The sequence below is a fragment of the Gadus chalcogrammus genome, chromosome 23, assembly GCF_026213295.1.
Source record: "Gadus chalcogrammus isolate NIFS_2021 chromosome 23, NIFS_Gcha_1.0, whole genome shotgun sequence".
Taxonomy (NCBI): domain Eukaryota; kingdom Metazoa; phylum Chordata; class Actinopteri; order Gadiformes; family Gadidae; genus Gadus; species Gadus chalcogrammus.
In genome coordinates, this window is record NC_079434.1 from 9367957 (window position 1) to 9510342 (window position 142386).

At 46.0% G+C, this 142386-nt stretch overlaps 7 protein-coding genes and 1 long non-coding RNA gene across 14 annotated transcripts in view; 5 read left to right on the plus strand and 3 right to left on the minus strand.

The window, feature by feature from the left end:
• Positions 1–9016, plus strand: part of LOC130377185 (dnaJ homolog subfamily C member 13-like) — a 43703-nt gene extending 34687 nt beyond the window's left edge. Inside the window, exons 42-58 of the mRNA XM_056584208.1 lie at positions 99–254; positions 1047–1289; positions 1654–1767; positions 2162–2278; positions 2666–2843; positions 3530–3621; positions 3703–3802; positions 4108–4182; positions 4340–4452; positions 4895–5064; positions 5423–5465; positions 5579–5752; positions 6099–6278; positions 6905–7045; positions 7165–7308; positions 7636–7735; positions 8869–9016. Of these exons, the coding sequence (XP_056440183.1) occupies positions 99–254; positions 1047–1289; positions 1654–1767; positions 2162–2278; positions 2666–2843; positions 3530–3621; positions 3703–3802; positions 4108–4182; positions 4340–4452; positions 4895–5064; positions 5423–5465; positions 5579–5752; positions 6099–6278; positions 6905–7045; positions 7165–7308; positions 7636–7735; positions 8869–8966 (2238 nt within the window). The 3' untranslated portion in view covers positions 8967–9016. The remainder of the gene's footprint in view (positions 1–98; positions 255–1046; positions 1290–1653; positions 1768–2161; positions 2279–2665; positions 2844–3529; positions 3622–3702; positions 3803–4107; positions 4183–4339; positions 4453–4894; positions 5065–5422; positions 5466–5578; positions 5753–6098; positions 6279–6904; positions 7046–7164; positions 7309–7635; positions 7736–8868) is intronic.
• Positions 9017–10393: 1377 nt separating this feature from the next.
• topbp1 (DNA topoisomerase II binding protein 1) lies at positions 10394–28815 on the plus strand. 2 transcript variants are annotated; one of them, XM_056584145.1, is made up of 28 exons: positions 10394–10720; positions 11380–11486; positions 11953–12087; positions 12388–12531; positions 12718–12899; positions 13211–13404; positions 13866–14042; positions 14450–14634; positions 15063–15226; positions 16398–16639; positions 17197–17528; positions 17958–18130; positions 18426–18637; positions 19149–19486; positions 19882–20061; positions 20929–21047; positions 21836–21959; positions 22460–22618; positions 22986–23091; positions 23344–23548; positions 23638–23855; positions 24138–24280; positions 24958–25051; positions 25896–26059; positions 26702–26830; positions 27532–27621; positions 28068–28229; positions 28583–28815. In XM_056584145.1, exons 2-28 carry the CDS (start codon positions 11400–11402, stop codon positions 28718–28720), a joined length of 4596 nt encoding a protein of 1531 aa, XP_056440120.1. In that variant the 5' UTR covers positions 10394–10720; positions 11380–11399; the 3' UTR covers positions 28721–28815. The 2 variants fall into 2 exon arrangements, with proteins under 2 accessions (XP_056440120.1, XP_056440121.1); XM_056584146.1 differs by having other exon boundaries at positions 14453–14634.
• A 1496-nt stretch (positions 28816–30311) lies between these two features.
• On the plus strand, positions 30312–68215 carry tmem108 (transmembrane protein 108). Of its 3 annotated transcripts, none has more exons than XM_056584192.1 (5): positions 30312–30486; positions 52421–52504; positions 61516–62520; positions 62964–63115; positions 65283–68214. In XM_056584192.1, exons 2-5 carry the CDS (start codon positions 52465–52467, stop codon positions 65397–65399), a joined length of 1314 nt encoding a protein of 437 aa, XP_056440167.1. In that variant the 5' UTR covers positions 30312–30486; positions 52421–52464; the 3' UTR covers positions 65400–68214. The 3 variants fall into 3 exon arrangements, with proteins under 3 accessions (XP_056440167.1, XP_056440166.1, XP_056440165.1); XM_056584191.1 differs by lacking the exon at positions 30312–30486 and adding an exon at positions 31351–35043 and having other exon boundaries at positions 65289–68215; XM_056584190.1 differs by lacking the exon at positions 30312–30486 and adding an exon at positions 31351–35043.
• Positions 68216–69329: 1114 nt separating this feature from the next.
• Positions 69330–73391, plus strand: cdv3 (carnitine deficiency-associated gene expressed in ventricle 3). Its single transcript, XM_056584205.1, has 5 exons — positions 69330–69783; positions 70384–70457; positions 71041–71174; positions 71777–71939; positions 72459–73391. The coding sequence occupies exons 1-5, from the start codon at positions 69598–69600 to the stop codon at positions 72583–72585; spliced, it is 684 nt and encodes a 227-aa protein (XP_056440180.1). The 5' UTR covers positions 69330–69597; the 3' UTR covers positions 72586–73391.
• Positions 73392–74076: 685 nt separating this feature from the next.
• LOC130377186 (uncharacterized) lies at positions 74077–75276 on the minus strand. Its single transcript, XR_008894130.1, has 3 exons — positions 75153–75276; positions 74677–74730; positions 74077–74530 (listed from the first exon to the last, which is right to left on the minus strand). It is a non-coding gene; the product is annotated as an uncharacterized LOC130377186 (long non-coding RNA).
• Positions 75277–84614: 9338 nt separating this feature from the next.
• Positions 84615–89391, minus strand: LOC130377654 (uncharacterized). The gene is made up of 3 exons (XM_056584812.1): positions 89327–89391; positions 88956–89049; positions 84615–88163 (listed from the first exon to the last, which is right to left on the minus strand). Exons 1-3 carry the CDS (start codon positions 89389–89391, stop codon positions 86004–86006), a joined length of 2319 nt encoding a protein of 772 aa, XP_056440787.1. The 3' UTR covers positions 84615–86003.
• A 21982-nt stretch (positions 89392–111373) lies between these two features.
• Positions 111374–123106, plus strand: kif9 (kinesin family member 9). The gene is made up of 20 exons (XM_056584813.1): positions 111374–111679; positions 112253–112415; positions 112794–112900; positions 114054–114320; positions 115037–115120; positions 115324–115416; positions 116142–116289; positions 116643–116707; positions 117431–117508; positions 117616–117684; positions 117910–118014; positions 118416–118471; positions 119012–119137; positions 119304–119381; positions 119768–119935; positions 120276–120475; positions 120563–120733; positions 121358–121668; positions 121882–121983; positions 123080–123106. The coding sequence occupies exons 1-20, from the start codon at positions 111605–111607 to the stop codon at positions 123104–123106; spliced, it is 2493 nt and encodes an 830-aa protein (XP_056440788.1). The 5' UTR covers positions 111374–111604.
• scrib (scribble planar cell polarity protein) overlaps positions 122089–142386 on the minus strand; it is a 76145-nt gene continuing 55847 nt past the window's right edge. Inside the window, exons 30-48 of one of the 4 annotated variants that reach the window (XM_056584142.1) lie at positions 140277–140765; positions 139099–139170; positions 138773–138823; positions 137549–137605; positions 137181–137303; positions 135784–135894; positions 135239–135286; positions 134650–134796; positions 133778–133937; positions 132796–133126; positions 132109–132198; positions 131701–131889; positions 130429–130554; positions 129276–129415; positions 128689–128726; positions 128231–128305; positions 126151–126205; positions 125922–125954; positions 124711–124783 (exon numbers count right to left, since the gene is read on the minus strand). In XM_056584142.1, coding sequence (XP_056440117.1) covers positions 125938–125954; positions 126151–126205; positions 128231–128305; positions 128689–128726; positions 129276–129415; positions 130429–130554; positions 131701–131889; positions 132109–132198; positions 132796–133126; positions 133778–133937; positions 134650–134796; positions 135239–135286; positions 135784–135894; positions 137181–137303; positions 137549–137605; positions 138773–138823; positions 139099–139170; positions 140277–140765 — 2319 coding nt within the window. In that variant the 3' untranslated portion in view covers positions 124711–124783; positions 125922–125937. Of the gene's footprint in view, positions 124784–125921; positions 125955–126150; positions 126206–128230; positions 128306–128688; positions 128727–129275; positions 129416–130428; positions 130555–131700; positions 131890–132108; positions 132199–132795; positions 133127–133777; positions 133938–134649; positions 134797–135238; positions 135287–135783; positions 135895–137180; positions 137304–137548; positions 137606–138772; positions 138824–139098; positions 139171–140276; positions 140766–142386 lie in introns of all 4 variants that reach the window. The other 3 variants (XM_056584141.1, XM_056584143.1, XM_056584144.1) reach the window with 3 other exon arrangements.

Genomic DNA, 142386 nt, shown 5'->3' on the forward strand with positions numbered 1-142386 from the left:
CTCCTCCTCCTCCTCCTCCTCCTCCTCCTCCTCCTCCTCCTCCTCCTCCTCCTCCTCCTCCCTCTCTCTGGTCCCCCCCTCCCCCTCCTCCTCCCCAGGGTCTCCCCCGGACCGCCGCCCTGGCCGTGCAGTGCGTCAGCTCCTTTGCGGTGGACTTCTTCCTGCAGACCCACCTGTACCATGCGGGCGTGCTGTGGCACCTGCTGGTCTACCTCTTCAACTACGACTTCACGCTGGAGGAGGGCGGTGTGCAGGTCGGTGCCCAAGGCGGTGGCCTCGATACAATACGACGTGCGGTTCAGACCATACTGCTACAGGATGTTACCGATTTTATCTCTAGTGCGGTTGAAAGTTGGGGTTTCAGGTTTGAATGCTTTGTCGGTACCCGCCATTTGATCTTATCGTACTAATGGAAGTGCCCTCTATTACAATTTTTTTTTTTTTTTAAATAAGCAACATCACAATTTATTGTTTACTTGAAGCTGTTGTCGTGCTCTTGTTGAAAGTAGTTCGAAACGGTTCGCTTTTAACTCACTTTATTTGTTAAAGTATTTCGGTATGGTAACTATGAAGCAAAAGGGAGGGAATTGTATCTAACAGCGTAGAGAGAAATACCGTGAGCTACTTCGAGCCCCCGGGCTTAGGCCCGAGGCTCTCTGCCGGTCTGCCTATGAGTCTCTCTGACCTCCTCTGGCTCCGGGCGCTGCGAATGAACCAAGTAGAAGTGGCCTATGTGAAGTGGGCGTGGCCTATGTGACGTCTTAGCTGCGGCTTCCGCGTCTGTCTCAAAGATGCTGCCTTCTGTGGCTGGGGTAGATATTACAGCTTGTTTGTTGGATCCTGCTCCCTTGTGGCTGTGTGGGGGTAATGCAGCTGGTGTGTTCGATCCTGCTTCCTAGTGGCTATGTGAGGGTAATGCAGCTTGTGTGTTCGATCCTGCTTCCTAGTGGCTATGTGGGGGCAGCTTATGTGCTTAAAACACGTAACACTGTATTGCAGTTTAATAAATCTTGATATCCGCGTGCATGGGTCTTCCCTTCCTCCAGGCCAGCCAGGACTCCAACCAGCAGGAGGTGGCCAACAGCCTAGCCAGGATCAGCCTGGTGGCTCTGGGCCGCCTGGGGGGCTACGCCCAGCTGAAGCCCCCCCCCAGCCCCGGCGACGGGGCGGCCCCGGAGACCAACGGGGTGGACGCCACGCCTCCGGAGAACCCCACCATCCGCAAGAGCCTGGCGGCCATGTTGACGCCGTACGTGGCCCGCCGGCTGGGCTCGGGGACCCCCGCCGAGGTGGGTGGATGGACCGGGGCACGCTAACCCTAACCCCAGCCCTAACACTAAACACACTGACACACACACTCAAACCGTTAAACACGCTGACGCACACTGACACGCACAGTATACTGACACGCCCACCACAGTGACACACGACAGACAACACTAAATACAGTGATGCACACAACACACACAAACACCACTGATACACAATGCACTGACACAACACAAACTGACACACAGACAGACACACACCGCAACGCCTTCCACCTCTGAAGTGAACACACAAACACTTCAGTCAGTCAGGCAGGACTCACAAACGCTCCCCTGTGGGCCTGATTCTGGCTGTGTGTCTGAGCCCTGCTGTGTGTGTGTGCAGGTGTTGAAGCTGCTGAACAGTAACTCTGAGAACCCCTACCTGATCTGGAACAACGGGACGCGGGCGGAGCTCCTGGAGTTCCTGGAGGAGCAGCAGCGGGAGAACATCCACATGGTAAGGGCCTGGGAAGACCTGGAACTGGGAAGACCTGGAACTTCCCATTTCTTCTAGGTCCTGTGGTGGAAAAAGTCCTGGTCTGCAACATCAATGGGTACGGGAGTCGAGTTCACCGAATCTGACAAATACAATTTTGAATACAACGGTTCATTCACACATTCATGACAGACTCAACCGTGCAAGGTGACAGCCAGCTTGTCGGGAGCAGTCAAACCGCTCTACCTCCTGAACTCCAAATTCCGAGGGATTTTCTTAGACACAGAGTGATGTTGCAGACCTCGACTTACTACTACCAGCCAAGTATTCTCTTGTATTAGAAGTGTGTCACCACACCCATCAAGTGTCTCTATCCAAGCCTTCCAGTAACGTCAGTGTTTGGTTTCCCTTCCAGGGAGAGAACGACAAGACCTTTGGCTCTGAGTTTGTGTTCAGTGACCACAGCAAGGAGCTGATCGTGGGGGAGATCTTCGTCCGGGTCTACAACGAGCAGCCTTCCTATCCCCTTGAGGTCAGGACCTATTCATAGCAGGATGACTTCACTGCTGTACTGACTTATTGCCTTTATGTATCATTGAAGCCCTAAATTGTCTTTAAAAGGACGCTGTAAGATTACAGTGTCGCTCCTCTAGATGTTTGCTACTTGGTTTATTTATGCATCCTGATAAATCAAATTCAGTTTTACTTCTAAATAATTCTAATTAATAATTGACTTCATAAATTAATACAAATGATTTTGTCGTATATCTGTTCCTGCTCTCCGTGTTTTACTGACACTATAATACTTGGTGCCTCCAGCCTCCACCTTCATCTGGAATGTGAATGTGTGTCTCTGTTTGTGTGTCTATGTGTGTGTTGGTGTGATCCTCCACGTGTGTCTTTGTGTGTGTGTGTGTAGTTCCCCAAGGCGTTCGCGGCCAGCCTGCTGGACTACGTGGGCTCCCAGGCCCAGTACCTGTACACCCTGCTGGCCATGAGCCAGAGCAACAAGGTGGAGTCCCAGCAGCACGCCGAGCGCCTCCGCTTCGCCGAGATGGCCCTGGAGGCGCTGCGCAACGTCATCAAGAACAACCCTGGTGACCCACAATCCCCTCGGTTACCCACAATCCCCTTCCTTACCCACAATCCCCTCTGTTACCCACAATCCCCTTCCTTACCCATTATCCCCTCCGATACACTCCATCATCTAAATTACCCACAATCCCCTCTGTTACCCACAATCCCCTTCCTTACCCATTATCCCCTCTGTTACCCGCGATCATCTAAGTTACCCACAATCCCATCTGTTTGCCATAATCCCCTTAGTAACTCAGAATTCCTCTTAACCTACAATACCACCCACAATCCTCTTCCTTACTCACAACCCCCTTCCATATCCACAATCCTCTTCCTTACTCACAACCCCCTTCCATATCCACAATCCTCTTCCTAACTCACAACCCCCTTCCATATCCACAATGCCCTTCCTAACTCACAAACCCCTTCCATACCCACAATCCTCTTAATTCCCCACAATCATTTTAAACTCGGGTCTCCATACCCACAATCCTCTTGTAACCCTCTTGTTCCCTTTACCCAAGTTCTTATAAGATTAGATTCAATTTGATTGTTTATTGCGCAGTGCAAATATGATAGGATGATATGATAGTCTGATTACCCACAATCCCCTTATGACACTCAAAACATACCAACCGATTTTAGAGTCGGACTGAGAGAGCCTGTCGGCTTGGTCTTTAATGAATGCTGTTCTGTTTGTCCACAGGTTCAGAAACGGAGTGCATCGGACACTTTAAGCTGCTCTTCTCCTTGTTACGCGTCCACGGAGCTGGCAAGGTCCAGCAGCTTGCTTTAGAGGTGAACAACTTTTTCCAGGAGACCAGCTGATACCGTGACGCCAGAGTGATCACGGAGGACTAAACTGTGTTTGTTCTCCAGGTGGTCAACACGGTGACGTCCAACCAGGAGTGTGTGAGCAACATCTCTGAGTCCCTGGTCCTCTCCAACCTGCTGGTCCTCCTCCACTCTCTGCCCTCCAGTAAGAGCACATGCACGCACACACGCGCGCGCACACACACACACACACACTGGCAGTCGGTGGCCATTTTGGCTGTCAGTGTTGTGTGGTAGTCATCATTCTCTCTGTTTATATTTGAGAACATCCCTGGTGATGGCTGTGTACTTAAGTACTTTCATACAAGAACATTCCACTTTTTGCGAGTATATGGGACTTTTCCCCCACTGCTCAAAACATAGATGCCCAACGACATTGCCCTTGATAATATGAGAATATGATGAGAGGTGTTTTCCTACGATCACTAACTGTCCCTTTATCCCTTCCAGGCCGCCAGCTGGTGCTGGAGACTCTGTATGCCTTGACCTCAAACACAAAGATAGTCAAAGAGGCTATGGCCAAAGGTTTGTACATTACTTGCTACTGACTACTTATCAACTCCGTTACCACCGGAACCCTGGAGTCACAGATAGGTGCTATCTGTGTCAGAAAGCGCCTGACACAGATTGCATCATTGCAGTCACACCTGTAAACTTTCTCTCCTTCTCCCCTCTCTCCCAGGTGCTCTGATCTACCTGCTGGATCTCTTCTGTAACTCCACCCACCCCCAGGTACGCTCCCAGACGGCAGAACTCTTCTCCAAGATGACCTCAGACAAGCTAGTCGGTCCCAAGGTGAGCATGAACACAACGGTCTCACTATTTAACCCCTAACCCTCCCAAATCTACTGAATTCATTCATGAATTCATTCATTTTGAATTAATTGATTGTTCAGGGCATTAACATTTTTGCATCAATAAGTCTGTTGCCATAATACAACCGCCATCGTCGGCTCAAGATGTCAACACACTTTCTTTGAATTCAACCCAGTTCTTTGAATTCCTGCCACTTTCAACAAGTGATGCACCCCCTTTCACAGTTCACACTTAGTCAGACGCTTTCATCCAAAGCTACTTGCGATAGCGTCTTAGTTGGAGTAACTGTAAAGAAGTGCCGCCGAAGCATGTTTCTGTGAAACCACTGGACCAAATAAAGAGCTAGCTAAATGATCCACGGTGGTAGATAGAAGGATTAGGACTCTGTTTCGCCTGTTGATGGTCGACGGCTGTTCTGCAGGTGCGTCTGACGCTGATCCGCTTCCTGCCCGGCGTGTTCATGGACGCCATGCGGGACAACGCCGAGGCGGCCGTGCACATCTTCGAGGGGACGCACGAGAACCCCGAGCTCATCTGGAACGACGGCTCCCGCGAGACCGTCTCCACCACCGTGCGGGAGATGATGCTCGAGTAGGTCTCCACGACAACGAGAACCTCCTGACCCAGCCTTAGCGTTAGCTTTAGCATTAGCAATAGCTAATGTGTGAGAATGTTTGAGGCTGGTACCATGATCACCTGAAGGATCCACTGTTTGAACATCAGTGCTGGTGTTAGTGTTAGCATCAGTGTTAGCATTGACATTCCCGGTTAGGGGTGGGGTAGGCGCTCCCAGAGGTCAGACTTGTTGCTTGGAGGACTCAGGCTTCGCTGGGTCTTTCTTTGGTGTAGTGAAGCGGCATAAAGCATCGCTCCTCCGTCCCTTCAGTTGTTCAGTTGGTGTACTGCAGCTTCATTATGTTCTCCTTGTCTTCCGTCTTTGTTTTTCCAGTCACTTTAAACAGCAGAAGGATAACCCTGATGTCAACTGGAGGGTAAGTTGAACTATTACATATATGTACAATACATGTATATGTACAATGGACATTGAATGCGTATTTATTAGAAAACCCCTTTGAATCCCCCGACCTCTGACCTCTGCCCCCAGCTGCCGGAGGAGTTCACGGTTGCATACGGGGCGGGACAGGGGGAGCTGGAGGTGGGCGGGGTCTTCCTGCGTATCTTCATCGCCCAGCCCGGCTGGGTCCTGAGGAAGCCCAGAGAGTTCCTGGTCTCTCTGCTGGAGACCATCACGGAGCTGCTGGAGAAGAACAACCCCAATGTACGCATGTATACACTCACTCAGTCACTCAGTCACTCACTCACTCACTCACTCACTCACTCACTCACTCACTCACTCACTCACTCACTCATTCACTCTGTCTCACTCACTCACTCATTCACTCTGTCTCACTCACTCTGTCTCACTCAATATGTCTCACTCACTCTGTCTCACTCACTCACTGTGTCTCACTCACTCTGTCTCACTCACTCACTCACTTACTCATGAAGACGAACAAAACGCATGATAGGCTTATGCACACACTCATACACTCACTTATAGACACCACACAGATATACCAATAAACCGTAAAATTGTACGCCTGCACATCCCCTGACCCCTGCAGGGAGAGGCCCTGGAGACAGTTACCACGGCAGCAGTGTGTCTGTTCAGCACGCAGGGCCAGCTGGCCGACCAGGTCCCTCCTCTGGGCCACCTGCCGCGCATCCTGGCCGCGCTCAACCACCGCAACAACGCCATCCCCAAGAGCGCCATCCGCCTGCTGCACGTCCTGTCGGACAATGAGGTGAGGTAGCGCCGATGGTTAGCATGCTAGACAGTGCACAACGGATGGTAAGCATGCTAGTTAGCACAGCGTCGCTAGCACGTAGAACTGGTAGCGCAGCAAGCTGCCGAATAGCATGCTAGGCATGCTAATCGTAAGCAAGCTAGGCAATCAATATTGAATCGGGAATAGTTTTGACTCTAGAATCAATTTGACTCGAGTAGTTACCCCCCTAGAAGAGGTAGTGAAAAGTACAGCCCCGCTAGTTAGCACGGCTGGGTAGCATGCTAGGGAGGGCAGCATGGCGTGCCAGCATATTAGAATATTACAGCACATAAGTACATTCAATAATATGAGAAGTGCTTTTAGTGTCTGTTCATTAGTGGCCATGCCTCAGGGGGAGTTTTTGGAAGTCATGTGGACTGAAATTGCCAACATATAAAATGTTACTTATTTAGGCTTTGCCAGCCCTGCTGTTGGCTAAAATACTAGATATTAGGTCTACTCTTACCCTGCAGTGTTATTGCAGTGTTTTAATGTTTATATGTTGAGACCAATGTGGCTCTCTTGGAATGTGCTGTAGTGCATCACATGTGACACGCAGCGTGAACTCCGGTGAAGTCACCCTAATGTGTGTGTGCGTGTAGCTGTGCGTGCGGTCGATGGCGGCGCTGGAGACCATCGGGCCCCTGATGAGTGGCATGAGGTCGCGGGCCGACATGGCGGGGCTCGCCTGCGAGGCCCTCAACCGCATGTTCCAGAAGGAGCAGACCGACCTCGTTGCACAGGTACGCACTACAATGCACTGATCTCCCTCTCGCCCTCTCTTTCTTTCTTCTTTTCTATCTTTCTTTCTTTTCTATTTTTGTGTTGACATGTTCTTGTGTTTTGACGCGGTGGGTTCCAGGCCTTGAGGGTGGAGCTGGTCCCCTACCTCCTGAAGCTGCTGGAGGGCATCGGTCTGGAGACGCTGGACAACCCCTCCGCCACCAAGGCCCAGATCGTCAAGGCCCTCAAGTCCATGTCGCGCAGCCTGCAGTATGGAGAGCAGGTATGGCCGAGCCGCCCTCACCTTCTTCCAGAACCCTCAAAGAGGGTAACAAATGTAGCTATGCTACTATGAACTGGTGGTCAGAATGAATGCAATGGAAATAATCCAATACACTAACAACCCCCACCGTGAGGAAAACATAGCAAAGTTATGAAAAACAACCATATTGAAAAATGGAAAGGGATATAGGGGGTCTGACAAACAAAAACCTAACTCTTACCACTAGCTCTCCTCATAGCTCTTCATAGTTTGACAGCCGACAGGAAGAAGGAAGTAGATCCCAGCAGAGGTTTCGCCTGGGGTTAATGCAGATTGTTTCCCCTCCAGGTGAACGAGATCCTGGCCAGGTCCAGTGTGTGGAGCGCCTTCAAAGACCAGAAACACGACCTGTTCATCTCTGAATCGCAGACGGCCGGGTATCTCACAGGTAACTCAGACGGAAACCTCCTGTCTTTATTTACGTGTGTTGCCCAATGCGCCGTGGTCCTGGGGTAAAGCTCCCTGGTGCCGGGTCTGAACTGCATTCTGCTTTTACCTTCGAAACCTTAACCTCTTTGTGCCTAACTCCTCCACACTCCTGCAAACGTTTTCCTCTTCTCCTCCTCCTTGTTCTCCTCCTTCTCCTCCTTTCCTCCTTTTCCTTCTCTCCTCCTTCTCTCCTCTTTTTCTTCTCCTGCTCCTTCTTCTCTCCTCCTCCTCCTCCTCTGTCTCTTCTCCTCCTCCTTCTCTCCTCCTCCCCCTCCTCCTCTGTCTCTTCTCCTCCTCCTTCTTCTCTCCTCCTCCTCCTCCTCCTCCTCCTCTGTCTCTTCTCCTCCTCCTTCTTCTCTCCTCCTCCTCCTCTTCCTCTGCTCCTCCTCTTCCTCCTCTTCTCTCCTCCTCCTCCTCTTCCTCTGGTTCTCCTCCTCCTCCTCCTCCTCCTCCTCCTCCTCCTCCTCCTCCTCCTCCTCCTCCTCAGGGGTGTCCACTCCTTCTCTCCTGGCCGCCAGCAGCCCCCTGCGCGGCGGTCTCTAGACTCCTGAGCTGGCCTCAGTTGCTCTGAAGCAGGTAGAGCTCCACCTGGTGGCTCCTCCCACCTCCTCCAGCTCCCCACTCACCCCCCTTCCATCTCCATCTTGTGTCCCCTCCGACACTCTTGTTTCCATTTCCACCTCCCCGCTCTCGGCTCTACTCTGCACACGGCTGTCAGCCGGTTGGTTTCACACCTAACTTAGTTGCTCGGCGTGCATCAATAACAACCTGTGTTGGCATGACAACCAGAAAATGAAAATGGCAATTCCTGCAGTGGTTTGTGATTTTTTGTCAGTGGTTTGTAGTTTTTTTTCAGTGGTTTGTAGTTTTTGTCAGTGGTTTGTAGTTTTTGTCTGTGGTTTGCAGTGCTCACTTCACCCAGACCATTTCAACACCAGTATACCATGTACCATGTCTGCTAACTCCCCCTCCATCCTATATGTTTTAGTTCAGAGCTGTTCCTAGCTAAACCTAGCTAACCTAGCGTGCTACATCGCCAGCCCTCAAGAGTTGCACATCATCCAGCTGTGATTTCCCCCCCCTCCCCAACAGGTCCAGGAGTAGCGGGCTACCTTACGGCCGGGACGGGCACCACAGTCATGCCCAGTGTCCCGCCCCCTGTGGACAACGACATTGGGGACCTGGGTTGACGGAATCACGGACACAATCCCGCTCAGGCGCCCAGACCAGCCCCCCCCCCCCCCCCCCCCCCCCCTGGCCCAGCGGCGGCGGACTCCCACAGAGAGAGAGAGAGAGAGAGAGAGAGAGAGAGAGAGGGAGAGCGACTGCCCGGCTCCCCCTAAACCAACCAGGGGGAGGAGAGAGAGGGAGACCCAGGTGGGCGGAGCTACGTCTCGACGGGGGGCGAGGCTACGTTCCAGACGAGCGGCGGTTGTCGCAGAAAATGTCCGCAGCACTTTCTCATGTTTCTCTCTCTCCTACTCTCCCCCTCCCCTCCAAAAAAACAGTACAGCACTCAAGTCTTGACGAAACACTTTCTAATTGTTTTTAGACAATGAACCCGTTTTTTGTTTGTTTACTTTTAATTTGTCCTTTTTTCTGCATCTTTATCGGTTCCTTTCACCAGGACAAAAAATTGTTTACTTTTTGTATGAATATATTTTTTACTGTTGATTTTTCCTTTCTTCCTTTCTTGCCGTGGGACAAAGACATTGAAAGACTGAAGATTGTTATTAGAGACCTGCTGTCCCTCTCATTCTGAATGAGAGGGATAGCATTCAGTTTGTCGTGAGGGAGGGCGGGTCTAGCAGACCCACTCGTCAAATCCATTGACAAGCCTTTCCAGAAATCACTGACTCTTCTACCAATGATAACATTTCATTAACATGTTTGTAAAGTTGTATTGGACCATTGTTTGTGAGTGGGGACAAGCTGGAGTCTGTTTTGATTGGATGATTTTCCTGCACACTGTTTCCTTTCAAGATGAGTTGTGATAGCCTGATAGCCGGTCCAGCCAGGGGCTTGGATGCTTTATTAAATCCACCACCTACTCGGGCCCTTCCTTGTTAGCCGCCACCGAATCAACGTTAACGTCATGATTCTATTGATTCATACCTCACTCCCTCTCTGATTCCAAGACCCCCCGTCAACCTCCTCATTCCCCCCCCCCCCCCCCCCCCCCAGAATGCAAAAAGCACTAGAACAGAATTTAACTAGGTGATCGAAAAACAGTCCTCTGGGTGGAGTCACTGACCCACTCGGATAATGTACCTATGTGAAACACACTAGTGCAATTTGTGAGATGTTTGATGTAATATTACGTATATAAACTTTCTATATTGAATGTACATTAAAAAAATGAATAAATCAGTCGCACTTGTACATACAAATTTTAAGAATAAAAGGGAAGCCACAGTGTTGTTCTTTTGTATTTGTGTTTATATTATAGTAACAGCTATTTAGACTTAACAGCTATTTAGCATACATACACTTATTTACATATGGTATGTTGTACATATTTATATAATTATAAAGATACTAATATATGTGTCGACAGGCATACACCTTTTTTCAAAACGTTTGTACATTCATTTGAAAAGTCGATATTGCATTTTGCTCTATAGTTCATACCGGCCACTTTTCTATTGCAAAGGAGGCGGACATAATAGCGTGTGACACACACCGGAACTGACGCCGTTGGCGCGAATGGCAACAACATTGCAGCGACTCTTATCTGTGAGCCATTGTGAACTACGGAATATAATAAAAACTTGTCTGTACGTCAATATAGGGCGTTTTTGGGGCTCTGATAACATGAGTGCTAATACTTTGAGACGAGTTTTACGCGTTTTCTCCATGTTGAACTGAACGGAGGACCAGAGGAAGCCGTCCTCTCCGCTCGGTGCTGCACCCCGGCTGAGCTCCTGTGCCTGTTAATAACACGGTAGGTAACGGGCTGCCCTCGTCCGTCCCCTCATATGCTTGTTTATCTGGTCATTGTCAATGGCTTTTATTTGGTCAACAAGACAACAGAGGTAGAGTTTCGTCTGGCTCTCAATAACGAGAATACTACCAGTCCTCCACCGGCACCATCTCTATACCCTATATACCGTTAACGTTAGTCCATCAGCCGCAGGCGACTAAACCCTAGTCGCTGCCTCGATGGGGTGTCCTCTGGCATGAACATTTAAAGGCTTATCTGGTTGTATTTAAAGAGACTCCCAGAGAAACCCTCTGTCAACAAGTCTGTGAACCGACCATCAATCACTTCAGATCCCGTTGAAACATTGAATCCTTCACAGACTTGCTTACAACTAGAAAGTTGCTCATACATGACAAACCTGTATATTTGGGATGTTTGGGAAGGCATGACTATACAAAGAGGATGATCCAAGCTGTCCAAAGAGTTGCGGTATTGGTGGTTTATGCCCATTAAATACAATCCGATTAGATTTATCTGTTTGCTCCATGGAGGAAGCTGCGCCTGAGAGGTTGTGATGCGGATGTCCTCTTCTTTGGCGGCTGTAGCCTTTCATGCTAGCTGTGGTTTCTGTGATTTCTAACATGTTGACATAAATAAGCACGCACTCTTCTGCTGTGCAGGCTCCTAATACAGCACAACAATGTCACCACCGGCCAAGGAAGCGTTTATCGTCAAGTTTGTTGAAACCGGAGGACAGAAAACGGACTATGCGGAGAAGGCATACGAGGTATTGTATCCATAGTACCGACTGTTATTAAACCCGGATACTAAATATATCATGATATATTATGATTCTGGCCTGGCTCTACATATAACTGTTATTGTGTTCTGTCAGTATTGCACACTAAAACAAGTTGTCAGTTAGATGAGGCTTGTACATCGCGAAGTCGCGTATAATGTTAGTTAGTATGTTGGTAGTAAGAGTTGGTTGTTCTTATTTAGTAATTAATCGTCTGCCATCGGGGTAGATATTGTTTTGTTTGAAACAGCCACAACATTTCTCATGTGAGACATGGCAAAACCAATTTTTATTTTCCTAGGCTGCTTTATATTCATGTTGATTTATGATTTTATAGTACTACTACTCTCGAGGACTTGAGCGTATGCCAACCAAAAATCCCATAATACATTCTGATGTACATGCCCTGTATAGATTATTATAATAACTGCTAACTCTACTGCATTGTGTGTAGGCCATATTGGAGATGCAGTCTGAGAAGTGTGTGAGGCGCATCTCTGAAGAAACCGCTCTAGGCTGCAACAACAAAGACAAATCCCTGTTTGTGTTCAGCAGCTTCACCACGCCTGCCTTCCACCACTGCAAGAAGGTGGGGCTCAAGTCTGAGTATTGTTATATCTAGAAGGGCTGGGGGGCCACTGTGTATACTATTAGTATTTAAAATGAAGATAATTCTGCATTCTGACGTTCTTATTCAAAGTGACTTTAATTGATTGTATCGATACATTATTGATCTGTTAGAGGACATCTTGCTTTAGGATGATCACAGGTAGACTGAGGACATTGGGACTAAACACTTCGTATCGGTGTACAGACAGACAGATAAGGTGTGCATCCATCCATGAGGGATCATCTCTGTACCTCTCCCTCTGTGTCGTTGTGTCTGTAGCTTGGCTGCAGGGTGGTCAGCCCCCTGGTGGTGCTGTTCTGTCTGCAGCAGCAGCGATGTGTTCCCCGAGCAGAGAAGCCCGTGTTCAACATGGCCATGGCTGACATCACCATCTCCTGCACCAGCCTGGACAAGGCCGAACGGGTCAGTCACTTTCATGGGCGGTTCTCTCTGTCCTGTTCGCTCTTTTATTTAAACACACTCTGAGACCTTCTGCTTAGCAATGGGAGGATGTTTTGTTGGACATACCCTTGAGACCGATTTTGTGACATATCGTTATTTTAGTAATAGTTACTTTATTTGCTATTATTGTTGTGTGGGTGTGTCCAGCTGGAGGTAATGGATCTGGTGCAGCTGATGGGCGGACGAGTCTACCTGGACCTCAACGTGTCTGTCACTCACCTGGTCGCAGGCGAAGTGGGCAGTAAGAAGTACCTGGTGGCTGCCAGTCTGGGCAAACCTGTACTGCTGCCCTCCTGGGTCAAAGCATGCTGGGAAAGATCCCAGGACAGGTGCGTGCACGGAGGACAGGAGTGTGCAAGTGGAAGCCGTCATGTTCAGGGGCAGTCTTTTAGATATGCATTACTGTAATTTGCTGTTGTTGTTTACTTTTTTAGCAGATGATGAAATGGCTTTTAATATGGACGTTAGATGCAATCATACACAATTCGGCCGAGACAGCGATGGTAAATGATTAATCCCACACAGGAATTGTATGTCTCACTGCAAAAAGAACCGGACAGTAGTAGAAATGTAGAAATCTCAAGAAAACTTATCCAGCCACACACAACAGGAGTACCAACCATGCCAACGCCCCCCCCAGTCTGTTCAGGTACACCGACCTGCCGCTGGAGGCCCACCGCTGCCCCGTGCTCCGGGGCTGCATCCTCTGTGTGACGGGGCTCTCCAGCGTGGAGCGCAAGGAGGTGCAGCGGCTCTGCCAGGAGCACGGGGCACAGTACACCGGGCAGCTCAAGATGAACGAATGCACCCACCTGATCGTCAGCGAGCCCACCGGTGAGCCCTGGTCCCCCCTCGGGACCTCATACCCGGGTTCTTATTCTCTGCTCCTCATTGTCTGCTCCTCATTCTCTGCTCCTCATTCTCTGCTCCTCATTGTCTACTCCTCCTTGTCTACTCCTCATTGTCTACTCCTCTTTCTCTGCTCCTCATTCTCTGCTCTGTGGATTAGGATTTACTTTGGTGCCCGTATTGCAAAGGTGCTGTGTGCAAAAGTCCTCAACTCGGCTCAAGACCTTTACTGCTGTAGTTAGTAAATAATAGTGTATAAGTATAGTTGTAGTGTGTTTGTATCTTTGTCTACTACTTATTGTTTAGTGCAATTATAGTGTGTATAATTGTTTTGAGGGAGATTTCTGATTTGCGTTACCTATTTCCCGGCCAGAACCGAATCTCGCCTAGCTCAGAACTTTTCAAGTCATGGTTAAAGTCTGGTGCGTTGAATGTGTGTGTTAAAGGCCAGAAGTACGAGTGTGCGAGGAAGTGGAACATCTACTGCGTGTCTCTCCACTGGCTGTTTGACAGCATAGAGAAGGGCTTCTGCCAGGACGAGAGCCGCTACACCGTGGAGCGAGGCGCCGCCAAACCCACCCAGCTCCACACCTCCACACCCACCAGGGGCGGCAGGAAGGACGGTGAGGGATCTGGAGCACCATGTGGGTCTTATCAGGGCCTTGGTACACAACACCCTGTTACCAGGGTTACAGTTGGTCATCAAAGTGTTCATCAAGTGGTGTTCATGTATGCCTACACCTGGCTAATGTTTATAGTTGATGGCAAAAAAAACACTTTAAACCATTTTGTACCCTTGAGTTTACATTTCGAATTGTACTAATAATATTTATGTATTTAGAGTCGTATCATTGTCACCATTAACTAGTTGGTACATCCAGGGGCAAGATGGTCTACGGTAATGTGTGAGATCCCCAGTGTCCACTGCCTGACCGACTTAGTCCTAGCTTCTCCTTAGTGTATCTTTTTCACCATAAGTACTGCCTGTCATTCTTGTCGTTGTACTGAGCTAGTGATTCTGTTCCTCCAGAAGCCTCCTCCCTGCTGGGTCTGAGCCGCATCTCTGTCAACAGCAGCATGACCGTCAACGACACCTCCCTGACCAACGCCACCGGCCTAACCAACAACACCACTTCCCGTCTGGAGGCCAAAGACCCCCTCGACACACTGGACCTGGCCACCTGCCTTACGAATGACGTGCTGGACGGATGCAAGGTAACCTAGCAACGCTGGAGCTCTCCATCCTTGCCTCCCTGGAGATCCTGGCTGCATACAGTACCTACACGTGCAGAAGCTAAATAATGGACAGTGTGTACTGTGAAGATTTAGTGTTGGGTGATGTTAAATTACTCTCAGGTTTCAAGGAATATTATCATAGTATTAGCAGTTCAATATCAACATTGTGTAGTAACAGGAAGAGTAATTGTATGGCCTTTTTTTTTAAAGACCTACAATACTTATTACTGCGTGATGTGACACGCAGAGACTTTTATTTTGAAATACAAAAGATATAAATATATGAAATGGTGAATTTATTTTATGACTGACGGGTCTATCTTGAACTGGTAAGGGGATCACATTTATGCATAGTGTGTGCTCTTATTTTGAATTGAGCAATGATCATGCTCTTATTTTGTGAGCAGCTGTATCTGTGCGGGCTGCCACCGAAGAAGCTGGACAAGCTGCGGAGGCTGGTGAACCTGGCGGGGGGGCTGCGCTTCAACCAGCCCAGCGAGGACCTCACTCACGTGGTGATGGGAGAGCCGGACAAGGACCTGATCTACTCCCTGGCCAAGGCCACACACAGGTCAGAGCTCCCTGGGTCCGCTCGCTGCTCCACTGGCATCACCACGCCTCTAAAGGAGTCAAGGAGAGCTTTGTTCTCCACTAGGTTATTTTTGCCATTGATTCAAGATTCAAGATGGTTTTATTGTCATATGCACAACAATTACAGAGCAGTCGCTGGCAATGAAATTCTTTAGTCTTGGGCTCCTCCAACAGTGCAATATAAGAGAAAGTAAAGGTATATGAGAAACACAAGTAGGAAAGCTGAGACTTAAATAATAAAAAATAAATACAATAAAAATACAATAATAATAGTAATAATAATAAAAAATTGAGTTTATAAGAGGAACACAAGTAGGAGAGCAGGGACCTAAATGCAAAACTAAATACATGTCAAATGTAAACAGACGTGTTTATCCAGATGTCGTCTGGTATAAAGTGGCAAGTTATTAAGTGTCATAGTGGTGAGCTAGGTAGCTTAGGAGTTCAGTAGTCTTATGGCCCGTGGGATGAAACTGACCCTGAGTCTGGTGGTGCGAGACTGGATGCTGCGGTAGCGTCTACCAGACGGGAGCAGCTGAAACAGTTTGTTACTGGGGTGATGAGGGTCTTTAATAATCGGGTTAGTCTTCTATCTGCAGTGCTGAGTTTAGAGGTCCTCCATAGATGGCAGCTCCGTCCTGGTAATGTGATGGGCAGCTTTCACCACCACATTGACCCCAATAAGTTAAAAAAGAAAAGAAGACCTCTAGAACAGAATGATCATTCTCAATATGGCAGAATATATACATTACAATTCATGTGAGAAAGTTCTGTTGAGCCCAGCCCTCTGAGATGAAGGACCTGTGTAAAGATGACTGGAACAATGTCTGTTGCCGATGAAGGGTTCCTCACTAAAGGAGACGGACGCACGGGAGGAAATTGTATTTTATTTTGGCCGACCCAGAGTGCTGCAGCCGTTTTCCCGGTCTCGTGCGTCGCAGGCAACACACACAAACAAATACACACACAGATACGTGAGCACCGACTGCTCGGGCTGGCTTTAGCTGTCGTCCGTTCGCTAAAGTTTCCTTTATCTTACGAGGTCCTATGTCTGGCGGTGGGTTCAGAAAGCCTGGCCGGTGCCTAGCAGACCAGCACGCACACAGGGGCCCAGATCCAGAGTGTTGAGTCCTCTCTCCCCCGCCCCCCAGGCCCCACGTGGTGACGGTGCAGTGGCTGCTGGACAGCTACTCCAGGGGGACCCTGCTCCCAGAGGACGACTTCCTCCACCAGGACTGCCTGCCTCCGGCCCCCCCCTCCAGAGCCGCCTCCACCTCCAGAGCCTCCACCTCAGCCGCCCCAGAGCCGCCGGCCACCAGCCCCAGCACCCCCGCCCAGCGCAGGGCCGAGGAGGACCTGCTCTCCCAGTACATGGACGACGACCCCACTGTAGGCAAGTATCCACGACCACGGAAAATAAACCCTACTGGGGACGATCTGGTCCATTGTATGCACTAGGAGGAGTTGCTATATTAGTTGGTGTTCTTTCACCAGTACTTTGATATGTATAACTAGGGGGATATTTGGTTTCAGTATTGAACAGAATATATTAGAATCTGGTAGGTGTGTAGGTGTTCATTGTGTCAAAAACAAGATTGCTCCATAGAAATGTGGAGTCGCTATGGCTTCACTTCACCAATTATCTAACCTCCAATTAGAGCTAATGGGGATTTAATTGGCTGCTATCGGTTTATCTATCAGCTAAATCAAATTAGCCGATAGCTCTTCCTTGGGGCCTTGAGCCTCTCAAGTAATTGTCAGTTAAAAGACACTTGTCATATTTATGAAAGGCATCGTACCATAGGCTGGTCCAACCGTAATAAAAATGAAGTGAAAGAACATTGTAGTATAATGAGGAATTGTTAATACGATTAATATAATCTCCATACTGCTTGTGGTTCTTTAAACATATTTACCTAGAACATAATCAACCCCCTTTCCACGCTGTAGTGGAGATGCCCCCACCAGACAGTAGACGCTCTATGAGCAGCCTCCCGGGCCCCCAGCCGGATCGCTGGGCCCCGGCAGAACCCAGCGACTCCACCGAGGCGGACTCCACCCTGCAGCAGGCCAGCCAGGGGGGTCTGCCGTTCACCGGGAAGCGCTTCCGTCTGCTGGGCTTCGGCTCGGAGGAGGACGCGCAGCTGGCCCTCCTGGTGATGGAGAACGGGGGCAAGGTGCTGACGGGCCGCACCCGGGCCGTGGCGGACTACGGCGTGGTGCCGCTGCTGGGCTGCGAGGTGGAGGCCACCGTGGACGAGGTGGTCACCGACACCTGGCTGGTGAGACGCCTCTGCTTCTGGGCTTATGGCTCCGTCTGGTCCGGTGAAGGGTTGCACCTGTAGTGGCTGCATATAACAGCTAAAATATTAACAATAGTGTTAAAAATACAAAATATAGTTAATCAAATAAACATGATTTCTATGGCGGTATTATGTCGCTCAAGGGTACTTGCAGAAAGAAAATGTACCTAAAGATGAAGTCGTTTTGATTCACAATTTATAGATTTCCCATTGGTCTTCGTCTTATGATTGAATTATAGAATAGTCCATAAGAGAATGTTAGCGTATGAATTACTTTCATGGCGTGTGAAAGACGGAAACCAAAGACCCAATCAGACGTACCCGCTGTTAACTGGATATGGTTTAAGTGCTACGATGATAACCATTTAGTTGTGCGAGCATTAATGTGGTCTGGGGTCTCTCCTCCAGGTCTTGTGTGATGAGAAGAAGTGTCTGCTGCCCATCCTCTCCAACCCTCTGTTCAGCCCGGTGGAGGTGAAGGACGGCTGCTCCCCCCTCACGTCCTGCGTGCTCTCCGTCAGCCAGTTCACCGGAGCGGAGAGGGAGTGCCTGGTGGAGCTGGCCAAGCACCTCGGAGCCAGGTGAGGACACCTGGAGGCTGAGTGGTGGGGGCCGAGTGTGGTGGGGGCTGAGTGTGGTGGGGGCCGAGTGTGGTGGGGGCCGAGTGTGGTGGGGGCCGAGTGTGGTGGGGGCTGACTGTCATGAAGGCTGATTTATAAGATAACTTTAGAATGTATTTAGTTCTTATGAAATTGGATGTATTTACATGTGTACGTTCATCTTGTGAAGACTATGATCATCATGATTTAATTACGTGCTTTGGGATTATTCTGTGTTGTAGTCTCCTCATATCTAATGATCCTCTATCCCCTCCAGTGTCCAGGACTACTTTGTGCGGACGGCCAACCAGAAGAAGGGCATGCTGGCCAGCAGCCACCTGGTGCTGCAGACCCCCGAGGGCACCAAGTACCAGGCGGCCCAGAAGTGGGGGCTCCCCGCCGTCACCATGCACTGGATCCTGGAGTCGGCCCGCACCGGGCAGCGGGCCCCCGAGGACCGGTACCTGGTGGACCGCCCCCCCTCGCCCGGTGAGGGAGGGCGCCCATGAGGCCTCTTTAGGCCCCATGGCAGCAAGCTATTACAAATGATAATATACTACATCTGGTCAATTATTTATGTTTCAAAATTATTGAAATTATGAGAGTAGTTACAAAACATGATTCTTTTTTCAAAATGTTTAGTTATGGTTCTAGTTACAAAGTTGGTTGCATATTCCTAGTTTAAAGGTGATATATTACACCACCAGGTGTGAGTGTGATTAGCCGTTATTACGCCTCCTTGTGATGTCAGAAGAGGCGGATTTTCGAAACAGCTTGTAGAGGCGTATCACACTCGTCTTTAAGTTAATAGTTTAATAATAACTCAAAGGCACTTGCTATGAATGCATTAGAAGAACTGGTAATGGATACAAACTCCTCAAGACAAACACAAATATTTCCAAATAATTGAAATCAAATCCTGATATATCATGAGCAGGAAGTTGACTTAACCAGTAGCTCTTCACACTATAACCCCTCCCTCCCCTCTTCTGATTGTCAGAGAGGGATGACGACAGCTTTGTGGGCGGCTCCCAGCGCGTGGCTCCTCCCCCCCCGGCGCTGGACTCCCTGTCCCCAGAGTTCCCTCTGCTGGGGCGCCAGAGCGGCAAGGCGGTCACCCCGCTGGACGTGGGCCGCTTCCAGTCCAAGGTGTTCCGCTCGGTGCTGGACCAGATGAAGCCCCTCGGGGAGGAGCAGGGGGAGGAGCCTCGGACCCCGGGGGCGGGGCCGCAGGCGGGCCGGGGGAGTGGCCTCCAGAAGGAGCCCCCCCTCCAGCTGGACACGCCCTCGCGCTTCCTCAGCCGAGACCAGCTCTTCAGACCCTCCTTCAATGTCAAGGTAGCCCAGCCAGTGATGGTACTGTTAGATAACTTTGGTTCAATGAAATCTTTGAACGTATCAGCAACGTAAAAAGCCTCTAGATAAAATATATTCACAAATGGAAACAAAATACGATGAAAATACAAACTTATGGTCTCTTGATTTATCTGGCTATTATATAATTTGCTCTTATCAAAGTTATTAAAAACATTTCATTTATTGGGTTGTTAATACAGTCTACTCTACTGCAGGTTTATTCATGTTTTTCACTGTAATGTTGTACAAACCTGTCTGTTACCACAGAGGGCGCCGTTGTATCCTCGATTTTGGCTCATTTTAACTCTGCCTCAGAGCTAATTAGCTGATTATATCAACGGTGTAATCCTCCCTCTGTCTCCCATGGCGTGTGTCAGGACGCGCTGGGTGCACTGGACACCCCGGGGGGCCGGGTGAAGCCGGGGGAGCGAACGGAGACCCCTCTGACCGACGTCATCAACAGGAACCTGAAGGTGGCGCTGGCCAACAGCTCTCGCTGCCCCGACCAGCAGGCCCTCAGCGCCAGCCCTGAGCTCAGCAAGAGGCCTGAACCACAGGTACCCGCTCATCTCTATCAGAAGGAGAAGCTATGACAGCATGCTTCTATTTGGGTACCACAGGGAGGAGCAGTACCTTGTTGTTGGATGGCAACTAGCAATAACAGGAGCCGATCACCTGACTAAAACACACACACACACACACACACACACACACACACCTCCAAGCCTTCAGTCAAAAGACAATTTTCTAGTATGGCAACATACTAGACAATAAAGCTTTTTGAATCTTGAATCTTTGAAAACTATTGTGCACAAGAGGAATTGTGGACGAGACGCGCCATCATTATTTTTAGTCACTGGGAAAAATAAATGATTGTCCTGCATTTACACTAATTCCATTTTAAATCGCCCTGACTCTCAATAAAGGTAGGCTATACTTAACCGTAAATATACAGCCCGTTTCGTTGACCTCGGTTATAGGAATAACCAGCCTGAATCTCACTGGAGAGCAGGTTTCATTCTCCCCCTCTGTGGGTTTAATTTATTAGGTCTGCTTACATAAGAGTAGTCTCATACTTGTCATTATTCACACATCCCCATGTAAGTGGAAGCTGTTGAAGTATCTATATCTTCATAGGACACGGCTTCTCCCTGCTAATTCCATCCTCTTAACAGAAGATGAGAGAGAGTGATTTCCAAACTGCGTAACCCAAGTGTTATGCAGCCAACAGTGGTAGCCATAGTACTTACTTGTCTTCATAATTAAATGTGAATCAAACTGAGGCGTTCTTGAAACCTAGCCTTTATTACAGCACGGTCTGCTGTAGCTTGTGAGGGAAGAATTGAAACTGTGTACGTTCCCCTTGCAAACTGCTTGTTTGTGTTATTAAGAGTCCCGGTCCTGGTGTTGTGTGTCCCCTCCAGGTCCAGGAGAAGACGCCGGAGGGCCTGCTGGCAGGAGTGGTGGTCTGTGTGGGGAAGAAGTTGAGCAAGATGCAGGGAGAGCTCAACACCATCGCTGCCTCGCTGGGGGCAGACTTCAGGTTAGTAGCTCTTTAAGTCTCTTCTAATGAGACATTAGGTTAGTAGCTCAGTCCTCAGGTCTCTTCTAATGAGACTTCAGGTTAGTAGCTCCTTAAGTCTCTTCTAATTAGACTTCAGGTTAGTAGCTCAGTCCTCATGTCTCTTCTAGTGAGACATTAGGTTAGTAGCTCAGTCCTCAGGTCTCTTCTAGTGAGACATTAGGTTAGTAGCTCAGTCCTCATGTCTCTTCTAGTGAGACATTAGGTTAGTAGCTCAGTCCTCAGGTCTCTTCTAATGAGACATTAGGTTAGTAGCTCAGTCCTCAGGTCTCTTCTAGTGAGACATTAGGTTAGTAGCTCAGTCCTCAGGTCTCTTCTAATGAGACATTAGGTTAGTAGCTCAGTCCTCATGTCTCTTCTAGTGAGACATTAGGTTAGTAGCTCAGTCCTCAGGTCTCTTCTAGTGAGACATTAGGTTAGTAGCTCAGTCCTCAGGTCTCTTCTAGTGAGACATTAGGTTAGTAGCTCAGTCCTCATGTCTCTTCTAGTGAGACATTAGGTTAGTATCTCACTCCTCAGGTCTCTTCTAATGAGACATTAGGTTAGTAGCTCAGCCCATGCCTCCTCTCAAGTTTCTCTTGCTAGTATTGTTGTTCCAATACAGCGACTGCTCAGGGGAAATTAAATCTTTGTTGTTTGGTCTTTGCTTTGGATGTTTTAAGACTCTTTTTAGAAGGGTCCCATTTTACCACCAGTTGTGTGACGTTGATCAGCCATTGAAATAATTAGAATGTGTGTGTGTGATCAAGGTGGTCATGTGACGACAGCGTGACCCACTACATCTACCAGGGCCGTGTGGGGGACAACACGCGGGAGTACCGGGGGCTGAAGGAGAGGGGGCTGCAGGTGGTGTCCCAACACTGGCTCCACGCGGTGGGTTCCCTCATCCCAGCACACACACACACACACCCTACAGCCACACATTATCACATGATGCTGTCCTTAACGTCATTAGGGAGCAGGCTTAGCTCTGACGTTATAGAAACAGGTCATTGAGGAGCAGGTTTAGCTCTGACGTTATAGATACAGGTCATTGAGGAGCAGGTTTAGCTCTGACGTTATAGATACAGGTCTTTGAGGAGCAGGTTTAGCTCTGACGTTATAGATACAGGTCTTTGAGGAGCAGGTACAGGTCGGTGCATCATGCTGAAGGATGCCTACAGTCAGAATGCAGAAATTGGGGTTCAAAGTCAGAACCTTTCATCAGGGAGTCAATAACCCTAATCAAATTATAGATTATAGAATCCCACTCTTCAATACAGAGCAAGCTCATTGAAGTGATCCCAGTCAGTTCTGAAAGGTATCTTCCATGATGTATTTATTGAATGATTTAATAAAGACAGATGATTCTAATGCTGCCTTGCCTCCTCCAGTGTGCCGAGGAGCAGAAGCGGGTGCCAGAGTCCCTGTACCCCTTCACCTTCAACCCCAAGATGAGCCTGAGTCTGAGCCAGGTGCCCCACAACTCCCAGAGGTCGCCCCCCTTCACACGCACCCAGCTCCGTGACCTCACCATCACCCACGGCAACCAGGTGAGTGCTGAGTAGCCCCCAATCTGTGAGGGGGGCTACAGGTATGGAAGATGATGAAAAAAAGAGATGGGGGGGGGGGGGGGGGATTATTACAACAGGATTTATTTCACACCAGGACCACATGTACACCAAGAAATGGAGATAAGTTGGATAACAGTATGGAAACTGGTCAAATGTTACATTTGAATATTATTATAATAATTACCCTCACACACTCTGCATAGTATGTTCATTAACCGATGGCCCTCCATAAGCTGGCGCCACAACCAGAATCGCTAGAATATTACTCTGTCACCACTGGCCTTATGAGTAACCTGTTCTTAATGTGGACATGCAAGACTCATTTCCTCATTTCATCTCTCCGCAGCCCAATCTCAATACTACCGAAGAAGAATCCACATCCACATCCCGTTGTCAAAGCAACGGAGAGACGCTTGTCGAGGAGGAGGCACATGGCACTACAGAGAGCAGAGGTCTGTCCTAGCAAATGCCCTCAGACCACAAGAACCACAAACTAACACAGGTTATACAGGTCTGATTGGTTCAACTCAGAGCCAATCGAGAAAGATTTGATATTTAGTTTTAATCAAAAAAGATCTTTCAGTAGATTATGTACATTTTAAAGTATAAAGTACCAAGCTTTCGTTTAGAACCAAGAAGAAACAAGATGGCCGCCTCCTACTGCCCAGGGGACTGAACCCACTGACACCACTATGTTCCTCCAGACTTATCGGAGAGCCTGGAGATGAGGGAGAAGCTCCAGAAGCAGCTCCAGGAGATCATGTCGGCCACCAAGCTCACCACGGGGAGGAGGTCCGCGGCCTGCCTCAGCCGGCTGGGGTCTGCGGGGTCCGACACCGGCCCCAACACCCCCGACGTCAAGGGCCTCCGGTCCGGGCGTAGCACCAGACGCACCATGGAGGCCTTCAGGTAGAGACTCGACCCTTCTACAGTCCTTGATATGATGGTTATCTAAAGGTATAGGATGTAACGTTGTGTTCTCCTCTCCTCCCCTCTAGGATGAACAGGGAGGCGGTTCTGGACATGAACACAGAGCCGTCCCAGAGCGAGCAGATCGTGTGGGACGACCCCACGGCCCGGGAGGAGCGGGCCAAGCTGGCCGATAACCTCCAGTGGCCCGGCAGCCCCTCCCAGCACTCGGACCCCGTGGCCCGCCCGCCCGAGAGCAAGGCCTCGTTCAGGGATAGCTTCACCGACTCTGAGCTGGTGGAGATGGGTGAGTGCAGAAGGGTTCGGCGGTGAGGACTTCTGAGGCTTGTGATGTAGATGAAGGCCTTCTTTATACGAACAACCCCGTCTGAGCTTATTCGTTCTCTAACCAATGACATCTCCGCCTTTTCTTTCTTCACCCAATCACATCCAAGCTTATTCTCACAATCACATCCAAGCTTATTCTCCCAATCACAGCCAAGCTTATTCTGTCTCTAACCAATACCATCTCAGCCTTTTCTTCCTACAACCAATCAATCCAATTACTTTTCTTCCTTTACGTCCACAGCCGCTTGTGATGTCATTGACCAGCAGATGGCCCAGAGAGTGATGACCCCTCTGGCGGAGGATCCTAGCGATGACCTCCTGACCCCTAAAGCCCCCAGCATAGCCTTCCCCCTTGCCAACCCCCTGGTACCTCCTGAGCCTCAGGTAGAAACACACCTGGCATATCTGGCCACGCCCACCACAACCTCTCCCTCCTATCCCACAGTCGCACAGTGCAACTGTCCTTCAGCAGGTGCTTTTATTCAAAGTTACTTTTAAGGACAATTGGGGCACAATACACAAGGAAGCTTACAGTTCAACCTAGGACATGGAGGTCGAACCCAGAAAGATACACTTACGACAGAGTCAAGGGATGGAACCGAAAACTTTTAACATTTACCTTTTTTGGTGTGTTATGAACAAATGTTTGACTGGCTGTTGATGTCTACAAAATGGAGGATGGGATGAGAGAACGCTTCATTAGTCCAGTGGGATTCAGGTGTTGCAGCAGCAAGTTAAATTTAGAAAACGACGCAGTAACACTTTACAATGCTTACATACATTACATTCATTTTAGTCATGTTAGTTCATGATGTGTAATTACAGTTATGAGCATTATTATGTATCATTAGCATCAGGGTCAGGGTGAGGGGGTTAAAGGGAACCCTAAACCTGTTGAGTACGAACAGCACATAAACACACAATTCATGAACACGGTTAAAGCAAATTATTAATAGACCATTAGCTAACTATTAAGTTAGTCTGTTAACGACGAGCTCCACATCCGGCTGGCCGTAGCATCAGCAGGCTGTAATGCCCTGTGTGGATGTCCTCCCCCGCAGGAGGAGAACCAGGAGAAGCTGCCCCCCAGGTTCCAGCTGTCCTCCCTGAGTCCCCAGGAGCGCATCGACTACAGCCACCTGATCGAGGAGCTCGGTACCAAACCCTCACTCTGAAACTCAGACTCTAGGTTCCTTACCCAAACACCAGCTCAAATCTGCTGGATATTGGTTTAACCAATCATGTCGCTGGAGGCGGGGGATCTGTCAGTAATTGGCGAACACAAACTTGGCCAGCAGTAGAAAACTTTGCAAGTTTCTGTTAAGGTTTTAAATCAACCCCATGTAGACTGGCCCCTTTAGATATACACTCACTCAAATCCCCTTCTGAAAGCTTCATTTAAAGAGGATTATTCTTCAGTGGAAGAAGCTGTGCTGCCTCCTCTAAGTCCTTCTATCACACAGTGGGACGGCTGGATCCCAGAGTACAAACTCTGGAACAGAGTCGAGATGGATCCAGATTAAAGCTCTCATCGTCCCTTCCCTAAATGTGTTGTTCTGCAAGCGATGAAGGAGTGTGCGGCGCTGGAGGGAGCCAGCTGCCGTAGGCCGGGGGCTGCAGCAGCTGGCCCCTCGTGAAGAACGGTGTGGTGCAGGAAGTAACGGAGGAGGCGTCAGGGGACCACGTCACCCCGTAGGAGGCCCGTGTAAATCAGAGCGGCTCTCCGCGGGCTCTGGTCCAAATCGTCTAAATGTATTCAGCTGTATACGTTGACACTGGCAAATATCCAGGGCATCGCAGAGTAAACCATCTCCATGTCTGGAAAGAAACGCAGCAATAGGAGAAACTGAGACATTATTGATGTCCAAATATTTTGGTTACTGTCAACCCAAAATGTATAAAGGATCATATTGTGATCCACGTCGTCGTGTCCATCCCATAATGGTTTATGGTGTACGCTCCTGGGCTATAAGTGACGTGTGGTGTTGGTCGCCTGCAGGGGGCGTGGTGCTGGACAAGCAGTCGTTCGACCCCAGCTGCACCCACATCATCGTGGGGAACCCCCTGCGGAACGAGAAGTACCTGGCTGCTATGGCCGCCGGCAAGTGGATCCTGCACCGCTCCTACCTGGAGGCCTGCCGCGCCGCCGGACACTTCCTACAGGTATCCCGTCACACACCTGCGTCCACACCTGCTCACCTGGGACAGGTGACCAATCAGGATTGGGCGAAGGGTGAAATTGGTCCACGCATGTGGTATGAGAAAGTAGGCATATAAACCTTATTGAAAAACAGGTATGTAAACTGTTGGCTATGTTTTTTTTCTACATGCGGTCTGAGTCCAACTCGGGAGAGGTCAGGGGTTGTGGTAGAATGGTTGACGTGAATGAATTGAAGGGGGGGAAGCCATGAGAAAGGGCGAGCACTGGAGTGCCCTTGAGCACAAGATTAATGAGCCGGCTCCAACAGGCTTATATAATACATGCACTGCTTGATCGCAGAGAACTTTTCATTTGACTAGAACTCATAAAGCACTAGAAAGAGTTCTATGAATAGTTTACCTCAACTTTTCTGTGGAGAAATCGTGTCCTTGTCCAATCATGTTAATTCCTTCCGCTCTCTCGCTCTCGCTCTCTCTCTCCCCCCTCTCAAAACCTTCTCTCCCCCCCATCCATCTCCCACTTTCCTTCCCTCCAACTTTCTTTCTTTCTCATTTCCTCTCTTCCCCTGCCACCATACCACCCTCTCTCTCACTACCCCCAACCTTCTACCCCTGTCTCTCCCTTCGTACCTCCTCTCCCCCCAGGAGGATGAGTATGAGTGGGGCAGTGGTTACATCCTGGATGCTCTGCCCTCCATCAGCCCCCACAAGAAGAGGCTGGCACTGGCTGCCAAGCGCTGGAGGACTGCCCTGCAGGACCGCACCCCCCTGGAGGTAGACACACACGCACACTCTTTCTCGGCAATCAAATATTTATAATATCAGAAGCAATATGAGGCTAGATGCGGCCCAGGATTTTTTTTTATATTGGAGCAAGAACAGACTTTTTGGGTTTGTTAAGAAAAGTTCTACAATATAACCATGTAGTGATGCACACTGGGCCATGGCTTTTGCTTTATCTAGTAGTACCTAACTACTATCGACCAGTATGTGTACTGCTATTGTCCTATAAACCAGTATCTCTTCTGGTATTGTCCTATAAACCAGTATCTCTTCTGGTATTGTCCTATAATCCAGTATGTACTGGTGGTGTCCTATAAACCAGTATCTCTTCTGGTATTATCCTATAATCCAGTATGTGTACTGGTATTGTCCTATAAACCAGTATCTCTTCTGGTATTGTCCTATAATCCAGTATGTGTACTGGTGGTGTCCTATCAACCAGTAAATGTACTGGTATTGTCCTATAATCCAGTATGTGTACTGGTATTGTCCTATAAACCACTATCTCTTCTGGTATTGTCCTATAATCCAGTTTGTGTACTGGTAGTGTCTCTTAAAAAGTATCCACTGGTAGTGTCCTACAAACCAGTATGTGTACTGGTAGTGTCCTATAAACCAGTAAATGTACTGATAGTGACCTATAAACCAGTACGTGTACTGGTATGGCCTTTAAACCAGTATGTTTTCCTCAGGGAGCGTTCAGTGGTTGGACCGTGATGCTCAACATCGACCAGACCAGAGAGTCTGGCTTCAGGCGGTTACTGCAGTCGGGAGGAGCCACGGTACGCCTCCCATATCCCTCTAGTCCTTTGTTAAGTAGCAGATACGGTGGATGGATATGTGCCTTCGTGATTTGAGATGAATCTTCATGGGAGTGGCCATGTTATCGCCATCTTACATCATCGTCCTCCTCCTCCTGTCCTCCTACAGTTCAACTAATGAGGAACAACCATCGTTGCAATGCCCTTCGTTTTACTAGAGATGGCACTGCTTCTTCAGTTTTAATTGTGCTTCATATCTCCTTCAATAACCATGTTTGCAGTAACATAACTAACATGATAATAAACATCTTTCAGGAAATACTTAGTAGGTCATAAAGTTTTTCAGATAAAATCAGGGAAAAAAAGGCATTTGATAAAGGGTTTCAAGGAAACAAATGAGGTCAACCAACCTGCGAAGCCTCGGAGGCTCCATGGTAACCGCCTCCGGTCCCCCCCCCGTCCTCCAGGTGCTGTCCGGGGTGGACACCTCCTCCTACCGGGAGGCCACCCACCTGTTTGCTGACTTCAGCCGCCTGAAGCCCGGGGAGTTCAGGGTGGACGTGTCTCACGCCACCGCCCAGGGGGTGACCTGCATCAAGCCTGAGTACATCGCCGACTACCTCATGCAGGTGTGTGTGTGTGTTTGTGTTAGGCTGTTAATATTAGCGTGTGTACGTGTGTGTTAGGCTGTTAATGTTAGAGTGTGTTAGGCTGTTAATGTTAGCGTGTTTATTGCAGTGTGTTGGAGGTGTGTGTGTGTGTGTGTGTGTGTGTGTGTGTGTGTGTGTGTGTGTGTGTGTGTGTGTGTGTGTGTGTGTGTGTGTGTGTGTGTGTGTGTGTGTGTGTGTGTGTGTGTGTGTGTGTGTGTGTGTGTGTTAACTACCCCTCAGCTATTTCTAGCAGGCAGTAACACCCAGCCCAGCTCAGTGATTTCACAGCTAGCGGATCAGCTGACATCCTGGTGTATTCTTGATTTCTACAGGAGCCCATACCCCCCATACACCTGTACTGTCTGCCAGTGGCTTCCTCAGACGGCGAACAAGCCCCCGGGACCACCCCTTCCCGCAAACGCAAAGTCCCCGCCGACGGCTCCGCCGTGAAGAAATCGCGTCTGCAATGAAATTCACCACTAGCCTCAGCAAAAAATCGTATCCTGATGAATGCAAGTCTGTATATAAGATTGTTATTTCTTGTAAAAAAAATAAAATTAACATAAAGTCGATTGTTTGTTCGTTTTGATGTTTTTAAAGGTATTGGTACAATGCCGACATAATGAGAAACTAACACCTACGAGTCGAGCAGAAATGTCGAGTCACCCTTCCTAATTGGTTGCATTTCTACACCGTCGCCACTAGAGGGCAGCAGATGTTCACCAGGTAACGTGGGTCTATAAATAGTAACCAGTTAGTCAAGGACTTAATGGTTGCAGATGTATGAATTGCTCGATAGAGATAATGTGTATCCTTACAACAGATAACGCAAGGTTAGGTGTACCATTTTCAGTTGGACCGATCCGTAAAATCATTGTTATCCACATTTTGTATTTATATTCAAAAGTAACTATTTTAATTGGCAATCTGAATTTTATGTTAATAATATATGCTGACATATTAAACCTGAGACTGCATGCACTGTGGTTGTGTTGCCGGAGATGTAATACATAGGGCTGCATACAGACTTCACGCCCGGGATTAAAAGTGGATGTGATATTAAATCACGTGACCTTAAGCTTTAAACCATCGGTAGTTTGAGGAACAAATCCCGCCATAACTCTGATAAAACCGTTGTATGATCGGTGGGAATATTAATAATCTGACTTCTCATGTGTAATGTTGAGCTGCCATCTGTGCTACGCTTATCTATGATCAGTTAAAATCAGCTGATGTACACCTCGATCGTTATGAAACACCTGTTGAGTTTAAAGTCAAATCACCGGATATTTTAGCAGTTTACATTGGCTCGCTGTTAGCCGTTGAATAACACAGGTCGTTGCTATAGAAACGCTATGGTTTTACGTTCATTCATAAATGCTTGAGTTGAGTGCTTATGAGTCTGCTTATGACCCCTTCAGGGGCCCCGGGTTTGAACCAGTGATCTATTCAAGTAGGCCCTATTTGACATCATACCATGTTATGATGTTAAATGGTCATATTTGACATCATGTCTTGGGACCTCTTCAAGGCCGAAATAATAGGCCTACTTGAGAATCACATTAACCTTATTATGGCCACCCGACACATTGATCCATCAGGAGGGGGGTCTGGTCTCCCGGGATGCCCATGACTGTTAATCCGCCCCAGATAACTGAGGACACAGATTTGAGAGAAGATCCCCAACTCTGCTTACTGTTGCAGCAATGTTCTCATTAATATTCCGCGGCCGTCCACTCGCCACGAAAAGCCCATAGTCATTTCGTGGGTGGCAGAGAGGCGATCCACGCGCCTCCTGCGCAACGCACCGTTCATAATTGTAGTTCACCTTTTTCTTTTTCTTTTTTATACCCACCGCCAACGCTACCGATTACACATTCTTACATCGGGTATAGTTCACAGACTTCCATCTGTCTAACGTGCAGATTACGAGGGAATGGGGGCGTAGTGCGGAGGAGAGAGAGAGAGAGAGAGAGAGAGAGAGAGAGAGAGAGAGAGAGAGAGAGAGAGAGAGAGAGAGAGAGAGAGAGAGAGGTGGCGCCCAACACACCGTGCTGCCTCCCGGGGGATGCGGCCACGACTCGGTACAGTAGTTGGGCTTTCATTGGCTTGTGTTCCCAACTCGTGTGACGCTCGATCCTGACCCGCCGACATGCGTGGCGAAGGCGGACTGTGACACAGCGGCTTGCAGATTAAACGCGGAGTAGCCGACGTAACAGCGCACCTTGTCCAGCGGGTAAGTAGATCCGTTTACGTCCCTGTTTTAAGACCAGCTACTAACCAAACCAGTACTGGGGAATAAGAAAGCGTTTAGAGTGTATGTGGGGGGGGGATGTACAGCGTGACACGCCGCAACCATTTGTCTGTGACACGGTCATCTGTTTCTATGTACGATTTTCTCTTTCGTGCTGATGAATGATCATCAGCGTGATGAATGATCGACCGTTTCCCCCTTGCTTAACGTTTTCACACGAGTCATTCCCGGGTCGTAACTTTCCATTAAGTTGGTGCGTCGCATCGAATCCACCGGCGAGGGATCTCCGATGAACCACCTCGCCATACGGTGTGCTTCAGTATGAACTTCCAACTTAATGACAGTGATGTGTCGGACTGATCCACTGCAAAGACAGCGTATTAGCGTGCTCCCCGTTTCACTACGTTCTGGTAGGCTCATGATTTATTTGAATGTCATTTGTTTGGCAAAGTTGCTGAGCAAAACGCGGCATATCCCCAGTAATTTACTCTGCGTTGACTAGTTTTCATACGGTGGATCGTCCACGGGATCCCCTTCGTTTAGGAGTGTGTGTTTAAGCTACTGAACGAGACGAGGTGGTAGGCTACATTCATCATCAATGTGACTCCATGGCATGAATGAACCTGCTGTGTCAGAAAGAGACTTATTGCTTAGGTTGGCTTTTTTGTTATAGCAATGACCAGCTGTAGCCGTCCAATAGCAGGCCTAGACACTTCAATTTACAATCCAAATGAAAAAAAAAAACTAAAAGTATAGCGTATTGTTTTGAATTAAAGTATATTGTATTATAAAAGTATCACATTTTCTGGTGGGGGGGGGGGGGGGGGGGGACAACTTTAGACAGGAGTGACCCAGTGTCCCAACTATCTCCACGGTTCAAGTGGGGGATTACTAAGCAACATGTGCGGAACAAAGCGCCGAATAGCGCACACACTTTAAAAAACACTTAAGACCACCAAAAACCAGGCCGCCAAACCCAAATACCTCTTTTCATTGGCCGGCCTGCTCTTTGTTTCCGCCAACATGGTGGACTGTAAAGTGCATAGCAAGTGCACATGCACACACATTGAACCTGCTGTCCATCCCACCCATTGTGGTCGGAATGTTTGGTTGCGCGCTCTCCGTCGAAACCCGCGCGCTCCTTTGTTCGGGGCCACAGTCTCCCCCTCCTCAAGCCCCCCCCCCCCCCCCCTCTCTATGCCGTGCACGGGGAGGGGTCGGCTGGGGTTATTGACATCTGTGGCTGACGGCTTCCTTCGGGGTACGGCGACACGCTGCGATACGCTGAATGGGTATTAGCGGACATTAGTCAAAGCACTTGGAATTAATGATGTGTTCAGACTAGTGGTATGCTTTGGGCTGGAAGCTCATAGGGCAGCGGCGGAGAACCGATGATCCGCCCGAGGGCCACGTTCTGTCATCGCACATGATGAAAGGCTTGTTAGTTGATATTAGGTCGGTTTCGTGTATATCCTTTTCAAAGGGTTAACTTGTTTCTATTTCGGATTAAATTATTCATCCTTATTTTTTTATCATCCTTAAGTTGTAGTGCCATTCTAATTATATTTGGCAGTTTGATTCCTATAGTGGCAAACATAAATGGTTTTATGATGTTAGGGTTTGTATTACTTGGCTGTTGTCAAACCGTATAACTTGAATGCATAATTAATTGAGAGAAGCAACATTTCTAAATTATAAATGAATTGAGAGCTCCAGAAAATGCTTAAATTGACCAATCACAGCGCTTGTCTTGTCTGATGTGTCGTGCGGTATGATTGGACTGTTTCATCTCTGCAATGGAAGTGCCCGGAAGTTTACTTTGGAAAATGTTGGGAACGCCTTTGGAAAACCTTCAGATTGTATCGGCGTTCCCATCCCTGCAATAACTGGACCCGCCCAAAACTGCCTTATCTTGTGGATGCGTTACCAGGAAACAGAGTTCTGCTCTTTAAGGTCCCCGTGCCGACCTGGGGTGAAGCCTGCCGCGATCGAGGCCCCAAGGCACCATGGGATAGCGCTGGAAAGGAATGCGGCTTTAAAAGGTCCTTGGAGATCTCTCCTGCGGCCAGCTAAGTGTCCCTCATGACCGGTGGAGAATGGTACAGCTCCTTGTCCCCTCCCCAGAGTAAATACTCCCCCCCCCGACCACCAGCAGCACCACCACCACCCCAGCTCCCGCTATGTACCCAGGTGGGTGTCGACAGCCTTCCCCAAGCCTGAGAAAACATATCATACACGCGAAATAGAGACCAGAACCCCGTCAAAGGGGGAACCAGCCTCTACTCTTTCCTTTCCTGTGTTTTCAAAGCCCCCCACACCGAGAGTGGGGGGCTAGAGTGGGGGGGGGGCATGAAAGATTTCAATTGGGTTACACTGCAGCCGTGACGGCGTTCCACACGTCCACACAAGGTCTAGGCTTCGCTACTGCCGCACTGAAACCTGCTGTTTGGAAGGAAGGACAACATACACATGATCCACAAAATCAGGGCTCTCTTCAGCCACAAGAAGCGGACCCTGCTCCATTCATGAAGGGGAAGCTGAGGGCGGGAGAGTGGCCATCATGAAGCCACTTACGCTGGTGGTCGAGAGAGGGAAGCAGGAAGAGCCCACGGCAGGCCAGCACAACATGTCCTTCAATCAGCCTCGATGACATTTACAATCCCATTAGAGCGGTATCATGACCACCACTGTCGGCCCAGCATGGGGCCGTAGTGGACTGAGGTGGGGGGTGTGTGTGGTGTGTGTGTGCGCTGGAGGCTAGCTGTGTGATAAAATATCAATACGCACACGTGATCCTCTTAATCCTGTGTGGTTACAACACTGTATCGATTCACCAAGCCACGACAATGGGCTTATTAATGGAGAGATTATGAAGTGGTCGTGTATTGCACCGAGTTCAATCAGAACGCTTGCTGATGCTAAGGGTGTATTATGGTGTTTTAATTCGGTTTTTGGAGTACAGAATTGTGAGAAAGGATTGTGGTTTGTTTTTGTGGCGTCATGATGAACCTTTTTTTTAAGGCTGTCTCTCAAGTCATCTCATGGCAGTAAAAGGCTGCTGAGATGCTGCACGGTACTATTCATTTAGCAAGCGCTTTTATAATCCATAGACTTGCAGTGAATTTAGATGACATTGAGGAGGAGGTAGACGCTGGCAGACGTCTTAGTTGAAGATGCAAAAACCAGCTGCAGCCATTGGGGATGGAACCCAGTACCTTCCAGCGAGCAGGTGAACTCCCACTAGGAGACTATCCTGCAGCCAAGAGTGTGGCACTACCACGATGAATAATTAGTTAGCGATATGAACCCTGGTTACATAGAATAACCCTATTCTTACCAAACACAGCCTTATTGGAGGCCAGTCTAGCTGTCCTATACCAGCCAGGCCTTGGTCCAGTGCCCCTCCCCCCCCCCCCCCCCGGGAGTAGACACTGTCCGGTGGAGGTCGAGGGTGGGCCCCTGACCCTCCCGGGCTCCTGGGAGGATGATTAACGCGGGGCCGAGACCCACGGTGCGATAAGAGGGGGGGCGAGCGTCCCAGCAGCCGGAACCCGGTGTTTAGAGGGGGGATTCCTCCCATTCCTCCGAGCCAGCCATGCCACTCTGATCCCCCTCCCCAGCCCTGATGGGCCGGCCCTCAGGGCCCGGAAGGACCCTGGGGGCCGCGCTCCATGGCCTGATAAGCACCTCGATGGCTGACGGGTCCCGGCAGTGGGTTACGTAACGGGATTTGATTAAAAAAAATAAAGTGCTATTTTTCATTTTCTTAGGAAAAAGTGGAAATGTCCCAAAGCTATGTACCAAATGTACCAAATGATTTATTTAACATTAGGATAAATTATTACTAAAATGTCAGTATTTGGGGGCTGATAACTAATGCTTATTAATTGTTCATTAATTTACCCATATTGTAGAGTGTTTTACCGTATTTACATATCTTTAGATATTAGGAATAGAAACCGACTAACTAAGGGAGTTTGGGAACACAGAGGTGATTATTCTGGGTAGATATTTTATTGGGGTCACTAATCCCTGGTGGATATCCCAGGTTTAGAGGATAACCACCAACACCGCGTGCCCCAAAAACCCCTCTGGACAACACACACATACACGTACACACACAGAATGTGCTAATCTGTGTGTTGATCTGTCTGGAACAAAGCCACACATTGCATCAACTCTATAAATGTACCTAAGAGACAGCGGGGGAAACTATTCCCATCTATTCCTTCTTATTCTCCTTGGTTGATAGAACCAAACCATGTTTTCAGAAACATGCTCATTTGACACTTTGTCAACATAAAAATGGGTATAATCTCATACTTATTTTTGAATCTTGAAAACAGAATTAAACCCAATAAGTCCTCCTCCGACATTTTGTTGGCATAAACATTTCCTGTTTTTTTTCTCATTTATAAGAGAGCTTGACAAGCATTTCCATAGCCCTGTTCATTTGAAAACATGTTTGTGTTGTCAGTGATGGGGTTTCAAACTTGAATGTGGAAAGGCGACCAAAGCACTATGTCATCTACATGTGTGGTAAGTAAAACAGAAATTGCAGAATGGTAATTCAGTAATCAGTATTGGGTCTTAGACAGTGGATCCTAGGGCTGCAACTAACTATTAACATTGTGAACTAATGTTTTGATTATTTTCCACTCATTAATACATTGATACATTCGAGACAAGCAACCATCTTCTCTTTGCTTATTAACTTTGTTTTGTAAAAAATAAACTCTTGGTTAGCATGTATATATTGTAAATGTGTATTTTTAAATCCATGTTCTTAGAATTAAACACAACTATAACGTTGGTTGGTTTGTTGGTCAACTGGTTTACAATTCTATGACTGATCTAGTGACCCGCAAAATGTTATCTTGCGACCCCAAAGGAGAACCCAACCCCCAGGTTGAGAACCACTAATGGGATTATAGGTTTGGGGTCCCCCCCCCCCCCTCCCCATCACCCTCAGGTTAGCCTGCAGGGTCATGTGACAGAGGGGGAACAATGCTGGCAGGTGTTGCCTAGTTGCTTATTATGGGATGTGATGCTTGAGGATTAAGATACAGGGACTGCAGTGGTCTACTGAGTCTTAGAAGACTGTGTACAAAGCTTGATTGTGAGGCCTGTTTGTTTGTTTCTCAACTACTTCACAACTGTGTGTGTGTGTGTGCGTGTGTGTGTGTGTGTGTGGAGAGAAAGCCTTGATGGAGGTGAAGGGTTGGACTCTTGTTACCGTAGCAACTTCTCTCAGACACGTCTACTTCACTCTGCTAGCCTGAGCACCAGTTCTATCTCGCTGGCGTTCTCTGAGAACCCTAGAGATGCATTTGATGAATTCCTAACGTGTGGACTTTGTTTGACTTGTACAGTATGCTTCATAGTTCAATAGTTGAATCACAAATACAAACACCGTGAGCAATCATTCCTATTAGATGAGTGTGTTTCACCTCTCAATACCCTTTAAACATACCATTGTTTAAAAGGCTTACCTTATCACACTTCTGCAGATAGAGTTGAAAACATAGATTTTGGCTCTGTACAGGCTTTCGGTCCCGATAAAACTGCATTTTCTTCTGCAGAAAAATTTTTTTTTGAAGGACGCCATCTCAAGTAGATCTGTTTCAAAATGCCAGTCTCCCGTTGTAGTGTGGCCGATAAAAGCAGAAGGTTTTGAAAACACAGGTGTGTGTGTGACATAACCTATACATCGGCGACTGGGGCAAGTGTTTTGGGCATTCGAGAAGGCACAAGCACCGCTAGTATGGATGCAAAACCTTGATTAAAAACATGTCTACATTCTACTAGCGGCATATGTGAACAAAGCCTCAAGCCTAATTACTTCAACGGGGATGAACGGCGCAACACGTTCCCGTTATATCCTCTGACCTCCCGCGGGATCATGGGAAACAGCGTGTCATCATCGAGTGACTGCAGGGACACCGCTGGCGCTTACGAGGCTATTGGCACCTTGTCACTCCCTGTTAGGAATTGCTTTGTATGAATGTAATCTCTCTCTCTCTCTCTCTCTGTCTCTGTCTCTGTCTCTGTCTCTGTCTCTCTCTCTGTCTCTCTGTCTCTTTCTTTTTTTTTTTACACTGCTCTCGCTCTCTGACTCTCTTTCGCTGGCTCTTCATCTTTATCCCTTTTGCTCTATTGCTGTACCTTTTTCATAATTTGTCTTCTCTTTTGCACATTTTCTGTCTCTTTTCAGTCTCTCATTCTCTCTTCCCTTTTATGCACTTTCCAATCTTATCCTTCTTTGTTCCTTTCTTTTTCGAGTTTTTGCTACTTCAACCCACCTCTTTCTTTCTCTCTCGCCCCAGAAATTAATTTCCAGAGGTGTTGACAATAAATGAAATAAGGCTGCAGCAATGGAAAAAACGGATACAGAAAAATTACACTGTGCCATTTTACTTAGCCACTCGTGTGTGTGTGTGTCTGTGTGTGTCTGTGTGTGCATGCAAGTGTGTGTGTGTGTGTGTCTGTGTGTTCAGATTGTGGGAAAGTGTGGGGTGGGTTGTTGTGAGTCAGCCTCATCTCCATGGAAACGGTGGCGTTTACCACCAGCGTGCTGTAAGGACTGTGGGCAGAGAGAAGAGATGCCACAAGCATCAACAAAATCACACGCACACACACGCGCGCACGCACACGCGCGCACGCACGCAGCTGCTCTAAAGCCACAGGGGAGATTGGATAATGTGGTTGTTAGATTGTCAGAAAGGTACTGGGTTCGATCCCCAATTTCTTCAGCCTGATCCACATCCAAACCCAGAATTAAACAGGCAGACCGGTCTGTCCTCCTGGTTTAGACTGCACAGACTCCACTCAAGGTGGGGTGGGGGAGAGGGAGAAAGGAGACTAGGAGAAGAAGAGAAGCCATAGGAAGGAGGAGAGAGGACGGAGAGAGGAGGTGCGAAAAGAAGAAGAGGTAGAAGTGGAGGTAAAGAGAGTGGATGAGGGGGGAGGAGGAGGAGGGGACAGGGAGTGATGGACAGAAGGACAGAGGAGGAGCAATAGGAAGGAGAAGAGGAGGAGAACCGGGGAGGAAAATAGAAGAGCAGCAGAGAATCGATGAGAAGCGAGGGGGAGGAGGAGAGAGGAGTGTGGTCTGGTGTTTGCTCTGAGGAGCGTCGGACGAGTTGGACGCAGCGGACAGGGAAAACACTGCAGTCGGTTGCAGTAAACTCTGGCTGTCAACCGGCGTAGACGGCACTGATTTATGCCTCTCTCTCTCTCTCTCTCTCTCTCTCTCTCTCTCTCTCTCTCTCTCTCTCTCTCTCTCTCTCTCTCTCTCTCTCTCTCTCTCTCTCTCTCTCTCTCTCTCTCTCTCTCTCTCTCTCTCTCTCTCTCTCTCTCTCTCTCTCTCTCTCTCTCTCTCTCTCTCTCTCTCTCGTTCGGTTCTCACCTTTAACTCCCTCTCTGGCTTTGTCTCTCTCTCGCTCCATCTCTCAGTGTATGCCTCACCTTCCCCCCTCTCTCTCCCTCCCCCGTTCTGCGTAGTAATAGTGAGTTTCTGCATCTGCTGCCGTTGGAACTGGTCCATATGCGTCACCGTGTTTTTTGAGCACGCTGCACACCCGCATGCACCCACAAAACTTGCTCGCATGCATACAGAAACGCGTTGCTACAATTCAGTCACAGGCACACACCATTACACCCACTCACACTCACAAAACGCGCTCTCAGACAAACAAACAACTATTTACGCACACACATTTCAGACACACATCATATTCCGATAACAACGCACTATAACACTACCACATATTGCGTCACCATGAAATACACCCAGCAGTGGTTGGCCGGTCGTGGAGCCAAGCGGTCTCCACGGTAACCAATGGAAGCCCTGTCAGTAAAAGTCAGGCCGTCTCCGGTCCATCCTTTGCTGACTGCTGCTATTAATAGACCCTGCTGATCACCCCTGTTGTCCACGGTCGAGAGACACTGATTCAATGATGGAGCGAGAGAGAGAGAGAGAGAGACTGACAGAGAGAGAGAGAGCGACAAGACTTCTGTCAAACTCGGGGAGAAACAAACTCCCCCGGGGGGGGGGGGGGGGGTTGACATTTAGCTCTCTAACGCTGAGCGGATCAGCGGAGCGCTGGCGGCTTTTTTGCTCGCATTCTCCGTGCTGATGTCTCTGGCCGCCGTCCATCTCCCATGATGCACTTCACCCGTTCACACTGACCTGCGCAGCATGACATCAAAACACCATCTAGATTCTGATGAATCTGAAGGTGAATCTGGATTACGGTCTGGATGCAGAGTGGTTAGCCACATTTTGGGGATTTGTTACGATTAAGTGGGAGTGGCTTCTAATGAATTATAACAAGGACATTTTCACTAATGATGAGGATGTTGAAAACTGATCTACTCTACTCGCCTCACTACTCTACCACCTCACTACTCTACCTCTCACTACTCTACCACCTCACTACTCTACCACCTCACTACTCTACCACCTCACTACTCTACCTCTCACTACTCTACCACCTCACTACTCTACCACCTCACTACTCTACCTCTCACTACTCTACCACCTCACTACTCTACCACCTCACTACTCTACCACCTCACTACTCTACCACCTCACTACTCTAGGATCTCTCACTTCTCTACCCACTCTCTCACTTATCCACCTCTATCGCAGTGTGATAGTGTTGGTATGTGTCTGTTTGTGCATGCTTGCATTGACCGCGTGTCAATGTGTGTGTGTGTGTGTGTGTGTGTGTGTGTGTGTGTGTGTGTGTGGTATTTGGCTGAGAATGGGGCAGCTGTTTACCTGCTCACTAATTGGTTGGTGAGTGATGACACTGGCAAACCACAGAGCTCAGTCCTTCACTAATTAAATGTCTATTAGCAAAACACAAACACACCATTCACACCATTCACACTCCCACACACACAAACACCTGGACATGTACGTGCGTATATAACCACACAGACCCATGAAAATGACTAGACATGCACGTGCATACATATTCACACATACACACACATACGTGCATACACACACACCCACATACAAAAACAAACCCAAACACATACAATCCTCTGTGTCCTCTGAGTGTAGATTAGGAGTCCCCAGGGGGGCGGGGCTAGTGTTAGCAATTAGCGTGCTGAGTGGGTGAGTTGATTGCTTCTTTATTTTCCCCCATAAGTGTCTGGGAGAGACGGGTGATGGATGCTGTGTCTTTGACAGTAATCCATACTCAAGCTCCTTAATAACACATCCCAGTATTACTTAACGCCCACACCAGCTAGGATGTTAACACTTTGCAGACTGAAAGATGTGGGTGGTTACTGCCAGATGATCCCTGGATCAAGGCTACCTTGATGCCAACGCCTTTCCTAGCAGGCGTCTAGCGGGTGTTGTGTAATTACCAAACACTAATATGCTAATGTCACGGTGAAGGCATCAGTCTGAGCCCTGGTAACCAGTCTAAGGGTGGCATTAAGAACAGAATGGGAGACCCCCGATTGGAGAATACTGTATAATTATTTAGATAATAAATCTACTGTGTATGGTTAAGTGATTTCATATATGAATGTAAAGTGTGAATTTATCTGGCTTGATATTTGAAACTTTGTTATTCCTTCTAGTTCACACATACACAAAAATACACTTGTAAGCGAGCACGCACGCACACACTCACTCACTCACTCACTCAATCATAGGTACACACACACTCGTATGCAAGCAAACACACACACACACACACACACACACACACACACACACACACACACATGCTCCTCATAATTACACTCTGATTTCACTTTGTAGGCTGTCATGTCCGTCTCAACACCCCACCTGATTGGCTGTGTGTTTCCCTGCTAGCAGGCCTTTGGGCGGGAAGCGGTCTGGCCGGAGATAACCTTCTGCGGCACGCGTGTCGCTCCGTACAGCTCTCCTTCTCAAACTAAATCCACCCCGGACTTGATTGACCCTCACTTTGAAATGTCAGACCTGTCCTGGCCCTGCCCCCCCCTCCCTCCAGGTACACCAACCACCCCCACCCCCTTCACCTTTCCTTTAGCCCCCCACCCCCCCCCCCAGCTCACAGCAGCCCTTTAATCAGGAATGCCCGCTAGAGCCCGAGGGTTAAAGGTCAACTCCATCGCAGCTCTGCCGGTACTGACCTTTTGTGTGGGTCAAACGCTCGCTCCTCAAGGCGACCTGGAATGTGCGCTGGCTAAACGATGTTCCCTGTGTTATTGGGCTGTTCAGTCTGATGAAGGCACTGAGGGATGGATTGAAACAGCATTCTTGCGTCAGTATTATGGCACGTTTCCAAGTCTAACATGGGGCAGGAAGCTTGAGTGGTCAGGGTGTTCTGGGTTCGATCCCCAATGTCTGCATAGTAAATTATAGGCGTCCTTCAACATGTTGCCCCCTAACCCCCTCCTGCCCCTGAAGGACCTGCTGTGTGTGTGGGTGTTGAGCTGCTGGGTGTGAGTCAGCCCTTCAGGCCGTTTTCCTTGCTCTGTTATCCCCATGATGTCGTCACGAACAGCGAGAGCAGAGTTTTTCTGTGTGTGTGTTTTTTATTCCGTTCATTGTTCATTACTAGAGGTGGGAGCCGGAGTCAAGGGGCGGAGCTTACCGAACAATAGACCCCCACAACCTGCTTCCACTAGGCCCTAGCCCTCTCTCTTTTCTCTCCCCCTGCTCTCTCCCTCCCTCCCTCTCTTTCGCTTCCCCTCTTTCTTTTTCACTGTATCTCTCCCCCTCTATCCAGATTTGTTTCTCTCTCTCTCTCTGTCCCTCTCTATTCATCAATTCTCTCTCTCTCTCTCTGTCCCTCTCTATTCATCAATTCTCTCCCTCTCTCTCTCTGTCCCTCTCTATTCATCAATTCTCTCTCTCTCTCTCTGTCCATAGTCGATTCTCTTTCTGTCTCCGTCTCTCGGGGTCATTCCTAGTGGGGATTCTCTCTCTGCAGATGTTCGGCCCGTTCTGTCATCCTAGATAGGGTTGTGCAGGGCCTGGTCTCTCTAGTCAGGAAAACACCATACAACCCCCTCCCCCCCATCCCTCCCTCCCTCCACCCTCCTTCCTTCTTTTCCTGTGATTGTCACCAGACCACAGGTCCCATAAGGAGGTGTACTTCAAAATGTGTAAAGTAAAAACTTCCTGAAGTTTCTGTGTGTGTGCTTGTGTCTATTCCTACGTGTGTTTCTATTCTTGTATTTTTATGTGTGTGAGGGTTTGCAATTCCTGTGTGTGTGTGTGTGTGTGTGTGTGTGTGTGTGTGTGTGTGTGTGTGTGTGTGTGTGTGTGTGTGTGTGTGTGTGTGTGTGTGTGTGTGTGTGTGTGTGTGTGTGTGTGTGTGTGTTTTTATGTATTCGTATGCATGTCTATTCCTGTGCGTGTGTGTGTTCGAGTGTGTCTTCCTATACATGTGTCTATTCCTGTGTGTGTGTGTGTGTGTGTCGGTGTGTGTCTTCCTATACATGTGTCTATTCCTGTATGTTTAAGTTTGCGTGTCATTGTGTGTGTTTGTCTATTCCTGTATGTTTAAGTTTGCGTGTCATTGTGTGTGTTTGTCTAATCCCGCATTCCTGCGTACGCATGTAGCTGCATCGCTGTATGCGCAGCTCTTTATGAGTGCACGGCCTCAGGAAGTGCACAGACAGCGCGGACAGGCTTGTTATTTCCTGGTCATGCAGACCCTTTTGTTGGAACATGGAAGACATGCTTGCTGCGTCTACCTCACACACATTCCTCTGCGTCGCGCTTCCTGTCCAACCACCGGACGTGAGGGGAGCGCCTGATACCCCAGGCCCAGAGAAAGGATGGGATTACAATGTGCTACTCCAACAGGAAGGCCTCGCCACGGCACCCTGTGTGCACGTTCTGGCTGCTCGGCCGCTCTGGCTTCAAGCCTCTTCCAAGTGTTGGGGTCGAAAGCGGAGGATATCCGTAATGACGACGGGACTCTGACTCAGCGCTACATCTGCCGCTGAGGTGCGAGAGATAACGTTTTGAGCAGACGTGAACAATTGTTGTCTTTTCCGTGTCTCCGCTCACGAGTGTGCTGCTAACCACGTGATCTATGGCCGATTCCCACCGAGTCCCTGTTCTGTGTGTCATTCCCTCTCTTCTCCCACCCTCTTTCCCGTCACTCTTCCCCCTCCTGTCTTTAAAAGAAGCCTGTAGAATATATATTTGAAGAAAACGTGGTTCCTTTGGTGATAATCGTCCATTGAACCATGGCATAATCAAACCTCTGAACAACTAGCCAGGCTGGTACCATGTAGGGCGGGTCTTTATCCTAATCCTGTCTGCGCGTCACACCCGCAACCCTCCCTGTGTCGTCTGTCGTGTTGGTTTAGTAAAGGGGATTAGGCCTGTTTGGTAGGGTTACGCCATGGATGTGTGGGTGTGGCCGCCTCCAAACTACTTATGTCTCTCCAGAGGACGGAGCTGGAGGCAGCGGACAGGGTCGTCCTCTGACGGTGTAGTCCTTCAGCGGACGCTTTGAACCCCTGCATCTTTAATCGGCGACACAGAAACCCTGCGGCGAGCGGCTAGAGCGCTTTCATGTACGGCCCGTGATACTCCCTCAGAATACATTCATAATTTAGACAAACCGCTCGAGACTACAAAAACACATCCTGAAGAGCAGAGAGTTGATTTACGATGACCTCACGTTCAGAATAGTGTGGACACGTGGGTGTTTTGGTATCTTTGCGAACCCCTGCTGTCCTTGGAGATTGTGTGACTCTGTGGTTGCATCCCAGGTAACCCATTCAACTTTACCAGGAGTGATTTTACTTGAAAGCGCATTATGGGTGACCAGCCAATGGTTTTTCCGCACACATCTGAGCAAGCTCCCGAAACATAATGGTTAACTATATTCACCTGCCAATAAGGCTGTTGGCCACGCAAGGTGGCTAGCAGGTCTTGCATGAGTGGATCCCATCAGTCTGACCTCCCAGCCATGTGTCTTATGTGGTGGAACGTGGGCATGGGCATCCCCGATGTGACTTTGTTTAACTGTTTCTGGACCTGATGCGAGTGTTCTCACCTGTATTTTTAGCTGTCTGGTTGTGATCGGCGTTCGATAGCAAGTGTGAAACGGTCCGACGTTCCCTCTCTCACCATGTGACAACACGCAGGTCTCGGAGTGTTAGACAGGTGGGAGAACGCTGCCTGACAGCGCCCGAGGAAGACACCGTGGCAACTGCTGTGTCATGCTCTCGTTCGGCGGCGTCCACAGGGCTGTTTGTCTCAATTGAACGGTTCTGGAGACATGTCACATTCTACCGGCTCCCCGGGGAGATAAACAACCTTCCCCTCCATCTGTGTTGGGGGGGGGGGGAACTCCAGCGGAGCCGTCTGATTGGCTCAGAGCGGATACAGAGGCACACCTGGGTAGAGCTATCGCACTCGGTTTCTCACTGGGTAGAGCTATCCTTCCGTGTGTGTTTTGGTAAAAATGACATCGACTCACTCTGGCAGTAGGTGTCATCATGGGAATAGGTACTTTGTTTGTGTGAGCAGTGGGATGCAAAATAGTGTCTGAACATAGGGCTTTGGTGCCCTCGTATCCTGGTTTGTCGACAAAAAATCGTCCTACTTTTAAATTCAAAAGACGTTTAGCTTGAAGCCCTGAGCTGGCCTCCCCTGGTGAGCCCGAAGTAAATATGAGAGAAGAAAGAGGAAGAAGACGGCAAATCTGATCGGATCAAAGACGGGTGTCGTGGCTTCAAAAGTGGAGAGCAGAGGAGTAGAGATAGGGGAGATGAATGTGGGGCTAACCAGCAAACCCTGCTGATAAGAGCCCATGTCACCAACGTCATTTAATGTCTAGATACACCTAGCCAGGGATTACATTCGCATATAAGAAAAAGTACTCTTCTGTTATTCAAGTCAAAGTAAAAAAGTCCCCTCAGAAATTATTATTCTGGTAAGCAACCTCCGTTAAAAAACCCCACTCAAGTTTGAGTATTAATACTATTAATTTAGGTATTAAGCGATCCTCTTCATTAAAACAATTTTTTTAAGAAAAGCGTAAGAACTCAAGCGAAAGTGCTGCACTTCCTTTGAACACTTCCCCCTTGTTGGCTTCCGACAGATGGAATTATTGAAAGGCATTCTTCAGAATTCCGTCTTGATTCTTGGAAGGCCCCAGAGTCACTGAACCTTAGACAACAGATCAAGCTGCCAGCCTCTGTCTCCTCCTCGTCACCATGACAACCAGCACATTCAGCTGATGAAAAACTGAAGCCTGCAACACGGCATGATTGATGAGGTCAGATAGCACCGTTCTTCCACAGCAGTGGTTCTCCCACGAGGACTCCGATTATGGGTTGTCATTAGTGCCCGGGTAGCGTGGCAGAGGCTACCTGCTAATGACAAAGCTAGCTCGTTAGCTAGCAGCTTAAGTCATATTGAGCGACAATGCTAGTGGATTGGTCCTCGGGGGGGAGCTCAGGAGGTAGAGCGGGTTGGCTGTTAACCGCAAGGTTGCTAGTTTGATCCAGGGTTCCTCCTAGCTGAGTGTCGAGGTGACCCTGAGCGAGACGCCTAACCCTGACTGCTCCCGACGAGCTGGCTGTCGCCCTGCATGGTTGACTCCGCCGTCGGTGTGTGAATGTGTGCATGAATTGGTGAATGTCAGGCAATATTGTAAAGCGCTTTGGATAAAAGCGCTATATAAATGCAGTCCATTTACAATTCCTCTCGCAGAGGCAGAGGCTGAAAGCGCTGGTGTGGTGTCTGGGTCTGGTCCGGGCTGATGGGAGCTGGACTCCCATCAGAAGACCCCACCTGGCAGTGGGGTCCTGTCAGATGAGTCTCAAGGGGAAAGTCTGGTTGACTTATGATCTGATGGTTTGAGATTTAAAACCGAAAGGAATGGAGAATCCTGCTTATTGTCGTCCGAACTTTAACCAACATGAATTATTCATGTTGGTTTTTATACTGCCTACGGCATATTTTGAAAGGGAAATAAAGGGTTTAAAGGACTTTTAATTTGTAAACAAGTCTGTGTTTGTTGAACTAAGGACTCCTGGGCTGCAGCCGGATCCCCAGGGTGCTGGGGGGTGGAGTCCTGAGCCTCCTGCCTTGGCCTGTGGGGCTTCAATCCGAGGGGGGGGTCACTTCAGGACAACCCATTAGGGAGAGAGTAGTGAGGAGTGGTGGTGGGTGGGGGGGGTGGGGGGGTTCATTTACGACTGTGACAGCGGTGGCTCTGGAGACGAGCGGCGTGGCGATGCTCTGTCTCAGTACTCTGTCGCCCCAAGGGAGGAGGCCGTCTCAAGCACCCCCCCCCCCCAGACTGAAAACGGCACGCCTCTGTGTTGATGAGGTCGTATCTCCACTGGATGGCTGCGCAGTCGATGTGTCTGACGTCTTAAATCAGTTGAAAGTTAGTGCACAATGTGGCGGCGCTCAGTGTTTGTGTACGTGTGTGTCCGTATTTGTTTTTAAACGTGTGTGTGTGTGTGCAGAATATCCCCATCAATACACACAATTATTCTAGCATTAGACACCTATAAGAACCTTTACAACTTAAATAATATAATCATACATAAGTGGATATAAAGCAATTGGCTTCTTTTATATAATGAAGAAGATGACCTTTGAAAGTGTTTATGGATGTAAGCCCTAGTGATGCTAGCGATACATAACTAACAAGGTGATTGACAGACGCACTGTGACTACCCAGCTAGCATCATGGCTAACAAGGTGATTGACAGATAGACTGGGGCTGGATGACCTGTCGCCAGTCCTCACCTCAGCAGGAGGTGAACGGCATTGTGGGGCTACAGCGCCCTTTGTTAATGGCCTTTTAATGTGTTGCAGTGCGACAGGCAGGAGCCCCGAGCGGCGTGCTGTCACTGATTGATGACCCAAGACAGTCCAGTGGCTGCCTTAGCAACTGGTTCTGCTCAGGCAGCCATTTTGTTTCTGACAGCGCTAACTCACGCGGCGCAGTGCAGTGACTCAGCATTGCGTCTCAGAGTTCAGCCCAAATGTTTGGCTTGGGGCAGGCAGGGAGCTTTCGTAAGGATACTTGGAAAGCTGTTCCGTCTTACTATAAATAGTGCAGAGCAGCTCAGGCTGCCTGCGTTTGATTTAAGCTTGTTGTTGCGTCAAATCGATAGTCGCAATCAGTCAGCTGGGTTTGTTTGGGCCAATTAGGTGAGACCTGGCCTGGCCGCTGACTCACTGTGTCCAAGCAGATTAGTCGCAGGGATACGGAGGACCTGATTACCACTGTTTCATAACCGGCCCGCTGCTCGTAATCCACCTGTTGCTGCGTTAAACAAGCTGATCTCTGTGTTTTGTCAGCGCATGGAACATGTTAATAGGCCCGTGAGTCAGGGCCTATCGACACACATCGGGGGGCCCCGTTGACTCATCATGCCGGCCCTCGTTACCGCCGGAACCGGAAGCGATCGGACACACGCGGGGGGCGTCTGGGGCGGGGCATCTGGGGCGTTACCCTCTGGCTGCTACCACACCCCATGCTCACTGGTTCTCATCACAAGAGAGGATCCAGGAGAATGAAAAGACAGGAGAGACCCCCTGCTGTGAGCGTTCCCCAGAGGTCAGGCTTGAAGAGCGGGGATTAAAGGAGACAGGCTTAACAGAACTTCAGATGGAGCCCAAGATTAGACTCTTGTTCGCTGATGTACTGGGAAAGAACCTGCTGATGTTACCGGCTTTGCACACTTAAAGCTTTCCTCACATCGAGGCACGGGAGAACGGAGAATTTTGAATCTGTGTTTAAATCTCTGCCGCCCGCCCCAGACACCATTTTGCAAACTTTGATCGAAGAAAAATAGTTTTTGGGATGTTGAATATTCAATGAGAAAGCTTGAGGCTCAAACGTTCACATCACCGCTGAAACACTGTGGGGCTTTGACAACTGGGAACATCGCATCGCTCCGTGCCGGAGAGGCCTGATTACCTCTCAAACGTGTGGAAGAACAGAGAGAGGACAGCTATTGTTAGGGGAAAAGAACAGGCCGTGTCAGAGAGAGAGAGAGAGGTACAGGACTATCAGCCGGTCACAGAGACGCCCTGAGAGGCTGGTTATCAGCTGTCGATGAGAGCAGAGCACCGTGGTCCCCCCCCCGTTCTCCCACATCTCCACCCCCCCCCCCCCCCCCCCCCCCCTCTCTGGCTCTCTGTAGTGTATCCGGGCAGGAGGCCAGGCTACAGCCCTCCCCCCACCCAGCCACTCCTCCCCCCCCCAGGAGCAGAGAATACAGGGAAGTCCAAAATTAACAGCATTGTTGTCGAGTGAGTAGAATCGCAGGGGGTGATGGATTTATTTCAAGGTGCCAAGCGTTGCTGGTGACCTTGGCTCTGGATTATAGTAAGGCACCGCCAACACCATCACCTCTTCACCACCATCACCACCATCACCACATTCACCGCCATCACCACATTCACCACCATCACCACATTCACCACCATCACCACATTCACCACCATCACCACATTCACCACCATCACCACATTCACCACCATCACCACCATCGCCACCATCACCTCTTCACCACCATCACCTCTTCACCACCATCACCACATTCACCGCCATCACCACAATCACCACCATCACCACAATCACCACCATCACCACATTCACCACCATCACCACCAACACCATCACTTCTTCACCAAATTCAACACCAACACCCTCACCATCACCACATCACCACATTCAGCACCACCAATATCCCCACATTCACCACCATCGCCATCACCACATCCCCACCATCACCAACACCACCTCACCACCATCGCCACCATCACCGTCACCACATTCAGCATCACCACCACCACCACCACAACCATCACCACCCTCATCACGTTCACCACATTCACCATCACCACATTCACCATCACCACGTTCACCACCAGCACCACCACCACATCACCATGTTCACCAAATTTACCATCACCACCACCACCATCACCACATTTACCATCACCACCACCACCATCACCACATTTACCATCACCACCACCACCATCACCACATTCACCACCACCACCATCACCACCATCACCACATTCACCACCACCACCACCACCATCACCACATTCACCACCATCACCACCATCACCATATTCACCACCAGCATCACCAGCATCACCACCACCACCAACATCTCCACCCCTTTCTACTATTACCACCATGTTAAACCTCACCCAGTATCTCCCCCGTCACCAACATTGTCACCAGTCCCCCGACAAATCCCCTGAGAGACCCCAGACCTGGCTTCAATAGGGGCTGCGTTCTGCTTGCCGCCGTTCATGTTATCATTCCCGACGCGTCTTATTTTATGGAGGGGGACGGGGGCTCTTTCTTTAAGCCCCTGGATGTCCTTGTGAATAGACTCAAATATTATGTACTATTAGCGTTGCCATGGTGAATCTATCAGCCGGGTTTGCAGGGATTACCCAGGCGGCCACGGTCTGTGTGGGTTTCTAAAGGCTCCGGTGTGACTGGAGCCCTGAGAACAGTGACAGCGTCTCCTTAGTAGCCGCGCCTCTCTAGGGGCCCTCATCCTACTTCTAGCTGTGATGTTGATGAACCATTACAAGCCGTGTCCAAACATTCCCTTATGCAACAGCAGCAGTGCGTTCCACCAGGTGTGTTCTGGATAGATCTGGGTGGATCGCTCCACACTGGTGACGTTGCGTAAGGGTATATTTTGACATGGCTTGTGATGGTGAATCAACATCACAGCTAGAGGTAAAATGCAGCCTTATGTAACATCACCAGTGTGGAGTGTTCCACCCAGGTGTATGTTCGGAAAGAGCAGCCTGCCATTTATGGGTAAACCTTCTAGGATCTTTGGGAAACCATGACAACTCAAGTTGCTATGGTTTCTCCAAAAACTCTAGACGGTTTCCCTGCTCAACTAACGTACCGATATTGCCACCAGATTGCTCGTGTCTTAATAAAGCGATTGGAAACAAGTGTTTGTTTGAGAGGAAGGGAGAGTGATTCATGTAAAAGTGAATACTGGAGTTCTGGATTTCTTGGTATTTTTGTTGCTGTGATTTATGGAATAGATCCAAAATGCGATGTGAAATGGGGGGGGAAATGGGAGAGGAAGCAAATCAGCAGTTAGTCTCCCGAAGAGTCATCCTTCCTTCCATTAGCGGTGAGCAGGGCTCTTCAACTGTCATTATCGCTGCTGGCCCCGGCCTCCCGCCCTGTGGCCTAGCTTCGAAGGTGTGACACGGCCTGTCATGTTGCATTATGGGAAACCTGGGCTGTGACTCAGCTGCTCTGCCGGAGGTCTGCCGGGAGCGGTCAGTGTGTGGACCTGTTATGTTGTTAAAAAACACAGACACAACACAGGTACACACAAATACACAAAACAGGTACACACACATGCACAGATTCACTCAAAATAGATGTGTCGGCACATAAATGTGCGAAACGGGAATTTGCGGAGACACATGCATAAAGGCAGGGCAAACCAATATACGGACGTGCACACACACACACACACACACACACACACACACACACACACACACACACACACACACACACACACACACACACACACACACACACACACACACACACACACACACACACACACACACACACACTCTCAAATTATGCAGGGACATTAATGTATATTATACATCTACACGGACACATAAAGAGGCATCTTGACCCAAATTCATGCATTCACTTAAACCATGCTATAACACATAATCATACACTTATATAAACAGACATATGCTCACACATAAAAACCCACCTACACCCTCATAGTATGAGGGTGGTTATGGTTTGCAGTCGGCACACAGGCACACACACAAACAAACACACAAACATACAGGGCTAGATGTCACGTATGCACATACGCAAACAGAGATCAACTTCTTCCTTAATTGAACAACTCATTGTGTCAAAGTGAACGGGAAGTCTCTGAACAGTTGTATCTCTGTGTATTTTAACTTTGTTTATTCAAACACATGCTACAAGTGAATAGCTCATACATTTACATACACAGACAGGCATCTGCCTTCACACACATGAAAGCCCACCTACACCCTCATATTATTCAGAATTATTTTGGAAGCATCTTCCTGCGGAAAGCACCTCTTCCTCCGTCCTCCTGATCCGTTGAGTAGTGCCTGCAGCACCATGACAACCCTACACCTCTAAATAAGAACAACTTTCCATTTGTTCACTTGCTTTAACGAACGATAGCAGTGAAATGACAATAATCAAACATGTCATGAGCAGCTAAAAGTGCTGGTAGGTTTACATCCTAACAGTCATTAACTTCCTGTTCCGCTTTGTGCAACAAAATAGAGGACCGCGTAGTGCAGTATTCCCTAACCTCTACACCTGTACAACCAGAGACCGGCTGCTGGTTTCAGTTAAGGTCACAGAGAACCAGTTCATACCATTATCAAACGGTACATGCACCTGTGAGAGCACAACCGGCCACCACAGGCCGGAATCAATGCTTTTTTTTTTTTTCACAATCCAACAGCCACACGCCGAGTGTGGCTGCACCACATGCCGCCTGTGTTCCTCCTGTTACTGAATCAATGCGGGCGGGTAACGCACCCCCGATCGCCTCTGTATTAACTCACTAACACAGTTAGTGGTCGTCAAGCCGTGTCTGGTTTACATGCGCAGCCCCCCCGCCGCACAACATCACAAGGGACCGCATTCAGAGATGGGCTGGGGACACAGAGTACAGTTAACGAACCCAACGTTTTGAACAGAAGGAATCCAAGCTTTTGAACCTACTTTCAAAGCACAAGGAGAGCAGAGGCTTTTGAAACAAGGAATGCAAACAAACTATGCACAATGTTTCTAAACTATTAGAGTTCATTCTTGTGTTATGCAGTGTGTCTATACCAGAGAGACCTTGTGGTAGTTTGAAAGAACGTCTGTATTGTAGTCGACCTTTTATCATAGCATTGGATTGACTGAGATGCCATCACTGCCATCTCTGTCCCCCTCTCTCTCTCTCTATCTCCCTCTGACCATCCCATCATCTCTGTCCCCCTCTCTCTCTCTCTCTCTCCCTCTGACCATCCCATCATCTCTCTCTCTCTTGCCTCATCTCACCTCTCCTTCTTTGTCCTTCTACCTGCTGTACTCTGGTCAATGTTTAATGTCATTGAATCCGCTTGGCAAGCCTAGGCCACGCCCACTCCCTCCCAGACCCCGCCCACTTCACATCAGTACCCGTGTACAGTCAATACACTGACGCCAGGTAACCAAGGGCAACCACGACAGTTCTTCCCTAGAAGTAAAATCTAATTCAATCCATTTTTCCGATGTTCCGATTATGCGGGGCCAACGATGTTGCAGACAACTCAGGTCCTGTTCTAATTGGCTGGTGCGACCTATGGTTTCCTGTGATTGGCTGGTGCGACCTATGGTTTCCTGTGATTGGCTGCAGGGTAATAAGGAGGCAGGTTTCCTGTGGACCTTCAGACCTCTAGCTGTTAGCATGTGTTGACCCAATCACTGCCTGTCACCCTGAAACACGAGCAGCATTACAATCTGACAGTTACCTGAGCCGGGGGACTCCTGTTACAGCGTGTCTGTTCATTTTGTTTGTCTCTCTGTCTCTGCCTTTCTATATATATTTAGTCAAATATAACAGAGCACTCGTTTCCTTGGGTTGTCTTTTTCGACTGTTGATCTGTTTTTAGTTGAGATGAATTGTTTGTATGATCACTCAATACATGCTCTCTCTCTCTCTCTCTCTCTCTCTCTCTCTCTCTCTCTCTCTCTCTCTCTCTCTCTCTCTCTCTCTCTCCTCTCTCTCTCTCTCTCTCTCTCTCTCTCTCTCTCTCTCTCTCTCTCTCTCTCTCTCTCTCTCTCTCTCTCTCTCTCTCTCTCTCTCTCTCTCTCTCTCTCTCTCTCTCTCTCTCTCTCTCTCTCAGAGAACCATGAGCACTTTGGAGGAGCAGACGGACCACATGATACCATGAAGTCAAGCCTGCAGGCCCTGAGCTCCTCGCTGCTGAGTGAGTACCGCTGCCTACCGCTCTGTTCGGGTCCGCTCCCTGGCGTAATAGAATCCAAATGGGACGGACTCCCAATGCGCGCTCAATCGGTGGACATGGCGGTGCTGTGTACCTCACTGGAGCGGTTGACGCAGGGGTGAACATTCCGTGTGTCAGGTCATGGGAGGGAGTAGGTCAGCGGTGACTGAATTACTGAATGTGCTTTCTGCCCAACCTGTGCTATCGCACCAAAGTCAACACCACTCATTTGGCAACAGATCACGACCTCTGTAAACCTGAGTCAACCATATATTATTTCTATATTTTTGTTTTTGTTTTTGATTTAATCACATGCTCTGTAAAGAAAGAGGTGTCGCCTTCTTAGGAATTTATAGAATAGTAGAATAGTCTTCCCCCTAAATTGTGCCAATTGGGATGTGAAGTGAAGTCCTCGCTGTGCTCGAACCCTTAAACCCAGATCCTTTAAACTGGGAGTCAAACAGCCTGTTCCCTCTGCTATCCTGCTATCCAGCACCATGCACGCGTGTGGTGGTGAATTGGAGGTTTCATCTGTAAAGGGCTTTTTGTATCCATAGTGGTTAGAAATGCAGTCTATATATATCATCGGTCTTATAGTTCTGGGATTGGTTAGTCTAGTGGGATTTGTTAGTCTAGTGATCACCATGGAGATGATAAAATCTGATCCGTGTATCCATTCCTTATCTGAATATTGTATTGTTTATTGATCCCTCCACGCCACAGGTCGAAAATAGTCATAACGATGTAGGTGGTTGAACCAAGATAGACGCTAAACCTTACCCTGGTCCTTCATAACCATCTTCCCTCCATCATGTCCAATCACAAAGGAGCATTTCATCATGCGTTTTTCAGGGGTAAGATGACCCATCGTTGGGAGCTGTAGTTTAGAGCGTTAGCTTAGCATGTTACTCCCTTTTTATTCATAATGACACATCAATAACCTTCATTTCCATACTAAAGAACCAGAGACAGCTTGACGACCGCTAACTGTGTTAGTGAGCTAATACCGAGGCGATCGGGGGCGCGTTACCCGCCCGCATTGATTCAGTAACAGCAGGAACTCAGGCGGCATGTGGTGGAGCCACACTCGGCGTTGGGCTGTTGGATTGTGGGAAAACAAAAGCATCGATTCCCTTTTGATAATGGTATGAACTGGTTCTCTGTGACCATAACTGAAACCAGCAGCCGGTCTCTGGTTGTACAGGTGCAGAGGTGTAGGGTTGTCATGGTGCTGCAGGCACAACTAAACGGATCAGGAGGACGACGGAAGAGGTGCTTTCATCAGGAAGATGCTTCCAAAATAATCCTGCATAATAAGAGGGTGTAGGTTTGTTTTTATAGCTTTGCTGACATATGTCTGTTTATGTGTATGAGCTATGTGATCGTAGTGTGTGTTTAAATACATAAGTTAAAATACACAAAGATACAACTGCTTTAGTCAGACTTCCCTTTCTGTTCGACACAATGTGTTGTTAAAAAAGGGAAGAAGTTTGATTTGTGTACGTGCATACGTCTAGCCCTGCGTGTGTGCGTGTGTGTGTGCGTGCGCTCCTTCTCTCTCATGGCTTCATCAGTAAACACCACCATGTTGTCCTGCTGTTAGCTGGGAGCTACGCCCTCCAGCTTGTTCTGCTCCCGGGGGGCCGACACTGCCACTGACACCCCACCACGAACACTTATCTTGGGAACAATGAAACATGTCTAAGGATTTTAGCCAGCTTTCTAATTAACATTGTCGGCTCACATGATTACAAGGACTGCTGGGTAATTGTGTTGTTTGTGCCGTTTTTTTTTTTATTTGAATCTCATTTAAACACATCAGCCGATCCTTCCGGGAATCCAGAACTTTAAATCAAACATTGAAAGATACACATACATAAAAAACATTTTCGGAACAGTAAATACCGCCAACAAAGCCAACCGACTGTCTCCCAGATTCAGACTGCAGGATGTTCAAAATAAAGTGCAAATGGGCTGTTGAACATCGGCTCTGGACTGTTTTAGCATTCTTGTATAAATAATATTGAAAATTGTCATTCTTATTTTTGTTACCCTTCTGGGGCTTTATCCATACTTGAAAATGTATTTTATATTGATAAATAGATCTATTCTTTTGACTGATGTTATTATGACCAAATTTGCAAAGATGACTAAACTACCCATCAAATCTAATTGAGCCAGCCTTCATAGAAGACATGCATTCCAAAGGACATAGAGGCTAAATGTGGGTGATGTTGTTGAGACTTTATGTCCTAGAAGAGCTGGCTGGCTGTCACTGGCTTGGACGGTAGGAAGGTTAGCAGCCTACTTCCTGTTTAATGTTTCTACTTCCTGTGGGATCGCCATGTGAGGCGCAGGCTTTCATATTATACAGCTTCCCTTACACATTATTGCGATAGTCTATCCACAATTCTCTCTCTCTCTCTCTCTCTCTCTCTCTCTCTCTCTCTCTCTCTCTCTCTCTCTCTCTCTCTCTCTCTCTCTCTCTCCTCTCCTCTTCTCTCTCTCTCTCTCTCTCTCTCTCTCTCTCTCTCTCTCTCTCTCTCTCGTATTCTGCCTATGTCTCTCTCTCTCTCTCTCGTATTCTGCCTATGTCTCTCTCTCTCTCTCGTATTCTGCCTATGTCTCTCTCTCGTATTCTGCCTATGTCTCTCTCTCTCTCTCTCGTATTCTGTCTATGTATTTCCCATCACTCTCTCTTTCTGCCTCTTTCTTTGCCTTGTTCCATGTTTCTGTCTGACTTCCTTTCTATGGCTGTGTTTTTCCATCACTCTCTCTTTCCTCTCTCTCCTTCTCCCTCTCTAGCCTCTCCCATTGTCTCTCCCTCTCTCGTCTCAGTGTCTCTCTCAGCTGATAAACCCCGTCGTCACGCCAACATTAGCCAAGCCTTTGAACAGGAAGGAGTTATCCCTCCGTAGCGATAGCTTCTGCTCTTATCTCCGGGCTTACGTCTGTTGCCCCCCTCCACCCACCCATCCTCCACCCACCCATCCTCCACCTTCCACCCCTCCCTGTCCATCCCTCCACCCTCCACCTTCGAGCCCCCCCCCCCTCCACTGTCCGGCCTACACCCCTCCAATGTCTAACCCTCCGCCCTCCATCACATCCCCCTCCACCCTCCACCCCTCCACCTCCACTGCTCCCCTCCCCACAGCTCCACCCTCCAGCCCTCCACCCTCCACCTTCACTGCTCCCCTCCCCACAGCTCCACCCTCCAGCCCTCCACCCTCCACCCTTCACTGCTCCCCTCCCCACAGCTCCACCCTCCACCCCTCCACCCTTCACTGCTCCCCTCCCCACAGTTCCACCCTCCAGCCCTCCACCCTTCACTGCTCCCCTCCCCACAGCTCCACCCTCCACCCCTCCACCCTTCACTGCTCCCCTCCCCACAGCTCCACGCTCCACCCTCCACCGCATCCATCTTCCCAGCCCTCCTCCAGCCATCCATCCACTCCATCCATCCACCTCTCCACCCGGTTCGTCTCCACCTTCCATCCCTCCACCCCTGCGCCCACCACTGATCCATCCCACCTGCAACTCATTCAATCATTATTTATTTATGCTGCGTTTTTATGCCAAACTACACAACACATTACTAAAAAAATAACTTGACAAGAACAAGAAAGAGAAGGTGTTAGGATTAATGTGTGTTGTTAATAACTTCAAGTATCTGAGATTCAGATGGGTTTAAGGTAACCAAACACAAAGAATACACACTACTTGATTATACAAAGCTAAGACACACAATACGTCTTAAGATTTAGTAAAAGTTAAATGACCCCCTTCCATCCATCCACCTCCTCCACCCATCTCCTCTCCGACCCCCCCCCCCCCCCCCCCCCCCCCCCCCCCCCCCCCCCCCCCCCCCCCCCCCCCCCCCCCCCCCCCCCCCCCCCTTAACCCTGGGGGCCACAGGACGTGGCCCACGCCCCTCTCCCGGGGGACGGCTCAGTACCCAGATTGGCACTCATGCCGTGCCGGGAGAAGCGAGCCCAGTGGGGCGGGTGAAGATGGCTCTGATACACACGGCGCTCAGAGGGCTGAGCGGTCCACTGGGAGGACGCGGGTTATGACAGCGGACAGAGGAGGAGTCAGGGAAGTTCCCCTTATCTTGTGTTGTCTTAAACAGGGATAGTGCTCATCGGGAAGGAAGGACAGAGGAATGGAGGTGGACGCCATTGTTGCTGTAGTGCTGTCTTTAAGGGAGCAGAGTGAGGCCAGAAGGCTTTCTATTTCAACGCACCGATCTAAAAGCAGTGACATCAGCTGTCATTAAGGAGCCGGTTGGAGGCAGGACAGCTTGCTCAAGGATGCCTACAGGCAGTGTGCTGACAGTGGGGATTGAACCCGGAACCTTTCATTTGTGAGTGGAACTCCCCCAACCACTATCACCATCAGAACATAGCAGAACAGATCTCCGGTACAGCAGAATCCCAGCTCCTCTGTATTCTGATTGGCTGGGAGATTAGAACCTCGCAAGACTGCTTCCCCAGTGCTGACTGACAGGGGCATCCCCAACGTGCATGGCTCACGTGCACGGCTCACGTGCACTGTGGAGTGTAGAGAGGGGGCTTCACGTGCGCTCTGCAAGCAAATCTCCAGGCAGAAACCTTCACGGTTTGGTGGTGATGCCATGAATGGAGCGAAGCGTTCCCTAGTCTAGTACACTCATGTTCTGGAGAGATAGTGCTTAATTTGGGCTGTTCTGAGGCTGCTGCTGCTACTGACTGAAATGACTTCTACCTGGGCCGTGATAAGCCGACCAGTGTTAACCGGCTATGGTTTCACAACAGGTGGGACATTGATGATTTAGCCATAACCAGCCATTTCAAATCAAGTGAGGGAGTCCACCGAGATGTATGATAGACAGGTAGCTCAGCCTCCCAGCCTTCCCAGTGAGGTGTGAAGTGAGTTAAAACACAAAATGTATGAACTCCTCAAATGTAGAATCAGAAAAGTAGCCTCAATGTGTACCGCCATGGGGAGCATTGCCCCTTTTCTACACGGAGCGCATCAAACGCTTCCTGTCCAGCTCCATCATGCATGCCTCCATGTTTGTTGAATTAGTTTATGGTGCGTTTTTATCCTGATCTCGTTGTGATGTCATTGATGATGTCACCAGACGGACGAGAACATCGCCACCTTTCCTCAAGGGGGGGGGGGGGGGGTCTCCGTGAACCTGTATTGGTTTTATTAAATATAAAACATTTATGAAATGTTACCGAGCAGTTGTGATAGCTCTGGCTCTCTCCTCCTCCTCCTCCTCCTCCTCCTCCTCCTCCTCCTCCTCCTCCTCCTCCTCAAAAGCCACCTGCCTGCACACGGATGAATCCTGGGCCAGCTGAGGGATCAGAATAAAACGGATGAAAGGAGACAGGCCCCCGTCTGCGTCTTACAGCAGCCTGTGTTTTCTTGCGTGGAACTCTCAATGACCGCACACACCTGCTCTACGCGTGCCTCCCCCCCTCTCCCATTGTTCCCCCCCCTCTCCTCACCCCTCCATCACTCCTCATCCCTTTCATTTTCTAATAGAATTTTTTAACTCTCCGCCGCACTCAATAATGGATGTTTATAAAGAGCCCCCCCCCCCAGACTGCCGCCCCCCCCCCCCCCCCACTCTCACACCCTGACTCCACCAACCTCCTCCCCGCTCATCTCTCCTGTCCCCCGACACCCAAGGCTGGTGGCCCCTGAGGTGGCCATTTGAGGCCCTTTCTCTTGCGTTTTTCAATCTATCTCTTTCTCTCTCTCGTCCCTCTCTCTCTCGCTCCGTCACTGTGTGTGTGTGTGTGTGTGTGTGTGTGTGTGTGTGTGTGTGTGTGTGTGTGTGTGTGTGTGTGTGTGTGTGTGTGTGTGTGTGTGTGTGTGTGTGTGTGTGTGTGTGTGTGTGTGTGTGTGCACAGTGAAGGGTGCTGGGGGCCCCAGAGGGTTCTGACTGGTGGTGTGTGGATGCTGTTGACCAGAACACAACACATTGATGTAGAACCACTAAGTGTTAATCTACCAGCAGAATACTAAGGCACCAAATACTTGAGCACACAAGTGTATGGTGTGATCAGTCTGCGCTGGTCATATTACAAACATACTTAAAAGGCTGTTGGCTCCTTTAACATTTTAGATGAGAAATTAAATATATCATGAGCTACAAGCCTAATATTATGGACATAATGTTTATTTATAAGTTTAGCATGGAAACACACACTCTTAGCCCTTGGATCACAGTGACTGTGTGTGTGTGTGTGTGTGTGTGTGTGTGTGTGTGTGTGTGTGTGTGTGTGTGTGTGTGTGTGTGTGTGTGTGTGTGTGTGTGTGTGTGTGTGTGTGTGTGTGTGTGTGTGTGTGTGTGTGTGGTTGTGTACCAGTGCATGTGAGTTGTGTATGGGAACTCGGTTTCTTGCAGAGCGTCAGGACCCTATGTTTTATTCAGTAGCGGTACAGAGTGTCTGGTTGCTAGGGACTGACACGTGGTTGCTAGGCAGTGACAGCAGGTCTCAGATGCTGATTGAGGGTCAGATTAAAACACAGCGGCCTCTGATTGGTCTGTGTGTGTGTTTATGTTTGTGGTGTGTGTGCTTGCATGCATGTGTGTTTATGTGCGTGTGTGTATGTATGGCATGCACAGACTATTGTGTGTGTGTGTGTTTGTGTTTGCGCATAATATGTTAACATTTAACACTGCGCTTAGATGCCATTTCTTTAGTACTATCTATGTAATGTTTGTACGTGTATACACATATGTGTATATATAGACATATACATGCGCGTTAACATTTTTTTGGGGTCCTTAATTCTAATAATGTATAGCCGATAAAGGCAGTCAGTCCTAGATGTATTCCTTTCATGGAATTTCAAAGATTCCATGAATCTGAAATAAAAACACACTTAAGATTCCGAACATATAAAACCCTCACCAGCTAATAACTTCATGATGTGCTGTGTGGGATGTTGGTCTTGTTTTTGAAAGTATCCAACAGAAAAAATCAAATCCCCCAAAACAAATGACTATCATTTCATTCTGGCAGATTTCAATGATTGGACAGGCTTATTACAGCCCTGCAAACACAGATACCCGATTTGTCATTTTTCTGTGAGAGAAGTTGTTTATTGCTTTATTGAATTTTTATAGAACTATGACAAAAAACTCTTCTAAAATAAATTGCCTACCCTAGCTTTAAAGGACAGAATAAAGAGGTAGACCCTGAAACACACACGCACGCACGCACATGCACACACACAATCGTGTGCAACTGCGTTCACACGCTCACTCACACAAATATACACGAACCCACATGCACGCGCACAAATACATATTCACACACATATACACACAAAGCTATGCTCTTTGAATATTAAGAGGAGAGAATAAAATATAAGATGATTAATCATAGCACTTGCAGGATTAGATTTTATATTTTTCTATCTCCGACTGCACATCCTCTTATACAGTTCTGAACCTTCTGGACCTGCTGAGTAGTGGTCCAGTCTGGTGCCTCAATGACTGCTCTCTTCTCTCCCTTTTTATCCATCTGGCGTCAAAATATTAATCGTATCTATAATATACAATGATACACAAATTATATAGGCCTTGTTTATATAATTACTAGTCAATTAAAAAGTAACTTGTATACTTTCTCCTTGGATTTAAGATAGTGTGCATTTGCATTGCCACTCTAGTGATGAAGTCTGATACTGAGGCCAATCGACTGACTTCTTTGTTAATAATAAATAAAAATATAAAAAATAGTTTATTTTATATAGAGCCTTTCTCACACTCGAGGTCGCTTTACAGATCCATTTGTTGATCAGATTGTTCAGTTGTTCTTTTACTGTCTTGCGGCCTTGCTACCAGCCTTGCTTGCAGCCTTGCAGACATGTCCACTTTACCCATAGTGTCAATTTAAAAAAATTGCAATTTGATATTGTCTCTCTCGCCATGACCAATCCTATATCCTCCAAGATGGTCCCTCCCCCTCATCTTTGTTACCTTTGTTGTTTCTGCCCACGATGTGAAAGTTTCCTTATAGGACTCATGTACACCCATTGTCTCATTGAATGAATGCTTGGTAAATGGCTCTCTATATCTTCCCATGATTATTATATTCTAAAGAGCTTAATTTAATGACTTGGAAAATTAACTATTACATTGACAAAGCAAGGAAAAATAACAAGGTCGACCTAGGTTTAAGAGGTCCAATAGAAAATACTTAGCCTGGCTATTGCCAGACCAAGCTCAATATTGCACGTTGGTCTGGGGAAGCTGCTGTCATTTACTTCAGCACAGGAGGCGTGATCAATGTGCATAGTTCAAATGACTCTGTAAGCATTTGGCTGCTTGCCAATCGTATTTGTGTTAAACCGCCCAATAGCGCACCAAGGAGAAAAGCCAGCTTGTTGATTGGCTCCCGCAGAAACGTATCGAAACTAGAAAAAAGTGTATTGCTCTTCTCCAGACCCTTCTGCAGGGCGAACTCAAATCGCCGGCAGAATGGGCGGGGCCACCCAGTCTATGAAATACTATAACGGGTCTCTCACTCTCTCTCTCACTCCCTCTCTCTCCCTCACTCCCTCTCTCTCTCCCTCCCTCCCTCTCTCTTCCCCTCTCACTCCTTCCCTCTCTCTCACTCCCTCCCTCTCTCTCAATCCCTCTCTCTCTTCCCCTCTCACTCCCTCCCTCTCTCACACTCCCTCCCTCTCCCTCCCCCTCTCACTCCCTCCCTCCCCCTCTCACTCCCTCCCTCTCTCTCTCCCCCTCTCACTCCCTCCCTCTCTCTCCCCCTCTCACTCCCTCCCTCCCTCCCCCTCTCACTCCCTCCCTCTCCCTCCCCCTCTCACTCCCTCCCTCTCTCTCCCCCTCTCACTCCCTCCCTCTCTCTCCCCCTCTCACTCCCTCCCTCTCCCTCTCTCTCCCCCTCTCACTCCCTCGCTCCCTCTCTCTTCCCCTCTCCCTCCCTCCCACCCTCCCCCTCTCACTCCCTCCCTCTCCCTCTCTCCAGGTGTTCTAGCGTTCCTTCTCATCCCAGAAGGTGTGATGTCATCAGCCCCGACGCCGCACCTGAGCCACACTTCCTGGAACTCTGATATCTCTACGGCAAATGCCCTCCCCTCCCCCAGCCCCCCTCCCCCTCCCCGTCCGGACTTGCAGCAGGAGGGTTCCGGGGGCGTGGCGTTCTTATCCGGGCCTCAGGCTCCGCCCACGCACGCCCACGCGGTCCGGGGTATGAAGAGCCCAGACCGCGTCTCCAGTGAAGCCTCCGCCAGAAGAGGAGGGGCACAGGGGGGTCCCCAGGGCGTCTCCGGGGGCCCCGCAGGGCTGCAGAGGCCCAGCGTAGAGCAGCCCACCCATACGGCCAGTCTGGAGGTCTGGAGGGACGGCGGGGGGTCGCTGCCCCCCGGGGAGCCCCGGCACCACAGCATCACCTCCCGGGAGGTGCACGCCAGCACCGGCGAGCCCCCCACCATGGGGCTCACTCCCCTCGTCCCATCGGCAGCCTCTCCTCTCGCGACACCCGAGTCCCTCCCTGTCACCACTCCCCCGCCCCCCGCCACCCCGCTGGCCACCGCCGCCGCCGCGCTAATGAACCCCGCCCCGGCCAATGACAGCCTCGCACCTCAGCAGGCCGCCGCCGGCGGTAACGCCACGGACGCCCTCGTCCCGTCGGCGGCGGCGGTGGCGTCGCCGGCGTCGCTGGGGAACGCCACGACGCAGCGGGGGCCGCCCGCCGACGGCGGCTCCACGGTGGGGCCGGCGTCCACCTCTCCTCCCCCTCCTTCGGCGCCTCCTTCACCGCGGGGGGCGAACGGCTCGGAAGAGGAGCCTCCGTCCACGGCCAGCGGGAGTTTCCTGAACCGGTTGGTACCGGCCACCGACCCCTGGGTCGCCGGCGGCAACGGCTCGGAGCCCACCCTTGAGGCGCCACGGGGCCCCGGGGACATCTGCCTGAGCCGGATGGACCTGGTGTGGGTGGTGCTGGCCATCAGCGTGCCCGTGGCCACCTGTTGTAAGTCTTAAGGGCCCCGGGGACCCCGGCTGGCTGGGGCTGGTGGCGGGTCAGGCTGGTTGAGGCTTGGAGCCCCTTTGGGTTGGACGTTGTGCTACCGGAGAGCCTTGGGAACACTCCTTTTGCTACTTTTAAAAGCTTATTTTCAGAACAAATGAAATGCAACCGGTGTGAGCCAGTCACCATGGGAGATGCAATGCATCATGGGCAAAAGCCATCAGACTCCATCCGGTTGCACCCAATACCTATTTAAAGAGCAATGCTACTGCCAGCCATGCTAAAGCCCTCGTCTATTACTATTTCATTAAGCAGACGCTTTTATCCAAAGCTGATTCAGATGCTGGTCATTGAGGACCTGTTCGGGACCTCTACAGGTAGACTGTGGACCCCCCCATGACCACTAACCTGTCTCCCCCCCGCCCCCCCCCCCCGCCCCTCTACAGCCGTGCTGCTGACCGTGTGCTGCATGCGGAGGAAGAAGAAGTCGGCCAGCCAGGAGAACAACCTGAGCTACTGGAACAACGCCATCACCATGGACTACTTCAGCCGCCATGCCGTGGAGCTGCCCCGCGAGATACACACCCTGGAGAGCGAGGTATCTGACCTCTGACCCTCACCCTGACTCCAACCCTGACCACGAGATACGCAATGTAAAATAGGCCTATGTAAAAAATATGAAGTTCTAAAGCTGTAAAATAGCAATATAAATATTTTTTGGACGATCTGTGAAGTTTTTTCCGACCGTCCTTCGCAAACTCCATACCTCAACCTATACGAGTAGCAGAATATTTACGATGTGTCACAGTGCCACCTGCTGGCCATTCAGTGCTTCGACAGCCTGTCCTATCAGACCTGCACCCAACTTATGGCATTTCAGCCGACGTTGCATTTAAACATAAAAGCATTTTATTTTCTGTATTTTTTGTTGATTTATTTGCTTTCCATCTTCCTCGTGGTGATGTGTTTTGCTGACCTTTGCATGTTCTTGTTTCCTATTTCCTGTTTGTGTCAATTCCTGTTTTGTGAAGGAGGGGGCCCCTCGGGTGGGATGGTGTTTAGGATGCTCCTGCTGACACCAAGGTGTTGGTCCCGCCCCCCTCCCCCCCAAACACACACCGCCCCCCTCCCTGTTCATAGTCAACCTCAGTACATTTTAGTCACCCTCTTCAAATCCTCCAATTCATGATTTCGTTAAGTCTGAAAATAACATTAACATAATCCAAACATGATGCCTTTTCCTGATTCCTGTCGAGGTTGTTTATAAAGGGGCTTGCTCACAGTAACAACAAAAACCAGCGCAACTATAAAATGTTGGCACAGGTTGGCAGTTGGTTTGTCAACGGCAGGCTGCCCTCCCATGATACACCTCCCATGATAGCAGACAACAACCACCACCGGGTTTGTCACCCTGGGCTGATGTTAATGTGCAGGCACCTTTATAACAGTTGACAAAGCACAAGGTTGTATCTGAGGTGTACAACAGTCAGAGCAGCTTCCTCTATGAAGTGTCCTCTGTGTTATATTAGCTGTTTTAACATTTAACAAACTGAGATATTTAATATTGTAGCAGAGGTGGTGAACAGTCACAACAGCTTCCCCTCTGACCTGTCCTCCATGTTATATTAGCTGTTTGACTCTAGTTTTTTCTTTGTCTCACGTCTAAATCTATCCCCATGACCTCTTAATGCTGACTCACCAGCATCCATTTTAAGCCCACCCTGCCGCCCTCCCTCTCTCTCCATCCCTCTCCCTCCATCTGTAGACCTTGTCTCCCCCCTCCTCCCTTCCTCTGTACTTGTAGGAGTTGTACGTTGCTCCCCTGCCCCCGCCTCGCTCGCTCTAGCCCCCTCTGTCTCCCTTTCCCGCCTTTTCCTCCCTCGCGTCCTTCCGAGCCATTGTAGCACCGCCCGGGCAGACATCTTTGTTCGGCGCGTGTTTCTAAAAAAACAGACGCCTTCGTTCCTCCGCATCCAAACCAGATCCAATCGCTGCTCTCTGCTTCTAGTGCCGTAGCGCTTGGACGGGATTTAAAGTCCATGGTTCAATTCAGACCCTTCTTATATCACGGCCTCTGTGGTCTAGACCGGATACCTAGAATGCCTCAACACTTGTCGTTTCAATGTGTCTTTTATCATCTGTTCAGGGCAGGACAGGACAGATTAACTGTCAGGTCGGTCCTGTCCCGAGGGCAGACCTTGCTAACATCGTGATGCGATGAGGTAGACCACATCCCGCGGTGGTCCGGCTCGCCTTCTGGTGTGCAGACAGCGATCCGGGCGCACTACCGTCTTCGTCATTGGTGCTGAGTTCTCGGACCGACGCCCCCCTCTACACACGTCTGGTGCCGGGCCCCTACCACTACACACCGTTTAAACAGCAAGAACTTACATAAGGGCCTCTCGTCCACCCAGCACCATTTCAGCAGACTGACTTCACCAGAAAACTATTTTGCGGGACCCTGAAATGCGACCACAGATCCGCCCCAGAGACAGCGCTGAAGTGTAAAGTGTGGGCGTCAGTTCCCATCTGGCGCATCCCGTCACAAAAGTCGCATTGAAACCACAAGTGTAACCAAGGCAACTGATGATAGTGCTGGTTTAATCTGCCTGACCACTAACTGTGTGTGTGTGTGTGTGTGTGTGTGTGTGTGTGTGTGTGTGTGTGTGTGTGTGTGTGTGTGTGTGTGTGTGTGTGTGTGTGTGTGTGTGTGTGTGTGTGTGTGTGTGTGTGTGTGTGTGTGTGTGTGTGTGCGTGCGCGCTAGGAGCAGGACACCTGCTTGCCTCCTAATGGGGACTACAGTGGCAGCAGTGTGGTGCTGGTGAACCCATTCTGCCAGGAGACGCTGTTCATCAACAGAGACAAAGCCTCCAACATCTAGCGGGGAGAATAACCTCGCCGCGCTACCTTTCGAGGACCTTCAAAATAAAAGTTTCTCAGAGAACTAGAGGACCGTGAAAATAAAAGGTCCCTCGCAAACACCTTGCTCCTTTGACACCCACCTGCTGTTCACAACTATTTTATATATCTGTATAGATATATATGTATGGTAAATATTCAGACAGACTCAACTTTATACTACTGTATATTCACGAAGACGAGAGAGAAGAAAAAGCGCAAAGTTAAACAGACTATTTGCTATGCGCCTGCATATTTTTCTGATGTACATTTTCTACAAAAAATGTAATTGTTACAAGGGTTTTTATGTCTTTTTAAAGTACAGAGTATATGTAGTTTTGTTTTGGTCAGTGGCTTGATGGTAAGTACACTGTGAACGTGGCCATGTGAACCCTGCTTTAGAGAGAAGTACGCTGTATAGAATCTGGTCAGTGTTCAACGTTTTATTTGGTCCCTAAGTAATTCCAACACATTTCACCTGTTGAACTTGAATTGTGCACCAACGTTACGGGCTGGGCTGGGCTATGATGTGCTAGAGAGGGCTTGGCTATGATGGGGCAGACATGTTGATGTAAAACGTTTGGATGTCTTTAGTTAAATAAAATACAATTGTTTTGTGACTTAACCAAGCAGCATTTGGTGGTGGTCTGTGATGTAGTGCCTGCATGGCGGGAACTCCATCATTCACCACCCATCTCCGTCAACACCATCAACCCCATCACCATCATCTCCACCACCACCTCCTCCTCCACCACCACACCCATAACCACCAGCATTACAACCACCTACATCCTAAACCCTTCCCCCCACTTCCTCCACCACCAACCCCATCACCACCCCCTCCTCCACCACGTGGGAGCAGATTCAGTCCAACAAGGAGCCACAAATCTTAGCTCATGTAAAATAAGTTCTCCTGTGCCTCTGTAACTGTGTGTGTGTGTGTGTGTGTGTGTGTGTGTGTGTGTGTGTGTGTGTGTGTGTGTGTGTGTGTGTGTGTGTGTGTGTGTGTGTGTGTGTGTGTGTGGATGAATCCTTTTTTTTTAACTGAAATATGTTGGATGTGGGCGTTGCAGAAAGACTTTGCTTTGCGCTTTGCATTTATTTTCATCGCAATCTGTGTGTTTGTTCTGCATGACTGTCCCGTCAGTCAAAGACTTGTCAGTCTTTCACGATGTTTATCATTTGTGTCATTCCTTTTGTCTGTCATTCAGTCCACTTGTTGCTACATGTGTGTATTGTGGTCTGTAGAGGGACTTCTGAGCTCTATATAAACATGCCTTTTAACATCTAAGAGAGTGCAGTTCAATAAGTACTGTTTTTATTTATATATATATATATATATATATATATATATATATATATATATATATATATATATATATATATATATATATATCTCACTGTGAGCTCTCTCAGAGGCAGTTCAATAAACAAGTGTTTTATACTCATTAGGAAACTGTCTACACCAGTTTTATTCTGCCTTGCTGGGGGTTTCACTGGGAGAATCTCCTGCTGTCTGTCTGCATCTTGGCTGAAGAACCAACAACCTGTGTGGTCAGGTGTTGTCTCAAACTGATCGAATTATGTGCTGATATCTGCTGAACTGGATGTTCACACTCTGGCTTGTGGTGGATTGTGGCGTTTCCCAGGGACTCGGACAGGACTTTGGGGGAGACGGGTTGTTCAATGTGATGTATTTTTCTACTCTGGCATGCACTGTACTTTTTACTGCTGAGCAATAAAATATAAAACGCAGATTATTTTCTAATTTATCGTATCAAAGAATAAACTTTATTGCAGATATTCCCGAAGAAATGTTTTCTATTTATGATCGGATGATGTGTACTTTCTCTTATCAATATGTCATGTAGACAGAGGGAGCGATAGATTGACACACAGAGTGACAGCCAGATAGAGAGGTAGAGTGATAGCTACAGGTGCATCTCAATAAATCAGAAAATTCTTAATTTCAATCATTCAATTTAAAAGTGAAACTCATAAAGATTTGTTACGCCCAAAGTGAAAAATGTCAAGCCTTTATTTGTATTCATTTTGATGATTATGGCTTGCAATTCCTGCAAACCCCAAATTCAGTGTCAGAGAATCTGAATATTGTGAAAAGTTGTAAAAATTGTCTCTCAGTCTGGTTCAGTAGGCTTCACAATCATGGGAAAGAATGCTGACTTAACAGTTGTGCAGAAGAAATTGACAGCCCTGACAAACCCTGAGAGGATTGTCAAGCAAAGGCCATTCAAAATGATATGGGAGCATCACAAGGAGTGGAGTGAGGCAGGAGTCAGTGCATCAAGAGTCACCACACAGACATATCCAGGATATGTGCTACTACAACTGTCGCATTCCTTGTGTCAAGCCATTCCTCAACCAGAGACAACGTCAGAAGCGTCTCAACTTGGCTAAAAGACCTAGTCTTTCGCTCATTGGTCTGTCGCTCATTTCATTTTCCAGCAGGACTTGGCATCTGCCCACACTACCAAAAGTACCAATACCTGGTTTAATGACCATAGTATTACTGAGCTTGATTGGCCAGGAAACTCACCTGACCTGAACCCCATAGAGAACGTATGGGGTATTGTCAAGAGGATGATGAGACACGACCCACAACAATGCAGAAGAGCAGAAGGCTGCTATCGAAGCCACCTGGGCTTCCATAACACCTCAGCAGAGCCACAGGCTGATCTACTCCATGCCACCTCACAATGATGCATGCAGTAATTCCTGCAAAAGGAGCCCCAACCAAGTACTGAGTGCATATAATTGCTAGTTTTCTGGGATACTGGTTTTCTTGAGCTGTAAGCCATAATCATCAATATTACTATAAATTAAGGCTTGACATTTTTCACTGTTGGTGGAAAAAATCTATATAATTTGAATTTACTTTTTAAGTGGAATTATGGAAATTAAAGAACTTTTCCACACTATTCTATTTAATTGAGATGCACCCATGGATGGATGGATGGATGGATGGATGGATGGATGGATGGATGGATGGATGGATGGATGGATGGATGGATGGATGGATGGATGGATGGATGGATGGAGAGAGAGAGAGAGAGAGATAGATAGATAGATAGATAGATAGATAGATAGATAGATAGATAGATAGATAGATAGATAGATAGATAGATAGATAGATAGCGATAGCTAGATAGATACACAGATAAATGGATGGATGAATATATATAGACAGAGATAGATACACTTATAGAGACAGGCGAGTGATAGATAAATACAAAGATTGATAGTTAGATAGATAGAAAGATAGCGAAATGTAATTCAGCTGTGCACTGAGGCTTTGCCTTGCTGACCAAGCAAAACAGTAGCTTGTGAAGCTAGAATGTCGTCTTTGTAATCCTATGCATTCATGGTCAGTTGGAACAGCTATTGGACCTGGTGGACCGTATCTCTGATACTATGTAGACTAAATATATTTTACTAATTTAATTCGCCTTGTTGACGTGGCAAACCACACTTTGTGTTGGACGTAATTAATTCAACCTATCAATGTAAATAAACTAAGAATATACGCGTTCTAATAACTAGAGTAATAAAGAGATGATAGGTAAGTATAATATAGCATGGTATAGTATAGTATAGTATAGAATAGTATAGTATAGTATAGTATTAGTATAGTATAGTATAGTATAGTATAGTATAGTATAGTATAGTATAGTATAGTATAGTATAGTGTTTACACGTTTTTCTGGCAGCCTATTAAGCCTTTCATGGACAGTGTGGGAATCTTCCCTAAGCCGTCATTGATATGAATAAAATAAAAGATAAGAACGTTTTTCTCATGACTTCATCCTATTTACATAACATTTGACATAAGTGACACATAAGCCGTATACCCGAGTCTACAAGAGATTTGCGTGCAAAACGCCGGCAAGTTGCACACTTCCGGGCGGCAGGGGAAGTTGTTCCGGTACAGAGAGACTCTATCCATCGCATGGTCCATGCGATTCACTGGTGCAGCTGTTACCTTATTCCCAAAGCAAACACGTTGAACACGTATAATTTCTTTCAAAAACCCCAAATTGACTAGCCGAGTGAGAACTCTCCGGGTTTTATCTGGTTTTATCAGCTGTCGCGACTTCCGGTTGTTGATATCTCCCATCGCTGTGAGAGCTAACTAGCGGTAGCGGCGTTGCTTTAGGGGGAAAATGGCGGATGTAGCGGAGAAGAGCCTGGACGATTTCTTTGCCAAAAGGGATAAAAAGAAGAAGAAAGAGAAGACGAAGACCAAAGAGTCGACTCCGGTCCCCACCCAGACCGTCCTGGTAAAAAAGATAAAGAAAGAAAAGGAAAAATCTGCCAAAAATGAGAACCCAGACGCGCCCGTTGAGAAGGTAAATGCGGCCCAGCTGGCAGACTCCCACACACCGGTGTTATCCAACTAAGTTCTCCCCGTCTCATCTTCACCGCACAAAACATGTCCAAAGGATTCATATGTGTTGGCTCATGTAAGGCAGACACTTCGCAGGTGTCTGTCCAGTATGATGGAGCCTCTCTGGTCCCAGTCGGCGAGGTCGTGGTCCTCGTTAGATTAGCTCTGGACGCTAGCCGTCCGCGGGTTCTGGGTAGGTGGGTCTCTTAGGCCGCACCGCCATTGTGCGGGGATCTGGGCGTTGACAGCCTCAGTTAAACTTCATATTTACTACTACTACATAGTAGAGTGCTTTGATGTATCCTCCAAACACGACGTGTAAAGGGGCACAAGGGTGGCCTGGTGCCGCCCGACAGACTAAGCATACGTGTCTTCATCGGGGACGGGGGGCTCTCTGCAACAGCCGGGGTCGCTACAAACGGGAAAATCTCCATTAAAGATGTATTTTTTTTTATACATTCGTTTTGTCACTGAAATGGTCTATGTGGTAGAGGTCATAATGGGAGGTTAACTCGGCTATACTCTGTCTCCGTCTATCCGTGGTCTTTGTTTGCGGGAGGAGGACGAGGAGTGGAAGGAGTTCGAACAGAAGGAGGTAGACTACAGCGGCCTGCGGCTCCAAGCTCTACAGATCAGGTAAGATATTATCCAGAACGCAGCAGGTTGGTTCAATGCGTAGTAGTGTGTGAATGTTTATCCTCATTGCCGACACCCCAAAATTAAACTAACCAAACCAACCATGTTTACTCCTGCTCCCAAGAATCCCTTGTGTGCCTAACGTCAGTGCCACAGATGTCCGTTATTTTCCAAAAGCCACAAATCACTGAGCCGCCTTGTTGCTGAGCTTTCAGAGAGCCCATCTTTATTCCTTATTCCTCTGTTGTGCAACAGTTAGTCATATAGAAATTAATGCACTTAGCCGTTTCAAACCAAGTATTACAAAAGCATAGGATTACAATGACATGGTAATTAGTTTGTTTGTATTTTAACAATATACAAACAGAAATACGGTTCCAAAGTATGACGTGAACCACCCCATTACAAATTTTCCATTTAGGCAATCCAATGCATGATATCCAAGCTTTTGTCTTTGCTTATACACACAAACACTTACAAATGCATGATAACTGAGGTTACCAGGTCCCAGATGTGTGGTCTTTAGGTAGCATGTTGTGCCCCTTAAAATCTCTCTGAACGTGATTCCTCTGGTTGCCGGCAGTGACGAAAGAGAGGAGGAGGAGTACGAGAAGGAGGAGGTGGGTGAGGATGGAGAGATCATCCTGGTCAGTGGAGACAAAATGTCCGGACCCTGGAACAAGTCCGGTGCCCAACCCCAGCCCGCTGCACCCGTGGGTAAGTCAGAACACCACACCCCCCTAGTGGCCACTTCTCCTGGTTGGTTGCCGGATGCTTGACAGCTCAGTGTTGTATCAACTAGTGGAGCGCTTTCAAGTGCTTGTTCCTACAGCTTTAACTCCATTTCCTCGGATAAAGTATTTGCTAAATTGGACCTCATGTTAAAGTTGTAGCTTAAAGAGATCATTTTGAGCTCCCGCCCGTCCATCAAAATTAGGCGTTTGGGAGAAGCATCTCTCCAAAGATGCAGTGAGTACAGATACAGGTCATTCGGGAGCAGGTAGGGGTATGGGCATCTAGAGGTAGACTCGGAGAAGCGAACCCAGAACAGTCTGCCGGGGAGTTCTAACCGTGACACATAGAAGACATTTCTAAGGCTCATTGGTTTAACCAACTCTGAATATAAACAAAGGTAAAATCCAACATTTGTGGAAAATATACTGAACTTGTAGTGTTGGAAAAAAAGGGCAAGTAACATAAAAAATATACGCATGATATGAATACATAGACATTAGAAAATTGGTACAAAGTGTGTATGTAGACAGGTGTCTAAAGTAAACAACACAAGTCAAGTGTGTAACTGAGGGTTGGTTCTGCAGAAGAGGAGGAGGTGCCAGAGTCGAAGCCCAGCGGGGTGTACCGCCCCCCGGGGGCACGGCTGACCAGCAACAAACGAGGCCCCGCCCATGGGCCCCCTGAGATCTACAGCGACACCCAGTTTCCCTCTCTGATGGCCACATCCAAGCACGTGGAGACGCGCAAGTAAGAACCCTCACACCTGGCCGCACATTCAGCAGACGCCCTAATCCACGGCCCATCGCATGTGAATCTCAGTACTGTATGCGGCTGCTTTACAGTCATAATAAATCCTCTCGCTGTATTCTCTGCACATCAATTTAATAACCTACTAAATGTTATACCCAGTACCCTCCCCACATCACTTAGTTTGGCCTGTTTTATTTTCTATTTGAATATTCCTCTATTTAATATATGCACCTCTTCACGTCAAATTCATGCATGTCTTGTCATATGGCAACAGACTTTTCAGCTAAACTATCTTGCTAAACACTGGGGGGCCTGCTGTTGCTCTGCACTTCACCTCGCTAGTTTGTTAAGCAGTTAGCAACTTGCTCAACGCATCAATCCTTATGAGGTCCCTTATGGGGACGAGGTGCCCCTTGTCTTGATGAGGTTACCCTGATGATGTAACCCTGATGATGATGAGGTTACCCTTGGGATGAGGTGGTCTGTTTGTTAACCTGTTTCTTTTCTCCTCTCAAGAGACCGGGAGTTAGAGAAGACCTTTGAGGTGGTGAAGCACAAAACCCGCGGCAGAGAAGAAGGCGGCGGAGCTACTCAGCAGCAACTGCAGCTCGACAACCAGTACGCCATCTTGGGGGATAAGTAGAGCTGCCCCCTTTTGAAACCCCGCCCCCTCCCTCATAGGGTGGTCCGGCCCTGCCCCCCAAAGAAGGAAGATGAACTCTAGCCAGCCATGTACAATGCAGTCCTGACAACTTTTGCGCTGCCACCGTCTAACACAAACACTCATACACGCACACACACTCTTACACACACACTCTGTCCTACGCACACGCACAATTGAATTCCACATGGAACCAACCTCCCCTGAAGCCCCCGCCCCTCCCCCTCACGTTGACTGACTGCTAACACACCCGGTGGCAGCGCTGCAGGCTGTGAGACCACCGCCACCACCATGGGGCAAATAGAGAAAAGAACCAGAATTGACCCAACCAAGCACCCATACCTTCTACCACCGCCGCGGCCCCCATCGCTGTGCTTCTCTGGGGGATGAAACCCAGCGGACATGCGGTGGCTTTCTCTCTCTGGACCCCCAGGGTGTTTAAGATGACTCCGTGTCCAGATGATTTTATGAACTTGCGTTGAAATATATCAATTTTTTTTTTTTTTGCAAGATGGCTCCTCTGCCCCAATCACAGGTGGTGTTTTTTTTGTTAAGTTTCTGTTGGGTGGGTGTGGACGATGTGGTTTGGACACTCAGTGGGGTGGGCAGGCAGGCAACAGCAAGGCTGAGTGGACTGAACTACTTGCTGAGGAGGGGGGAGGGGTTTACAACATCTAGCCCTTACATGCAAGATGGCCGCTTTCATTCTGTGTTTTTGTTCTTCATGGTGAGACTGTAAAAGATCTAATGGAGGAGAAATAAAAAAGTGTCGTGGTGGTGATTTAGAAGTGCTGTTAAACGTGGCCTTACTCTTTTCAAGAAAAGCCCAGACGCCTGAGGTGGTGTCTCTGGATCTTTGGAGCACAGAAGGAAAACAACCAGGTGGTCTGTCCTCCACACTCGCACTGTGATCCTCCTAACGCTTCTGGGCTCCACTCCTCTAACGGCGTATTTAATCAGTCCTACTTCAACGTCTTTCCATGTTTTAGTTTTCTAGTTTTTTGGTTTGGTTGCCATGCGATCATGGATGTTACAGGGGTCGACTCGCTAGTCAGCAACACCACCTCTGGGTTCTATGGACAGATCTAAAATCCTATTTCCAGTTCAAATGCTTTACGGTGTGGTTAATATTGGTCCTCTGTGTAGTGAAACACATTCCCCGTATTAGACATCTGGATTTGATTGTGATTTTTCTTTTAAAAATAAACAGTATATTCAAAAACTTCTGGACAGGCTTAATTTAGGACCCACTACAGTCTACTTTGCTAATTAACATAGTCCATAATTAGGCAGACCACCATGTACTTCACGATCTTTGTTTTGGTATTGCAAACTTAAGATGGCACTAGTTGACAACTGAACATCTGCCTCTATATATGCACAGGTGGAAGTAGTCCTGTCAACACAAACCGTAACAAGACAATAAAGTGATCCTGGTGACTGCCGGCTTGTCTCGAATCGATCTGTCGCATGAGCAGAAATAAAATATGGGGACCATTTTTGTTGGTAGGGATTATCTTGATATTGAACAAAGACTTTATTTTCATAAAATGAATCATGGTATACAGATGCAGTCAGGTAACCATTCATTTGAATGTCTGCGTGTCTGCTGGAGTCCTGGTTCCATGGTCATAATGTGCGGGGAAATATTAATTATAGTCCCATGATAACTAACATCGACTGAAGACAATTAGTTGGGTTGTTCAGCTTCGCACGTATCTAAGCAGGTTGTTACATATTTAATACAAATGGCTTTGCTGTCGATTATACGGTTCATCCATTGTTGAGTTTGAATCATTAGAATCAATCATGGTGGGGTTGGAAATGGAATCATTGTTGGGTTGGAATCATAAGGAACAATCATTGTTGGGGTGGAATTATCTTTCTCTGACCCGTGGTAGAACTCAAAACCAGTAAAGTCTTTCCACTGAAACAAAGAAAATGCAACATTCATTATAGAATTGCACATGGTTTCCTACATGCTGTCTTCGTATGTGCCGCCCCAAGGCCACTGCACTTAATGTGACGGTGCCACTGCTGTGAAGGTATTGGGTAAAAGGGAAGTCCACGTACCGGGTCGACTCCTGTTGGTTCGACATCTTTTGACCCCACCTGGCGTTCCACACGCTGCTGGCATGAAACAAGAAAATCAATTGTGCACAAATGCAAGTATTTTATTTAGAAATTATTGACTTTACTCTAAACTTTACTTAAAAAACTTTTACTAATACGTTAACTCAGTTCCTTTAGTTCCGTTGCCATTGACCGTTAAACAAACAACACTGTTTACAGATTCCCGCGTCATAAAATTGGATCCGATAAGAATGTCTCCCTATGTAGGCTATGTCTACACCACTACATTACACAGCATTAAAACATTAGACTAAGCTTCCCTTTTCACAGCCTTGTTAACTTTAAAGAAAAGATGCCATTCAAACCCTAATTTGTTATTATATAAATATATATATTTTATGTTGACATATTAATGAAATATTATCTTAGAACATAGGGTTAAATATAAAATATATAATATAAGAATAACATCTTACCCCACTTCCTTTTGGTCGTGCTAAAATAATACCCGCCATGCACAGCAATATCAAAGCTCTCATCTTTATTCTGTGGTCTTGGTTTAACGGTGAAAACTCTGGCTAATCGATCCAGACTTCAGCTTTATAGTGGGGCCATCTGGGCCATCCAGGCGGAGTTATCATCCTAAGTGCACTTTGACCAGCTCTGGATGAGGGTCTAGACAACTTTATTTGCATAGCCCTTTATCCAGGAGCGGCGATGCAGCCTTACCCAAGTTTGGTTTTAGGATTAGGGTTGTGGACCTTTATGGGCTGATTATGGTCCCACGTTCACGCAACGCAAGGGGGTCACGGACACCTTACGTCCTTGCGGACGCTCCTTGTGTTGCAGACCCATAACGAAAACCTATTAAAGGCGGCTGCATGCTTCAGCGTTGGTGTTACGTTGTTGCGCAAAATTTACTCAAAGCAATTCATGCTCCCTTTTAGGTTGCGCGTGTTGCGCGTGTTGCCAAGCAATTTACCGCCAGAACAGTAGGTGTGGAGTAATATGTGGAGGAAAGTTTTTCGTTGAAGACGACCTCGAGAATGACGTCTTTGTCTGTGGGAGTCGTTGGTTTGTTTATGTGCCAGATCGTGTTCTCCCCATACACAGTGAATGATGGCAACAGACAGAGGAACAGGGGTGATGAAGTTGTTGATCATTGGGGTTGTATAAATGTGCATATCTCTCTACATTTTAAAACGACATAATGTGTTGGCAGCAAAGTTAACTTCACTTCAGGTTAATGCTTTTGTATATGAGCCTGCCGGGTGATACTCCAGACAGGAAGTAGCAACCAGACCAGCAAACCAATCACAGCCTTGCAGGCTGGGCGGCTCGCGTAAAAGCTTACGTAAAAAATGACGCAAGTCTAGAAAAATCGCCCGACGCACGCAAGACGTGAGAAGTCGCGCAAGGGGGGCGCAAGGGCGCGCAAGGGCCTCTTGCGCTTGCGCTTACGCTTACGTAACCGAGCATAAACCAGCCTTAAGGCCGATTTAAGGCGGCTGCATGCTTCAGCGTTGGTGTTACGTTGTTGCGCAAAATTTACTCAAAGCAATTCATGCTCCCTTTTAGGTTGCGCGTGTTGCCAAGCAATTTACCGCCAGAACAGTAGGTAGAGTAGCCTAATATGTGGAGTAAAGTTTTTCGTTGAAGACGACCTCGAGAATGACGTCTTTGTCTGTGGGAGTCGTTGGTTTGTTTATGTGCCAGATCGTGTTCTCCCCATACACAGTGAATGATGGCAACAGACAGAGGAACAGGGGTGATGAAGTTGTTGATCATTGGGGTTGTATAAATGTGCATATCTCTCTACATTTTAAAACGACATAATGTGTTGGCAGCAAAGTTAACTTCACTTCAGGTTAATGCTTTTGTATATGAGCCTGCCGGGTGATACTCCAGACAGGAAGTAGTAACCAGACCAGCAAACCAATCACAGCCTTGCAGGCTGGGCGGCTCGCGTAAAAGCTTACGTAAAAAATGACGCAAGTCTAGAAAAATCGCCCGACGCACGCAAGACGTGAGAAGTCGCGCAAGGGGGGCGCAAGGGCGCGCAAGGGCCTCTTGCCCTTGCGCTTACGCTTACATAAACCAGCTTACGCTTACGCTTACATAAACCAGCCTTAAAGGCTGGTTTATGCTCGGTTACGTAAGCGTAAGCGCAAGCGCAAGAGGCCCTTGCGCGCCCTTGCGCCCCCCTTGCGCGACTTCTCACGTCTTGCGTGCGTCGGGCGATTTTTCTAGACTTGCGTCATTTTTGATCAACAACTTCATCACCCCTGTTCCTCTGTCTGTTGCCATCATTCACTGTGTATGGGGAGAACACGATCTGGCACATAAACAAACCAACGACTCCCACAGACCAAGACGTCATTCTCGAGGTCGTCTTCAACGAAAAACTTTCCTCCACATATTACTCCACCTACTGTTCTGGCGGTAAATTGCTTGGCAACACGCGCAACACGCGCAACCTAAAAGGGAGCATGAATTGCTTTGAGTAAATTTTGCGCAACAACGTAACACCAACGCTGAAGCATGCAGCCGCCTTAAAACAGAGCATATATCGGCCTTTACGCATGTCAGCGTTATGTATAACGTTATACGATCACCGTTTCACAATTGCAAAGGGTTGACAGTTCATTGGTGGTGAGAGGCTGCGGTTTACAGGTGGTCCTCCCTTGGACCATCACTCTAACCTTGACAGAGCTGCGACCACTCCCCCTTCACAAAGCGAGGGGCGGGAGGGCACGACGAGGAGGTCCAACATTACAATGTATGTGTGTATTTCCCTTACGTTTTTTTTCATTACGATCAATAAAAAACAATAGTGTTACCCCTTGTGTTTTTTTTAATGACGACCAATAAAAAACAACAGTGTTACCCCTTATGTTTTTTTCATGACGACCAATAAAAAACAACAGTGTTACCCCCTATGTTTTATTTGATAAATATCAAAAGTGTTACCCCTTATGTTTTTTTTCATGACGACCAATAAAAAACAACAGTGTTGCCCCTTATGTTGTTTTGCATGACGACCAATAAAAAACAACAGTGTTACCCCTTATGGTTTTGTTCATGACGACCAATAAAAAACGACAGTGTTACCCCTTGTTTTGTTTTTTTATTACGACCAAAGATAAACAACAGTGTTACCCCTTGTGTTTTTTTCATGACGACCAATAATAAAACGACAGTGTTACCCCTTATGTTTTATTTGACAAATACAACAGGGTTACCCCTCATCTTTTTTTTTCATGACGACCAATAAAAAACAACCGTGTTACCCCTTATATTTTATTTGACAAAGACAACAGTGTTACCCCTTATGTTTTTTTTTATGACGACCAATAAAAAACGACAGTGTTACCCCGTATGTTTTTTTTCATGACGACCAATAAAAAACAACAGTGTTACCCCCTATGTTTTATTTGATAAATATCAACAGTGTTACCCCCTATGTTTTTTTTCATGGCGAACAATAAAAAACAACAGTGTTACCCCTTATGTTTTTTATCATGACGACCAATAAAAAACAACAGTGTAACCCCTTATGTTTTTTTTCATGACGATCAATAAAAAACAACGGTGTTACCCCCTATGTTTTATTTGATAAATATCAACAGTGTTACCCCCTATGTTTTTTTTCATGACGACCAATAAAAAACAACAGTGTTACCCCTTATGTTTTTTTTCATGACGACCAATAAAAAACAACAGTGTAACCCCTTATGTTTTTTTTCATGACGACCAATGAAAAAACAACAGTGTTACTCCTTATGTTTTTTTTCATGACGACCAATAAAAAACAACAGTGTTACCCCTTATGTTTTTTTTCATGACGACCAATAAAAAACGACAGTGTTACCCCTTGTTTTGTTTTTTTAATACAACCAAAGAAAAACAACAGTGTTACCACTTGTGTTTTTTTCATGACGACCAAAGAAAAACAACAGTATTACCAACAACAGTGTTCACCCTTATGTTTTCTTTCATGACGACCAATAAAAAACAACAGTGTTACCCCTTATGTTTTTTCTCATGACGACCAATAAAAAACGACAGTGTTACCCCTTATGTTTTTTTTCATGATGACCAAAGAAAAACAACAGTGTTACCCCTTATGTTTTTTTTCATGACGACCAATAAAAAACAACAGTGTTACCCCTTATGTTTTTTTCATGACGACCAATAAAAAACAACAGTGTTACCCCCTATGTTTTATTTGATAAATATCAAAAGTGTTACCCCTTATATATTTTTTCACGACGACCAATAAAAAACAACAGTGTTACCCCTTATGTTTTTTTGCAAGACGACCAATAAAAAACAACAGTGTTACCCCTTATGGTTTTTTTCATGACGACCAATAAAAAACGACAGTGTTACCCCTTGTTTTGTTTTTTTATTACGACCAAAGAAAAACAAGTGTTACCCCTTGTGTTTTTTCATGACGACCAATAATAAAACGACAGTGTTACCCCTTATGTTTTATTTGACAAATACAACAGGGTTACCCCTGATCTTTTTTTTTCATGACGACCAATAAAAAACAACCGTGTTACCCCTTATATTTTATTTGAAAAAGACAACAGTGTTACCCCTTATGTTTTTTTTTATGACGACCGATAAAAAACGACAGTGTTACCCCTTATGGTTTTTTGAAGACGACCAATAAAAAACGACAGTGTTACCCCTTATGGTTTTTTGAAGACGACCAATAAAAAACGACAGTGTTACCCCCTATGTTTTATTTGATAAATATCAACAGTGTTACCCCCTATGTTTTTTATCATGACGACCAATAAAAAACAACAGTGTTACCCCTTATGTTTTTTTTCATGACGACCAATAAAAAACAACAGTGTAACCCCTCATGTTTTTTTTCATGACGACCAATAAAAAACAACAAAGTTACCCCCTATGTTTTATTTGATAAATATCAACAGTGTTACCCCCTATGTTTTTTTTCATGACGACCAATAAAAAACAACAGTGTTACCCCTTATGTTTTTTTTCATGACGACCAATAAAAAACAACAGTGTAACCCCTTATGTTTTTTTTCATGACGACCAATAAAAACGACAGTGTTACCCTTATGTTTTTTTTCATGACGACCAATGAAAAAACAACAGTGTTACTCCTTATGTTTTTTTTCATGACGACCAATAAAAAACAACAGTGTTACCCCTTATGTTTTTTTTCATGACGACCAATAAAAAACGACAGTGTTACCCCTTTTTTTTTTTTTTTATTACGACCAAAGAAAAACAACAGTGTTACCACTTGTGGTTTTTTCATGACGACCAAAGAAAAACAACAGTATTACCAACAACAGTGTTGCCCCTTATGTTTTTTTTCATGACGACCAATAAAAAACAACAGTGTTACCCCTTATGTTTTTTCTCATGACGACCAATAAAAAACGACAGTGTTACCCCTTATGTTTTTTTTCATGACGACCAATAAAAAACAACGGTGTTACCCCTTATGTTTTTTTTCATGATGACCAAAGAAAAAAACAGTGTTACCCCTTATGGGTTTTTTCATGACGACCAATAAAAAACAACAGTGTTACCCCTTATGTTTTTTTTCATGACGACCAATGAAAAACAACAGTGTTACCTCTTATGTTTTTTTTTATGACGACCAATAAAAAACAACAGTGTTACCCCCTATGTTTTATTTGATAAATATCAACAGTGTTACCCCTTATGTTTTTTTTCATGACAACCAATAAAAAACAACAGTATTACCTCTTTTGTTTTCTTTCATGACGACCGATAAAAAACAACAGTGTTACCCCTTATATTTTATTTGACATAGACAACAGTGTTACCCCTTATGTTTTTTTTCATGACGACCAATAAAAAACAACAGTGTTACCCCTTATGTTTTTTTTTCATGACGACCAATAAAAAACAACAGTGTTACCCCTTATGTTTTTTTTCATGACGACCAAAGAAAAACAACAGTGTTACCTCTTATGTTTTCTTTCATGACGACCAATAAAAAACAACAGTGTTACCCCTTATATTTTATTTGACATAGACAACAGTGTTACCCCTTATGTTTTTTTTTCATGACGACCAATAAAAAACAACAGTGTTACCTCTTATGTTTTCTTTCATGACGACCAATAAAAAACAACAGTGTTACCCCTAATACTTTATTTGACATAGACAACAGTGTTACCCCTCATGTTTTTTTTCATGACGACCAATAAAAAACAACAGTGTTACCCCTTATGTTTTTTCATTACGACCAAAGAAAAACAACAGTGTTACCCCTTGTGGTTTTTTCATGACGACCAAAGAAAAACAACAGTGTTACCCCTCATGTTTTTTTTCATGACGATCAATAAAAAACGACAGTGTTACCCCTTATGTTTTTTTTCATGACGACCAATAAAAAACAACAGTGTTACCCCTTATGTTTTTTTTCATGACGACCAATAAAGAACAACAGTGTTACCCCCTATGTTTTATTTGATAAATATCAACAGTGTTACCCCTTATGTTTTTTTTCATGACAACCAATAAAAAACAACAGTATTACCTCTTTTGTTTTCTTTCATGACGACCGAAAAAAAACAACAGTGTTACCCCTTATATTTTATTTGACATAGACAACAGTGTTACCCCTTATGTTTTTTTTCATGACGACCAATAAAAAACAACAGTGTTACCCCTTATGTTTTTTTTCATGACGACCAATAAAAAACAACAGTGTTAGCCCTTATGTTTTTTTTCATGATGACCAAAGAAAAACAACAGTGTTACCCCTTATGGTTTTTTTCATGACGACCAAAGAAAAACAACAGTGTTACCCCTTATGTTTTTTTCATGACGACCAATAAAAAACAACAGTGTTACCCCTTATGTTTTTTTTCATGACGAACAATAAAAAACAACAGTGTTACCCTTTTTTTTTTTTTTCATGACGACCAATAAAAAACAACAGTGTTACCCCTTATGTTTTTTTTCATGACGAACAATAAAAAACAACAGTGTTACCCCTTATGTATGTTTTCATGACGACCAATAAAAAACGACAGTGTTACCCCTTGTGGTTTTTTCATTACGACCAATAAAAAACAACAGTGTTACCCCTTATGTTTTTTTTCATGACGAACAATAAAAAACAACAGTGTTACCCCTTATGTTTTTTTTCATGACGACCAATAAAAAACAACAGTGTTACCCCTTGTGGTTTTTTCATTACGACCAAAGAAAAACAACAGTGTTACCCCTTGTGGTTTTTTCATGACGACCAAAGAAAAACAACAGTGTTACCCCTTATGTTTTTTTCATGACGACCAAAGAAAAACAACAGTGTTACCCCTTATGTTTTTTTTCATTACGACCAATAAAAAACAACAGTGTTACCCCTTATGTTTTTTTCATGACGACCAATAAAAAACAACAGCGTTACCCCTTATGTTTTTTTTCATGACGAACAATAAAAAACAACAGTGTTACCCCTTATGTTTTTTTTCATGACGACCAATAAAAAACAACAGTGTTACCCCCTGTGGTTTTTTCATTACGACCAAAGAAAAACAACAGTGTTACCCCTTATGTTTTTTTCATGACGACCAATAAAAAACAACAGTGTTACCCCTTATGTTTTTTTCATGACGACCAATAAAAAACAACAGTGTTACCCCTTATGTTTTTTTCATGACGAACAATAAAAAACAACAGTGTTACCCTTTATGTTTTTTTTCATGACGACCAATAAAAAACAACAGTGTTACCCCTTATGTTTTTTTTTTAATGACGACCAATAAAAAACAACAGTGTTACCCCTTATGTTTTTTTTCATGACGAACAATAAAAAACAACATTGTTACCCTTTATGTTTTTTTTCATGACGACCAATAAAAAACGACAGTGTTACCCCTTGTGGTTTTTTCATTATGACCAAAGAAAAACAACAGTGTTACCCCTTATGTTTTTTTTCATGACGAACAATAAAAAACAACATTGTTACCCTTTATGTTTTTTTTCATGACGACCAATAAAAAACGACAGTGTTACCCCTTGTGGTTTTTTCATTATGACCAAAGAAAAACAACAGTGTTACCCCTTGTGGTTTTTTCATGACGACCAAAGAAAAACAACAGTGTTACCCCTTATGCTTTTTTTCATGACGACCAAAGAAAAACAAGAGTGTTACCCCTTATGTTTTTTTTCATTACGACCAATAAAAAACGACAGTGTTACCCCTTATGTTTTTTTTTTATGACGACCAATAAAAAACAAGTGTTACCCCTTATGTCTTTTTTTCATGACGACCAATAAAAAACAACAGTGTTACCCCTTTTGTTTTTTTTCATGACGACCAATAAAAACAACAGTGTTATCACCCCCTATGATTATTTGATAAATATCGACAGTGTTACCCCTTATATTTATAAAATGTATGTGTGTATTTCTATTATTTCCCTTACGTTTTTTTTAATTACGATTAATAAAAAACAACAGTGTTACCTCTATGTCTTTTTTATATGACGACCAATAAAAAACAACAGTGTTACCCCTTATGTTTTTTTTCATTACGACCAATAAAAAAGAACAGTGTTACCCCTTATGTTTTTTTTCATAACGACCAATAAAAAACAACAGTGTTACCCCTTATGTTTTTTTTCATGACGACCAATAAAAAACCACAGTGTTACCCCTTATTTATTTTTTCAGGACGACCAATAAAAAACAACAGTGTTATCACCCCCTATGATTATTTGATAAATATCGACAGTGTTACCGCTTATATTTATAAAATGTAAGCGTCTATTTCTATTATTTCCTTTACTTTTTTAATAAAAAACAACAGTGTTACCCCTTGTGTTTTTTTTCATGACGACCAAGGTGTTACCCCTTATGTTTTTTCATGACGACCAATAAAAAACAACAGTGTTATCCCTTATGTTTTTTTTCATGACGACCAATAAAAAAGAACAGTGTTACCCCTTATTTATTTTTTCAGGACGACCAATAAAAAACAACAGTGTTATCACCCCCTATGATTATTTGATAAATATCGACAGTGTTACCGCTTATATTTATAAAATGTAAGCGTCTATTTCTATTGTTTCCCTTACGTTTTTTTTCATTACGATCAATAAAAAACAACAGTGTTACCCCTTGTGTTTTTTTTCATGACGACCATTAAAAAACAACAGTGTTACCCCTTATGTTTTTTCATGACGACCAATAAAAAACAACAGTGTTATCCCTTATGTTTTTTTTCATGACGACCAATAAAAAAGAACAGTGTTACCCCTTATGTTTTTCTTTCACGACGACCAATAAAAAACCACAGTGTTACCCCTTATGTTTTTTTTCATGACGACCAATAAAAAACAACAGTGTTACCCCTTATGCTTTTTTTCATGACGACCAATAAAAAACAAGTGTTACCACTTATGTTTTTTTTCATGACGAACAATAAAAAACAACAGTGTTACCCTTTATGTTTTTTTTCATGACGACCAATAAAAAACAACAGTGTTACCCTTTATGTTTTTTTTTTAATGACGACCAATAAAAAACAACAGTGTTACCCCTTATGTTTTTTTTCATGACGAACAATAAAAAACAACATTGTTACCCTTTATGTTTTTTTTCATGACGACCAATAAAAAACGACAGTGTTACCCCTTGTGGTTTTTTCATCATGACCAAAGAAAAACAACAGTGTTACCCCTTGTGGTTTTTTCATGACGACCAAAGAAAAACAACAGTGTTACCCCTTATGCTTTTTTTCATGACGACCAAAGAAAAACAAGAGTGTTACCCCTTATGTTTTTTTTCATTACGACCAATAAAAAACGACGGTGTTACCCCTTATGTTTTTTTTTTATGACGACCAATAAAAAACAAGTGTTACCCCTTATGTCTTTTTTTCATGACGACCAATAAAAAACGATAGTTACGTATGTAACTACGGTTCTATGAATTCCGGATGACCGCCAGAGGCGGTGCTTTAGCACTGGATGTTCCATCTCGCGCATGCGCAGGTCGAGTAATTATACCAAAAAAGTCACCTGTGACACCTGGGTGACCCGAGAAAGTCTATATATTCCGGAGTCACCCGAGGTTCTGTTCCAACTGGATCTTCTCGCGGAATCTGAGAAGTCTGAGTGACAGAGAACTCTGGCGGTCATCCGGAATTCATAGAACCGTAGTTACATACGTAACTATCGTTCTATTTCATTCCTACTGACCGCCAGAGGCGGTGCTTTAGCACTGGATGACTAATACCAAAAAGGTCACGAAGAGTGCTCACTTCAATCAAGGGCTCGAAGCCGCCGACAGGACAGCCGTCGCCACAGGATGAGGAGCAGCGACATTAACCCTGTAGTATCGGGCAAACGTACATGATGAGGACCATGTAGCCGCGGAGCAAATGTCCTGAAGTGGAACCCCCTTCAAGGCAGCCCATGAAGTAGCCATACTCCTGGTAGAGTGGCACTTAACGGCCAAGGGCATAGGGAGCCCCTGCGCCCTATAGGCATTCAAGATCACATCCACAACCCAGTGGGAGAGTCTCTGTTTCGATAGGGCAGCCCCCTTCCTGCAGCCCCCGTAACAGACAAAGAGGTTATCCGTCTTACGCAAGCTGGTTGTCGCTTCAACATATGCCCTAAGCGCCCGCACCGGGCACAACAGGTCTGACACTCTTTCTGCACCCCCTGGAGAGCCTGGGGGATTGAAAGCAGCCAACTCGATTGATTGGTTTACATGATGGGGAGACAATCGTTTGGGTAGGAAGGATGGGTTCGGCCAGAGCACCACTCCTGACCCATCTGCGTGCCAGCGCAAACACGCCTGGCTTACTGACAAGGCATGCAGTTCACCGACCCGTTTTGCAGTTGCAATGGCAAGGAGAAATGCCGTCTTCATGGACAGCCGCGTCAGGTCTGCCTGACTTAGTGGCTCAAATGGGGGTAGACATAAGGACCTCAGAGCTACTTTCAGGTCCCATGATGGTGCCCTCAGGGATCGCGGCGGTTGAAGCCTCTGGGCTCCCTTCAGAAACTGCCTGATTAGGTAGTGGGACCCTACCGTCTGGTTATCCACCCTTGCGTGTGTGGCTGAGATCGCGGCCACATAAACACGCAGGGTAGACGCAGCTCTTCTGTTGTCCAACACAGACTGCAGAAAGTGTAGTATCACTACCACTGAGCAAGTCTCCGGGACTTCGCCCCGCGCCACGCACCACTGTGAAAACAACTTCCACCTGTTTGCATAGAGCAACCTAGTGGAGGGTGCCCTTGAACTAAAAATAGTACGGACCACTGACTGGTCGCAAGACGTCAGCAGTGCGTCCTGGCTCTCAGGGGCCACAAGCACAGCCGCAGGCGGCCAGGATTCGTGTGCCATATGCGTCCGCCTACCTGAGACAGAAGGTCCCGTCTCTCTGGGAGGCACCAAGGCTCTCCGTTGAGGAGTTTCAGTAATGGTGGGAACCATGGCCTTCCTGGCCAATGTGGAGCCACCAGAAGTAGGCTGTGACAGCCACGCTGGACCCTGTCCAGCGTTGCCAGTAAAAGGGGAATTGGGGGAAATGCATAAAGCAGGCTGTCTGGCCAAGCATGAGCCAGAGCGTCCTGCCCTAGGGGACTGGTCCTCTCCGTCAAGGAGAACCAAAGGGGACAGTGGGTGGTCTCTTCGGAAGCAAAGAGATCCGCCACTGCCCTGCCATACCTGTCCCAAATCATCCCCACCACCTCCGGATGGAGTCTCCACTCTCCGGGGGGTGGCCCTTGGCGAGAGAGAAGGTCTGCCGCTGTGTTCCGGACACCTGGAACATGGACAGCCCTCAGGCTTAGAAAATGGGGGAACGCCCACCGAAGGAGCCCTTGCGTGACCCGCAGGCTCTGCCTCGATCTGGTGCCCCCCTGATGGTTGACGTGGTAAACTGTGGAGGTGTTGTCTGTCCGGACAAGAACATGTCGGTCCCTCAGAACTGGAAGGAAGTGCCTGAGAGCTAAGAACACCGCAAGGAGTTCCAGCACATTTATATGCTCCAGTCTCTGCTGGGCATCCCACTGGCCTCTGACAGTCCTGCACTGCCATACTGCACCCCAGCCGGAAAGGGAGGCGTCCGTCTCCACAACCTCCCGCCGGGAAGCTATCCTCCCTAAGGGCGACCCCGCAATCAGGTATGCCCTCTCTCTCCAGGGTCTGAGGGCCCGAAGGCACCGCCCAGACACCCTGACCATCTTGTGTCTCTGCCACTTGGGGTCCAAGTGGAGACCATTCACCCAGATCTGAAGGGGACGCAATTCCAGAAGGCCTAGTGGGACCACCATGGATGCTGAGGTCAGCAGACCTATCAGTCGAAGGAAGAGGCTGTATTCCAGCAACTTCCCCCGCCTGAAGCGCTGTAGCAGCTGCAGAATGGTAGCTACGCGCTTTGGAGAGAGGCAGGCTCGCATGGCCACCGAGTCGAGCACCAGCCCCAGATAGCTCACAACCCGACAAGGTGTAAGGTTGCTCTTGGTAAAATTGACCATAAGGCCAAGCCGGTCCACATGGCTGAGGAGAGTGGCTGTGTCCCTGACCGCCTGCTCCCGAGTTGGGGAAATGACCAACCAGTCGTCCAGGTATGGCAGTATCGCCATACCTGTGGCCTGTAATGGTGACAGGGCTGCTGCTACACACCGTGTAAATATACGCGGGGCCAGAGACAGCCCGAACGGAAGAACCCTGAACTGGTAAACCTTGCCCAGAAAAGCAAAGCGGAGGAACCGCCTGTGACGTTGGGCAATAGGGACGTGAAAGTAAGCGTCTTTCAGGTCTATTGATACGAACCAGTCCCCCTGAGCGATAGCCTGGAGGACGTCCGCAACACGCAGCATGTGGAAGGGAAGAACCTTGAGGAACTGATTCAGCCCTCTCAAGTCCAGAATGGGGCGAAACCCGCCATCCTTCTTCGGTACCAGAAAGTAGGTTGAGTAGAACCCATCGAGCTGTTCTTGTGGTTCTACTACTTCGATGGCACCCTTCCCAAGGAGGGTGGCTACTTCCTGTCTCAGGACCAGGGATCTGTCGGGATTGGTGACCACGGTAACCTTGATCCCGCTGAAAGTTGGGGGCCGGCGTCGGAATTGTAGTGTGTACCCGTTGGATAGCGTGGACACTATCCAAGGGTCTGTGGTCTGCTCTTGCCAGTAGCTCAAGTGCTGCTGAGAAAAGCGTCCGACGACCGGCCCTTGGACTTCAGTACCTACCCCCCCTGCCCCTAGGGGCCCTGGGGGGGCGGCGACTGGGCGCCGAACCTCTTGGCGCCTGAAATGCCACCCGTGGCGCAGAGCTACGGCGCTGGTCAGCCCGTGCTGAGAAGTGCTGGCCCCTCGATTGTCCACCTGAACGTGGTTGAGAGCTATTGGCACGGGGTACCGCAGAGGCCCCCGGCCTAGAATGGAGCAGAGGTGCACGCCGTAAGCTAGCAAACTGCTGGCTAGCCTGGCCTACCTGTACACTTCGCTCCAGGGCCTGAAGAGCAGCTGGCCCAAATGTCTGGCCTGGGACTACTGGAAGAGAACGGAGGGTCCGTCGACACACCTCCGAAAGCGGTGACTGCGCCAGCCAAACCTGGCGGCGCGCCAACGTAACAGTTGACATTAACCTGCCTAGCTCCCTAGTCATGTAAGCAAAAGTTTGCAGTGAAGCATCACTGAGGGTCTGTGCTGAAGGATCAGCACCTGACCCACGTATAGTCTGAGACAGCGCCAGAACGATGTGAGAGAGCGAATTCCCAAGACGTCCCACACGGGCAGCAATGTTATAACTCCTGGTAAGGAGGTCATCTGTAATCCGGCACTGGGGCCGAGGGCAGCGCGCATCGGTTCTCAGAGCCTCGTCCGGGGAGACAACCAGGGACGCTATAGCAGGCTCAATCGGAGCTAACCGGTCCAAGCCATAAGAATCAGCATTGGCCATAGTTGCCAGACCTCTGCTATCACTAGTGTGATGGGAGAGAGCCCTTGAATCTGGCCAGCATCTATGAAGCTCTGCGATGTACGGCTCAGAGGGGGGCAAAGAGAAAACGGAAGGTTGAGCGGCCTGTGGAAAAAAGGCGTTCACATGTGCAGATGAAACAGGAGCTTCATCCAACCCCAGTGTTGCCAGGGCCATTCGCACGGCTGGTCTAACAGTGTCGCAGCCGGACACTGACCCTCTAGCCGAGCCGCCCAGAGACCCTTGAGAGAACGCCTGAGAGGCAAGGGACGCTTGCTCTTCCTCCTCTGCAAAAAGGCTACAGGACGCAGCTGTAGACAGCATGTCATCCTCTGTATAAGTGGGTTGCGCAGCCGCAGGGGCCGCGGCTGGTACACCCTGAGCTGGTTGGAGGTTCTGTAGGAGGGTTTTAATCTGAGCAACCTCATCCGAGAGCTTATTCACTTGGTTTGCCAAGTTTTCGACCTTACGGGACTTCCCGGGGGGTCCCCCAGCTGCCGAGGCACGGCGCCTGGTGCCACTAGGACCAAGACCCGAAGGGGGCAACCCTGGTCTGCCCTCCACCTCAGCCAACCTAGCTAGCCTCAGTGCATGAGGCATGAAACTACAGTTCATGCACGGGTTATCCGACACTGCTTCCCTGAGGTGTTCAACCCCGAGACACGCAGGGCACTGGTCATGGCCATCCTCCGCCTGCAGGGAGGCCATGCAGGTGACACAACTATGGGCGCTTAGCATGTCGGCAAATTGCAAGCAAATTAATCAGTAGGCTAGGCAATCGAGCTTTAGGCGAGAGCACCCGAGCAACGACGCGACACCCCGACAATAACAGTGACGGCAAGCTACAGGCGAGAGCACCCGAGCGACGCGACACCCCGACAATAACAGTGACGGCAAGCCTTGGAAACCCAAGCAGCCCACTGGAGAGCAAATTAATACAGGCTAGGCAATCGAGTTCTAGGCGAGAGCACCCAAGCAACGACGCGACAGCCCGACAATAACAGTGACGGCGAGCTACAGGCGAGAGCACCCGAGCGACGCGACCCTCCGACAATAACAGTGACGGCGAGCTACAGGCGAGAGCACCCGAGCGACGCGACCCTCCGACAATAACAGTGACGGCGAGCTACAGGCGAGAGCACCCGAGCGACGCGACCCTCCGACAATAACAGTGACGGCGAGCTACAGGCGAGAGCACCCGAGCGACGCGACACTTGACTCCGACAATAACAGTGACGGCGAGCCTTGGAAACCCAAGCAGCCCACTGGAGAGCAAATTAACACAGGCTAGGCAATCGAGCTTTAGGCGAGAGCACCCGAGCAACGACGCGACACCCCGGCAACAACACAGTGACGGCGAGCCTTGGTAATCCAAGCAGCGCACCGGAGAGCAATCAGCGCAGGCTAGGCAATCAAGCTACAGGCGAGAGCACCCGAACAATAATGCGCCCGACGATAGAGTGACGGCGCCAGGAAAATACAGTGACGGCTTTTTGAAAACCAAGCCACTCACTGGCGATTAATTAAAGAGCGCAACTGGCTAAATAAATACAGTGACGGCGGCTTGGACCCCAAGCCGCGCACTGGCGCATACAAATGAGCAACCGGGCTTAGGCGAACGCACCCGAGAAACGGTGCGAGACCGAAAGAATAACACGGCGACTGAAAACTAGCCGCCAATTAATGCTCTAAGCAAATTAAAGCAAAGGGTAGAAAGGTGAAATCGGCTGCCGCGCTAGCCGACGGATAGTCGACTACGCGTAGCCTACACACTTTACTCACCCCTGCCGATATCAAACTAATTGCGAGTCGCAGCCCTTGGTGGACGAAGTTAAATCGAGGCACCAACCCTTGGGTTACAAGGCTACTTGCGACAAGCTAATATGGTATCTCTTACAACAAACAATGTTTGTGTGTCCTGCTAGTACGCTACCGCGAGAAAATAGAAGGAACAGAACCTCGGGTGACTCCGGAATATATAGACTTTCTCGGGTCACCCAGGTGTCACAGGTGCCTTTTTTGGTATAATTACTCGACCTGCGCATGCGCGAGATGGAACATCCAGTGCTAAAGCACCGCCTCTGGCGGTCAGTAGGAATGAAATAGAACAACAGTGTTACCCCTTTTGTTTTTTTTCATGACGACCAATAAAAAACAACAGTGTTATCACCCCCTATGATTATTTGATAAATATCGACAGTGTTACCCCTTATATTTATAAAATGTATGTGTGTATTTCTATTATTTCCCTTACGTTTTTTTTAATTACGATTAATAAAAAACAACAGTGTTACCTCTATGTCTTTTTTATATGACGACCAATAAAAAACAACAGTGTTACCCCTTATGTTTTTTTTCATTACGACCAATAAAAAAGAACAGTGTTACCCCTTATGTTTTTTTTCATAACGACCAATAAAAAACAACAGTGTTTCCCCTTATGTTTTTTTTCATGACGACCAATAAAAAACCACAGTGTTACCCCTTATTTATTTTTTCAGGACGACCAATAAAAAACAACAGTGTTATCACCCCCTATGATTATTTGATAAATATCGACAGTGTTACCGCTTATATTTATAAAATGTAAGCGTCTATTTCTATTATTTCCCTTACTTTTTTAATAAAAAACAACAGTGTTACCCCTTGTGTTTTTTTTCATGACGACCAAGGTGTTACCCCTTATGTTTTTTCATGACGACCAATAAAAAACAACAGTGTTATCCCTTATGTTTTTTTTCATGACGACCAATAAAAAGAACAGTGTTACCCCTTATTTATTTTTTCAGGACGACCAATAAAAAACAACAGTGTTATCACCCCCTATGATTATTTGATAAATATCGACAGTGTTACCGCTTATATTTATAAAATGTAAGCGTCTATTTCTATTGTTTCCCTTACGTTTTTTTTCATTACGATCAATAAAAAACAACAGTGTTACCCCTTATGTTTTTTCATGACGACCAATAAAAAACAACAGTGTTACCCCTTATGTTTTTTCATGACGACCAATAAAAAACAACAGTGTTATCCCTTATGTTTTTTTTCATGACGACCAATAAAAAAGAACAGTGTTACCCCTTATGTTTTTCTTTCACGACGACCAATAAAAAACCACAGTGTTACCCCTTATGTTTTTTTTCATGACGACCAATAAAAAACAACAGTGTTACCCCTTATGCTTTTTTTCATGACGACCAATAAAAAACAAGTGTTACCACTTATGTTTTTTTTCATGACGAACAATAAAAAACAACAGTGTTACCCTTTATGTTTTTTTTCATGACGACCAATAAAAAACAACAGTGTTACCCCTTATGTTTTTTTTTTAATGACGACCAATAAAAAACAACAGTGTTACCCCTTATGTTTTTTTTCATGACGAACAATAAAAAACAACATTGTTACCCTTTATGTTTTTTTTCATGACGACCAATAAAAAACGACAGTGTTACCCCTTGTGGTTTTTTCATTATGACCAAAGAAAAACAACAGTGTTACCCCTTATGTTTTTTTTCATGACGAACAATAAAAAACAACATTGTTACCCTTTATGTTTTTTTTCATGACGACCAATAAAAAACGACAGTGTTACCCCTTGTGGTTTTTTCATCATGACCAAAGAAAAACAACAGTGTTACCCCTTGTGGTTTTTTCATGACGACCAAAGAAAAACAACAGTGTTACCCCTTATGCTTTTTTTCATGACGACCAAAGAAAAACAAGAGTGTTACCCCTTATGTTTTTTTTCATTACGACCAATAAAAAACGACGGTGTTACCCCTTATGTTTTTTTTTTATGACGACCAATAAAAAACAAGTGTTACCCCTTATGTCTTTTTTTCATGACGACCAATAAAAAACAACAGTGTTACCCCTTTTGTTTTTTTTCATGACGACCAATAAAAAACAACAGTGTTATCACCCCCTATGATTATTTGATAAATATCGACAGTGTTACCCCTTATATTTATAAAATGTATGTGTGTATTTCTATTATTTCCCTTACGTTTTTTTTAATTACGATTAATAAAAAACAACAGTGTTACCTCTATGTCTTTTTTATATGACGACCAATAAAAAACAACAGTGTTACCCCTTATGTTTTTTTTCATTACGACCAATAAAAAAGAACAGTGTTACCCCTTATGTTTTTTTTCATAACGACCAATAAAAAACAACAGTGTTTCCCCTTATGTTTTTTTTCATGACAACCAATAAAAAACCACAGTGTTACCCCTTATTTATTTTTTCAGGACGACCAATAAAAAACAACAGTGTTATCACCCCCTATGATTATTTGATAAATATCGACAGTGTTACCGCTTATATTTATAAAATGTAAGCGTCTATTTCTATTATTTCCCTTACTTTTTTAATTAAAAACAACAGTGTTACCCCTTGTGTTTTTTTTCATGACGACCAAGGTGTTACCCCTTATGTTTTTTCATGACGACCAATAAAAAACAAAAGTGTTATCCCTTATGTTTTTTTTCATGACGACCAATAAAAAAGAACAGTGTTACCCCTTATTTATTTTTTCAGGACGACCAATAAAAAACAACAGTGTTATCACCCCCTATGATTATTTGATAAATATCGACAGTGTTACCGCTTATATTTATAAAATGTAAGCGTCTATTTCTATTATTTCCCTTACGTTTTTTTTCATTACGATCAATAAAAAACAACAGTGTTACCCCTTGTGTTTTTTTTCATGACGACCATTAAAAAACAACAGTGTTACCCCTTATGTTTTTTCATGACGACCAATAAAAAACAACAGTGTTATCCCTTATGTTTTTTTTCATGACGACCAATAAAAAAGAACAGTGTTACCCCTTATGTTTTTCTTTCACGACGACCAATAAAAAACCACAGTGTTACCCCTTATGTTTTTTTTCATGACGACCAATAAAAAACAACAGTGTTACCCCTTATGCTTTTTTTCATGACGACCAATAAAAAACAAGTGTTACCACTTATGTTTTTTTTCATGACGACCAATAAAAAACAACAGTGTTACCCCTTATGTCTTTTTTTCATGACGACCAATAAAAAACAACAGTGTTATCACCCCCTATGATTATTTGATAAATATCGACAGTGTTACCCCTTATATTTATAAAATGTATGTGTGTCTTTCTATTATTTCCCTTACGATTTTTCATTACGATCAATAAAAAACAACAGTGTTACCCCTTGTGTTTTTTTTCATGACGACCAATAAAAAACAACAGTGTTACCCCTTATGTTTTTTTCATGACGACCAATAAAAAACCACAGTGTTACCCCTTATGTTTATTTTCATGATGACCAATAAAAAACAACAGTTATTATGTTTTTTTTCATGACGACCAATAAAAAACAACAGTGTTACCCCTTATGTTTTTTTCATGAAGACCAATAAAAAACAACAGTTATTATGTTTTTTTTCAAAACGACCAATAAAAAACAACAGTGTTACCCCTTATGTTTTTTTCATGAAGACCAATAAAAAACAACAGTGTTACCCCTTATGATTTTTTTCATAACGACCAATAAAAAACAACAGTGTTACCCCTTATGTTTTTTTTCATGATGACCAATAAAAAACAACAGTTATTATGTTTTTTTTCATGACGTCCAATAAAAAACAACAGTGTTACCCCTTATGTCTTTTTTCATGACGACCAATAAAAACAACAGTGTTACCCCCTTTGTTTTATTTGATAAATATCGACAGTGTTACCCCTTATGTTTATTTCATGATGACCAATAAAAAACAAGTTATTATGTTTTTTTTCATGACGACCAATAAAACACAACAGTGTTACCCCTTATGTATTTTTTTCATGACGACCAATAAAAAAGAACAGTGTTACCCCTTATTTATTTTTTCAGGACGACCAATAAAAAACAACAGTGTTATCACCCCCTATGATTATTTGATAAATATCGACAGTGTTACCGCTTATATTTATAAAATGTAAGCGTCTATTTCTATTGTTTCCCTTACGTTTTTTTTCATTACGATCAATAAAAAACAACAGTGTTACCCCTTGTGTTTTTTTTCATGACGACCATTAAAAAACAACAGTGTTACCCCTTATGTTTTTTCATGACGACCAATAAAAAACAACAGTGTTATCCCTTATGTTTTTTTTCATGACGACCAATAAAAAAGAACAGTGTTACCCCTTATGTTTTTCTTTCACGACGACCAATAAAAAACCACAGTGTTACCCCTTATGTTTTTTTTCATGACGACCAATAAAAAACAACAGTGTTACCCCTTATGCTTTTTTTCATGACGACCAATAAAAAACAAGTGTTACCACTTATGTTTTTTTTCATGACGAACAATAAAAAACAACAGTGTTACCCTTTATGTTTTTTTTCATGACGACCAATAAAAAACAACAGTGTTACCCCTTATGTTTTTTTTTTAATGACGACCAATAAAAAACAACAGTGTTACCCCTTATGTTTTTTTTCATGACGAACAATAAAAAACAACATTGTTACCCTTTATGTTTTTTTTCATGACGACCAATAAAAAACGACAGTGTTACCCCTTGTGGTTTTTTCATTATGACCAAAGAAAAACAACAGTGTTACCCCTTATGTTTTTTTTCATGACGAACAATAAAAAACAACATTGTTACCCTTTATGTTTTTTTTCATGACGACCAATAAAAAACGACAGTGTTACCCCTTGTGGTTTTTTCATCATGACCAAAGAAAAACAACAGTGTTACCCCTTGTGATTTTTTCATGACGACCAAAGAAAAACAACAGTGTTACCCCTTATGCTTTTTTTCATGACGACCAAAGAAAAACAAGAGTGTTACCCCTTATGTTTTTTTTCATTACGACCAATAAAAAACGACGGTGTTACCCCTTATGTTTTTTTTTTATGACGACCAATAAAAAACAAGTGTTACCCCTTATGTCTTTTTTTCATGACGACCAATAAAAAACAACAGTGTTACCCCTTTTGTTTTTTTTCATGACGACCAATAAAAAACAACAGTGTTATCACCCCCTATGATTATTTGATAAATATCGACAGTGTTACCCCTTATATTTATAAAATGTATGTGTGTATTTCTATTATTTCCCTTACGTTTTTTTTAATTACGATTAATAAAAAACAACAGTGTTACCTCTATGTCTTTTTTATATGACGACCAATAAAAAACAACAGTGTTACCCCTTATGTTTTTTTTCATTACGACCAATAAAAAAGAACAGTGTTACCCCTTATGTTTTTTTTCATAACGACCAATAAAAAACAACAGTGTTTCCCCTTATGTTTTTTTTCATGACAACCAATAAAAAACCACAGTGTTACCCCTTATTTATTTTTTCAGGACGACCAATAAAAAACAACAGTGTTATCACCCCCTATGATTATTTGATAAATATCGACAGTGTTACCGCTTATATTTATAAAATGTAAGCGTCTATTTCTATTATTTCCCTTACTTTTTTAATAAAAAACAACAGTGTTACCCCTTGTGTTTTTTTTCATGACGACCAAGGTGTTACCCCTTATGTTTTTTCATGACGACCAATAAAAAACAACAGTGTTATCCCTTATGTTTTTTTTCATGACGACCAATAAAAAAGAACAGTGTTACCCCTTATTTATTTTTTCAGGACGACCAATAAAAAACAACAGTGTTATCACCCCCTATGATTATTTGATAAATATCGACAGTGTTACCGCTTATATTTATAAAATGTAAGCGTCTATTTCTATTATTTCCCTTACGTTTTTTTTCATTACGATCAATAAAAAACAACAGTGTTACCCCTTGTGTTTTTTTTCATGACGACCATTAAAAAACAACAGTGTTACCCCTTATGTTTTTTCATGACGACCAATAAAAAACAACAGTGTTATCCCTTATGTTTTTTTTCATGACGACCAATAAAAAAGAACAGTGTTACCCCTTATGTTTTTCTTTCACGACGACCAATAAAAAACCACAGTGTTACCCCTTATGTTTTTTTTCATGACGACCAATAAAAAACAACAGTGTTACCCCTTATGCTTTTTTTCATGACGACCAATAAAAAACAAGTGTTACCACTTATGTTTTTTTTCATGACGACCAATAAAAAACAACAGTGTTACCCCTTATGTCTTTTTTTCATGACGACCAATAAAAAACAACAGTGTTATCACCCCCTATGATTATTTGATAAATATCGACAGTGTTACCCCTTATATTTATAAAATGTATGTGTGTCTTTCTATTATTTCCCTTACGATTTTTCATTACGATCAATAAAAAACAACAGTGTTACCCCTTGTGTTTTTTTTCATGACGACCAATAAAAAACAACAGTGTTACCCCTTATGTTTTTTTCATGACGACCAATAAAAAACCACAGTGTTACCCCTTATGTTTATTTTCATGATGACCAATAAAAAACAACAGTTATTATGTTTTTTTTCATGACGACCAATAAAAAACAACAGTGTTACCCCTTATGTTTTTTTCATGAAGACCAATAAAAAACAACAGTTATTATGTTTTTTTTCAAAACGACCAATAAAAAACAACAGTGTTACCCCTTATGTTTTTTTCATGAAGACCAATAAAAAACAACAGTGTTACCCCTTATGATTTTTTTCATAACGACCAATAAAAAACAACAGTGTTACCCCTTATGTTTTTTTTCATGATGACCAATAAAAAACAACAGTTATTATGTTTTTTTTCATGACGTCCAATAAAAAACAACAGTGTTACCCCTTATGTCTTTTTTTCATGACGACCAATAAAAAACAACAGTGTTACCCCCTTTGTTTTATTTGATAAATATCGACAGTGTTACCCCTTATGTTTATTTCATGATGACCAATAAAAAACAAGTTATTATGTTTTTTTTCATGACGACCAATAAAACACAACAGTGTTACCCCTTATGTATTTTTTTCATGACGACCAATAAAAAACAACAGTGTTACCCCTTATTTATTTTTTCAGGACGACCAATAAGAAACAACAGTGTTATCACCCCCTATGATTATTTGATAAATATCGACAATGTTACCGCTTATATTTATAAAATGTAAGCGTCTATTTCTATTATTTCCCTTACGTTTTTTTTCATTACGATCAATAAAAAACAACAGTGTTACCCCTTGTGTTTTTTTTCATGACGACCAATAAAAAACAACAGTGTTACCCCTTATGTTTTTTTCATGACAACCAATAAAAAACAACAGTGTTATCCCTTATGTTTTTTTTCATGACGACCAATAAAAAAGAACAGTGTTACCCCTTATGTTTTTTTTCATAACGACCAATAAAAAACCACAGTGTTACCCCTTATGTTTTTTTTCATGACGACCAATAAAAAACAACAGTGTTACCCCTTATGCTTTTTTTCATGACGACCAATAAAAAACAAGTGTTACCCCTTATGTTTTTTTTCATGACGACCAATAAAAAACAACAGTGTTACCCCTTATGTCTTTTTTTCATGACGACCAATAAAAAACAACAGTGTTACCCCTTATGTTTTTTTTCATGACGACCAATAAAAAACAACAGTGTTACCCCTTATGTCTTTTTTTCATGACGACCAATAAAAAACAACAGTGTTATCACCCCCTATGATTATTTGATAAATATCGACAGTGTTACCCCTTATATTTATAAAATGTATGTGTGTCTTTCTATTATTTCCCTTACGATTTTTCATTACGATCAATAAAAAACAACAGTGTTACCCCTTGTGTTTTTTTTCATGACGACCAATAAAAAACAACAGTGTTACCCCTTATGTTTTTTTCATGACGACCAATAAAAAACCACAGTGTTACCCCTTATGTTTATTTTCATGATGACCAATAAAAAACAACAGTTATTATGTTTTTTTTCATGACGACCAATAAAAAACAACAGTGTTACCCCTTATGTTTTTTTCATGAAGACCAATAAAAAACAACAGTGTTACCCCTTATGATTTTTTTCATAACGACCAATAAAAAACAACAGTGTTACCCCTTATGTTTTTTTTCATGACGACCAATAAAAAACCACAGTGTTACCCCTTATGTTTTTTTTCATTATGACCAATAAAAAACAACAGTTATTATGTTTTTTTTCATGACGACCAATAAAAAACAACAGTGTTACCCCTTATGTCTTTTTTTCATGACGACCAATAAAAAACAACAGTGTTACCCCCTTTGTTTTATTTGATAAATATCGACAGTGTTACCCCTTATGTTTATTTCATGATGACCAATAAAAAACAAGTTATTATGTTTTTTTTCATGACGACCAATAAAACACAACAGTGTTACCCCTTATGTATTTTTTTCATGACGACCAATAAAAAACAACAGTGTTACCCCTTATTTATTTTTTCAGGACGACCAATAAAAAACAACAGTGTTATCACCCCCTATGATTATTTGATAAATATCGACAGTGTTACCGCTTATATTTATAAAATGTAAGCGTCTATTTCTATTATTTCCCTTACGTTTTTTTTCATTACGATCAATAAAAAACAACAGTGTTACCCCTTATGTTTTTTTTCATGACGACCAATAAAAAACCACAGTGTTACCCCTTATGTTTTTTTTCATAACGACCAATAAAAAACAAGTGTTTCCCCTTATGTTTTTTTTCATGACGATTAATAAAAAACAACAGTGTTACCTCTATGTCTTTTTTATATGACGACCAATAAAAAACAACAGTGTTACCCCTTATGTTTTTTTTCATGACGACCAATAAAAAACAACAGTGTTATCACCCCCTATGATTATTTGATAAATATCGACAGTGTTACCCCTTCTATTTCTAAAATGTATGTGTGTATTTCTATTATTTCCCTTACGTTTTTTTTCATTACGACCAATAAAAAAGAACAGTGTTACCCCTTATGTTTTTTTTCATAACGACCAATAAAAAACAACAGTGTTACCCCTTATGTTTTTTTTCATGACGACCAATAAAAAACCACAGTGTTACCCCTTATGTTTATTTTCATGATGACCAATAAAAAACAAGTTATTATGTTTTTTTTCATGACGACCAATAAAAAACAACAGTGTTACCCCTTATGTTTTTTTCATGAAGACCAATAAAAAACAACAGTGTTACCCCTTATGATTTTTTTCATAACGACCAATAAAAAACAACAGTGTTACCCCTTATGTTTTTTTTCATGACGACCAATAAAAAACCACAGTGTTACCCCTTATGTTTTTTTTCATGATGACCAATAAAAAACAACAGTTATTATGTTTTTTTTCATGACGACCAATAAAAAACAACAGTGTTACCCCTTATGTCTTTTTTTCATGACAACCAATAAAAAACAACAGTGTTACCCCCTTTGTTTTATTTGATAAATATCGACAGTGTTACCCCTTATGTTTTTTTTCATGATGACCAATAAAAAACAACAGTTATTATGTTTTTTTTCATGACGACCAATAAAACACAACAGTGTTACCCCTTATGTCTTTTTTTCATGACGACCAATAAAAAACAACAGTGTTACCCCTTATTTATTTTTTCAGGACGACCAATAAAAAACAACAGTGTTATCACCCCCTATGATTATTTGATAAATATCGACAGTGTTACCGCTTATATTTATAAAATGTAAGCGTCTATTTCTATTATTTCCCTTACGTTTTTTTTCATTACGATCAATAAAAAACAACAGTGTTACCCCTTGTGTTTTTTTTCATGACGACCAATAAAAAACAACAGTGTTACCCCTTATGTTTTTTCATGACGACCAATAAAAAACAACAGTGTTATCCCTTATGTTTTTTTTCATGACGGCCAATAAAAAAGAACAGTGTTATCACCCCCTATGATTATTTGATAAATATCGACAGTGTTACCCCTTGTATTTATAAAATGTATGTGTGTCTTTCTATTATTTCCCTTACGATTTTTCATTACGATCAATAAAAAACAACAGTGTTACCCCTTGTGTTTTTTTTCATGACGACCAATAAAAAACAACAGTGTTACCCCTTATGTTTTTTTAATGACGACCAATAAAAAACCACAGTGTTACCCCTTATGTTTATTTTCATGATGACCAATAAAAAACAACAGTTATTATGTTTTTTTTCATGACGACCAATAAAAAACCACAGTGTTACCCCTTATGTTTTTTTCATGAAGACCAATAAAAAACAACAATGTTACCCCTTATGATTTTTTTCATAACGACCAATAAAAAACAACAGTGTTACCCCTTATGTTTTTTTTCATGACGACCAATAAAAAACCACAGTGTTACCCCTTATGTTTTTTTTCATTATGACCAATAAAAAACAACAGTTATTATGTTTTTTTTCATGACGACCAATAAAAAACAACAGTGTTACCCCTTATGTCTTTTTTTCATGACGACCAATAAAAAACAACAGTGTTACCCCCTTTGTTTTATTTGATATATATCGACAGTGTTACCCCTTATGTTTATTTCATGATGACCAATAAAAAACAAGTTATTATGTTTTTTTTCATGACGACCAATAAAACACAACAGTGTTACCCCTTATGTATTTTTTTCATGACGACCAATAAAAAACAACAGTGTTACCCCTTATTTATTTTTTCAGGACGACCAATAAAAAACAACAGTGTTATCACCCCCTATGATTATTTGATAAATATCGACAGTGTTACCGCTTATATTTATAAATTGTAAGCTTCTATTTCTATTATTTCCCTTACGTTTTTTTTCATTACGATCAATAAAAAACAACAGTGTTACCCCTTGTTTTTTTTCATGACGACCAATAAAAAACAACAGTGTTACCCCTTATGTTTTTTTCATGACGACCAATAAAAAACAACAGTGTTATCCCTTATGTTTTTTTTCATGACGACCAATAAAAAAGAACAGTGTTACCCCTTATGTTTTTTTTCATAACGACCAATAAAAAACAACAGTGTTACCCCTTATGTTTTTTTTCACGACGACCAATAAAAAACCACAGTGTTACCCCTTATGTTTTTTTTCATGACGACCAATAAAAAACAACAGTGTTACCCCTTATGCTTTTTTTCATGACGACCAATAAAAAACAAGTGTTACCCCTTATGTTTTTTTTCATGACGACCAATAAAAAACAACAGTGTTACCCCTTGTGTCTTTTTTTCATGACGACCAATAAAAATCAACAGTGTTACCCCTTATGTTTTTTTTCATGACGACCAATAAAAAACAACAGTGTTATCACCCCCTATGATTATTTGATAAATATCGACAGTGTTACCCCTTATATTTATAAAATGTATGTGTGTATTTCTATTATTTCCCTTACGATTTTTCATTACGATCAATAAAAAACAACAGTGTTACCCCTTGTGTTTTTTTTCATGACGACCAATAAAAAACAACAGTGTTACCCCTTATGTTTTTTTAATGACGACCAATAAAAAACCACAGTGTTACCCCTTATGTTTATTTTCATGATGACCAATAAAAAACAACAGTTATTATGTTTTTTTTCATGACGACCAATAAAAAACAACAGTGTTACCCCTTATGTTTTTTTTCATAACGACCAATAAAAAACAACAGTGTTACCCCTTATGTTTTTTTTCATGACGACCAATAAAAAACCACAGTGTTACCCCTTATGTTTATTTTCATGATGACCAATAAAAAACAAGTTATTATGTTTTTTTTCATGACGACCAATAAAAAACAACAGTGTTACCCCTTATGTTTTTTTCATGAAGACCAATAAAAAACAACAGTGTTACCCCTTATGATTTTTTTCATAACGACCAATAAAAAACAACAGTGTTACCCCTTATGTTTTTTTTCATGACGACCAATAAAAAACCACAGTGTTACCCCTTATGTTTTTTTTCATGATGACCAATAAAAAACAACAGTTATTATGTTTTTTTTCATGACGACCAATAAAAAACAACAGTGTTACCCCTTATGTCTTTTTTTCATGACAACCAATAAAAAACAACAGTGTTACCCCCTTTGTTTTATTTGATAAATATCGACAGTGTTACCCCTTATGTTTTTTTTCATGATGACCAATAAAAAACAACAGTTATTATGTTTTTTTTCATGACGACCAATAAAACACAACAGTGTTACCCCTTATGTCTTTTTTTCATGACGACCAATAAAAAACAACAGTGTTACCCCTTATTTATTTTTTCAGGACGACCAATAAAAAACAACAGTGTTATCACCCCCTATGATTATTTGATAAATATCGACAGTGTTACCGCTTATATTTATAAAATGTAAGCGTCTATTTCTATTATTTCCCTTACGTTTTTTTTCATTACGATCAATAAAAAACAACAGTGTTACCCCTTGTGTTTTTTTTCATGACGACCAATAAAAAACAACAGTGTTACCCCTTATGTTTTTTCATGACGACCAATAAAAAACAACAGTGTTATCCCTTATGTTTTTTTTCATGACGACCAATAAAAAAGAACAGTGTTATCACCCCCTATGATTATTTGATAAATATCGACAGTGTTACCCCTTGTATTTATAAAATGTATGTGGGTCTTTCTATTATTTCCCTTACGATTTTTCATTACGATCAATAAAAAACAACAGTGTTACCCCTTGTGTTTTTTTTCATGACGACCAATAAAAAACAACAGTGTTACCCCTTATGTTTTTTTAATGACGACCAATAAAAAACCACAGTGTTACCCCTTATGTTTATTTTCATGATGACCAATAAAAAACAACAGTTATTATGTTTTTTTTCATGACGACCAATAAAAAACCACAGTGTTACCCCTTATGTTTTTTTCATGAAGACCAATAAAAAACAACAGTGTTACCCCTTATGATTTTTTTCATAACGACCAATAAAAAACAACAGTGTTACCCCTTATGTTTTTTTTCATGACGACCAATAAAAAACCACAGTGTTACCCCTTATGTTTTTTTTCATTATGACCAATAAAAAACAACAGTTATTATGTTTTTTTTCATGACGACCAATAAAAAACAACAGTGTTACCCCTTATGTCTTTTTTTCATGACGACCAATAAAAAACAACAGTGTTACCCCCTTTGTTTTATTTGATAAATATCGACAGTGTTACCCCTTATGTTTATTTCATGATGACCAATAAAAAACAAGTTATTATGTTTTTTTTCATGACGACCAATAAAACACAACAGTGTTACCCCTTATGTATTTTTTTCATGACGACCAATAAAAAACAACAGTGTTACCCCTTATTTATTTTTTCAGGACGACCAATAAAAAACAACAGTGTTATCACCCCCTATGATTATTTGATAAATATCGACAGTGTTACCGCTTATATTTATAAATTGTAAGCGTCTATTTCTATTATTTCCCTTACGTTTTTTTTCATTACGATCAATAAAAAACAACAGTGTTACCCCTTGTTTTTTTTCATGACGACCAATAAAAAACAACAGTGTTACCCCTTATGTTTTTTTCATGACGACCAATAAAAAACAACAGTGTTATCCCTTATGTTTTTTTTCATGACGACCAATAAAAAAGAACAGTGTTACCCCTTATGTTTTTTTTCATAACGACCAATAAAAAACAACAGTGTTACCCCTTATGTTTTTTTTCACGACGACCAATAAAAAACCACAGTGTTACCCCTTATGTTTTTTTCATGACGACCAATAAAAAACAACAGTGTTACCCCTTATGCTTTTTTTCATGACGACCAATAAAAAACAAGTGTTACCCCTTATGTTTTTTTTCATGACGACCAATAAAAAACAACAGTGTTACCCCTTATGTCTTTTTTTCATGACGACCAATAAAAATCAACAGTGTTACCCCTTATGTTTTTTTTCATGACGACCAATAAAAAACAACAGTGTTATCACCCCCTATGATTATTTGATAAATATCGACAGTGTTACCCCTTATATTTATAAAATGTATGTGTGTATTTCTATTATTTCCCTTACGATTTTTCATTACGATCAATAAAAAACAACAGTGTTACCCCTTGTGTTTTTTTTCATGACAACCAATAAAAAACAACAGTGTTACCCCTTATGTTTTTTTAATGACGACCAATAAAAAACCACAGTGTTACCCCTTATGTTTATTTTCATGATGACCAATAAAAAACAACAGTTATTATGTTTTTTTTCATGACGACCAATAAAAAACAACAGTGTTACCCCTTATGTTTTTTTCATGAAGACCAATAAAAAACAACAGTGTTACCCCTTATGATTTTTTTCATGACGACCAAAGAAAAACAACAGTATTACCAACAACAGTGTTGCCCCTTATGTTTTTTTTCATGACGACCAATAAAAAACAACAGTGTTACCCCTTATGTTTTTTTAATGACGACCAATAAAAAACCACAGTGTTACCCCTTATGTTTATTTTCATGATGACCAATAAAAAACAACAGTTATTATGTTTTTTTTCATGACGACCAATAAAAAACCACAGTGTTACCCCTTATGTTTTTTTCATGAAGACCAATAAAAAACAACAATGTTACCCCTTATGATTTTTTTCATAACGACCAATAAAAAACAACAGTGTTACCCCTTATGTTTTTTTTCATGACGACCAATAAAAAACCACAGTGTTACCCCTTATGTTTTTTTTCATTATGACCAATAAAAAACAACAGTTATTATGTTTTTTTTCATGACGACCAATAAAAAACAACAGTGTTACCCCTTATGTCTTTTTTTCATGACGACCAATAAAAAACAACAGTGTTACCCCCTTTGTTTTATTTGATAAATATCGACAGTGTTACCCCTTATGTTTATTTCATGATGACCAATAAAAAACAAGTTATTATGTTTTTTTTCATGACGACCAATAAAACACAACAGTGTTACCCCTTATGTATTTTTTTCATGACGACCAATAAAAAACAACAGTGTTACCCCTTATTTATTTTTTCAGGACGACCAATAAAAAACAACAGTGTTATCACCCCCTATGATTATTTGATAAATATCGACAGTGTTACCGCTTATATTTATAAATTGTAAGCTTCTATTTCTATTATTTCCCTTACGTTTTTTTTCATTACGATCAATAAAAAACAACAGTGTTACCCCTTGTTTTTTTTCATGACGACCAATAAAAAACAACAGTGTTACCCCTTATGTTTTTTTCATGACGACCAATAAAAAACAACAGTGTTATCCCTTATGTTTTTTTCATGACGACCAATAAAAAAGAACAGTGTTACCCCTTATGTTTTTTTTCATAACGACCAATAAAAAACAACAGTGTTACCCCTTATGTTTTTTTTCACGACGACCAATAAAAAACCACAGTGTTACCCCTTATGTTTTTTTTCATGACGACCAATAAAAAACAACAGTGTTACCCCTTATGCTTTTTTTCATGACGACCAATAAAAAACAAGTGTTACCCCTTATGTTTTTTTTCATGACGACCAATAAAAAACAACAGTGTTACCCCTTGTGTCTTTTTTTCATGACGACCAATAAAAATCAACAGTGTTACCCCTTATGTTTTTTTTCATGACGACCAATAAAAAACAACAGTGTTATCACCCCCTATGATTATTTGATAAATATCGACAGTGTTACCCCTTATATTTATAAAATGTATGTGTGTGTTTCTATTATTTCCCTTACGATTTTTCATTACGATCAATAAAAAACAACAGTGTTACCCCTTGTGTTTTTTTTCATGACGACCAATAAAAAACAACAGTGTTACCCCTTATGTTTTTTTAATGACGACCAATAAAAAACCACAGTGTTACCCCTTATGTTTATTTTCATGATGACCAATAAAAAACAACAGTTATTATGTTTTTTTTCATGACGACCAATAAAAAACAACAGTGTTACCCCTTATGTTTTTTTTCATAACGACCAATAAAAAACAACAGTGTTACCCCTTATGTTTTTTTTCATGACGACCAATAAAAAACCACAGTGTTACCCCTTATGTTTATTTTCATGATGACCAATAAAAAACAAGTTATTATGTTTTTTTTCATGACGACCAATAAAAAACAACAGTGTTACCCCTTATGTTTTTTTCATGAAGACCAATAAAAAACAACAGTGTTACCCCTTATGATTTTTTTCATAACGACCAATAAAAAACAACAGTGTTACCCCTTATGTTTTTTTTCATGACGACCAATAAAAAACCACAGTGTTACCCCTTATGTTTTTTTTCATGACGACCAATAAAAAACAACAGTTATTATGTTTTTTTTCATGACGACCAATAAAAAACAACAGTGTTACCCCTTATGTCTTTTTTTCATGACAACCAATAAAAAACAACAGTGTTACCCCCTTTGTTTTATTTGATAAATATCGACAGTGTTACCCCTTATGTTTTTTTTCATGATGACCAATAAAAAACAACAGTTATTATGTTTTTTTTCATGACGACCAATAAAACACAACAGTGTTACCCCTTATGTCTTTTTTTCATGACGACCAATAAAAAACAACAGTGTTACCCCTTATTTATTTTTTCAGGACGACCAATAAAAAACAACAGTGTTATCACCCCCTATGATTATTTGATAAATATCGACAGTGTTACCGCTTATATTTATAAAATGTAAGCGTCTATTTCTATTATTTCCCTTACGTTTTTTTTCATTACGATCAATAAAAAACAACAGTGTTACCCCTTGTGTTTTTTTTCATGACGACCAATAAAAAACAACAGTGTTACCCCTTATGTTTTTTCATGACGACCAATAAAAAACAACAGTGTTATCCCTTATGTTTTTTTTCATGACGACCAATAAAAAAGAACAGTGTTATCACCCCCTATGATTATTTGATAAATATCGACAGTGTTACCCCTTGTATTTATAAAATGTATGTGGGTCTTTCTATTATTTCCCTTACGATTTTTCATTACGATCAATAAAAAACAACAGTGTTACCCCTTGTGTTTTTTTTCATGACGACCAATAAAAAACAACAGTGTTACCCCTTATGTTTTTTAATGACGACCAATAAAAAACCACAGTGTTACCCCTTATGTTTATTTTCATGATGACCAATAAAAAACAACAGTTATTATGTTTTTTTTCATGACGACCAATAAAAAACCACAGTGTTACCCCTTATGTTTTTTTCATGAAGACCAATAAAAAACAACAGTGTTACCCCTTATGATTTTTTTCATAACGACCAATAAAAAACAACAGTGTTACCCCTTATGTTTTTTTTCATGACGACCAATAAAAAACCACAGTGTTACCCCTTATGTTTTTTTTCATTATGACCAATAAAAAACAACAGTTATTATGTTTTTTTTCATGACGACCAATAAAAAACAACAGTGTTACCCCTTATGTCTTTTTTTCATGACGACCAATAAAAAACAACAGTGTTACCCCCTTTGTTTTATTTGATAAATATCGACAGTGTTACCCCTTATGTTTATTTCATGATGACCAATAAAAAACAAGTTATTATGTTTTTTTTCATGACGACCAATAAAACACAACAGTGTTACCCCTTATGTATTTTTTTCATGACGACCAATAAAAAACAACAGTGTTACCCCTTATTTATTTTTTCAGGACGACCAATAAAAAACAACAGTGTTATCACCCCCTATGATTATTTGATAAATATCGACAGTGTTACCGCTTATATTTATAAATTGTAAGCGTCTATTTCTATTATTTCCCTTACGTTTTTTTCATTACGATCAATAAAAAACAACAGTGTTACCCCTTGTTTTTTTTCATGACGACCAATAAAAAACAACAGTGTTACCCCTTATGTTTTTTTCATGACGACCAATAAAAAACAACAGTGTTATCCCTTATGTTTTTTTTCATGACGACCAATAAAAAAGAACAGTGTTACCCCTTATGTTTTTTTTCATAACGACCAATAAAAAACAACAGTGTTACCCCTTATGTTTTTTTTCACGACGACCAATAAAAAACCACAGTGTTACCCCTTATGTTTTTTTTCATGACGACCAATAAAAAACAACAGTGTTACCCCTTATGCTTTTTTTCATGACGACCAATAAAAAACAAGTGTTACCCCTTATGTTTTTTTTCATGACGACCAATAAAAAACAACAGTGTTACCCCTTATGTCTTTTTTTCATGACGACCAATAAAAATCAACAGTGTTACCCCTTATGTTTTTTTTCATGACGACCAATAAAAAACAACAGTGTTATCACCCCCTATGATTATTTGATAAATATCGACAGTGTTACCCCTTATATTTATAAAATGTATGTGTGTATTTCTATTATTTCCCTTACGATTTTTCATTACGATCAATAAAAAACAACAGTGTTACCCCTTGTGTTTTTTTTCATGACAACCAATAAAAAACAACAGTGTTACCCCTTATGTTTTTTAATGACGACCAATAAAAAACCACAGTGTTACCCCTTATGTTTATTTTCATGATGACCAATAAAAAACAACAGTTATTATGTTTTTTTTCATGACGACCAATAAAAAACAACAGTGTTACCCCTTATGTTTTTTTCATGAAGACCAATAAAAAACAACAGTGTTACCCCTTATGATTTTTTTCATAACGACCAATAAAAAACAACAGTGTTACCCCTTATGTTTTTTTTCATGACGACCAATAAAAAACCACAGTGTTACCCCTTATGTTTTTTTTCATTATGACCAATAAAAAACAACAGTTATTATGTTTTTTTTCATGACGACCAATAAAAAACAACAGTGTTACCCCTTATGTCTTTTTTTCATGACGACCAATAAAAAACAACAGTGTTACCCCCTTTGTTTTGTTTGATAAATATCGACAGTGTTACCCCTTATGTTTATTTCATGATGACCAATAAAAAACAAGTTATTATGTTTTTTTTCATGACGACCAATAAAACACAACAGTGTTACCCCTTATGTATTTTTTTCATGACGACCAATAAAAAACAACAGTGTTACCCCTTATTTATTTTTTCAGGACGACCAATAAAAAACAACAGTGTTATCACCCCCTATGATTATTTGATAAATATCGACAGTGTTACCGCTTATATTTATAAAATGTAAGCGTCTATTTCTATTATTTCCCTTACGTTTTTTTTCATTACGATCAATAAAAAACAACAGTGTTACCCCTTGTTTTTTTTCATGACGACCAATAAAAAACAACAGTGTTACCCCTTATGTTTTTTTCATGACGACCAATAAAAAACAACAGTGTTATCCCTTATGTTTTTTTTCATGACGACCAATAAAAAGAACAGTGTTACCCCTTATGTTTTTTTTCATAACGACCAATAAAAAACAACAGTGTTACCCCTTATGTTTTTTTTCACGACGACCAATAAAAAACCACAGTGTTACCCCTTATGTTTTTTTTCATGACGACCAATAAAAAACAACAGTGTTACCCCTTATGCTTTTTTTCATGACGACCAATAAAAAACAAGTGTTACCCCTTATGTTTTTTTTCATGACGACCAATAAAAAACAACAGTGTTACCCCTTATGTCTTTTTTTCATGACGACCAATAAAAAACAACAGTGTTACCCCTTATGTTTTTTTTCATGACGACCAATAAAAAACAACAGTGTTATCACCCCCTATGATTATTTGATAAATATCGACAGTGTTACCCCTTATATTTATAAAATGTATGTGTGTATTTCTATTATTTCCTTTACGATTTTTCATTACGATCAATAAAAAACAACAGTGTTACCCCTTGTGTTTTTTTTCATGACGACCAATAAAAAACAACAGTGTTACCCCTTATGTTTTTTTCATGACGACCAATAAAAAACAACAGTGTTACCCCTTATGTTTTTTTTCATGACGACCAATAAAAAAGAACAGTGTTACCCCTTATGTTTTTTTTCATAACGACCAATAAAAAACAACAGTGTTACCCCTTACGCTTTTTATCATGACGACCAATAAAAAACAACAGTAACAACAGTATGCTTTTTTTCATGACGACCAATAAAAAACAACAGTAACAACAGTATGCTTTTTTTCATGACGACCAATAAAAATGTATATTTTTATTGGTCGTCATATATGTAAGGGATAATGCCCGACGAGGTGTCCATTATCAGGAATTAATGGACGACGTGGAGGCGTGAACCGTCCGACGCGAAGCGGAGGACGGTTGCCTCCGCGAAGTGGTCCGCCTGGAAGTAGAAACAGTTACAAAGTAAAACATGTGTTGGGATGATGGAGAGGGTGTAAATGTTGTTACTCCGGGAGTGAGCAAGGCGATGGAGAGACTAACGAAAGCTTAGGCACACGGCGAGTGAACTGCTCCATAGGATAAATTGCCGGCGAACCGCTCTATCGGAGCCTTCTCTCGGACGGACGCTAAAGTGTGTTGCATAGCGACCGTCGATGCATAGCGGCAGCCAGGAGGGACTACTTTTTTGTATTCTTTAACAAAACGGCTACTTTGACTTTCTTTGTTTCTTTTTAAATGTAGTGTGTCTATGACTTTCGTTTCGCCATAACAGTAACCGTTGTATAAAAGCAATAGATCACTTCAGTCAGTGGCATGTGCTCATTATACCACTGTGAAGGGGGTCGCTGTGTCTATGACTTTCGCCATAACAGTAACCGTTGTATAAAAGCAATAGATCTCTTCAGTCAGTGGCATGTGCTCATTATACCACTGTGAAGGGGGTCGCCGGCCCTCCGCTGCGCGTCGGGGCCGTACAACGCCCATTAACAGTGGTATAATGAGCACATACCACAGCCTGGCGTGATCTATTGCTTAAGTATACATCCCTAGGTGAGCGGTGATTTGGCTCCGGGGGAGGGGGGTCAGGTCGTTGTCATGGCTCTCGTCAACATAAACATGAGTGTAAGATAAATGGCCGTCATTCAGTGTAACGGTTGGTACCAGATCAGACTATAGTGATGCAGCAGTAGCATTGCGAAGAATTGGGTCGTGATATAAGTTACTGTCTTCAGGATCATGAAGGTGTTCGTGAGAAGCCGACCGACCGCCACTTTTGCTCAAGAGCTCATAGAAATCCTCCCCGATGGAAAAGTAAGACAATTGTACTTTAATCGGACCCTTTCCTCAATGTGTCCAATCAATCAAATGAACAATTACCAAGACATAAAAAGCATCACGGTATAGGTAAACATTTGACGATAAGAAATATAGGCCTATATTTAAATACACCATGAGACTAAATGTAGACCTTACACGTTTAGATGTTTTTTCCATAGAGCCACTTTTTCTTTAACACGTCTGAATCCCAAAATAAGGTGTTTGAACCCAAACATCCGAGGGCTTAGATCAGAACCCCTTATGGGTGTATCCGTAGTAGCCTATCTGTTAACTTTCACCTTGAGCAGCAGGTGAGCAGAAATACTGTACATTTAAAATATACAACTTGGAAGCCCAAAGGTGAGGTCAAATGTCTATCTCTCATGTTGGAAATGTGTGTAGACATATTATTATTACCGTTTTACTATCATTATAGGCTAGGTCATGCCAATAGTTAACGATTTAATGTTGAGTATAACCGCTAATTGCTCATTCTTAAACAAATGTGTATCTAGCTCAAGCCAGCTAAAACTGTCCTTGTTCTTTGGTTCCTGTGGCTTGCCGTAGACGGTGCAGATCCACCAGAGCAAAGGGAGGCGGTGTGGAGGATACCACGCCCCCAGCTCCTGGTGCTTCCAGCTGGACGGGGTGCTGCACCTCCTGTCCCAGGAGGAGGTGTACGCCAGGGTGGGCCAGGAGGTGGTTTTGGGGGCGCTGGACGGGTACAATGGTCAGTCCAAACATCGGCGTTCAATAACGTTTTATCCATTATAACGTTTATAATCAGTTTAGAACTGATTCTGATCTTAATTAGGTTGAGGAAAGGTTTAATCATATAGGAGTTGATGCTGGGACAGAGAACCCTCTTCTACGTGAATCACATTAAAACACAAACACATTATTCAGCAGACATACAAGAACAGCAAAGTGTTTACCGGAAAATTGCAGAATAACGTTAATTATTTGGTTTAAAATGTTTGCATTAATGAGAATGAGGGAAGACTGCAGCTTTGCTTTTTATGTTGTTGCTAGACTGAATTCCCCTCAGTCCCTCCCCTGTGACCAGATAGTGTGGGTTTATCATTAACACTGTTCTGGTTCCCACCAGGTACGGTCTTGTGTTTTGGCCAAACAGGCGCAGGAAAGACCTACACCATGACGGGCACCACTGAGTCCTACCGCCAGCGAGGGATCATCCCCCGCGCGGTGGAACAGGTAACACACACACCTGGTTTCGAGAAGGTAACACACACACCTGGTCTAGAACAGGTAACACATACACCTGGTCTGGAGAAGGTAACACAAACACCTGGTCTAGAACAGGTAACACATACACCTGGTCTGGAGAAGGTAACACACACACCTGTTCTGGAGCAGGTAACACACACACCTGGTCTGGAGAAGGCAACACACACACCTGTTCTGGAGCAGGTAACACACACACCTGTTATGGAGCAGGTAACACACACCTGGGTATACCCATGCTGCCTTTCGCGCTGCTAGGCAGCCTGGATTCCATGGATCCGATTTTCACCTGAGATAGGGAACCAATCACAGAACGGGGGGGGGATGGCAAGACGATGAAGACGTCTATTCAACACACCCATTGTCTTCTTCCTCATCGAATTTCTGTCACTCTACATACGTCATCTGGTATCATTTATATGATTGGCTTTGAGCTTCGTACAGACTCATATGATAGACATTTGTAGGGCCCAATAAACGGCTCTTGGCAATCGTAAACCACGCCTCAAATTAGAGAAAATTAATGTGTGGTTCCCAGACCTCTTCTCAATGTAGATTGAGATGAGGTCTGGCGTTAGCCAGGCTAACACACACCTGGTATGGAGCAGGTAACACACACACCTGGTATGGAGCAGGTAACACACACACCTGGTCTGGAGCAGGTAACACACACACCTGGTCTGGAGCAGGTTACACACACACCTGGTCTGGAGCAGGTAACACACACTCCTGGTCCGGTATGGTCTATATCTGGAGAAGGTGACACACATACCGCCACACTTGGCGAGGGCTCAGTAGGTACAGTGGGTTGGCTGGTAACCGGAAGGTTTCTAGTTTGATCCCCGGCTCTTGCTCAGGGAATCCCAGAGTGTCGAGGATTCCCTGAGCAAGACACCTAACCCTAACTGCTCCCGACGAGCTGGCTGTCGCCCTTGTGTGACTGACAACGCCGTCAGTCGTGAATATGTGCATAAATGGGTGAATGTTAGCCAATATTTTACAGCACTTAGAGTGGCCGCTGGTAGAAAAGCGCTATATAAATGTGAATCGCTAGGTAAGCCACAATTCTGTTCTTGTCTATGTCTATGTCTACTTTGTACTTATTTAGCTCTTTTTGTCCAAGGTGTTTCAGGAAGTGGCGAAGCGCAGCGACCACATCTTCTCTGTCCAGCTGTCCTACCTGGAGGTCTACAACGACACCCTGACGGACCTGCTGTCCACACTGGCCGGGCCCCAGCAACTGGCCCCCCGGGGCCCAGTGCCCCCCCCGGGCCCCGCTCCCCGGTCGGGTCTTGCGTTGATGGAAGAGCCCGGTGGGCGGGTGTCTATCAGGGGTCTGTCCCTGCACCCCGTCCAGAGCCAGGAGGAGGCCCTGGACCTGCTGTTTGAGGTGGGAGGTGACGCTGTGTGGAACACCTTCTACTGTAAGACGCTGTGTGGAACAACTCCTACTGTAAGACGCTGTGTGGAACACCTTCTACTGTAAGACGCTGTGGGGAACACCTTCTACTGTAAGACGCTGTGTGGAACACCTTCTACTGTAAGACGCTGTGTGGAATACCTTCTACTGTAAGACGCTGTGGGGAACACCTTCTACTGTAAGACGCTGTGTGGAACACCTCCTACTGTAAGACGCTGTGTGGAACAACTCCTACTGTAAGACGCTGTGTGAAACACCTTCTACTGTAAGACGCTGTGTGGAACACCTCCTACTGTAAGACGCTGTGTGGAACAACTCCTACTGTAAGACGCTGTGTGAAACACCTTCTACTGTAAGACGCTGTGGGGAACACCTTCTACTGTAAGACGCTGTGTGGAACACCTTCTACTGTAAGACGCTGTGTGGAACACCTTCTACTGTAAGACGCTGTGTGGAACACCTTCTACTGTAAGACGCTGTGTGGAACACCTTCTACTGTAAGACGCTGTGTGGAACACGTCCCACTGTAATTGGTTTGTACGTTGGCTGGCTGTGTTTTATTTTATCTCCTTCCCGATGCTTCCTCCTAGTTTTCCTTAAAGGAACAATCCTCACTCATAAGAAGGGATGAGAGCGCTGTTCATGTGGTGTGTAATACAGTGTTGGTGTGTGGTTGTCATGTCCAGGGGGAGCTGAATCGCATCATGGGAGCTCACGCTATGAACAACCACTCCTCCAGGTCCCACTGCATCTTCACCCTACACATACAGGTATCCCCCCTTTAACTTTTAACCTTTGACCTATGTACCAGGGTGTAAATGCGGGTTTGTGGGGGGGTTTAGGTTGTATCCATAGTCGGCGGGAAACAGCTACATGCAAGAACTCTGATGACATGTATCTGAACCTCTTTATTAACACTTTTCTAACGTCTTAACACACGTACGTCTGCTTGTCGTCCCTGTGCTGGCGGTAGTCTCACTCCAGGTCTCTCTCTGGCACCACGTTCCTGCGCTCCAAGCTGAGCCTGGTGGACCTGGCCGGGTCGGAGCGCCTGGGGAGGACTGGGGTGAGTGGTCCGGTCCGCCGAGACCCCCTTTTGGCAGACAGCGTGGAACGGGTGTCTGTTTCCGGTGGGCGAACCTCGACAGAACCGCTCGGAGCATTTAGACCAAATTGTAATGCCTCGGCACCTCGAAAGGTTGGTGCCGAACTGGAGCCGAAGAATAGCAGGTTTCCTTTGACCTGAGGTGCGAAATCATCAGTGGGCGTGTCCCCTCCAGGCGGGAACGGGGATGGGAGAATAGGTGCTAGTACTGTGTACATCCAGTGTGCCCCGCCACCCACTGAGGACCCATCCTGGGTTTGCCACTTGGCTAACAGTCCGGTACTGGGGGATCTGGTTCTGCCTGTACAGATGATGGAATGGGTTCAACGTAAGAGCAGTCTTTGTGTACTGTTTATATAGTTCTGAACATGTGTGTTCTCAACTTATGTGTGTTTAAAGTGTCTATACATTTAATGTGTGTCTGCGTGTTCAATCTGTGTCGATAGATCTTGTTTTTGTGTTTGTGTATGTGAGTTTATTTAAAGTTTGTGTTCTTTTTGGGTATATAAAACATGTGTTTGATATATATATATATCTGTGTGTGTGTGTGTGTACGTTCTTAACATCTGTGTATATTTAAAGTGGTGCGGTTCAAGTGTATATAAAAGGTGTGTTCCTTATGGGTGTTATTTGTGTGTAAGCGTGTGTGTGTGTGTGTGTCTGTGTGTGTGTGTGTGTGTGTGCAGGGGGCGGGGCAGACGTTGCGGGAGGCGACACACATCAACAAGTCTCTGTCCTTCCTGGAGCAGACCATCCTGGCCCTGGCGGACCCCCGCAGAGACCACGTCCCCTTCAGACAGAGCAAGCTCACCCACGCACTCAAACACTCCCTGGGTATACACACACACGGACACACACACACACACACATTGTGATAAAAAAGTAATGTAAAAGGTTGGCCGGTGTTGTAAAGGTCCTGTGAATGCACACAGACAGCCTCATGATTCTTACCCTGCAGCAGACTGCTCACCTCTTAGAGGGGCGCCAAGCTGATAGGGGTCAAATGATGTGCATGGGGCTCAGAAAGAATGTTCTGGCCTCAGGAATCATAGGCACAGAAAGGTTGGGAACCAGCAGCTTGGGGTTCTATCCCAGATGGCCACGGTCTACCTGTAGGTCGGCGTTATGAACCTGCACTGTAAGGTTCTTGGCTAACGTCTGGACGTCTGGATGCTTTCTGTCATCAGGAGGGAACTGCAACACAGTGCTGGTGGCCAACATCTACGGAGAGGAGACGCAGATGGACGAGACGGTGGGCAGCACGGCTCGACTTCCTCTTTCGGATAGGATTTCCTGCTGTTGTTTATTTGTCTGTTGTCTGAGGTGTTTGTTTGCCTGTGGTCTGAGGTGTTTGGTGGTCTGTTGTCTGAGGTGTTTGTCTGTTGTCTGAGGTGTTTGTCTGTTGTCTGAGGTGTTTGTCTGTTGTCTGAGGTGTTTGTTGTCTGTTGTCTGAGGTGTTTGTTGTCTGTTGTCTGAGGTGTTTGTTTGTCTGTTGTCTGAGGTGTTTGTTGTCTGTTGTCTGAGGTGTTTGTTGTCTGTTGTCTGAGGTGTTTGTTTGTCTGTTGTCTGAGGTGTTTGTTGTCTGTTGTCTGAGGTGTTTGTTGTCTGTTGTCTGAGGTGTTTGTCTGTTGTCGGAGGTGTTTGTTTACGTGTTGTCTGAGGTGTTTGTTTGCCTGTTGTCTGAGGTGTTTGTCTGTTGTCTGAGGTGTTTGTTTACCTGTTGTCTAAGGTGTTTGTATGGCTGTTGTCTGAGGTGTTTGTTTGTCTGTTGTCTGAGGTGTTTGTTTACGTGTTGTCTGAGGGGTTTGATTGGCTGTGGTCTGAGGTGTTTGTTTGTCTGTTGTCTGAGGTGTTTGTTTGTCTGTTGTCTGAGGTGTTTGCTAAAGGTGATGGTTGGTGGTTAGGGTTAATGAACCCTAATGAATGCTAGGGTCATCGTTCCTTTGTTTACCCAGTGCTGCGTTGTGTCCTGCAGCTGTCCACGCTGCGGTTCGCCAGTCGGATGAAGAGTGTCAAAAGCCAACCGTCCATCAACCAACACGTTGACCCTGCAGTGAGACACACACACTCATAGGCTTCATTATACCGAGTGACACCGCTGCCTACACAGAGACTCAGGATCTTGACCCTAACCCTAACCCTAACCCTAACTGTCTGTAGTTGGAGGTGAAGAGGCTCCAGAAGGAAGTGGAGACGCTGAGGGATGAGCTGTCCATCCAGAATCTCCTGGTGGGTAGCTTCACCACCTCCACCACCTCCACCATCGCTGGTTAATCATTTCAGAATGAATGAATGTTATGGGCCGCCTCTCCATCCTAGTTTCTCTTTTTTATGTATTTTATGAGTTGTCATGTTGGCTGTGGTAATAAACCCAAATGGGTTCTTAGTACCTTACCATCACGTATGTTCCTTCGATGTAAAAGCTGTTACTTAAAGTGCTTAAATGAACTCCAGGTGAATGGAGGGGGGGCGAGGTACCAGCCTCTCTCCGAGGCCCAACAGGCTGAACTCCAGGACCAGGTGCAGAAGTACCTGGATGGAAGTCTTGAGGCCATCAGTGTGAGAGATTTACTACCCCCACACACACACACACACACACACACACACACACACACACACACACACACACACACACACACACACACACACACACACACACACACACACACACACACACACACAGATTATCCACCTAAACACCAATATTAACACTACCACACAAATTCCCAGGTTAACACTCCAATTAACTACACAAACACCCAGATTAACACTCATATTTACCACACAAACTCCCAGAAGACCACTCTGATTAACCACACAAACACAGATTCATACACAGATGAACCACACAAACTCCCAGATTAACATACAAACACCCATATTACCACTCAGGTTAACCACACAGACACCCAGATTAGACTAGTAGACTAGTAGATTAACCTCCTCCTCCTGCTCCTCAGGTGGTCAGTGTCAGACAGCTGCAGGAGGTCTTCTCTCAGTTCAGACTGGCTGTGCAGTGAGTAGTCATGTGACCGCAAGCTCTGTTTACTGAATGGCTTGGGGCCATCGTCAAGACAACAGCAGAACTAGGAGGACTTTTTAGATGGGGCAGGATGGTCTAGTGGGGAGGGGGTCTGGCTCTCAGCCCATTAGTTCTGGGTTTGAAACCCAACGGTTTACCAGTAGGCATCCCTGAGCATGCATTATCCCCCCTTACCTGCTCCCCTTGTAAATCTCCTATATTTACACAGTCTGGTATGAGCTCTACACATCCACCCCATAATATCTCTGCCCCGCCCCCCTCCCACAGAGAACAGATGAACAAACACAGCATTAAAAAGGTGAATCCCAACGTGTTGGAGAAAGCGTTACCTACTCAACTATAATATTTATATTAAAAAAAAAGACATTCACGAATGTTTCCAACCAAAAACTGAATCTCAGTCAGCTCAACATGGAAAGCTGTGATTAGTAGATTCTAGATTAAATTACAACGCCTGAGCAGTTGTAATTTAGCAGTGTGTGTGTGTGTGTGTGTGTGTGTGTGTTCTAACAGAGAGCAGGAGCAGAGAGTGAAGGCCAAGCTCTCTCAGACCTACACGCTGGTGGAGAGAGGCCGGGCCGACGACTCAGCCAATCCCAAGGTCAGGAACAGCAAACCAGGAAGTGGTTCTGTAGTGTAGTAGACCTATCCAGCCTCCCGATCGGGTTTAAAGAGCAACGGCAGATCTGAGGACTGATGACAGCTGTGCTTATCTCGTTCTGCTTCGTGAAACGTCTCTACAACCCGAGGAGGAGGATGAAGTGGAGGAGGAAGAGGAGGAGGAGGAGGAGGAGGAGGTGGGCGGCAGCCGCAGGGTGGGGGGGATGACCGGCCGCGCCCGAGTCAAGAGCAAACGCAAGAAGGCTAAAGAAGCCCCGCCGAGGTGAGTCCCCAAACCCAGGAGAGCCATGGGGAATGCACTCAACCCAGGTTTGTTGTCGGAAGTAAACCACATTCATCTTTCACGAATATTTGTGGTGTGGGAGGTGTTTCGGTGGGCAGAATAGGAAACAATAAGAAAACAGAAGCTCATTTGTTTAACGAGCGATTTCACACAAAGGATATGAACATCCTTTGTGAGACTAAATGCTTGGAAATAAACACATTTCTTAAAGTGTTGCCTCTTCTTTTGAAATCAGGGTTTGAACCCAGAGGTACAAACTAATGAGTTCAATCTACTATGAAGAAACATGACAGGACTTTTATTTTGAAAACCCTTGTGGTTATTTTCATCTTTTTGTGTTCCTCCCTCTATGGATGTGGGTTCAGCCGGGGGAAAAAGCCTGGAGCCGCGAGTCCTGTTCATGGGAAGGCACTAGAGACCCGATCCAGTCCCAGGATAAATCCTCCTCCCCAGACCCCTGAGGACGAACCGGACCCCCCCGACCAGGAAGTACAGGAAGCACCACCTCCAGAGGCAGAGCCAATCAGGACAGAGTATGTTTGCCAACCATAGTCACGTTAGTGCCAGCCGGAGAGAGGATCATGAATTGTATCGTTGTCCGGACGGAAACGGATATCCCTCTGCAGTGTAGGAAGTCCCCTGCACTTAACTCATGTCACCGAAAGTCCCGCCCTCTCTCTCTCTGCACTTAACCCATGTCACGAAAGTCCCGCCCTCTCTGTCTCGCCACTATCCCATGTCACCGAAAGTCCCGCCCTCTCTCTCTCTGCACTAAACCCATGTCACTGAAAGTCCCGCCCTCTCTCTCTCGCCACTGCACCCATGTCCCTTAAAGTCCCAGCCTTGCTCTACACCTTTCCCCTCCGCCTGCAGCTCCCCCCCCACCAAGGCCCAGGCCTTCGAGGAGTTCAAGGCGTCGGGCGGGGCCGGCCTCCACCGCCTCCTGCGGAGCAACAAGGAGGTGCTGCAGGAGCGCCGCGCCCTCCTGCACCTCCTCGGCCAGGAGCTCAACGCCGCCAAGAGGGACATCGACGCGGCGGCGGACGACGTCCAGCGGCACCGCCACGCTCACGGTGCGTAACCATGGCGACGGGGAAGACAGTGTGACGAAGCCTTTGAAGGGCCGACCCGCCAATAAAGCCGGGGTGGTGGTTCCGCAGGCCGGCTCCGGGGGTCCGAGGAGACCCAGGACGTGGAGGAGGCCCTGGTGGGCCGTCTGGGGGCCCTGAGGACGCGGTACCGCCAGCACCACGACCAGCTGGGCCCCGCGAGGGCCGAGGTCCGCTACTGCCAGCACCTGGTGGACCGCTGCAGGGTCCGCCTGCTCTCAGGTCAGACCCCTGTCCACACAGGACTACTGCAGTACTACACCAGAGGACTGCAGTACTGTCTCCACACAGGAGACCCCACAAGTACTGCAGTACTACACCAGAGTACTGCAGTACTGTCTCCACACAGGAGACCCCACAAGTACTGGAGTACCAAGTCTCCACATAAGAGACCCCAGTAGTACTGTAGTACTAAACCAGAGTACTGCAGTACTGTCTCCACACAGGAGACCCCACAAGTACTGCAGTACTACACCAGAGTACTGCAGTACTAGACCAGAGTACTGCAGTACTACGTCTCAAGATAAGAGACCCCAGTAGTACTGTAGTACTAAACCAGAATACTGCAGTACCAAGTCTCCACATAGGAGACCCCAGGAGTACTGTAGTACTAAACCAGAATACTGCAGTACTGTCTCCACATAGGAGACCCCAGGAGTACTGTAGTACTAAACCAGAGTACTGCAGTACTGTCTCCACATAGGAGACCCACATTACTTCCCTGCATTACTTGGTTCCCTCAAGTCATGCAGGCATTATTTGATGTGTCTGCAAATGATGCTTTGCATCGCGTACTTTAGCAGCTGCTACACTGAATTGTTGTGCTCTCATCATGTGCTTGGACAGAGTTTGAGAGCTGGTACCCCAACTCCTTGCTGTCGCCCCGGGAGGTCCCGGAAGGGGGTTCGATCACGCCTGGGCTCGTACCCCCGGACCGCTCTCCCTCCCTGGTGAGCCTGCTCCACGGCTTGCCCTGGGGCGGAGGCTGTGGATGGTCTGGGACTCACCCAGGGGACTGGGGTTTGGTTGAAAATGGAGCTAGGTTCTTACACAACCGGCAGCGTCGCTCAATGGTTGTTTGCCGATCGGAAAGGGCGGTTGCGGTGATCAGTGTTGACTCAGAGACTGCACGTTGCTTGGATGTTGGTTTAATAAAGTAGAAAATGCTGCCTTCACTGAGGCATTATGGGAGATAAGATTTGGGAACACGTTTGTTACAAAATGAATATTAACATAACAGCAAGTGTTTCTATCACCATAAACACCATGGTATCTAAACTGTGAGCTACTTGGCTAATGGTTTAGCAGAAGCCTTGGGCGAGGTGGTAGGCCGCCTATGTACACTTCCTCATCGTGCTTCCTGTTGTCAGGGCGACGAGGAGCGGCGTCCTTGTGAGCGAGTCCAGAGCAGGCGAGGCGAAGGGCCCGGCGCCGTGGCCTTCTACAACGCCCACCGCCGGAGCCTCAGACGGGTGAGTGGAGAACCCACTTTCCGGGGAGCGTCCGTATGTTCACATCCCTCGGTACAAACCGTCACTAGACCTGAAGTACGAGGAGGTAGAGATCTCCACGTTCTGACTCCATTCGTACCGCGATGGACGAAGGGAAGCGTTGAAAGGCTGTGAATTGGCACATTCGAATAAAAAGGTCTTTCACTAATATGTTGGATGGTTACCCACTAAGACGCACTTTGAAATCTCTTTTCAAACTTATCTTACTTTACTCACCATTTGAGAAGCACTGGTTTAAATGTCAGGGGGGGGCGTGAGCAGCAGGAGGGACTTAGCGTCATTTTCTTTTATAAGCAACTTATTTTATTTTATTTGAATTATATGTTAATGTTAAATATTGTTGCATACGTTGCACACAAAAAATAAAGTTTAGAAATCATATATATTTTTGAAAGGGAATAAGCTGATGAAGTGACCAATGTTTACGGTTGAAAAATATTTTGTATTAAATGCAAACCCCAGTGAATCATTTGCTCTTGGAAATTGTGTTAAGTTGTTGCAGATGTTATCTCATTTTGTATGTTATCTAATGTTAGCTAACTTTATTAATCTATTTTGATAAGGTGAATGTATGCAGAATGCTGGTGCCAGCAACTCATACAGTGGTTTTGTAAAGATAAATAAATATTAGCAGGTTCTCAATAGTATTTCAATTCAGGGGGGTTGTGAAAAAAAATCTGTCTCCTAGGTGGGAATGATAGAAAATAATTGAGAACCACTGAGTTAAACTATGCTCTCTCTCCCAACAGAGGAAGAGCAGAAGACCTCCAGGAACTCTCCCAAATACACTTCCCACCACGGTTCTCCCCTTTGCCTAGGGGACCAGATTTTTGTGCAGACCATCGAACACAATAAAAAAGTTGCAGTATTCCTTTGAAAAGCTCTTATTTGAACAAAAGACACAATGCGGTGAATCGGCTTATTAAATGAAAAGTAAAATTTATTATTCCTGAACCACAAAATAGACTTCTTTGGTTGTACAAATCCCCTAGTTACAGTCTGGTATGAGCTCTACACATCCACCCCATAATATCTCTGCCCCGCCCCCCTCCCACAGAGAACAGATGAACAAACACAGCATTAAAAAGGTGAATCCCAACGTGTTGGAGAAAGCGTTACCTACTCAACTATAATATTTATATAAAAAAAAAGACATTCACGAATGTTTCCAACCAAAAACTGAATCTCAGTCAGCTCAACATGGAAAGCTGTGATTAGTAGATTCTAGATTAAATTACAACGCCTGAGCAGCTCGCTGCCAGAACATCCCAACGACTTGATATCTGGAGAGAGAGGGGGGTTAAAGTAAAGTTGTGCCTAGAAGAGGTCTCTCCCATCATTTAAAACCATTAAAACCAATATACAAGCAGAGAGCTCCCAGCTGCAAGCCCGGTAACCACTGGCCCGCATGGCTCAGTTCATTTATTCCCCCCCCCCCCCCCCCCGAGTTAGCTTTCCATACAATATTCACACGATATTAAAGGATTTCTCAGTGGTATCAGATTTAAATTAACCAAAGACGGATTCAAAACAATAGACATTATAACCCTGCCACCCTCAAGAGCCTCCTGATATGAAGAGAATGATTTATAGTTTACAGCGACGCCCTTAAAAGGACGGGAGGAAAGTACCATAAGACCCCTGGCGATGGCGCTGTGACTGAGCTAGCGGTAGCTTTCTTTTACATTGTATTGTCTGCTAGCGTTGTAGCCTGTGGATGTAAACGGCGGTGGATGAACAGTAATGCTGGCGTCTCGTCAGGGTGGCTGGCGCAGGACTCTTGACGCTCTCTGCTCCACTCCTCGGGTAGGCCGGGGCCTTCTTCGTTAGTTGCCTCGCAGGGCGTCATAAAATGTGTTTTTAAAATGCGTATACAAAATAGAAGGGTGATATTTGCTGTTACTTCCTTCATAGCTTGATAGTGTTAAAATAGGTTAAAAGGAAAAATAATCGACGTGACTTTGTGCTCTGAAGGGGCTTACAGCAGTAGGAAAAGGCTTAGATTCAAAGACTAAAATGTTCCAGACCAAAATAAACTTTGGATGTTAGAATCTTGTAGTGTATTTTTATGTGTGTGTGTGTGTGTGTGTGTGTGTGTGTGTGTGTGTGTGTGTGTGTGTGTGTGTGTGTGTGTGTGTGTGTGTGTGTGTGTGTGTGTGTGTGTGTGTGTGTGTGTGTGTGTAAGCGACGCGTGCACGTGAAGGCAGCAGGACGCGCACGCTACCCCTATAACATTTACAATCTAGTCACTCCGAATAATAACATTCCCAAAGTTAGTATTACAGCTACGATTATTTTCTTCCAGTCTACTTTTCTCTCTTTTTTTAAAAAACAGCAAAACAAAAAGATCAGCAGAAACTAAACATCGTCCCGGCGACTCGTCCCCTAGCAACACGTCCCATAGCAACGCTCCGCTTCACAGGCGTCGCAATGAACGCACACCGCCGGCTCTGTTGGCATGGCGACGAGGACCAGTGTGCTGGGACGCCCATCTTGTGTGGTGACTCATTTCCTGACCTGCCCCGCCTTCGTGGACGCAGCAGGAAGTGACTACTAGTGAAGAGTTTGGATCGTCGTTGTCGTCGTGGTTTCCACACATCCGGTGGTCCTAAGCCGTTGTGTGTGTGTGTTCCTGTGTTCCGGGGCTATGTGGGGACGGCGGCTTCCAGGCTGTGGCGGCCCTGTCTCAGCTTGCGTTTGTTGCTGTACAGCGACACCTCCTCCGGGCCCGCATCCGCCTCCTCTGGGTTCACAGCTGCTACTGGGGGACACACACACACACACACACACACACACACACACACACACACACACACACACACACACACACACACACACACACACAAAATAGTGTTAACGACAAGACCTCAGCCCATCTTGAAAACTAAAGGAAGCTGACATGGAAGAGAAACAAGGAAGTGGAAAGAATGACGCAGAGATGCAAGTGAAGAAACAGCAGACGAGTATACATTTAAAGAGTTAGTACACACCGCAAGTTAAACCTGAAGTAGCAGCACCCCCACTGGTCAAACGTAGTATTACACATGCACTTGATTTCGTTGATTTAATTGTCACTTTACTGGCTAATCTCATAACTCGTTGTGTTTCAAGTGGTCGTGTTTACTCCTTTAATATCAGGATTCTAATAAATGTACATCACATCGAGACCGTGACTCTGAAATGGTGATCAATTTGAAAAGTCAACCAGTGTAGAAAACTTGGGCTGGAATACAAAACACGCACAGGTACGTCTCTAGAGTGATGTCACAACGTCTACTGTTTTATGGTAGATTGTTTTTTTGGTTAATTTGATATTGTATAGCGCATTATCGTTAGAACGAAAAGCAAAATCCAGTAATGCCCATTGTTCTGTAGCAGGGGTCACCATCACGGCGCCCGCAAGGACCAGATGAGGCCCCCGCTGGCCTGTTCTAAACATAGCACTACTCATTCTTCAACAACTCTTTCCCACATTTTTTAAGTCATTGTTGATATTGTGAGAAATCCTTAACATGCTCAGTGTCTTCACATAGATAAGTATCATTAACATTAATAATAATGTATAACTAAAGGCAAACTGAGCAAATTTGTTATTTCAGAAGAGCCTATCAAACTGGGTGCCCTTCGTATGACTCAGTACCCATGGGTCTCAGGTTCAGAAAGGTTGGTGACCCCTGGTCTGTAGTGTATGAATTCGGCCTCTCTTTCTCTCTTTCCCACACCCAGGCACCTCCACCGGATGCCAGGTCAGAGACCCCAACCCAGTAGTCCTCCACGGACCCCATCTAAGGTGACACACCACACCAAGCCAGGCGAGAACCCCACAGACCCGCTAAACCCTCATGCCTAGGCTACCAAGCTCGGCCCCGTAACACACGGCACACGTTTGGGGGTCCTACCAAGATGGGGGGGGGTCTATCCCAGGTAGTCACCTGGAGACGAGAACACATTATTACACCAGTCTGCATGGCTGCTGGCACACCCCTCTCCAGACACACACACACAGTTTTTAGCAGTTTTTCTGTTTTCTCAAAGAGCAGCCTCCAACCAGTTTGTGGCGCTGAACCTAGAGATGAGTCTAAGGATGACGATTGGCTGTTGACTGTAGCCCCTCCCACAGGAACTCACCCGGGCTGCTGGTGCCGTCGTCTATGAAGCAGGGCTCATCCACCAGGTCAGGTGACTAGGAGAGAGAGAGAGAGAGAGAGAGAGAGAGAGAGAGAGAGGAAAGAATCACAACCGTGTGGGGGCGTGTGTTTATGTGTGTGTGCGCCAACATTTAGTCCCCTCGTATTTAAAGGGCCCCCCTTTTTCCCCACACACCAGGAGTTCTAAATCTACCCAATTAGAGACATTTCAAGTGCCAAGAGACTGCCAATTGGTAAAGGAGACCAATTGGACGCCCACTTGTGATGTCACTAACGGGTCGACTTCAGCAAAAGACTGATCAATCACCGTCACACCTGGTTGGGAAACTGGGAGCCGTTTAATTAGTGTGTGTGTGAAGATGTTACTTTGACCCTTAACCCTGTGGAAGGTTACCAGAAAGTGCTGCCATGTTAGTTAACCACTTACAGACTGTACACAAAGGCAAACAGAAGAGTGTTGCAAGAGTTCCCGGCAACACTAGACAGCACCCAGAGCTAGATGACTTGATCTGTAGAGTTACAGTCTCAACCTGAGAGCCCTTAACCAGCTGAAGACTTACCTCTTCAGCTGGGCGCCCCAGATAGCGTGTTACACCTGTTGTTACGCACTTAACGACAACATTTTAGTACTTTAGCATCCTGGGATTACATTTAGACAATAAGCAAAAACTCTTATTCAGGTTTCTTATTACTACCGAACTTCAAAGAAGTGTTGTTATTTGGTTTCCAGTGACCCATGTCCGTGTAAACAGTGGCTCACTACTTAAACACATTTCAACTTTTGAACAACAACCCACAGTGCCCACGGTGACGTCAAACACAACCAATCACAGCCAACAGGGGGGTCAGCTCCAGTAGACCAAGCCGAGAGACGCCTCACTGCACCACGGTACAGTACAGCCGAGCGTTAGCCTGGGCTGACAGGCCCAACATACACACAGCCACGCCCCGCAACCAGGCCTCACCCCTGGGGAGCACAGCATGCCTTCGCCAGCACACAGACTGCCCTGGCCGGGTGGAGATCAAGAAGCTCCAAGTGTGTTGGTTAAAAGGACAGGAAAGCCTTGGTGTCTGAGCCATGCGTGGAATGCCGGGGTGGGGGTGAAAGCCTTAATGAAGGTGGGTGGCAGTTAGTGGTCATTGAACCCAGGGCTCATCCTGGTTAAAATGGGTGACTGAATGCTGAGGTGAAAGCGGTAGGGACAGAGCCCCCCGGTGGTAACAGTGGGTGCTGCCATTACAGTGGGTGATGTGGCATCAGAAAGGGCGATTGCAAATCACCTGTTTGTAGGGTTTTGATTAGACATGTGCATGAGAAGTAGGATTGGTTAGTGTTAAAATGAAGTGATTGTCGCCCCGTTTGTGAACCAACGCTCCGTATTATCATATCCGTTTCTGGGTCACGCTGTCATCCAGTTAAAGGCTCTCCGGATTCCTGAAAACATGAGCTGACTTCCTTTGTTGCAGGTGTCTGATGAATAGTTCTCCTTTTGTACCTGGCAGGTTAGTTCGTTTGTTGATTTATTTATTTACTTCATTTAATTGTTTTGGTTTAAACTTTTGTGGGTTTAATCTTTGGGGTTCCACTTTAGATGAACTAACCTGCAGGGTCAGATATGGAGCCTGCCGTCATGTTTACGTTCTGCCAAAGGGCCTCAGAGGGGACGACCCAGTGACCGTAAAGGGGTCATGATCATACGGAGTGTTGCTCCCGCATGGGGCTATGTGATGGCCTCACTGGTTGAACAGCGAGCCAGGGAACAGTGATGTGTGGTTACTGGTGGGAGACGTTTGAGTTTATTCTTACAAAATCAATAACACGTTTTGTAAACAACACAAACACACATCCCTGAGTCCAGAGAGCAGTGTTAGCCACACCCCCACAGAGAGCCTCAGCCAATCAACAAGCTCCAACTCCCCCCCCCCCCAATAAAAAAACAAACAGACTCAGGGTTTCCACGGCCACACCTTCTCAGTAACAGGGGGGGGGGGGGGGGGGGGGGGGGGGGGGCGGGGGAAGCGAGGATCGGGCGGGGGGGAGGTGCTCATGCAGCCGGTACCTGGATGTCGTAAACGGGTTTGGAAGAAGGAATGGCTGCGAACTGTCGGTAGTCAAACTTCTTAGACGACACGGACTGGAGGGACAAAGTGTGGACAGCATGATGGAGGGAGGTGAGGATGGAGGGGGGAGGGAGGTGAGGATGGGGGAGGGGGAGGGGGGGAGAGGAGAGTGTGAGCAGAGAGAGAGTAGAGGAGGGTGAGGTAGTGGTCAGGAGAGAGGAGAGGAGAGCTAAGAAAAAGGGTGAGGCAGCCAGCCAGGGAATGGGGTAGAAGGGGTGAGCGTGATCAAAGCGTGGACTGGCCATGTGCCCATGAGCAAGGCATTGGGGTGGGGGGGACAACTTCCATGTGTCTTACAGGGCCGCCGTTTACTTCCTGTGCCGTCGGGGAGGCTACTCCAACGGTGGATACCAAACAGAAGGGAGCATCAGTAAGTAAGGATAAGAGGGCCTCTTACCAGTCTGCCGGGGGAGGTGACTCCTCGAGGGATGAGTTCTGTCGGGGGAATGCACAATAAAAACGGGTTAATACCCCAGTAGTCCAATAGTAGCCTATTCCTTTGGTCTGATTGAACGCAGGTGCTGACATGAACAGACGCACACATGATGCTCATACTGGTAGTTCATATGTTGGGAGAGGCTGTCGGTAAGTATTATTTTCAAGTGTTTGAACAAAAGCCACCTAAAATGAGGCATTGTTGAGTCCGTTTTGTTTAAAAGAGTATATGATTATGATCCGTAGATGATGGGTCTGACCTGACTGATATGATTAGACAATGCAAAACCTTAGTCGAGGATACCTCTATGTTGTAGAAAGACTAAATAAATAAATAAACACAAGAAAAAGACAAACAAATCGCACTGCAGGGACAGCGCCATCTACGGTGAAACGCGGGTCATGACACAACGTGGTTTCTGATTCGCTGTACCACCGGTGACCAGTTGTGATGTCACTACTACACGGCTTCCCGTCTACGCATATTATTGGAACGGCGTCGCGTGTAAACCGCAGTGGGCGGTGTCCCTTTGGTGACGTTGTGTTTACCTTCCATGGGGGTGGGGGAGGGGGTGGGGGCGGGGGACGGCGACTCCGTCAGCTGGTCCAGCGTGCCGCGCTTCTTGCCCTCCTTGGACTTGGCGATGACCATCTGGGCCTTCAGGGCGTCCTGCTCCAGAGACTTCATCCTGCAGGGGGGGGCAACACAGTCAGATGGGGCCCGGTCAACGGCGGGGGGGGGGGGGGGGGGGGGGGAGGGTCCGCCCCGCCCCGGATGGGTCTTGGGATAGATCGGCCCACCGAGCGGACTGGACCAACTGGTGAGCCGATCTATCCGTCATGCGTCTGGCTGGACCCCTCCTATTGGGACGTCCCAGGCGAAGACTACCCCGGTGCGGTCGACTGGGAGGATGATCCATCAATCGATCTATCTATCGATCAAACATTCAACTTGTGATGTCACTAGGGGGTGAGCGATGACGGCTGGTCCTCATCAGGAGCCCCTTCATCGGAACAATTAAGCCTCTCGACATCAGGCCTTTCACTCAAGGGGCCGGTCAACATGAACATGGACATTTTGTAGTGTAATGTCCTCGGCGGTCATGTTGCGTTCAAACCGTGACCCGAGGAAACCCAGCCTATTCCAGGTTGAGGAGCATCGCCTCACTACTAGGTGGTTACCCTGTGGGCTCAAGGTCAGTCCGAGTAATGATGCACTGATGAGAGAAGAGAGAGAAGAGCAGAGAGAGAAGAGAAGGGACAGAGGGGTGGAAGGCGGGAAGCCGGTGAAGGAGAAGCCAAGCCGTGCACAAGTGAGCTAGTCCGGTGACGGTGTTTGGGCGAGCGGGTGCCTCTACTGCTCCCCCTCTTTGAAAAGGAACCAAACACTGGAAATCAGACCGAAGGGAACAGCGCCGTCTCTGGCTGAACACTGGCACTGCAGCCGCTTCTGACCAGCTCATTTCAGGACGAGGTGACGCCGTGCATGGAGCGACATCAGCCGGCCCCGACCGAGCCAATCAGAAGCAGGCTGTGTGGTGTTCCAATGTGTTTGCTCGCGTGTCGCTCCGGTTGGATTTGGGTTGATTTTAAAATGAAACTTTAAACCAATCTCATGCCAAAGCACCCCCCCCCCCCTCCCCCACCCGGCACACTCCCACAATGCCGTGCGTGCGGCCCGGCGGTGGCCCGGGGAGCAGACCTGGGCTGGGTGTCAGCGGAGGAGGGGGGGGCGGAGGGGCTCTGAGACGCCCTCACCCTGGCCTGGTACAGCCTCCTGGCCAGGTCCTGCTCATACTGCCTAACATCCTCCTCCAGACCAGACGGCCTGCACCCAGACACACCACCGCCATCACCAGGAGGAGGAGGAGGGGGAGGGGGAGGAGGAGGAGGGGGAGGGGGAGGAGGAGGAGGAGGAGACGAGGAGGAGGGGGAGGAGGAGGAGACGAGGAGGGGGGAGGAGGAGGAGGAGACGAGGAGGGGGGGAGGAGGAGGAGGAGACGAGGAGGGGGGGAGGAGGAGGAGGAGTGGGGATGAAAGGAGGAGGAGGTAAGAAAGGAGAAGGAGGTATGTAGGAAAGGAGAGGAAAGGAGGGTGGCACGGCAGGATGAAGGAGGAGGAAACAAGGGTAGGAGACAAGAACGACAGAAATAAAGGAAGATAAAAACAAAGATATAACACAGACACAGAGATAGTCGGGAACTCATCCACGGGACACAGTGGGCGAGAGAGGAAGAGAGAGAAAACACTGACGTCTCTCTCACTGAGTCAACAAACGCCTGGAATTGACCCCAGTGAAGTGAGAGTTGTGACACATTGGGTAGCGACTAGCAAAGGACAGAGATTTAATTGGACATATTTAGTCTTAGTTCAAGGCAGGGTAGTCAACAGGGATAAACCAGCCAGAGTAAGGCCAGAAGAAATCAGAGTGTGGAATTATCCATTATGTGTAGATACCGATGGTTAACGTCTGTAGAGGTTGGATCAGATCGATTCTAAAACAAACATACCCCAACCGCAACATGTGGTCAACAAACCACAGTCCAACATATCCCTGACTTCAATCAATGAAACAAAGTTGAATTTCAACCACATTAAACATAGAAAGTAAAACCCCCCCTTCTGTTCCCACGGATGCAAACAATAAAAGCACTAGAATACTGGTGACAACCAGTTATTAATCTACCAAGCAGAATAGAAAACGTAAAGGATTTGTACATATATAGTTGGACTGCACCCCCCAAATAAATAATAACTGTCAAATTGCCTTCTTTTAGCGTGGGATTGTAGCAAAACTGATATGAACTCAATTGAGCAAATCTAAAGCTCAGCTAAAGGAGTTAAACCAAACCCAACTGGGCTAGGCTAAAGGACCCTAAACGGAGTACCACTAGGGAACCAGCGCAGGGCGACGATTAAGCTAAGCTAAGCTAAACCAGGCAGAGCTGTGCTCCGCTACGGGCCGGGGTCTCACCGCGCTGCCCGCCACATGGCCCTCTTCTCGGCCTCCAGAGCCCGTTTCTCGGCGGGGGAGAGGTCCTGGTCCGGGGCCGCCGCCGCCAGCTCCGGGCTCTGCAGCCTCAGACGCTCCTGGTGGCGCCGCTCGGCCTTCGCCGTGCGGACCGGCGCCACGGCCGGCTCAGCGGTGTAGGCAGGGACGAGCCTACACACACACACACACACACACACACACACACACACACACACACACACACACAGGATCGATATAGACTACTGTAGACCGTTGACTACTATATTATATTGGTAAAGGGTCATATTAGTGAGTTAGTGGCGTCTAGTGGAAGGGGTTAGATTAGAGAGTGACAGTGGATGGGGTTATCTTAGAGCCTAGTAGTGGGTGGGTCATAGTGGTGCTAGTTACCCGGTCATGGAGGTGGGCCGCTGGTCCAACCTGAACCCGTCCTCCAGGGAGTTCCTCTGGGATTCTCCCTTCCCGTCCACTGAGGACGCTCTGCAGACACAACAACAGATATTAGCATAAACGTACCTAGACTGGCATGAGGGATCCAGTAGGGTTCAATCCATTTGTTACATAGCATAATGGTGCTTATGTATGAACCCGTCGTCACGTCAAGAGTTCTGCTGATAGATGGAAAAGGAGGAAAGAGGAGGGATAGAAGGATAGGAGGGAGGAGGGATGGAAGGAGAGGAGAGAGGAGTGATAGAAGGAGAGGAGGAGAGAGGAGGGATAGAAGGATAGGAGAGAGGAGGGATGGAAGGAGAGGAGAGAGGAGGGATGGAAGGAGAGGAGGAGAGAGGAGGGATAGAAGGATAGGAGAGAGGAGGGATGGAAGGAGAGGAGAGAGGAGTGATGGAAGGAGAGGAGGAGAGAGGAGGGATAGAAGGATAGGAGAGAGGAGGGATAGAAGGAGAGGAGAGAGGAGGGATGGAAGGAGGGATGGATGGAAGGAGAGGAGGAGAGAGGAGGGATATATAGAGAGGACCATCAGGAGACTAGGAGGGAGTAGAAGGGAGCAGGAGGGGCTGGAGAGAGAAGGGGCAGGTTAGGAGGAGAGCAGGGTCGCTAGGGTAGAGAGCCGCCTCCTACCCTGAGCCGCTGTAGTAGCCGGGGGGCGTGGAGGTGTAGCCCGGGGAAGTGGAGGTGTAGCCAGGTGGGGTCGAGGCGTAGCCAGGTGGGGTCGAGGCGTAGCCGGGGGGCGTGGAGGCGTAACCGGGGGGCGTGGAGGCGTAGCCGGGGGAAGTGGCGTTGTACCCAGGGGTGGAGGGGAGTCGGGTGGTGGTGGCGAGGGGCTCCACGCGGTACTCCACCCCGTCCAGGAGCACCTTCCCCGTGGCCTTCATGTGGGCCAGGTCATCGTCGTCATCGTCGTCCTCGTCGTCCATCAGGTACTCCCGCGCCCGCTGCTCAAACCGCCGCTCTGGGGGGGGGGGGGGAGAGGTCAGGGGTCACTAGGGCTCTTGGGTTCATTCCAGAGCGGCGATGTGTTCATTGGGGCCGCCTTCTTAGGCCTCCGTTTCCAGTTTCACTTAGTAAACTAACAAACGGTCTAAGGGACTTTAAATATTACAACCATTTAGCAACGAGTTCAGAGACATTAAGGAGAAGGTAGAGGTTATGCCCTTAAGACAGGTCATTAAGGAGCAGGTGGGGTAAGACCCTTAAGACAGGTCATTAAGGAGCAGGTGGGGTAAGACCCTTAAGACAGGTCATTAAGGAGCAGGTGGGGGTAAGACCCTTAAGACAGGTCATTAAGGAGCAGGTGGGGGTAAGACCCTTAAGACAGGTCATTAAGGAGCAGGTGGGGGTAAGACCCTTAAGACAGGTCATTAAGGAGCAGGTGGGGGTAAGACCCTTAAGACAGGTCATTAAGGAGCAGGTGGGGGTAAGACCCTTAAGACAGGTCATTAAGGAGCAGGTGGTGGCTTGCTGAAGGATGCCTTCACGTAGAGCGCAGACATCGGGGGTCTAAACCCAGGACCCTACAGCTGGAAGTCAAACCCCGCCCAACAACCACACCTCTCCTGCCCATTACACCGCCACAGTGAGAAGGAAATAAAAGCAAGCAGACCTTCCTCCTCCCTCATCTTCTTCAGGTCGTCGGCTCCGACCAGCGACACGCGGGGCTTGGGTTTGTCCGGCGTCGTCTGCTTCACGTCGATCTCAAAGTACTTCTGGCGGTCCCGGAAGGAGCGCTGCTCCGGGGTGTCCGGACCCCCCGGGGAGGGCGTCTGGGGGGGCAGGGGGCAAACATCCACAAGGGTTACAAGGGGTCCGGGAGGTTAGAACAGGGGTCAGAGGTCAGAGAGTTAGGGGGGAAACACAGAGCAGAGAGAGCTGCTGCAATTTTGTTGTGAAAAGAGAAATAAACGTTGAAAAGGTCATTTGGATAGTAATTTCAAATGAAGTCGAGTGAATTTGAATAAGGTCCTTTTGCAGGACGTTGATTTTCCCCATAGGTGATAATATTAATTATTGGACACCGTGTTAAGCGTTAGTGAATAACAGGAGTTGAGGCAGCGACGCAGCGAGAGAGCATCAGCAGATGTCAGGAAGACCCAGATCAGCCTGGATCAGACCCTGGTCTGAGGCGTAGCACAGGGCGGCCAATCAGCACAAGCCACGCCCCCAAACTCCAGCAGGTTCAGGGGAGAAAATCATTGTCACCGTACAATCAGCACCCAGCACCCCAAGCCCGTTCTCAGTCAGGTGACTGGCGAGCGTTCCGTTTTGATTCCACCGCAGAAGCCCCCTGCTACACCACCTCCTACACCACCCCCGGCGGAGGCCACGGTTCGGGGGGGGCGTAGTTGCCAGATCGGGCCAGATTTCCCGCCCAATCTGGCAACCCTGGCTGCAGTGTGCTGCAGCCAGGGTTGCCAGATTGGGCGGGAAATCTGGCCCAATCTGGCAACACTGTTGGTGGGGTTGTGAGGGCTGTACCTGGGGCACCATGGAGGGCTTGGAGAAGCGGGGCACGGCCGCCATGCTCTGGTAGTCCCGGTGGTCCGGGGGGCACGGGGACCTCGCCCCCCCGCCCCCCTCCCCCCCGTCTACGGCGTCCTCAAATACCTCGCTGAACCGCGCCGACTGGAAAGGGCCACATAGGTCATTACCACGGCGACGGGCAGCGACGTCAGGGTGCGCGTGCCGTGGCGATTGGCGGACATTACGCGGTCGCCGTGGCTATGGGCTGACATTTGTTTTGTGTCCATGGTGATAGGCATACATTTAGGGTTGTTGCCACGGGGATAAACTGAAAACTGGCAAGTTGAGGAAATCCTATTTTACATGCAGACTTCATACATTTATAACCTCCATCTGTCCAGCAAAGTGATGCCTCTATAAGAGTGCATTTCCAGTGTTCCTTAAAACCGATTGTCCATAGATGGCGCCATTACTTCATTATGAATTCAGTGCGAGTATAGATTCTGCTTCAACATGAGGTTGCATTTGACTGAATATTTTCCCATGGGAGCCGCTCTGCATTGAGCTGTGGTGTGCTCCAGTCTAAGCCGGAAGAGGCCCTCACCTCAGGAGAAGACGCCTGCTGGACGTGGTTCCTCCCGCCGTACAGGTCCTGGTGGTGGGGGGGGGGGGGGGGGGGGGGGAGAGAGCAGGGAACAGGGAGTGTGAGTTCTCAGTGGAAACTAGAGCCCTTCTGGAGACTGACACGACAAGATGCAGTCAGGGAACACTCAGGAGACGGAGAAGAGAGGAACGAAATAAACAAGAGAAAGTAAGAGAAAAAGAAAAAGGGGAAGGGGTGACGAATCCGATCAAGAAAAATGTAATACCAAACGGTGCAGTGTTAAAGAAACGGGAGGGGGGGGGGGGGAGGGGGGGTGATACGACGTTCGATGCGGGGATCCAATCACAGCTCAGGACAACACCTCGACTCCAAACGACGCCGACACGTCACGGATGTGCAACACCACACCGACGAGGACAGAGGCATTCCACACGCCACGAGACGTCACATGACGAGGGGACGGACCAATCAGCACAACATGCTCGTGGGGGGGGTGGGGGGGGAGACCCCCTGGGGTGGGAGGGTCTCCGGGGGGGGCAGCCTACCTGTGGTGGCTCCAGCGTGGCCGGCGCGTGAGGCACGGCGGCAAACGCCTTGTACGCCTGCTTGATATTCATGGGGAAGTCGCCGTGGGAGACGGGGGAGGGGCCGCGAGGCTGCAGCGGGAGGGGGAGGGGGGGGGGGAGGGAGGGCGATGGAGGAGGGGAGGGGCCGTTCAATATGGTGGGGGCGAGGGGGACAGACAGACGGCAGGGAGGACGGACAGACGGAGGGAGAGACAGTAGAGACAGAGAGATGGGGAGAGAGAGACAGATGAGATAGAGACACAGGCAGAAACCACTGAGACAGACAGACAGAGGGGGGGGGGGGGGGGGAGAGAGAGAGAGAGAGAGAGAGAGAGAGAGAGAGAGAGAGAGAGAGAGAGAGAGAGAGAGAGAGAGAGAGAGAGACAGAGACAGAGACAGAGAGAGAGAGAGCGAGAGACAGAGACAGAGAGAGAGAGTGAAAGAGAAAGAGACAGAGACAGAGAGAGACGAGATGAAAAGTAGAAACAGACAGAAAAGACACAAAGAGAGACAGACAGACCAAGAGACACAACCAGGGGAGGAAAACTATGAGAACAACCAGCCGGTAGAAGAAGACGAGGAGGAGGAAGACGGGTGATACAGGCGTGTGGCTGTCTCTCTTGTGGCGGACGGACGGACAGACATATGGTAGGGCTCGGAACGTAAGGTAGCCTGGTCTCAACTGGTCTGGGTCTCCTCTAGAGATTTGGCTATATGATAACCTTACCTTAAGTATCAAACACACTGAACAAAACCCTTCTATTTACAAAGCCTGCTAGGTCCAACTGTCCAACGAACAGCATATTCCCGTAAGGAATTCTGGGATTGGTAGGAATATGTACCATTCCGGAGGGACACAGGAAGGGCCCTGTGATTCCTGTGCCTAGTGGTTGCCATGTCAACCAACCCAGGATAAAAGGCACACTGGTTACCAGTACATAACCTGGTTACCTGATAATGAGCCGGTAACCTGATCATAACCTTGTTAACCTACACAACCAGGTTACTGTTCATAACGTAGTTACTCGTTATCTGTACACAACCAAGTCAGCGGTGTACAACCTAGATACCCATTCATAACCTAGTTACCTGAACATAACCTGGTTAAACAGACTCTTTGGTACGAGCCTGTGTAATGTAAACCAAACCACTGCAATCTCTTCTCGGTTCACGCCCTGCGTCGTAGCCCTGCGTTGCTACGGTTACGGCAGTGTGGGTGTAGTGCGGTACCCACAGCGCGCGGGTAGGGGGAGGCGGGGGGGGGGGTTTGTCGTGGCGATGGTGGTGGTGGTGGTGGTGGTGGTGTCGGAGGGGTGGGTGGAGCGAGGACAGACACCGGAGGTCTACATGGTGGAGGTGGAGGTGAGGGGTCTTACAGAGGTCTGAGAGTTGATGGGGGAGGGGCCATGCTGGAAGGGGTTGGGGCTGCTGGCGTCGGGCGTGGCCGGGGACGGGGTGGACCAAACCCGGCCCGCCGGCTGGATCGCCCCCGGGCGGGTCTGGAGGGAGAGAGAGAGGGGGTGCTTTGTTATTTCTTATGTTTATTTGGCAATTATTAGTCGGGTTGTGATTGTTAATTGATTAATTGATTCACCAGACAGAGACAGAGAGAGAGACAGTGAGAGAGAGAGAGGTTGATGATGGGGAACGGTTATATGAGCCCCATGTTAACTGCTGGTGCTGGTGATGGGGTGGGGGTGATGGAGGCGGTGATGGTGTAGGCGCTATGACGCTTCACACTCACAGATGAGGGGCTGCTGTCCCGGGCGGTGGGGCCCGGGGAGCTGTAGTGAACGTTGGCCTGGAACACAACACACAGCAAGTCACACACCGAGATCATAGGACCCGGCACGCCCACGGCTCGGGTGGCAGCCAGCATGTGCAACGCACGCACGCACACACACACTCACGCACGCACCTTAACTCCAAGACGGCCAATATAACTCTTTTTCATTTCACACTCCAAAATCTCAAAACAAATGCAAGCATGTTGTTTAATGCATATTTTAGCAAAGTCAACCAATTCAGCTCAATTTAAGTTCATTTCAAACACAGCCAGTCAATAGACACAGACTGGAGCATCAGGTCTATAATCCACATCCAGTTTAATCTATATTAATCCAGTCTGGATTAGCAGCAGACGAAGCCCCAGACTAACACACTCATGAAGCAGCGACCGCATACACTGTCAGAGCATGGCAGCAGGGCAGCAGCTGTTAGACCCCTGCATGTCTCTGAAGAGGAACCCAACACCGAGAGCAACCACACTAACAGCGCCATCTCTGGTCAAAGACAGCAACAAAAAAGCTCTTTTCAGATTGGCTTAATCAGTGACCCTTAGCGGAAGGGATGGCTCTGTCGGTTTGGTTGGACTTCAACACTACATGGAAGCAACTAGGTGGACTTTGGTAGGGATTATTCCCACAATGCATTGTTCTCCCCCCGATTTAAATTATCTGACCACTGACCACTAACTCTAACCCCACCATGGCTAACCTAATGCCAAATTGTAGGCATTTCTAACTTGATACCTAAACTTAATCTGTGACCTAATACATGAACTTCAGCTATGATCAGATGCCTAAACTAAATGTATGACCTAATGCCTGAACTTCACCTATGATCAGAGGCCTAAACTTAATTTATGACCTAATGCCTGCACTTCATCTATGATCAGATGCCTAAATTTAAAATATGCCGAATGTCTAAACCTAATCTATGATCTAAAGTCTAAACTTCCTCTATGAGCTAATGTCTAAAGATACCCATCTGTAATCCATACCATCTGTCGAACACCTAAACATAATATCCAACCCTTACAACCCTACACCTCAACCCTCCACCAGCTCCCATGCATCACGGGCACAACCCCCAGAAAAGTCTCCATAGTTGCCCCCCGGTTACAGACACGGCACCGAGCATCAATCAATGAGCGCAGAACACCAGAACCTTTGGGGGGCTCACTTACGAAGCGCGTCTCCCTGCCTGCCAGCAGGCTGGTGGACGGGGGGTGGCTGGGCTACAGGGAGAACACACTATTCAACACAACCAGGAAGTACTGCTACTGCTACATCCTGTCTAGGGCTAGGGCAAGGTACAGCGGCGGAGGAGTTCAAACCATCACCTGCTCCCCGCGCCTGGGGGGAAGGTTTGAAGTGTGGTGCGGAGGCAGGGGTGAAGATGGGGTGTAGGGTGCAGACGAGTGGTTGGTTGGAATATGAGATGAGACGTACTCTGTGAGTCCCGGATGGGTAATGGGGGGAAAGTGGAGGGAGTTTGGGGAGATGGACTCACCGGCTGGATGCTGGGGGAGTAGGAGCCGTCCCTCACCGGGCTGGCAGTGCGTGGCAGATCGGAGCTAGATGTCTAGGTAGAAACACAAGCACAGCAATGTAAGCCCCCTGCATGGCTCGTAGTAGAGGCAGACTCCAGGCCTGGAAGGCTATAAGTCCTGCCACTTTCTGGCTCAGCTTAAAGGCCAGTTGAGTCTACCCAACAGTTGAACATCTGAGCAGTACGATTAGGTCAAAATACTGGGAAGAGTTAACATCTCAAACCAGTGAATTAACATCTCATAGCGGTGTTAACATCTCAGAGCAGTGTATTAACAGCAGAGCAACACAGGTTAGTCTGGTGGAGCGGTCAACATTACGCCTAGCCACAGCTTTTGTGGGGAGAAGTAATTATTATGGGATGATACACAAGATATATATTCCTTTAGGAGACTCTTTATCCAACACAGGTGAAGGACAGGATGAGGGATCATCGTGCGCACAGATTATTTCAGGTAGGTTGGGAACATTGGGAATCGAACCCATAACCTTTTTGTCTGGATCAACTGAGCCTGTCCGAGTCTAAACCATCCCGCTCCAGCGCAGCTAGCAGTGGGCTTAGAACGAGTGTCCCACTGTCTCCCACGGAGTGCCGGTCGGCTTCCCTCTAGACCAAAGACCTTCCAACGCTCCTTAATTCCCAAGACAGCTGCTGGGAATGACATTCTAATCATTCCCGACCTATAGTCATCGGGAAGAAGCGATCGACACTCCGTGCTCAACAGCTCAGCCTGTCTTGGTGACAGCACACGGCCCAACCGCACATGCTGTAAGTTCAGGGTATTTAATATGAGCCCTTCTCATATCGTTGGGTTCTAAAGTGGTTCCTGAAAACACACACGTCGTAGTGTGTGGTATTTTATGAGCAAAACACTAGTCCTCAAAGCGTGCTGTGTGAACTCATAAAAACCCAAAGCCAAACCACAACCACAAAACAGCAAACCGTTTCCCCCATTCCTCAAGAAGGTGAGAATGGTTTTAGATAAGTTTCACAATCAGTAACACACACACACACAGGCCTCTGTGACGTGGAGGCCCACATCCTGTCTTAACGTGCCATAGAGGAAGTGAGACGGAGCGTGTTAGAGTGAGTCCCCAGCGGCGCTCCATGCAGCCGACAGCGGGGCCGGTCCCTCTTGCCTTGGTGTACATCCAGGGCTGCAGCTTGCCCCCCCTGCCGTACCCGACAGGGGGACCCGATAGGATGCGCTCGGCGGGGGGGCGGCCCTTCCCCCTGCGATTGGCCACCAGGAAGGGGTTCTCGCTGAAGCAGATGGACTGCGTCTCCACCAGGCACTCGTCCTCGTCCTCCTCGCCGTTCAGGGAGGTGCCTGTGGAGGCCAGGGAGATGGTGGCGTCGCTCTGGCTGAAGGAGGTCACGTCGGGGGACGGGGGGGAGGCGTGGAGCAGGCTGTTCTCCTGGGTCATACCGGGGAGGGCCTGGGGGTCCGTGGGGCAGAGGGAGGCGGCGTGGGGGTCGCTGGGGTAGAGGGGGGTGTCTTGGGGGTCCGTGGGGTAGAGGGTTTCGGAGGGGTGACCCAGGCCAAAGCCCAGGGGCTCTAGTGAGGGAAGGCACTGGGCCTGCACGGCGGCCTCCATGGGATCAGAACGACTGAGCGGAGGGGAAAACTGAGCGAGGGAACAGAAGGGACAGAGAGAGGCGATAGAGAAGGAGGAAAGAAAAAGCATGGAAAACAAGACACTTAAGTAGGAGGAGAAACCAAGAGTTCAAACAGGATAGAGTGGGTTTTGTGCAGAGGAAGTTCTACAGTGAACTAAAGGTCCTTTTAGATCTGACGTGTAGCGAATAAACTATTCAAAACAGCTGAAAAACATGGCCTTTTCCATGTTCAGTTCTCAGCCCTGTAGTACATTCAACTCAATCAAAGCCAATCTTCAGTCTCATCCCCATCTCTTCCAATGGTTCACGCTGCCCGGCTGGCCATCAAATCCACATTTACAATCACTAGATCCACACCCGTCTCATGTTCTCACACACCAGACACATTCAGAGTCAACCGAGTTGTTGATCCAAAGCAGACAAATATAAATTAAAAATGGCCACACCAGCCATTCTTAGATATTTCCTTTTATTAAACACACATTTTATAATACCATCCCCCATGTTTTTAAGTCAGTGATGAAAATAGAACAGCGAGCCAACCATGCACATGACTGTTTTAACCAGCCAGCCAGGCCATCAGGATAAGGGACTCAGCCTCCTTTAAATGGAGCCTGATGAGAACTGGAGTTCCCGTCTCCATCCTGAAATAAACCCTGTTATCATGGCTATGAGTCTCCCAGAGACGGCCTGCCTCCTGGACACCTCCCTGGGCCCCAGACCAGCTGATAGTCCCCACAATGTACTGTACAGTCCATTCCAGTAGAGTACAGTACACTATAGTACAGTCTAGAACCCTATTTAGTTTAATCCACTATACTAGAGTCCAAAACATTCTAGATTAGTCCGCCATAGCCCAGAACGGTCCACTACTTCAGTGACAGTCTAGAACCCTATGTAGTCTCGTCCACTACACTAGAGTCTAACACATTCTAGATTAGTCCACTAAAGTCTAGAACACTATGTAGTATAGTCCACTACACTGGAGTCTAACCCATTCTAGATTAGTCCACTACAGTCTAGAACACTATGTAGTGTAATCCACTTAACTAGAGTATAACACATTCTAGATTAGTCCACTACAGTCTAGTTAGTACACCCTAGAATACTCTGCAACATCAACTCTGTTGCCATGAAAACGTTGGACCAGTGACATCATTGGTCCAGGGTTTGCGTTCTCCAATGGTCAGGTTTGGTAAACGTATGTAAATCGTTCTAACTTCTCCACACATTTTTCACTGAAATGGAGCTGATGCTGTGGAACGCGATTTGTATGCCAACACGTGCCGGACGCGCTACTCTGGTGAATTAGAAAATAGCCAAGTGTGACGGCCCTGTGTAACAAGAGGGCGTGAAGGTGAGTGTGTAGTGTGTTTCAGCATGAAGAATTTGCAGACATGGCCGTGACAGATCTGGTGACCATCTAAATAGCGGGACGGAGAACTTGAGCATTGTGACACAGGAACTCGGTTCTCGGCATGCGGGCGGGGGCTATAAGCGGCGGCACTATGGGGGTCAGTGGGCTGGAATGCGAACCCATGCGCTTCTGGCACCGGCTCACAGGCCTCGCTGGAGACAGCTGTGGGAGGGTGTAGGGTCTTACCCTGGGGGGGGTGAGGGGGGGGGGAA

Excerpts from the sequence above, each read along its gene's own strand:
- topbp1 (XM_056584145.1), top strand. The coding sequence starts at position 11,400 with ATGTCACCACCGGCCAAGGAAGCGTTTATCGTCAAGTTTGTTGAAACC. Across the intron at positions 14,043-14,449 it reads CAGGGGCGGCAGGAAGGACG|AAGCCTCCTCCCTGCTGGGT; the intron begins GTGAGGGATCTG and ends CTGTTCCTCCAG. Across the intron at positions 20,062-20,928 it reads GCAAGAGGCCTGAACCACAG|GTCCAGGAGAAGACGCCGGA; the intron begins GTACCCGCTCAT and ends TGTCCCCTCCAG.
- tmem108 (XM_056584190.1), top strand. Across the intron at positions 52,505-61,515 it reads CCTGAGCTCCTCGCTGCTGA|GTGTTCTAGCGTTCCTTCTC; the intron begins GTGAGTACCGCT and ends CCCTCTCTCCAG. Across the intron at positions 63,116-65,282 it reads TACACACCCTGGAGAGCGAG|GAGCAGGACACCTGCTTGCC; the intron begins GTATCTGACCTC and ends CGTGCGCGCTAG.
- cdv3 (XM_056584205.1), top strand. The coding sequence starts at position 69,598 with ATGGCGGATGTAGCGGAGAAGAGCCTGGACGATTTCTTTGCCAAAAGG. Across the intron at positions 69,784-70,383 it reads CAGACGCGCCCGTTGAGAAG|GACGAGGAGTGGAAGGAGTT; the intron begins GTAAATGCGGCC and ends TTGCGGGAGGAG. Across the intron at positions 71,940-72,458 it reads AAGCACGTGGAGACGCGCAA|AGACCGGGAGTTAGAGAAGA; the intron begins GTAAGAACCCTC and ends TCTCCTCTCAAG.
- LOC130377654 (XM_056584812.1), bottom strand. The coding sequence starts at position 89,391 with ATGCTAAGCGCCCATAGTTGTGTCACCTGCATGGCCTCCCTGCAGGCG. Across the intron at positions 89,050-89,326 it reads GCGGAGGATGGCCATGACCA|AACCTCCAACCAGCTCAGGG; the intron begins GTGCCCTGCGTG and ends ACCCTCCTACAG. Across the intron at positions 88,164-88,955 it reads GCTGTCTACAGCTGCGTCCT|GCCAGGCTAGCCAGCAGTTT; the intron begins GTAGCCTTTTTG and ends GTGTACAGGTAG.
- kif9 (XM_056584813.1), top strand. The coding sequence starts at position 111,605 with ATGAAGGTGTTCGTGAGAAGCCGACCGACCGCCACTTTTGCTCAAGAG. Across the intron at positions 116,290-116,642 it reads CGCACTCAAACACTCCCTGG|GAGGGAACTGCAACACAGTG; the intron begins GTATACACACAC and ends TTCTGTCATCAG. Across the intron at positions 120,734-121,357 it reads CAGGGTCCGCCTGCTCTCAG|AGTTTGAGAGCTGGTACCCC; the intron begins GTCAGACCCCTG and ends GTGCTTGGACAG.